This window comes from Garra rufa, chromosome 10, assembly GCF_049309525.1.
Source record: "Garra rufa chromosome 10, GarRuf1.0, whole genome shotgun sequence".
Taxonomy (NCBI): domain Eukaryota; kingdom Metazoa; phylum Chordata; class Actinopteri; order Cypriniformes; family Cyprinidae; genus Garra; species Garra rufa.
In genome coordinates this window covers 39,775,636-39,919,814 of record NC_133370.1, presented here as the reverse complement: position 1 = coordinate 39,919,814, position 144,179 = coordinate 39,775,636, and the positions used below count along the sequence as shown (strand labels likewise).

Genomic DNA, 144,179 nt, shown 5'->3' with positions numbered 1-144,179 from the left:
TCTCTCTCTCGCTCGTCAGAGATGGCCAGAAGTGGTTTCTAATTTTTATTATATATTTTATTTTGTGAATGGAGCATTAATGGATGCCGGATTCTTGGTTACCATGGCAACGGCTTGCAGTGAGTGATGTGTTGGTTGTATTGTGAGCGTGGCTCAGACAGCCTTGAGCCTTTTACTGCAGGACAGATCTACGGGCTCTTATTACTTCACAGCTGGTTTTAATTACAAATGATAGTAGATTGCAATATCATACAAGGAAAGCGATTTAAAAAGGACAAGAATCGACCACCTCTGAAATGACCTCCTTTCTTTTTGCAGGTACAACGAGTTGTTGTTTATCATAGACACGTGCCAGGGGGCCTCCATGTATGAGAGGTTTTACTCACCCAACCTCATGGCCCTGGCCAGCAGCCAAGTGGGAGAGGACTCGCTCTCAGTGAGTCAAACCTTCTGCTCTTCATCTTCTGCACAACAGACAATTAACATTAGGCCTAGTTGTAGATATTATTGTCAAATCATTGGCATAAAAAATAATAGACAACAAGGTTTTTGGAACTTCAAGTCAAAGCAGTTTAATATATGGTACATGGATCATTACAGTAAGATATTTCAGATTTTTTAAAAGAAATTAATATATATATAAATAAATATATATTTAGCAAGGATGGTTTAAATGAATAAAACGTGACAGTAATTTAGTATTATTATTAGGGCCGGGACTCGATTAAAAAAATTAATCTAATTAATTAGAGGCTTTGTAATTAATTAATCGAAATTAATCGCATTTTAATCGCATATAAATATTTGACCTGAGAACAGTGAGAAGTAAGTTTTTACATATGGATTTTTAGTATACCAATGAATAATGACTGAATACATAAGCTTAAGCAACAAAATATTGTTTATTTTTGTTCAACCAAGTCCAACAGACCAGTGCAATATTGCCATTAAGTGTAGCAATAGGATACAGTGTTTCCCCTAGGTTTCCATACTTTTTTTTTTCCGGTACTTTACCCTACTTTCTGTAATAACGAAAACATTTATTTCAGTGAAAAAATAAGTCCAAAACTCTCTATTTTAACATTTTGAACAATAGGGCTTTACAATCTTTTGCTATTTTTTTTTTAAGAAATTCTTGTGTGTTTTAATTTTTCTCATAATCAAATGAAAGCATAAACATTTATTTATTTTTAATCAAATGAAAAATAAACATCTTTAATTTTTGGCAAACAAACAGAGGTTTGCTGTTAAAATCAATAAATAATAATAATTTAACATTTAAATAATAATTGTAGTATTTTTTCTACAATTAAGTGGTTAATCTTGTTGTTATATTTATTTTTTATCATATATATTGTTTTTTTTGTCAATTATTTAAATAGGAATATTGTTCTGTTTCATGTTAAACCGTACTTTTATTTTGACAGGTTGCCGTGAAGTTTCTGTGTGTAAAGTATGATATGATGCTAGTTTTCTCAAATGAAACGGTAAAAGTGACACTGACAGCAGCTTTGGAGACAAAAAGTAGCGGGAGCATCACGTGTGCTTCAGTATGCGTGTAGTAAAAAAAAAAACGCGTCTCCACCATTCATACATACAGATACAAACGGAACATGCAGGATTCGTATTAAAACGGTCTTTTTGCATTTCAGTTTTGACAGACACTAGTCCATATCGCGATTTGAATTAAGTGACAGACCAACTTTTAATTTATCAATCCAAAAATCGACGAATTTACGTGGCATTCCGCGCTATAGTAAATTCGGTTTTTATGAATGGAGTCCGCGATCCAGTCCGTGTTTTCTTGGAGGAGACATTGTAAACGCGCCCCCCTAAGATAATGGTAGGGGAAACACTGGGATATTTAGAAATATACTAGCCTACATTTCAGAAATTCAGGTACCCTATAGGTAGGTAGACCTTCTGTAAAAGCATTGAGGTGATACTTGAGGCTCGATGTGCTGCGGTGGTGCTCCAGTATAATCGGTCCGCCGAAACTCATCCAGTGAGAAACGTTCCGCGGTGCAAAATTAAGTGCGATTAAAATGCGTAAAAAAAATTTAACGCGTTATTTTTGTGTAATTAATTAATCTAAATTAACGCGTTAAAGTACCGGCCCTAATTATTATCTAACAGAAGATTTCTATTTCAAATAAATTCTGTTCTTCATAACTTTTTGTTCATCAATAAATCCTGAAATATAAAATAAATTTTGTTTGTATATAAATATACAAAAATATTAAGCAGCTCAACCATTTTCAACATTGACATTAATAATAATTAGGATCAGAATGATGGATCAGAAGACTCTGAGGACTGGAAGATATTACATTTAAAGTAAATTAGAATAGTTATTTTAACGGGGTCCTATTATGCTTTTTCACTTTTTTTTAATATTAGCCAGTGTGTGGTGTGTATGTTTGGGCATAAAAAACACATCTACAAAGTTACAAATCTCAAACAGTTTTTAAAAAAATCCCTTTTCAAGAAATACAATGAACAGCTCCTAAACACAAGCATTGACTAGAGTGATGGTCATCGGTTGCTGCGTCAGAGCCGCTTCGTAGATGTGTGCAGTGTGTGGTAAGATATTTATTCATCATACAGTGTAGAAAGCTTCACTAGCCTTATGCTGGAGCTGGTTTCGGGCATGTAAATAATTAAATAAAATAGCACAATAATGATAATATCATGTATCGCGATCTCGCAGTCTGACGATAGGACCAACACTACTGTAGCGTATTATTTGCACACCCACCATGCATCCTAGGTGTATATGACTTCCTTCTTTCAGACGAATGCAATCTGAGTTATATTAAAAATTATCCTGGCACTCCTAAGCTTTAGAGCGGCATAGACTGAACGGCATAGACAAGTTTCTCTCCATCAGTCCAAAACAAGTCAATCCATAATAAAAAGTGCCTCACATGGCTCTAGAGGGATCCTCCTTTAGCGATCCGATGTGTTTTTGTAAGAAAAATATCCATATTTAAAACCTAAGAGTCACTTTAATCTACCTTGCGCAGTTGTACATAGAACTTGCTGCTTTGGGAAGGGGGTTAGCAGTACTGAAACGCTGTCTAAGCTGTTCGCCAATTGCAACGCAGTGGGACTGCTAACCAATCACAACACATTTAGTTTTTCGGAAGGCGGACCTTCATCAAACCTGGAACTAATCGAGCCATTTGTGCCAGCCTAGAGAGAAAGCTATTGTAAAAATGTAAATAATGCGAAAAATAATGTGTTTTTCAAACCACCAAGCATGAGAGCATGTTCTAGTGCACCCCCAAAACAAAATAAAGACTTTGTAAAAGAGCATAATGGGACCCCTTTACAATTTAAGTATATCTTACAATATTACATTTTTTACTGCAAATTACTTTGATCAAATAAATGCAGTCCTTCAAAAACATAATAAAAAAATAATAATAAATATACCTGTAAGCAGCGATTACCAGGGTTTAAGCGTTTAGGCACATATAAAAAAAGACATTATGTAGCAAGCCTTTTTTTTTTTTTTTTTTTTTTTTGCAAATACAGGTAATTTACGATAGACATATTATGTTTTTCAACATTTATGACTGTTATAGCACCAGCTGTGATCCGATCTCCTTAAACCTTTGCATGCTTGTTTGAAAAATACCTGTCGCATGTGCTCACAAGGTTCCATAAAGTTTTGAGTTTCCTTTAGGCTTTATAGGATTTTGGGTAAATTCGGACAGGCCGCTTTTTTAAATGACTCATTATAGCTTGCTAAAGGGTAAACTTGAAGAATTTTTTGGATAGTTATTGACCTACAGACTCCAGGGAATTGCACTGCAGTGTTTTTTTTTTTTTTTCATATTGAGTGAAAAACCTAGGACTAGTTCGCAAAAGTAGGATTTTTACATCTTCCCAATCATTTAACAAACAATCTGATTGACAGCAGTGGTTCTAGAGGCAAAGTTGTATGGAATGAGCAGTTCTGTCATATGATACTAATATCGTGTGTAAAAAAAAAAAAAAAACGTGACATGCAATCATTTACATCATTTATGCCCTTGAAAAATGTGTTATGGCCCCCCCAATTTCTTTCAAACTTCTCTCAGACCTTTGGTCCTGTGAGTCGAACTGGCCAAGCAAGTTCCGTTCCGATTGGCCTCCGTTAACCTTGTCTAACAGGTGCATGGCCAATGGTGGCCATGTTTTTTGAGATACGCAAATGTCCTTGTAGACACTTGTGGCACTTCGGACCAAGATCGTGCACACCAATTTTCATACCATGTTGATAGGAAAGGAAAGGATGTGATGTGTGGCCAAGTATGGTGACCTATACTTGAAATTTGAGCTCTGCATTTAACCCATCCAAGTGCACACATACAGTAGTAAACACACATGAACACACAACCTTCGAGTTACAAGTTCGACTATCTAACCATTAGGCCACGGCTACCCCTAGGACAAATGGTTGCGCAGTTATAGCCGCTTTTATGTTTTTTCCCTCTTAAAATGCCACCAAGTGGCTAAGCGTTTTTTTCCCCCCATGTGACCTCAGACTGAGCTCCTACGTAAGTGTTCTGAGTTTGGTGGAGATACCTCATTCCATTCAGGAGTTATAGGCATTTTACTAAAGTGGCCCTGCTCCTTTCAAAAATTTTGGCAACCCTTTGCGACTGTGAGTCGAAAGTTCAATTTTAAAAAAAATAATTATTGATATTCGCCCTCCAGAGAATCTTTCTGCACCTGTTCCGATCAAGTTGAAAAAATTAGGACTAGTTCGCAAAAATAGGTTTTTCGAAAAATGTGAAATACCCCAAATTTTTCGAGCTCACGACCGAATCCGAGGCCAACGTGAGCCAAGGATTCCAACAACATAAGACATTTTAGCCTGCGACTGACGGTTTAGAAGTTCTGAATGATTTTCATTCATTTTCAGTGTGAGTACTACCATACCTCAAAGTTTCAAGTCTCTACGACTTACGGTTTGGTCTGCACGATCAGTTTTATGTGGAGATTGCTGATCTGTGACTGTTACAAGCTGCGCACTTGAACCCCTAATAATAATCTTTCCAACCTCAAACTTTTGAACAGAAGTGTATCAGACCAGCTATGTGAAGGTTGTTAATCTTGGTAATGAAATTATTAATGAAAAATTATTCTGAAAGGTTTGTTACTATTTTGTCCACTATAATAAGGATGAGGCAGCAAATATGTACAGTATGGCAATAATTTAAATTAAAACTAGTGCTGGGCAATGATTTTTGTGTACATAATGTATATATGTGTACTGTGTATATTTATAATGTATATGTAAATATACACACATGCATGTATATATTAAAGAAAAATATGTTATGTTTATATATTAAAAATATTTTTATATAATATAAATGATATGAATATAAATATATACATGTAAATGCATGTAAATATTAAAAAAATATATATACTGTATGTGTATGTCTTTATCTATACAACAAAAACTTTCATTGTGAATGATTAATCATTGCCCAGCACTAATTAAAACATACTTTTTTATAGGGATGTATTTGTATGTTTAATACCTGCTTTAATAAATGTTTTTTAATGTTTCAAAATTTGGTTAAAAGTGGGTAAAAAAAACTCAAATTTGTTAGGCCAAAATTAATAAATATAACAACGTCATTAATAAAATATGAAAAATATGAAATACCTTTAAAGGATTTTTTGTTGTTGTTGAAAGACAGAAGCTGTAACTAAACCACTGTTAAGTTTTAATGCAAAAAATTGATTGCAAACATTTTTTTTTTCACAAAGAACTTGTAAACAGGTTTTACTACACTAAACTAGACTACACTCTAAATATATCACCGTGACACCCTAGAATGCCATAAATATTAATAATTGATACAGATTTTAATCTATTAGGTGAGTATAGAAAATTGAAATTGTTTCACCTGTATTGTTTTGTCCATACAGCATCAGCCAGATTTGGCAATAGGGGTCCATTTGATGGACAAGTACACCTTCTACTTACTGGAGTTCCTGGAGGAAGTCCACCCTGCTAGCCAAGCCAACATGAACGATCTGGTAAGTGTGTGTGTGTGTGTGTGTGTGTGTGTGTGTGTGTGTGTGTGTGTGTGTGTGTGTGTGTGTGTGTGTGTGTGTGTGTGTGTGTGTGTGTGTGTGTGTGTGTGTGTGTGTGTGTGTGTGTGTGTGTGTGTGTGTGTGTGTGTGTGTGTGTGTGTGTGTGTGTGTGCATTTCTGTTTGTTTAGTGCCTGTTTATAATTCCAGCCAAAATGATATGGATATTGCAAGGTCCTGTAGGAGTATTCTCTTCTCCACCAGTGTGAATTGAACTTAAAAAGCATCCGTCACAAAGACATCCTGTCGCCTCAGATGAAAAGAACGGCCTTGCGGACTACATGTCTCTTAGCACAGCACTTTAAACAGAGTGGCTAATATAGGTGTAGGTCAGACAGCTTTGAAACAGTCAGGAGGGAGACCTTTTCTCTGAAGGCCTGGGTGAGCTTGAGTTTCTCTTCCATTCATCTGAGTGGTTGGAGTCCCACCAACTCCCACAATCCATTTTGATCTCTCCTGCCCTCCACATCCTCTCTGCTTGGCACAGTGCTTCCTAGATCAAACAGGTCCAGCAACAGCCTCTTTTCTGGTGCTTTTTTGTTCCCCGTGCTCTTCTCTCACTCTCTCTCTCTCCATTCTACTGGATTAGCAGCAATATTATTGATTTCCTGTGGGAGAAAGAGAGAGGTTTTAATGTTGATAGAAAAAGGCCACTTGAACTCTCATGAATGATCTCTCGCATGAATGATCTCTCTTTCACTGTCATCAGAAAGATTGCGGAATGCCTTTCTGGCTTTCACTCTGCAGTGGGAGTTGTGCTAGAACATAATGCTCTTCTGTCGCCGAAGGTTCATTTAGATTAATTCTGAAATTGCATCAAGTACATTTTTTTAAACCTTGCCTCTAAACTGGATGTTCAGTAAATGTTGTTTAGAAGTCATGTCAAGGTTGGTTTGTTTGTCATATTATAAACACATTTAGTTGTTTTGAGAGAAATCAATACTTCTATTAGAACTGCCCCCTAATATTCGACTAGTCGACGAAAAGAGGCTTGGTCGACCAACATTTTATTAGTCACCAAATTGCAGAAAAAAAAAATTAATCCACAGGAAGTGGCAAAGTCACACAGTCTGTGACAACAGGTCGTTAAAAGGAAGCATAACACACACAGTTTCATCCAATCTCATGTTAATCTTGAGTACCTATAGAGTAGTACTGCATCCTTCATATCTCCAAAAAGTCTTTAGTTTTATCATATTTACCAAAAAAGATACAACTTTATGATTCTCTCCAAAAACAGCCAAGCTCCTGGAGGCGCGCCATAGGCGGAGCTAAAGATTGACGAGTACTCGCTCGTCGATCTCCAACAAAACACAGACATTTGATGCCGTTTCACTTACCAGCTGCACTTCTGAATCATGGACGGGATCTTTTATAGCTGGGACCATTACATCTTTCAGTGTCAAACAATGTGCAAATTCAGCGTCGAACTGGGCCTTGTTTATAAAACGTTCGGCAACAAACACACTTGCAAAACTCAGTTTCTGCCCCAGAAAAACAAACTTCATCTACTGTTCACATAACGCTGGGTTCTTCGAGAAGCTGAGCAAGGTTATTTTTGCCTTACAAACAAAACCACACTTCTTTAGAGACATTCTTCCCGAGTGCGTCCCATGCAGAAGTGCAGCCAAATGAAGTGTGTTGATGGGCGTGCTCTTGCGCTCGCTCTGGTCGATGTGTGCGCGGGCGGGCTCTTCTGGGAGAAATGCCCATACAAGGAGTTCCACATCATGAACAGCCATGATCGAAAAAAACTTTCAGGGACTTGTAAGAAACCCGGAAGTGTGTATTTGGCACAGAAATACTCCAAATCAGTTTTTGAAACTTTGGCCATGTTTAGCATGAGAATCCAACTCTTAAACAGTGTAAATAACTTAACATGCATGAAACAGCATTGGACACCCCCCCCCCCCCCTTTAACTGCTGATCTATGTGGTAATATAGTACATCGGGCAGGACAAAAGCTCATCTGTCATATATCAACCTCAAATTTGGCTTATCATTTGAAATATGTAAGTAGTAGCAACTTTACATGACTGCTCAATGTAATGTGAGCTAAGCTGAATAGTAGCGCACTCACTGCATGACAGATGGAGGCACTGGTGTGGTCACTTGCTCTTAAAATACTGTCATTTTTGGTTATGCAGATAAGAGGAATACATCTTTCGAATCTGTAAAGGTTCTACATTTGTTTGTGTGCAGTCACAATAACAACGAAACGTGCTTTTGTAAAATAATGAAAGAAAGAAACTCCATGTATACTTGCCTTACAGACATGGAAAAAAATATATACTGTATATATAGCGAAATGTCTACTTTCAAATAAACCAATTCAAATGGAAAACAAATATTCTCAGATTATGTAATCCATATGAAACATGCATACAGATGGATCCACTACTGCAGAGATCTTTATCTGTTAAGCCGAAAACAAAGAAAGCACTAGTTTATCAATAAATGACTAAAATGTTAATCCTGACATTCATAATCTTTACTTATGCCCCGTGAGACAGCTTTATGTGTGCGGTTGAGAGCTTATTACGCTATGTAGGCAATTAAAGGCCCATTATTATAATTTTAATGGTTTATTAATAATAAAAATGCTTAAAATGAACGACTACTAGTCGAGCAGAAAAATCTTTGAGGACAGCCCTAACTTGTATAGGATGAATGAATACAACTGACCAAAGTAAACAGTAAAGACTTTTACGTTGTTGCAAAAATGTTTATTTCAAATAGATATTCTTTTGAACTTCCTCTATCCTGAAAAAAGTCATGATTTTTTTAAATATTAAGCAGCACAACTGTTTCTTAATTCTGATAATATTTCACAGTATTACTACTACTGTTTTTACTATATTTTTGATAAAATAAATGCCTTAATGAGCATAAGCGCACTCACTAATGCATTCATTCATTCTACTTTATTTTATTTTATTTTGTTTTATTACTAATATTTTGTTGTTGATGTTAATTAGACTGTGTTAATCATGCAATTTCTGGACAGTGTTCTTTTCATTTATAGCTGCTTTTCTTTTCATTAACATCCAAATAGTCAAGAACTTACAAAACTACTTGGTCTTTAATCCTACATTTTGTCTTTTTTGTTGATTAGCAATTGCAGCTTATGAATTTAATAAGCTTATTGATTGCATTAGTTCTCAAATGCTTTCATTTTACAAACATTTTCAAAGGACCTCATTCTTGATGTTTTTTTGTGCATTATTCATATGAGCATGCTATTCCATAAGAGAAAAAAGTCTCAATTTCCCAGTCATGATCTCGGTTCCCAGCAGGTCAAAATTTCCATTCTTTCCACAATCAGCTGCAAACCCGCATTCCCGTCTGGCTCCATTCTGATATAAAAAGTCCACTTTTCACAATCCAATCATTTCCCAGTGGATAAAATCAGACATTGTTGAATCTCATTCAATATTCAGTTTCAGAATATTCAGCGAAATATGTCACATTATGGAATGTGAATGCAATTTAATGCCGACCCCCACACGCCTCATTCCAGCTGGACCGGATTGAGTCTTAAAATATTTCATCCTGAGGTCATAGTAAAAAGGATGATTTAGAGTTTAGGGTGGATTAAGAGTAAGTCCTAAATTTCGATGTATTTAATGTTTAGATAATGGCCTAAACCTCACAGAAACGCAAATGCTTAATCGTTTAGAATGGAGTGTATGCAAGGTAACATTTTAATTACATATGTTTCATATTTTTTAACATGAAAATGATGGTGAAAACGTTCCTGAATGAACAACAGCTGCTACTGGTTACATTTTCAGTGTCCATGTTTAATCTGCAAGCCGATTTTCATTAATTTTCAGAGTCTGTTTTTATAAGAATTCACAAGATCTCATATTAATGACACTTTCTTGCACACCATAGCTGGATGTGCAAGAACAGATGTTATTTAAATGGTAATTTTTGTTCTTTTTCTTTGTATTCAGTTCTGACAGCTTGCAGTTCTATTAAACTGCAAATCCATTTGGGAATGAATGCGCTCTTAGAACTTGGCAACCCATAATTAATTTCTTTGTTTGTGTGTCTAAGTCTCATTTGACTGATAGTTTTGTGTTTGTTTCAGTTTAAGGTGTGCCCACAGAGTCAGTGCGTGTCCACTCCGGGTCACCGAACTGACCTATTCCAGAGGGATCCGGGGAGCGTCCTCATCACTGACTTTTTCGGAAGTGTCCGCAAAGTAGAAATCACCAAGGACACTATCAATCTGACATCCCCTGTAGAGCAGCCAATACACAAGTAAGTAAAATACAGTCATTAGTCTCTAAATCACCTTGAGCATTGTAGTTTCCTAGAAAAACGCAGTGCATCTTCTGTAGTGAACTGAGTTAATTTGCCTATTCAGAATTGGCTTTTATAGGACATAATGTATGATTATATATAAAATAAATTATTTAATGCAGTTGGCTTATACTGCCTTTATAGTCATTGAAAGCTTTAATAAACATTAAGTTGTGGTATAATGTGTGCGGGAGCTGGATCATGCTACATCCTGTTCATTGGGGCCATGACCTACAAGATGTTTGTAGGACAAATCTGATGATTTTTGAAATTGAGATTTATACATCATCTGAAAGCTGAATAAATAAGCTTTGATAATAATAAGCCATTGGTGTATGGTTTGTTAGGATAGGACAATATTTGGCCCAGATACAATTTTTTTTAAAATCTGGATTCTGAGGGTCAAAAAATCAAAATACTGAGAAAATTGCCTTTAAAGTTGTCCAAATGAAGTTCTTAGCAATGCATATTACTAATCAAACATTAAGTTTTAATATATTTACAGTAGGAAATGTAGAAAATATCTTTATGGAACATCTTTACTTAATATCATAATGATTTTTGGCATAAAAGGAAAAATCGATCATTTTGACCCATACAATGTATTGTTGGCTATTGCTACAAATATGCTACTTATGACTAGTTTTGTGGTCCAGGGTCACAACTGATTTGTCTCTTAAAGGAACAGTCCATTAAAAACCTCATGATGTTTAAAACCTGACTTTTTTCTTCTAATAATAGAAGAATATTAATGTTCATAATAAAAGATATTTTGGTAGCCAACATTTTTATCCATACAATGAAAGTCAGTGGGAACCAAAAGTTTCATTTTTGGGTGGACTTTTCCTTTATTATGGAAATAAATGACTTTTACAGTTGAGGTCAAAAGTTTACATCCCTCTTTCAGAATCTGTGAAATGTTTATTATTTTACCAAGATAAGAGGGATCATACAAAATGCATGTTTTTATTTAGTACTGACCTGAAGAAGATATTTCACATAAAATATGTTTACATATAGTCCACAAGAGTTTTGTCTTCTGGGAAACATGTAAGTATCTTCTGTAGCCTCTGAAGGGCAGTACTAAATGGAAAAAAACATGATATTTAGGCACCATTTATCTCCATTCTGTTCAAATGTTTTCACCCCCTGGCTCTTAATGCCCGGTTTTTCATTCTGGAGCATCAGTGAATATTTGAACCTTCTGTAATAGTTACATATGAGTCCCTCAGTTGTCCTCCGTGTGAAAAATGGATCTCAAAATCATACAGTCATTGTTGGAAAGAGCTCAAGTACACAAAAATGCTGAAAAACCACAGAATTTGTGGGAGCGGAAGGATTTTTCTGAAGAACAGCAGGCAGTTTAACTGTTCAGGACAAACAAGGGACTCATGAAGAACTATCACTAAACAAAAAAAACAAAAAAAAAAAACAGATGTGGATCATTCAGGTATGAACACTTTTGAATGGGGTCAAGTATTGTTTTCTCTTGTGCGCTATAAGTAAACATATTTTATGTGAAATATATTATTAAGGTCTGTACTAAATAAACAATAGCATGCTGTATGATCCCTTTTTATTTTGGTAAAATAATTAACATTTTGCAGATTCTTAAAGGGGGGTGTAAACTTTTGACCTCAACTGTGTCTGGACTTTTTTATGGACTTTTATCTCACAGTTCTGACTTTTTCCATTGTAATTCTTAGTTACAATTGCCTTTTAGATTTATATACTTTATTGTCAAGTGTAAGATAAAAAACAAAAAACCCTAATAATAATAACAATAATAAAAACTCTGTCAGGTAATTATTATTTTTTTTCTTTGGTCCGGCATAATTAAAAATGTTTAAATGAGTGTTTAATGGTTAGAGCAGCAGCCTTAATTAACCCAGTTTGAATGTTCCAGAGCAAACAGTCTTATATAATGAAGCATTAGAAGCATTGTGGATGCACACTATTAAAAATCTTATTAGTGATATTGACTCCTCTAATGACAATGAAATCTGCCAAACCAGATCACACAGGTTTCCAGTAAAATAAATATGACTACTGTTGATGATAAATACCATTTTACTTCTAATGATAATAAGACTTCAGTAGTAGTTTTGTATAGGCCTACAGTGTGAACAATGCTAAAATCCATTTTACTGGCCAAATATGCTAAACCGTAAAGCCATTTTCTTATAGAAAGAGCTATTTCTTTTAAAAAGAGCCAAGTTTCAAATCTGTCAAACCTTCTCTTCTAGAATCGCAATGTCAGTTTAAATGTGTTTAGCAGACATTTCTCACTATGTGAACTTTAGCAAGAAAAAATATTGAAACGCCATTTTGAACCTCACTGTGAATAAAGTACAATAGCTGCAAAAGGGTCCATTGGCTTTTCATACAAACAAACTGCTCAAATGAAACAAGAGGGAAATGTACAAATGTAAAGGGTGGAGGGCAAAAAGAAGGAAGGTCTTGTCTCAGATGAGATTTGTGCTAGTGCTGTTGACCTTTTCTGGGGTGGGCTGAAAGGAATATGAAATCCGAATAGGAGCAGGAAAGTTGTGAGAGCATATAAGGACAACTGACGACAATTACAGTGTAGTAACAATTACCTGTGATGTTGAATATTTAGTTTATTGTTTTGTTTTTGAAATGTTTGTAGTTTTAATATAACATCAGGATTTTTTCTCTTCTGTTTTTCTTCTTCTTTTTTAAATACGTTTGATGGTTTTCATTCACATTTAAACCTAGAGTTTTTTTTTTTCCCAAAATAAGCACAGATATAACAAGAATAATAATGTAAACACACAATTAATACTGTTTTACTTTGCTTTAATGTTCTCTTTGGAAAATATACGTGTATGCATTCTCAGTTAGTATTTAAAAAATATATATTTTAAAATAAAGTGTTTAATTTTGTCTTAAAGGTTTCAGTTTTGATGATAATTTCAGGAAAAGTACACAGAAAAAAAATATTCATTGAATTTACAAAAAAAAATTAAGGCAAGTGGTTGGAATCAATTTATTTTAGCTGCATTTAAGTAAAAAAATGTTTAAAGTTAGTCAACAAAATGTGTTTATTTAAATGTTGCTAAAATAAATTGAATGCAACCACTTAACAATTAATCATTTTTTTTTCAGTGTATCTCAGCAGTAGAATAAATTTACATGTCAAAAGGTTTTTGTTTTTTTTAACAATCATTTGGACTCATTTCCCAATGCTTTTTCAAAACTTTTCACACTCTACACTTCTAGCTTGACACAGCAGTTAAATTCACATTCAAAATGCACTTATACTTCCAAAACACTTAATATATGTGACCCTGGACCACAAAACCAGTCATAAGGTTAAATTTTACAAAACTGAGATATATACAGCATATGAAAGCTCAATAAATAAGCTTTCTATTGATGTATAGTTTGTTAGGATATATCTATTTGAAAATCTGGAATATAAGGGTGCAAAAAAATCAAAATACTGAGAAAATCACCTTTAAAGTTCTCCAAATTTAGTTCTTAACAATGCATATTACTAATCAAAAATTACATTTTGATAGGTTTACTGTAGGAATTTTACAAAAAATCTTAATGGAACATGATCTTTACTTAATTTCCTAATGATTTTTGACATAAAAGAAAAATCAATAATTTTGACCCATACAATGTATTTTTGGCTATTGCTACAAATATACCCCAGCGACTTAAGACTGGTTTTGTGGTCCAGGGTCACATATATCTTAAATCAACTCAATTGTTCTATAACACTAGCAGAGGTTTTTATTTTATGACTGCTGTTACATGGTGTATGTACAAAATTATTCCTATGTACAAATTTTCCCCTTTTGTATAGATGGTAATGAAATGAAAATACTAATACTGTTTAGGAGTTCAGCTTAAGCGAAATCTATTTGTTTTGATAGTATTTAATTCTTTAGACTGGGAATATATTGCAGTATGCTGTAGAAAATTTACAAATTTCTGTCTTATTTTATATATTTTTTTACTCTTAAAAATAAAGGTGCTTTAAAAAGTGCTTCACAGCGATGCCATAGAAGAATCATTTTTGGTTCCACAAAGAACCATTCAGTCAAAGGTTCCTTAAAGAACCATCTCTTTCTTACCTTTTTATAATCTGAAATACCTTCTTTCTCCAAAAAGAAACGTTTATTCTTCAGATGTTAAAGGTTCTTTATGGAACCATTTAGACAAAAGTTTTCTTCTATGGCGTCATGAAGCATCTTCATTTTTAAGAGTTAAGTTTTGCACATAAGTTTAATAGTTTTGAAAAGGCAAATTGCCATGTAGGTACATTTTGTAGGAATTATAGTGGTTGAAGTAAGAAAATATTTCAATTTGATGTAGTCCTTGAATGCATTTTGTGCCAAAGCAATGATAAACGATCCACAATTTAGCTTGCGAAGGCTGCTGTTGTGCTCATTGTGTGAAGAGTTGTGAAAAAAGCGATTCAAGTAAATGGCTGTAAAAAGACTGATTGCATTTGCAGGCATTGTGTTATGAAACATGCAAGCCACAAGATGGCAGTAGTATTTCTTGGTTTACTAATCTGAAAAGAAAAAAATATATCACAGGTTTTCTCTGCTGTCAAACTAATCTGTAATGCAGTCAGTGTGTTGATAAGACTAGATAAACACATATTAGATTCCTCAGCTTCATAGTGAAGTGAATTAACTTTATCTACTGTAGCTGTATTGGAATACCAGCAGCAAATATGATTAAAATCAAATTACGTTCGGACCCAAATCTGAATCATAATTCATCTGAATTCATCTACAGTGCTTTTGACCAAAAAGCCTGCATTATTTTTTTCTTTATTTGCTGTTGTCAGGGTTTGAAGTCAGATTATGTAAATACTAATAGCATTATTCCTTTTTTCTAATATTCAAAGATAATGTATAACTAATTAGCGTATGAAGCTAATTTAGCTAAATCGTTCAGGTCTTCCATGTCTCATGTCTTTTTAATTAATATTGTTGATTACTACAGAAAAACAACATTAATTCTGTTTAAAAACTGAGGTCTGAACGATGGGCCAGGAAAAGCATTTTGAATGAGTCAGACTGAGAACGACAATGAGAAATAGCCAATACATTATAAACCACTATCGCTTCTAGCACCCCTCATTAAAATTCTACTCTTTATGAATACAACTGTTATACAGCAGCTGAGACGTCAGTGAATGAAATTAGCATATGGTGATTGAATAAATAATTAATAATTAGTACATAATGTATGAGACAAATCACTTTGTTCCACTTAAATGCATCAGAACACTGATGATTTTCACCAGGTCTTGTGTGAATTGTCCTTCCTTCATATAATTGTATTATATAGATGCAGTTTTGTATTACTTAGAAGCAGCTTGTTTATGATAATCACACTGTTTTAAAAGTCGGTGAAGATGGCTGCTGAGAATTCAGCTTTGCCATCACAAGAATAAATAGCATTTTAAAATGTATTACAATAGAAATCGGTTGTTTTAAATTGTAATAATATTTGTCAAGGTCTTCAGTATTCACATAAATTACTGAATTATCTTGCTTATTTATTTTACTGGTTGTTCACTGAGCAAAAATAAGGTCTGCTGCAGGCATACACAATTAGATAAGTGATTACAGGCATCCCTTATCATCTTGAAGCTGAATTGCTTGGATCCACTGCAGTCTTTTTTAGTGTTTTTTTTTCTCTTTCTCCCATAGTAATAAAATATGGAAACTGCAATTTGTTTTTCCTCGGGCGAAACCAGTCGCATTAGATTTTATCTATTGTTTACATCACATGACTTGAAAGAAAAGTCACCCAAAAATTAAAATATACTCACCCTCAGGCAATCCAAGATGTAAATTAGCTTGTTCTTTATCAGAACCGATTTGTAGAAATTTAGCAATACATAACTTGCTCACCAATGAAACCTCTGGAGTGAATGGGTGCCGTCACCCGATCTATAATCTACAAGTAATCCACAGTCCACCTGTTAACGTCTTGTGAAGTGAAAAGCTGCGTGTTTATAAGAAACAAATCCATCATTAAGGCATTTTAACTTAAAACCATTGCTTCTGGCCAAAATGCCAATCCCCTATCCACAATAAAGCTTCCTCCAGTGAAAAAGTTCATCCCTTGTTGTTCTCTCACATCAAAATTTAGCTACAGTGCACAGCATAAATGAGTACACCCTCTCTGAAATTTAACAAGTGTAGCAATTGCTCTTTACTTAGAAGACATAGGGTTCTTTTGAAATATATTATATGTGACCCTGGACCACAAAACCAGTCTTAAGGTTAAATTTTACAAAACTGAGATGTATACATCATATGAAAGCCCAATAAATAAGCTTTCTATTGATGTATAGTTTGTTAGGATAGGACAATATTTGGCCGAGATACATCTATTTGAAAATCTGGAATCTGAGGGTGCAAAAAAATCAAAATACTGAGAAAATCACCTTTAAAGTTGTCCAAATTAAGTTCTTAACAATGCATATTACTAATCAAAAATTACATTTTGATAGGTTTACAGTAGGAATTTTACAAAAAATCTTAATGTAACATGATCTTTACTTAATTTCCTAATGATTTTTGACATAAAAGAAAAATCAATAATTTTGACCCATACAATGTATTTTTGGCTATTGCTACAAATATACCCCAGCGACTTAAGACTGGTTTTGTGGTCCAGGGTCACATATTTCAGCATGTCTGCTTGATCATTTACCAAAGAAGAATGTTAAAATTATTCAGGAAAATACAATTTTCTTACCAAAGTGACGAAATGCTGTGTTGCAAATTTTCTTGATAATTAAAAGTGTTATATAGCCCACCGAATCATAGTCAGACTTAATGCTGACAACCATGAAACCACTTGAGAGAGACCTGACAGGAGATTTATTTCTTAGCATAAAAGAGGACAATGGAATAAAATTAAATATAAAATACCAAATTATTGTTGTAAGTGTGAAAATATAGCAAAAGTAACAGAAATTCAAAAACAATGGACTTGTGAAAAGACCCCTGAAATAATTAGGTCTTCACTTTAAGCTTTCATTTAGTGATGAGTGAGTTTTTGCTATAAAATAGCAGGAGAAACAACAAGAAAGTGTCTCAGAGCCTGCAAAAGCTATGAAAAGAGTAAGATGTGACATGGATGGTTGTTTATCCACACTAGAATCACCTACTGTAGCCAAAGCACAATAAACTCATTTAGCTTTTTTCAAGGCCCATATTTACAAAATTTAGATTTCTGGGAATCCATACTCTGGTCTCATGAGACCAAGTCAATCATTTCGGATCTATCCGCATCCAAAATGTTATGGTGTTGCTAGAGGAGGAGTACAGTGAGAAGTTCCTGGTTCCCACAGTGACGTTCTGTGCTAGTAAAGCTCTTACACTCTTAAAAATAAAGGTGCTTCACGATGCCGTAGAAGAACCTTTTTGGTTTAAATAGTTCCATAAAGAACCTTTAACATATGAAGAAACTTTCTGTTTCACAAAAGGTTCTTTGTGGCGAAAGAAGATGGTTCTTTAAAGCACCTTTGACTGAATGGTTCTTTGTGGAACCAAAAATGGTTCTTCTGTGGCATCGCTGTGAAGAACCTTTTAAAGCACCTTTATTTTTAAGAGTGCATATAGGGATAAGTGCTGAAGGTGTGAGGGAGTTGTGCTTTATCAATGCTGATAATGAATTCACACACCACTACTGAAACTGAAGATGCAACCCTCTCCTCATTCCCTGCATTGTTGGGAATTTATTCAACATGACAATGAAGATATTCATTGTCCCAAGGTGAAAATTCTTCATTGGACATGCATTTGACCCAATCCTAACACTTTTGAGCACCTGTGGGGGATTCTGTAGAGATGATCTGAGCAACACTTCCCATTAAAGACAAGGGCATTTAAGGAGGTCATCCTCCAGAAGTTTAACAGGACAGATGTGAAAATTGGTTATGAACTTGTACACTCAGTGCCAAGAAGGGTCAGGGCAGTGTATTTAGTTATTAGACATACTAGAATATTACACTTTATTGAATTAAATCTAGGGTGTACTCATTTTTGTTGAGTATAACTTATTCACAGAGATGCAATAGAAGAGCCATTTTTGGTTCCACAAAGAACCAACTCTTTCTTACCTTTTTATAATCTGAAGAACCTTCTTTCTCCAAAAAGAACCTTTTATTCTTCAGATGGTAAAGGTTCTTTAGAGAACCATTTAGAAAAAAATGTTCTTCTACTATGGCATCATGAAGCATCTTTTTTTTAAGAGTGTATGTTAAGTTTTGTACATAAGTTTAATAGTTTTGAAAAGGCAAATTGCCATAATAATTAAGAAAATACATCTTTTATATTTACTCATTTATACTGTGCTCTGTATATTTGTAGAACTGTTTTGGACTTTTTTTTGCTTTAACACAGTGCATATTTCTCTCGTGATTCAGACAAGAAAACTTTATCCATAATATTGCTTTCTCCGTTCAGAGAGGACTCAATAAAAGCAATGGTTTGAAGTTAAAAATGTCTTACACGCAGTTTGTGGATTACTTACATAACTTATCATTTATTGTGATGTTTTGTCTGCTGTTTTTATCAACTGTCTTTCTGACGGCACCCATTCACTGCAGAGGATCCATTGATGAGCGAATGATGAAAGAACAAAAACACATCTGCCTCTTGGATTAGCCGAGGGTCACTTAAAATGTATGTCACAATACAGAAGAAATTATTTGTTACTACTGTTTCATTGTGAATGTAAGTGTTGCAGCATGCAAAAATACTAATATAATACTAATGATGGTGATAGTTTTAGTTTTGTTCTTAATAATTGACATTTCATGCATGCTAAAGTAGGTTAGGTCACTGGTTCATCAGCCTATGCACTGAACAAGCTGTCAAACCGGTGCTAGTTTCTAACGGTGACTGTTGCTTTGGGAAATGGAAGTATCCTTTCTTTCCCCACCATCACAGGCTGTCATGACTCACTATACTGGCACATCTGTGGGTGAAATGACAGCATATGCACCTGAGGGGAGGTCTCTGTCCCCTGTTTCTTGCTGTCTTACAGCTGTCATGCATGGCTGGCGTCCCCGCTCAGACTGCCTTGACAAGGACATGTGTCCACTCTCTAATGCCTGGTCACCTTGCTCACTCTGTCTGGCCCTGTGACAGTATGGACTAGTTGTGTCACATCTGGAGCAGCGCATGTCTGTCATGTGGAAACAACATGCTCGCATGCCATTAAGGTTGGACAGCTTTCACTTAACCTTCTTTGATTACCAACTTTGACTTTCTTTCTTCTGTGCAGCACAAAGAGGGAACTGAAGTTTGCAAGTTTCTAAACAGTATCATACCTTGAAAGTATTATACTTTCATGCAGTCGTGCAGTATTTATATATTCACTACTATATGATAATATGATAAATTGCAATAATAATCGATAAGAATTGAACACCGAATCAGCATATTAAAATGATTTCTGAAGGAACATGTGGCATTGAGGAATGTAAAATTCAGCTTTGGCATAACACTGAGGACAGCGGAAAGACTCATATGCAACTATTACAGAAGGTTCAAATGCTCACAGATGCTCCAGAAGGAAAAAAAAACATGCATTGAGAGCTGAGGGGTGAAAACTTTTGAACAGAATAGAGATGTGTACATTTTTCTTATTTTGCCTTTTTTTTTTTTATTTAGTACTACCCTTCAGAGGCTACAGAAGATAGTTACATGTTTCCCAGAAGACAAAATAAGTTAATTTACCCTGACCTTCAAATTCAAGTTTTCACCCCCAGCTCTTAATGCATGTTTTTTCCTTCTGGAGCATCAGTGAGTGTTTAAACCTTTTGTAATAGTTGCATATAAGTCTCTCAGTTGTCCTCAGTGTGAAAAGATGGAAAGGGTTCAATACGCAAAAATTCTGGAAAACCCAACATTTTTTGGATCCTGAAGGATTTTTCTGAAGAACAGCAGGTAAACATTCTGAAATGTATACAATTTAAAAACTGTTATTTTACATTGTAATATTTCACAATATAACTGTTTTACTGCATTCTTTACAAAATAAATGAAGTCTTGTTGAGCATAAGATACTTCTTTCAAAAACATTTGAAACAACAAAAATCTTAACAGATTTGTGAACCAATCTCAAAAGGATGACTCATGCACACCTGTAGATTGCATATTGAAAAACATTTTAATAGATAAATTCAGTCTTTTCCTCACACAAGGCTATTGTATGGCTTCTACAAAGCTTAACTTGACAGACCCAGGTTCACTTTTTTATAGTCAAGTCACATTTATTTATATAGCACTTTATACAATACACATTGTTTCAAAAATTCACAGTATAATAAACAGGACATTATGAAACAAATTCAATTTCAGCTGTAAAGCAGCTCTACAAAAGGCGATAGTGTCATTCAGCTCAATTTAGTCCAATGTTGATTCAATTTAGTTCAATAACAGGGTCAGTGTTACCGAGTTCATCAGTTATGAAACAAGTTCAGTTCAACTACGGAAGATAATAGTGTCATTATTCAGCTCAAGTCTGTTCATAAGCATAAAAATATAAAAAAGTCACAAGTCTTCAAAAAATTCCTCTGGAAAAAAAAGGTTGTGCTGGATTAGAATGACATAAGGGTGAGTAAATGATGACAGAATATTCCTTTTTGGGGATAAGTATCCCTTTAGGTTTCAGGATAGCAGAACATCATGTTCTCCAGTGTGTTTAAAAGCATCACAACTCTTATTTTCCCCCCTCTATGAGACGTATCTCTGAGCATGACAGTAGAGGCGTTACGACGCTAAATCATTCTCTAGCCATCCTGTTTTCCGCCTCCTTTCCTCCGCAGTCTCTGCTGCTGTTTCAGAGGGCTTCCATTAGGTAAATTAAGTTTTACAGAGGAGGACGGTTTAATAGACTCCCCACTCGTCTTTATGATACGTGCCCACTCTTTACGAGATTGTATTGTAATTCAGGTTTGCCCAGGGTGATGATGTTGACTGCCTAGCGGAGGTCTCAAGTCTCAAAGTAATTAAATGTCAGGTGATGTTACGAAATGAAAAATAAATCAGGAGGTGCGGCGTTGGCATAAAGGAAATGAAAGTGTACTCTCAGTACACACTCGCCCTCTCCAGACACCTACTGATGTTTTTTCTTATAAATTTAGCAAAACTCTTTGATTAAAAGTTCATCCTATAAAGTAGTTGCAAAATTGCAGTGATGGGTGTTGTATCATTTTGAGTCTCCGTAAATGATTCATTAGCTTCATTGCCACGGATTTCCTGAAATGCTTATTAGTGGTGTTTGCTAAGGCAACTATCATTACTAATGCTCATGCATGCCTAAGGTTTTCAACAAAAATCTGAAGGTGCGTTCACACTAAAAGCAATTTACAGTGGTAAATCATCAGGAAGTCATTAGTTTTCAATGAGAGCTGGAAATTTCCTGTGGCATATGCAAGAACGACTGTTTGTGATGCAACAAAGCAGAACTCAACTTTAAAGTCCACATGAACCATGAGTTGTAGGTTTAGGATGTTCAGCCCAAGCTCATTTCAGAGGGGAAGTCAATTTTCAAAATTGGTTTAAAGATTATGAAGACAAATATTTGTGGATTAACTTGCACTGATAAATTGTCCACTGCATGAGTAGTAATGTGCGCTAAGTAAAACTGCATCAGTTTTGATTTCTGAGGACTTTTATGGCCATGACACACCAATCTGATGATTGTCCGTCGGCCTTTGTAGGGCTATTGGTGAGCTTCTGTTGGCCTAGTTTTTGGCACCATTTGGCACTAGTCTAACTCCTGTCTGCGTTTTGTTTTGTTTTTTTGTTTTTTTTTAATTGAGCTTGTTGAATTGGAGCTGTAGCCCGTCAGTGAAAGAACACTCTGATTGACTGTTCAGCGTAGTGAAAAGAAATGGACAGAAGTAATGAAAGCAATTAAACAAGAAGTTAAGAGGGGCTCTAATTATATGTCCGCATCCCTAGCGGTGTGTTTAAAATCACATACTGTCTGAGTAAGTACTACATTTGAATTTGAACTTACTTAGCGACCGTTCTACAGTTGAGGTCAAAAGTTTACATCCCCCCTTCAGAATCTGCAAAATGTTAATTATTTTACCAAAATAAGAGGGATCATACAAACTGCTTGTTATTGTTGATTTAGAATTGATCTGAATAATATATTTTACATAAAAATGTTTACATTTAGTCCAAAAGAGAAAATAATAGTTGAATTTATAAAAATTACCCCATTCAAAAGTTTACATCCCCTTAATTCGTAATACTGTGTTGTTACCTGATTGATCCACAGCTGTGTTTTTTGTTTTAGTGATAGTTCACAAATCCCTTGTTTGCCCTGAACAGTTAAGCTTCCTGCTGTTCTTCCGAAAAACTGTTAGGTCCCACAAATTCTTTGGTTTTCCAGAGTTTTTGTGTATCTGAACCCTTTCCAACAATGACTGTATGATTTTGAGATCCATCTTTTCACACTGAAGAAATCATATGCAACTATTACAGAAGGTTCAAATGCTCAAATGCTTTTTACCCTGAAAGTAAATTTACCCTGATTTTCAAATTCAAAAAGTTTTTAAGGTCTTAATGCATGTTTTTTTTTCCTTTTGGAGCATCAGTGAATGTTTGAACCTTCTTTAAAAGTTGCATATAAGTCTCTGAGTTGTCCTCAGTGTGAAAAGATGGATCTCAAAATCATACAATCATTGTTGGAAAGGGTTCAAATACAAAAAAATGCTAGAAAACCCAAAACTTTGTGGGATTTTTCTAAAGAACAGCAGGCAGTTTAACTGTTCAGGACAAAGAAGGGCCTCATGACCAACTATTACTAAACAAAACACAGCTGTGGATCATTCAGGTAAGGGGGTCATTTTGATAAATTTAACTGTTATTTTCTCTTGTGGACAATGTGTAAACATCTTTTATGTGAAATATCTTATTCAGGTCAGTACTAAATAAACAATAATGCATTTTGTATGATCCTTCTTATTTTGGTAAAATAATTACCATTTTGCAGATTCTGAAAAGAGGATGTAAACTTTTGACCTCAGCTGTATATAGTATTTGAACGTACTATGCTGCCATTCATAAATCCTCTCCCGTGACCTTGTGGGATAGTAAAGTGTCTATTGAATGTGCACTTAAGAATCTGGGCATTAGTGGTAGGTCATCCAGGTACTTTTCATCTACTGTTTTTCTAATTCTATGAATTCAAACATAATACTCTTAAATATATAATACTGTTTTTCACATATTATATAAGGGAAGTATTCAAATTTGGACACAGCGTAAGTCTTCTGTTTTTTTTGTTTTTTTTAAATGATGAATACAGACTGTGTATGGATAATGGAGTCAAGTAGCAACCCCACAGATACTGTGCAACCTCCAGTGACAGTAATTGTTGTCTGTGTAATTAGGCCTCAGTAATACATTTTGTTGTGTAACATGTCCTGTTTTGTTTGTATTACATATGTGAATTACACCTTTAATGGTGCAGCTTGAGGAGATTCTCAACAAGGATTTGAAGGATGCATCTAGATCTTGGGATCAGAATATCACAAAGAAGATTGGCTCTTTTGACTTTTGCACCCAAAATGCCCTATCTGCTGCATAGCAGCATGCTAAAGCCAATTCAGAACATATTAGTTGCTGGTAATGTGAAAACGTAATTTGAAAACGTACATTAAAAAATATAGTTTATATTACTTGTCAGTATGAAACAGTGAAAAACGATTTGCTACATTGCTACTGCAGTGTTGTTATTGGTGTTCCATTGCTCGAGTGCAGATGTTGTAGCCAACAGACTCACAGTAAATTATCTAGCTGTTCTTGTTGCTTTTCCGTTTTGCAGTAATTCAAGTCTAGCCATTTGAACTGAGACCAAAAGTGGTTCAATGTGCCTATGCTATACACATGGCTAGAATGACAGGCCATTTTGTCAACTAACAGAAAAAGCCTCATCCCAATGGGCTGTGAATTGGCCGCCCAGGCTGCTCATTGAAATACAAGAATGAATTGTCGTCTGAAATGCTGTGCTCAACTATAGATTACCAATTGCCTCCGCTCTCCAACATATAGCTGCGCTACAGTCGTTTTGTTAACCTCCGGTCCTCATTCTTCATGCAAACACTTTTCAGTTTGTTTGCTGTTTATTCAGTGAATAGCAAAGACACCTCTAAAATTACCTGTCAATCACTTCCGCCACATCACCCAACGAATATTTAAAATGCTTGATTTGTTTTATTTGTCCTGCTAGCAGTGTTGCTCCAGCTACTCAGGAATCAGAAATATACAGATACGTATTATACCAAGAGAAATTATAGGTGCCACAAGTAATGTAGTCCAGTGGGATTTCATGGAGGTTTTCTACAACTTTCTCGCTTCTTCCCTTCATTCATTATCAAGGACAATTGTTTTTGTTTTGATACCTTCCACTCCAAATCACGCTCGGTCTCAGTCAGTTGTTGTGTGGAATTGAAAGCTGCATACTAAATTTAATTTCAGCAGCCACTCATGTATGAAGTTGCAGACAGACGGGCTGAGGCAGATTCTTTCGTCTGGTCCTGAGCTTTGCTGGCCTACACGAGGGACAAAACATCATCCCACCACTCACACTAACAGACTGTGGGCAATTGCGGAGGGGATGGCTGTACGGTGATGAGGCTTTGGCTTCTTCAGCCCACTGCATAGTAATGTAGCTAGATTAGAGGGTGCTTCAATTTTATGGAACACAAAACAAGTAATTTGTTTCGTTTTCACCGCAGGCGAAGTTTGAAAACATTACATTTACAAAAAGGGCTTGTTTTGTCTGCTTTTAAGACCTTTTCATGTTTTTTTTCTCCAGGTCTGGAAGTGGCGATATACAAATCGAATCGTTGACGTATGTGGACCAACTTCCAGTGTCTGAAATTATTCATCAGGTAAGACTATAGTTAAATGTTGTTGGAATGTGTGAATGACAAAATGGTTGGAAAACAGAGGATGGAGGGCTTAACAGCAAACTGAAACCCATTATCAACTAAAATATGTTTTTGATTCGAAGGAGGTTCACCAGTTTGTTTTGAAAAATCAAAAACACAGCATTGTGTTGTATTGCAAAGATTCATATAACATTGTGGAGAAAAGATATTTAGAACATTTGGGACCTCATGCAGTCAGTGCAATGTGTTGATGTACAAAATGAGAAAAAAGAAAAATAGGAATAAGACATTTAAACAATGACAGTGATGCACCATATTTGGTAAAGTAGTTAGTCATGTTTTATTCAGCTATATATATATATATATATATATATATATATATATATATATATTAGGGGTGGGCATAGATTAATTTTTTTAATCTAGATTAATCTAGATTAAATCTTGGAATTAATCTAGATTAATCTAGATTAAAATGGCTAATTTGAATTCTGCTGAAGGCATTCAGAATAATGGTGCTACCCAAATAATGACTAAAAGTAAGTCTTCGAGAACGGGCCAGGTGGCGCATTAGAACAGGCGCTCATCTCCTTTTTCCACAATGCATCACAAACTGCTTGACAATTGCATTTACAACATAATTACCTATACAAACTTGTGTAACCAAGTACTTCTGCGCAAAAGGCTGCACGACGTGCGCGTAGCCGTTAAATGCACAGACGCGCACGGGCATGGATAGCCTATATGCGTGCATAGTCTTCGATTAAACTGCGTTGCTTTTAGAAGCGTCAATTCAGTTGTTGCATATAGTTTAATGTCTTTATTTCGGGATTATCAAAGTTAATGATAACTCACGTGCCCCATGAAAAAGGGTCTAGCAACGCACCTGCCCTGAAGCGGCTTCATAACTGCATCCATGTCTGCACGTCTCATTTGATGTGGTAATTTCACAGAAGTTGAAGACTCGTTCTCGCCCCCTACAGTGCAATTCGACTAGGTATATGTCATCCGCGCTAAAATATCAAGGTGAAAGTCATCATATCTTGCGTAGTTTAGACCCAGCTCCCAACCCAACTTTGAAAATAGATTAACGGCGATATTTTTTTTATCGCCCGATAAGAGTCTCACGTTAACGCAGCACGTTAACGCCGATAACGGCCCACCACTAATATATATATATATATATATATATATATATTATACCTTTTTGTAATCTGAAGAACCTTCTTTTGCCACAAAGAACCTTTTGTGAAACAGAATGTAACGCGGGACTCAACGACAGCGTGTAAGATCCAAACGCTAGCTTTATTTAACAGATCGTAGTCAAGACAGGCAGGGTCGATATCCAAACAAACAGTAACACGAAGGCAAAACAATAGCGTAATCCACAAAAACAGTCCAAAAACCAGAGAGGGCAGTCCAAAAGTAGCAAATAAACAATGAAACAAGGAAAAACTATGGCAATGGCAAAACTATGACAAGAACAATGAAACAAAACCGTGGCAAAAACAAGGCAATGGGAAAACGCTTAGTAGAGTCCGCACAGCAAAACAATACTTCACAAAGCCTGTTTGGTTTAGGCTCTGCTTAAATGGCCACCAAACAGGAAGTTACCAACGAGGCAGCAGAGGGAGCAGCAACAGTCAGTTCATGGGTAAGGGCTCCCTCTGCTGGCTTGGCATTACACAGAAAGGTTCTTCAGATGTTAAAGGTTCTTTATCAGGGATGTGATTTTTCCGGATTAATCCGGAATTCCGGATTTTTCGACCTGAAAATGTGACCTCTATGTCACGTATTTGCGACCGTTCGCAAATGGCGGATGGCGAAGTATGATTCCGGACCGCAAGATGCGTCCATGCGGACCGTGAAAGCTTTTGACATAATAAAAAAAAAATGCCAAACGCTATTTCTAATAAATACATTTATATCAAGCACACTAGGTTCAGCGTTTGGGTGCAATCTTCCGTGCTGTGAGGAGAGCAGAGATCGGCAGACAGATGTAGCTTTCAGTGAGTGAAAAACGTTGATGGGAAATGCATTATTTTGGGGTTACGTCGCAAAATATTGTAAATATATTTTTATACTGTATTTTTATACATATTTATATTTTAAACCACGACGGTGAGCCAATGGATATCACACAAGCAACGTGAAAATTGCATATGTTAAAGTGAAAGTAAAAACAGCGCTTTCAGCATCTAATGTGCACATTCTCTAAGAGACAATGATAGACGAATATACTTCATATGCTGATATTAATTTACTTCCCTAATATTTCTCTTGTGCAAAATAAAAAGAAACGTATTTTGTGTAGGCTAAGGGTTTTTGAAAGTCGATTCTTGAAATAAAGCTCTTCATTTTTATTGATGACTGTAGTGTTATTAAGGGTTAAGAAAGACTTAATTATTTCAGGTGGTCTTAAATGTGGGGACTAAAAGGCAATAATTGCGATGAAACTTTATAAGGTTATCCATTGAATAAATATGAGCGCTGCGCGTTTCAAAGTCAGCTGCGGAGCTTGTTTTGTGTATCATTCTGATAGCGCCTCCTGCTGGAAGAGAATGATCTGACATTTTTAATCAGCTCGTACGTCTACTGTTGTCAAAAAGACCAATGTAAACAAATCAGTCCATGGTTTTAAGCACCAAACACGTAGAGTTGTAAATGTTATCTGATGGATCGACAAGATCATGTGTTATACAAATTTAAACAATTAAGGCAATAAAATATATGTTAATTAATATAATACTTGATTGATAATAATTGTTTAAATTAATATAAGTGTTTTGGTGATGGGAAAGGACTGTATAATTTGACTGGTCTTTAAAAGGTTGTGACCACCAAGGGGCATCGATTAGAATGCAGACAAGATGTTCCGTTGAGGTGTTTTATTAAAATAAAAGGTTTAAATGTGTATGGTTCTGAAACAGAGATACAGGCATAAATCAGTAAATGTAGACACTTATTACAGGCCTAGCAGGTATATAATAAAACAAACACAATTAAGAAATTAAATTATAGTTTTGTTATGTATGACTGAAATGCAATGTTATAATAAATGCTTATTACTAAGCAAATACAAACTTAGAAATGCAGTAGTACATCCCTGTTCAAAGATTAATTTGCTGCACATTAACTGCAACAATATACGTACAACATACTAAATTCAGCTGAACATATAATAATGAGCTGCATAATTACTCCTTAAATAAACAACATTACACATATTGCAATAACAACAAACATTATTTCAACTGAGACACATAAGGCTTGCAGAGCAACATCTCCATTAATGAACAGCGTTCTCAATGAAACACACGAGCAGTGCGAAGCTCCGCCATTATACAACAACGAGCAGCAACATGTCACGACATTATTGTGAGGTAAAAACAACAGCAAATTTCAGTATACTTACTGGTAGTTGCACGCACACAATACTTGGAACTCGTTACTAAGTACAGCAACACTATCTTAGATTATCTATATAAAAATAAATATAAATATAAACCGCACAGTCTTTCGACGCCAGCGCTATCTTCCAAACGTTTCCGAAACTGAAACTATCTGCTCCCGCGAACCGCATAGCGCAGTGACGCTCCTGATTGGCTGATTCTCAAGCAGCCAGTTTTATCTGCCTGAAAAAGGTCGTCCTTCGTCACAATAAGAATTGATACTTTTTACTCTTGAAGGCTGGAATGTGAATTTTATCATTTAAGAAATCTTTTTTGTTTTGTGAAATCTGCATCTCAATTGTAAATCATGCTTTTTACAGTCATTTTAATAATTTATTTATTTATTAATAATTTTGTTCAGGTCTTTAAAAAAGTATTTAAATGTCTAGAATTTAAGATAAAATATGCTGCAGATACCCTGGTATGGCAAAAAACAAACAAAAAAAAACAAGGTTTTTATATATAATTGTCCGGACCTCGGCTGGTGCGCAGGGTTCATTACCGGACCTCGAGCCGTTTTAGTTGAAGACCCCGGGATTAGATGATCGATTTTGAGTGATTTTCCACTATGGCAGGATGTTTAAGCTGCATTAACATTAACTTACTTGTATTTGCTAGCTATTAGGGATGCTCATTTCGGTTAAATTTCCCAACCGACAACCGCAAATCATTATATGGGGGGGATGGGGGGGGGGTTGTCTTAGTATATTTTCCTGCTTTTTTGTCCTTAGCCAATCACATGCCTGCTTTATGGAACCATTTAGATAAAAAGTTTCTTCTGTGGCAATGTGAAGCACCTTTATTTTTAAAAATGTGTATATGCTTGAAAATGTGTGAACCCCCCTTAGAATATTCTATATTTCTGCATAAACATGACCCTAAACATAATCAGCTTTTTACACAAGTCCTGAAAGTAAACAAGGAGAACCCAATCAAATGAATATTTACTTTGTCATCTATTTATTCAGGAAAATGATCCAATATTACACATCTGTGAGTGGCAAATGTATGTGAATCTCTAGGATTAGAAATTAATTTGAAGGTGAAATTAGAGTCCATCTGTTCAGAGATGTTTTCAGTCACTGATGACTAAGATGATCAGGTGTCAGTGTCTGCCGTGTTTTATTTAAACAACAGCGATCAATTAAAGTTTGACCATGTTTGTGAAAGTCTATCATGGCACGAACAAAGGAGATCTCTGAGGACAGAAAAAGTGTTGTTGTTGTCCATCGGGATGGAAAAGGTTCCAAAGCCTTGTCTAAAGAGTTTGGACTCCACAAATCCATAGTCAGACAGATTGTGTACAAATGGAGGACATTTAATACCACTATTACCCTCCCCAGGAGTGGTCAACCAAGAAAGATCACTCTAAAAGCAATACTTGTAATAGTCCACAAGGTCGCAAAGGAACCCAGGGTAATTTCTAAGCAACTAAAGGCCTTCCTTACATTGGCTAATGTTCATGAGTCCATTATCAGGAGAACAGCACAGCAAGAAGAAAGGAGTTGCAAGGAGACTCTCCAAAAAAAGCATTGCTGTCCATCTGCAGTTTGCTAAAGATCATGTGAACAAGCCAGAGGGCTATTGGAGAAATGTTTTGTGGACAGATGAGACCAAAATCGAACTTTTTAAATGAGAAGCGCTATATTTGGAAAAAAGGAACACACTACATTCCAGCATAAGAACCTTTTGCCATCTGTGAAACATGGTGGTGGTAGTATCAAGGTTTGGGCTGTTTTGCTGCATCTGGGCCAGGATGGCTTGCCATCATTGATGGAACAATTAATCTTGAATTATACTAGCAAATTCTAAACAAAAATGTACAAAAAAAAAAAAATGTGTCTGTCAACTGAGTCTCAAGAGAAAGCGGGTCATTCAGCAAGACAACGACCCCAACCAAGCACACAAGTCGTTTTACCAAAGAATGGTTAAAGTCAAATGAAATGTTGTGGGCTAAAATTCCAATAAAGTGTTGTGAATTTTAAAATTTAAAAATCTCCCTTTGGAGTGGACTTTTGGAGATTTGTAACTTTTTAGATGTTTTTATGTTTTTAGGACCCCTTGAACAACTACCTTACTAACCATTAATAACCAGCAAATTTGGAGTTTTATGATGCAAAAGTCATACATAATGGTTTATAAATTGTGAGAATTGGGCTTAAAACAAAGTGTGACTATAAATATATATTGTCATTTAGAGCATTTATTTGCGGAAAATGACGTCAAAATAATAAAAAAGATGTTTTAGATCTCAAATAATGCAAAGACAACAAGTTCATATTCACTTATTTAAACAATAATTTATTTGCATGTTCATATTCACAAAATACTAATGTTGTAACGTAGGAAGGGTTCAGAAATTTGGTGGAAAAACCCTGATCAGTCACAGCTTTCATGTGTCTTGGCATGTCTTTCACATTGCTGTTGACACTTGACACTCCTGGCACAAAAATTCAAGCAGTTCTTGACCATCCACCTTCCTCTTGATTACATTCAAGAGGTTTTCAATGGGGTTCAGGTCTGGAGATGGGGCTGGACATAATAGGGTCTTGATTTGGTGGTCTTCCATCCACACCTTGATCGACCTGACTGTGTGGCATGGCGTATTATCCTGCTGTTTTTCTAGCTTTGTACAACTTCAGCCTTGTCCCAAGAAGCCTGTTTCAAACTAACCTCGCTGTGCACTTCACCTCAGCTGCCCTTCTTTTGTAGGTCACTTGATGTCATCCTACGGTTGTTGAGTGACATTCAAATGAGTCGAATGGCAGTCATTCCGATCAGTGTGGAGTCATTTTCACCCTCTGCTGGTCTGTAGCTTTGTTGTCTCCAATGTCTGCAGCTTGACCTTGTTCTTATCAGACCAATGTCTTTGAAATGTTAAGGATGGAACCAACCTGACGCTCACTGTATCCCTCTGCCAGTAAAGCCAGAATTGAACCCTTCTTTTCCTCATTCAAACCTTTTTCTTTTTAACTCTTTTGGCATGGCCAATAGAGGATAGTGATGACCACAGAAGTGTGTTTTATACGTTTCCTTTACAAATAAGATTTGGTTGAGGTGATTACCTAATCAGTATTGGAATTCAACATGCACTGAAATTGAATGGCTGCCATACATGTAGAAATGCTGATTGAAGAAAAATTTGGAGTGGTCTCAGTTTTTTCCAGAGCTGTATGTGTTCAGGATGGTTTGGATTACACATTTGTAAAAAAAAAAAAAACAAAAAAAAAAACAGTATTTGTATGCTGCAGAAATATAGACCACAGACAAATGCTGTTTGCTGCATCATTATTGCTTATTGCTTATTACTCATCTCACTTATACCAGCAACAACAACAAAAATTGATAGATATTCATATTCACAGATATTCATCAAAATGAATAAAAACACGAGGAAATTCAAACTGAATTTTATGCAAACCTGCAGTACTTAATTTGTAAAATAATTCAAATGTACTTTATGGATGTAATCTCGCTTAATTTATTAAGTGAGCTTATTAATTTTATTATATTATTGAAATAGGAGTATTAAGTTTGATTGTCTTTTAATATTCACAGGCATGAATTTCATAAAAGTTCATATTCTTGTCATTTTTGATATAAAAGAAATATTCATATGTGATTTGTTTCTCTTTTTCACATTTCCTTTGATGTGAAATGGCTTTTCTTTAACATTAATTAATTCAAAATGTACAACTGATTATTTTTCTAATTTCTTTCTTTCTTTCTTTCTTTCTTTCTTTCTTTCTTTCTTTCTTTCTTTCTTTCTTTCTTTCTTTCTGTCTGTCTGAATGTACATTTGTATCACTACAGTTTTGAGTTATTTTACTCTGGCATTAAATGCAAGAAAACGAGTTAACAAAGCTGCAATGTGGATTCTAATAGAGCTACAGAGGGAGTGACTGTAATTTTGACATCTGCTGCCATAATCCATCTCTCTATATAATTTTCCCCATTTGAAAAGAAATGGAAATGCAATAGTATTGTTTTACTTTGCAGTTGTAGCAAATATGAATGCAAAAATAATATTGGCTAAGTCCTCCTGTTTATATAACAGTTTATCCTACTATAGTTTACTTCAGAGTGTAATTTGCATACAATTTACATCTTATTATTTATTTAATCACCGTATTCTCATCCTGGCATTAGTCGACTTGCAAAAAAAAAAAAAATGTTTCTGGCCTTAGAGACGTCTAAATTCATTTCCAGCATTCACATATCAGCCAAACTCCTTGCAACCCACCTTGGAAAGAACCAAATGTTAAAGGGGTCATTGGATGCAAAACTCACTTTTATATGTTGTTTGAACATTAATGTGTGTTGGCAGTTTGTGTACACAACCACCCTACAATGATAAAAATCCACCCAGTGGTTTTTTATCTTTAAAAGTAATGTCCCCTTTTTAAAATCAGGTCATTCTTAGCTTCTTGTCGGTGTGGCGTCACACCGACAAAGGCCGCCGCCACAATAGTTGATTGACATGAGCGCCTTACCCTAAAACCGCTCTCACCGAGCTGAAAAAGTCTGACTCTGATCGCTATTGTGTCGACTCAGGTGCAGGGGAAGACAAGAATTTCTCTGATTGAGGTGGATGTAATAATGAACGTAGCAGTCGTCATTTACTCCCGAGATCTGAGCCGCTGAAGACGCAGAGGATTAACGTTACTTTCGTTTTCGTGCGAATCATTCGTGATGCAGCTTCACCCACAGCGAAATGAGTATAAGGGTTTTTTATGCATCTTTGCAAATGGCCTTTCTTAATAATGTGCTAGTTAGCAAGTTTCGTAGCTAAACGCGGCTAAAGTAAACTTCACGGCTTGTCATCCCACGGCAGAGAGGGGCGGGGTGAGCAGAGCTCATTAGCATTTAAAGGAACATGCAACAGAATTTCTCACTCTAAAAAGGGCTGATTTTGACAAGGTAAAAGAGTGTTTTTTACACTACCCTTGAGAAATTTTAACCAAAGTATGTTATACACTTTTCATTAAGACCCTAAAGAATCATTTTAACTTGGGCATCTGATGATCCCTTTTAAGGTGGATTCTGACTTTTGTAGTATTTCTCTTAAATTTGTTCTTAAATCTAGGACATATTTTTTGATACTTCTAAATATTTTACAAAATGTGATACAGGGATGGTCATATTCAATTGTGACTGAAGGAACACCTGTCAGTTTTTGATGCAGTGGTTTTGCCGTTCAAACCCCAGTGGGTTTCAGAAATCATCTGGAGGGCTACAGGATATTGCTAAGGATTCAGGGCTGTCATGATTGATGATATCGAACTGTCATAACGGAGCTTTGCAGATGACATTCATAAATATGTGAATGTTCTATTCAGTGGGGGTAATGCGGGCGATATGTAGCTGGATGGAATCTGATGATTGGACGTTCCCTCCCACTGCGTGCTGGACTCTATTACTGGCCTCATGCAGACTACATCAAACCCTTTGATCTCTCTATATCCATCTCTTTCTTTCTCTTCATCATTTTTTATTAGTCAGAATGTTGAGCAGAGAGTCTCTTTACTGATTTCTTTATTAAAATATTACTTCTGGACAAAATGTCCAAGCATTTGGAATGATTCCGTCTGAAGACCGAACGCTATGATCTCATATGAACTTACTGCTGAGATATTTTTTAAATCAGTTCTTTATTTGCTGTTCCCCATATGCTAAAACGCTTCCATTTTCTCCTCTTGCTTTTGTACCTAAATCCATAGTCCACAGTCTTTTTTTTATCAGGCAAACAAAAAGCTGTTCAGGTATGATTTTGGCCTAGTCTTCCTGGCAGAGTTGCTTCAGTTGGATGTTTATTGTGCACCACAATTTTCAAATAGTGCAACAGATTCTTGGATCGAAAAGGAAAATTAGTTTTTTTTGTAGGATGCTGTGTAGTATGAATTGCCAAATATAGTCAAATTCAAACCAGCTCTGGGCCAGTTCTGCTCTGTTACATGTTATTAGTGATACTGGCTAAGGTAAACCTCACTATTTCTAAAGCTCATGCCCCTAACAACCAGACATGATGCAATGTAAGCAACTTTTTGCCCTATCCAGCTGCAACCATGAGAAATGAAGTAACAGGACTTTTTGTTACTCGCTTAGTTTCTGTGGTGTTGTGCTGGGTAGATCTTTACAGAATTTTTTTTAACATGAAAATTACATATACAAAAGTATTTTGCATATGTGAAATGTACATGGTAAAATCACAAGTGTGGAAAACATGGAACAATTATGGGTCAAAATCAAATATGTTTTGTTTGGCTGTCATTTTGTCACATTGAAAAATGTAGTTTGGATGGATAAAGTACTTCTGGCCTAAACGTATGCATTGTTGCAGGTAGTTAGGACTTGGTGTCTGTTAAAAAAAAACTTTGGTGTGTAACTTTCAGCATTTTTTTCTAAGCAATTTCTAAAATCTATAATGATGAAAAGGACAAAAGGCTAAAAAAGCCATTACTAGGGATCAAAATCTCATAGTGGTAGCAAGATGATAGCAGAATTTAATGCAAATGTGCAGTGGTGTGATGCAGGAACTGCTTTGTGAAAATTGGAAAAACAGAATAAATGTAACACTCAAAAATAAGCGTGTGGTTTTCAGGTCAGATTCTCCTGTGGCCACTCTTCACAGATAATGAAGGTGCTTTTCTTGCTCTGTTTCAAAGAGAAAGTGTTTTAGTGTTATAGGAGTGCTGAATGGACATCTTTTTTATCAAGCCAAAGACTTGTCACACTGCATCACGTGGTAGAACTTTCAAGGGCCCTTTAAAGTTTATTCACCCCCTAATGGGTAGTGTTATTTTTAAACATTATTGCTGTTGTATTCTTAAAATAGTAATGTTAGTAATTCTTAGTAATTCTAGTAATTCTAAAACATTAAAAATGCTTATTTTTTCTCACTGTGATTAGATTAATACGAATGTTTTTTTCTTCAGCTGTGTTTTTAATTAAATATAAAACAATTACTTCTTTAAAAGTAACGAGTATTATAGTGTATATTTAGAAATGCTTAATTGCTGTAAGTGAATGTTAATGTAGAATTAAAATATTATTTCTAATCATGCCTTCTGATGGTCAGAGGGTTATTCTTTCAAACTTTCCATGATCAGATATTCATCAAACGTTGGGTAGACTGATTTACATGTTTGATTTGTTTGATGTTTGATGGTCACTGACTTTAAGGTAATTCTGTGCACGCCAACATCAGTTTAAAGTTTTCATGTATTTAGTAGTTGAAGATGTCTCTTCTTAGATTAAAAAAGTTTAATGATCAAAGTTCAGTTAAACAACTCTTAAAATGGACATTGAAAGAGCATTTCAGAAGAGCATAGAATTATTTAAGATAGCCAAAGCAATATACACCAAGGATGAATAATTATATTTGCGGTTTATTTGAGACTATTGGCCGAATTCACTGAATAGTTGCATCACCTTTCCACACAGTAACATCTGCAACATATTGACTAACCACCCGCAATCCAGTTTAACCACCACTATTTGTGCACTATTTGTTCAGTTAAGTCATTTTCATTGTTTTTAGCATGAGAATCCCACCTTTTTAAGTACATTGTCTTTCTAAGCAGGTGGTAAAGTGACTTTTTTTTAGAATGTTGTGTATTTTACAGAAATTAAGTAATTCATCAAATGATGATAAATTGAAGGGGAAGAGCATTATAACCCCATACATCTGGATGCATACGTAATGTAGTCAAGCTCACTTTCTGCATTTTAAAGAGCCCATTCCTGTCCCTGGAACACAGTGGTGGAGCAATACTGAACATTCTCAGTAAAGTATGCCAGATTACAATAATCCACTGCATCTCTACAACTAAGCACTCAGAAGTGGACTGCAAGATGGAGAGATACAGAAATGTGTCTTTCCAGGAGCAGGGTTGGAGACCCATGTTGAAGAAGATACAGAATTTTACTACAAAACTCAAAATAGCTGATGCCCAAAAAAGCCAATTACATACTGTTCGATTCGACATGCCATTTTGAATCTAACTAGACCAATCTTATGATTTTTTTTTTTTTTTGCCAAACTGGTCAGAAGTTATAAGCAGAAATGTCAAAATTTTATATAATTTGACCAGTATGTGGTGCTGTGTTGAAACCACTTATGTCCCTCAGGTCGTGTTTGTTATAACACATACTGTACCACATTTGCTCAGAATCCGTTAAAGTGTTGTGGAGATATAGCCTTTAGTCTTTTTTCGCACAAACTTTGTCAAATTCCTTATTAGTGTGGTTTACAAAAATGGTTTGGTAGATCAAAAAGCTTGTGGTAACTTTTTGCCAGAAAGCTTTTAAGATGATCTGAGCCAATTTTGGACAAACAATCTAGGACGAGTTCGAAAAAATATGTATTTCGGAAAATGCTAAATTGCAAAAAATCTTGACCATAGAAATGAAAAATTGATATGCATATATGAAAAAAGAATGTTGCTTTTAGACCCTATGGTTAAAAACTTATTAGCAGAAACATGAGTGCAAATTTGGCCTGTTGGTGGTGCTAGAGAGTTTGAGTTAGAGACTCCAAATTTGATGTGGTAAATGATAAAACTGTCCACTATCCATTTGTCCAATTTTTCTTAATTTTCTTGCAAGTGATTCTATAAGATTCATGAGATTCATAATAATTTGTTAAAAGCGCTTGAAAAATACAGCATTTAACTACAAAATTTGAAATGGTCAACTCTCAAAATGGCTAATGTAGTGTAAGGAATTAATTAGCTCAAATTTATAATGATTCAAATAAGGAATCGAATCGAAAGATTCGGACCTTGATTAAATTGATTCAGAGTTAATAGATTACACTTCTTAACCATTCGTCCAGCAAAGTGGTCAATTCAGCATACTGTATTAACTCAAAAAAAAAGGTTTACATTATGTTCCTGGCCAAGATCACAAATAAACCAAAATATTACGTTAGGAAATTTTAAAGCTGAGGTAGCTTGATCTAAACACAGATAGAACTTTGTGAACATAAAATTCAAGACACTTCTTTTAATGAAACAAAGATTTATTGACTACTCTAAGACACAAAACTAATCTCTACTAAACACAAATGAACACACACACACACACACACACACACACACACACACACACATTCACGCTCACACTCATACAGTTCCGGGGATGAGAAATTACTGAGTTGAGGAGAACCCCAAATGTTCTAGTATCTTAACTAGTTCTTAGATCGCAACCTTAGAAAATCACAAAAGCAGAGACTTAGCTTTTAACTACTTAGGGAGTATTTTGCACCAGTTTCAGCGAAGTAAAGAGAGATCTTGTTACTTGCGTTTGTGCCGGGAACGGGGGTTCCGGGGGCTCGTCTGAGCGAAAGTTCTGGTTGGTTGCTGGTCGATGACTGTACTTTGGGAAATCCCTCGACGTGGAGGAGTGGTTTTCTGGAGCCGATCTTTCGGTTGCCTGGTTACGCAGGTTGATGCGTTCGGAGCTCTTCTGTATCAGAGTTGCGAGGCTTTGAAGAGTTTGGCAGTCACGAAGTTTCAGTTTGTTCTGTAGAGTTTTGATGGCACCGTCGCGTGCTTGGTCGAGCGGTCGAGCGCAGATGGAAAAGCACTCAAACCACAAGAGGCGAAAGGCGTGAGGCGAGAGCTGGGAGCTCTGAGTTCGCTGAGTTCTTGCTGAGTTCGCTTAGTTCTGTTAGGAACATGAAGTTTTAAACGGGCCGCTAGGGCACGTCCCAAGATGCTGGGATCCAATGGCGTTGCTAGAGGGGCGGGTCTCGCCACCCCCTTTTCGTCCTGTAATTCCTTCTGGTACGTAACTTATTAGGATATCGATTTCTCTGCAACTTTTGTTATTAACTTCAATAAACTATTTCAATGCATAAAGTCAAAACAAAATATAATTTTCTCGTTCATTCAGACAAACTGCAATTGCCAAGATCATTCATCCCATATCAAACAATAGTATATCGCTTGCATGCTAATACATTTGACAACTTCCTTTCCCAAAGGCATATAATGCATAGATTAAACTCCAATCATCACATAAAACACAGCAGGCATATAAAAGAGAACATACTGTTGCTCTAATAGCAATACTAATAAGTTGATTGTCTCTTAAAGTTTGTCTTTGCAGTGTACGTATCTCTATTGAGAGACGGGGTGTTTTGGAATGTCAGAGGAGAGGGGGACAGGAAGTCCGAAAAACCATGTGAGTCACGCTGGACGCATCATGTGCCATGCCAGCTTTATTTCAGAAGACTGGAGGTTTGTTTCTTAGGTGCTCTGAGACAGAGAGCGTTTTCTTCTCTCTGGATGCGTAAGACGCCGATCTCGACAAAAGCGGTCCATACAATTAGCGTCTGGTGATTATCATGTGATGGTCATGTGTCAGCATTTTGACTGAGAAAGAGGGTCCTTTTGTTTCTTTGGAATATGGCCATTTCTGTTTTGTACGTTGTTCGCCCAAGATTCCTACACATCCCCCTTTTGGCTGGTGATGTTTCTGGTGTGAACATCGGCAGGCACTGGAACAAGAGGCAGAGAGAGAGAACAAGGCACACACAAGACACAAACAACATCTCCATCACTAGCTGAAGTCTGGTGCAGGGATTTAGTTATTTGGCCTGGTTCAGTTAGAGGCACTTGCAATAACGTAGAGCCGCATCGGTTAGAATTATTGTTAATTTGGCGGTCTTGATTGACCGGAGTATCGGGAGTTCAACGAGGCGGTGTAGACGTGTGCTCGATCAGGTGCTACGTCAGACAGTGCATGGGATCGTATTCAAGGCGGGCTATCCATTAAGGAGTCTCTTTCTCGTAGCGCATAGGCCATGGGAGTAACTAGGCATTGCGTTTGAGCGTAACCGTTTTGGTACGACCGCAAATAGTTTGTTCATGAACTTGATAATTTAGTTTGAAAGGGTGCGGGGATTATCAAGATCTGTGACGGTGCTAAATCGTGATTCCGCTTGGAGTTTGTTCACATGTCGTTTTAAGGTGGCTAGGTTTAGAATGTTAAACAGAGTGCCTACAGCCGCACCAGCCCCAGCAGGGCGCCCAATAATCGTTTGGGACGCCGGTTGTACCCGCTTAATTCAGCCTGGGTTACGATCATTTTCTGTAATTAGCGCAGCATGTGGTTCACATCTGCCTGCATGTGGGCAAGGGCTTCCCGTGTCTGACGGGTGTCGGCCTGAGACTTTTGGGGGCTGATAGGGTGTAGTTTGTTCTGGAAAACATCATAGGGTCGAATCGGCCATACACCTTTAGAGGTAGACTTTGCGGTTAGCTATTGGTAATCCTGATTACGCAGAGAAACAGGGCGGCGAATCATAACATCTACCTGGAGATAGAAAATGACAACGGGACAGTTAGCCACCAAGATCACGGTTTGGCGGGGTCTCCTAATATGTAAACGTTTCTGGCAATGATTTGCAAATAATATGGTGTACTGAGTCAATCCCATCTTCAGGGGCCTAGACTTAAAAGAAAAGTTAGGTAAGTTTCTGATGAGAGCTAGAAGGAAGGGACACATAGAGAAAGGGAGAAAAAGGAAAACACAAAGAGACACAATGACACTGACTGAGGTTAGACAGTAAGGATAAGTGTCACATGTGTGGAGCAGCTCCTCTCTGCTGGGCGGAGGTTGGTCCTAGCAGTGCGGCAGAGGAGAATGTTTAGGTGATTTGTGTTGTGTTTGGGAGGTTAGCTGTGTGTTTACCTAGAAGAATAGAAATCATGTTAGTGTGAGGCATAGTCATGAATTGTCAGTCTGTGTCAGTGGGTTTGGTCTTCCCCCTTTTGCTGTCGGTTGGAGTCCCAATGTTTCTTCATCGGCTTTTGGCGAACCTATTGAGGAACTGACTTGCTGCGCCCTTGCCCGATTTTGGTTTGGTGGGCAACAGGCGAGAGCTTGTGGGATTCCTTTCAGTGGGGTAAGGACTTTCTCTGACAGGCGATAGGGAGTGTTCTGCCAAGGATGGCGAAACCGTAATACCACACTTTGTTTCCGACACTAAGTTCCTTGTGCGAAGGAGATGGCTAGCATGGGGCTTTACATCCAAATGTCTCTATATTTCCTGCATCATTTCTTTCAATTTTGAGTTATGCTCGGTGGCTTGGGTTTCTTGGTTGAAGCTGGCAATACATCAGGCATCCTTCTATGTAATCTGCCACATCTTGTTGTATGCCAGGCCACTGTGCCACCTGTTTGAATGGGTTGTAGGTGGTTTTGGCACCACAGTGCACTGCGCATGGTGCATCGTATGCATGCCTAAGCCTCATCCCCCTTTGGCTCTGAGGGACTACAAGCTTTGGCGCAGTTAGGGGCTCAGAGACATATGTGAGGGCATCAGTTAGCAGATGCAGCATGTTCTTGATGGATTGGAGGGTGTGGAGGTCTGAAGACGTGGATTAGTCAAGTGTAGAACTCGTAGGAGAGTAAAGTTCGAAGATGTGAGCAGAAATGGGCAGGTCTGCTGATGTGGGAGGAGGAGGGGTGTTGCATACCAGTGGTATGTTGGTGGCGGGTAAGAGCTGTAGCCATCGGGATGGGTGGGAGGGCATGAAATGTATTGAATGGTTGTGATGGGCAAGGGTCGCTGTTGAGCCGGACCACGCCCGCTTTCAGATTGCCCTGGTGATTGTCTGGGCAGTCATGGACTTACGCTGTGGGTATCAGTTTCATTGGGCCACAGTCCGGGACGTCCTTTGCAAAAGAGTCCCTGTACTCATGTAGAATTTCTTTAAGTCCTTGGTGATCTGCTTTCTTGAGTCTGGTGTCCTTTGGTAGGCTTTGGTGTCTGTGCTTCGTTACTTTGAAGAGATTCAGGCTGCCGGCTGAGTTTTCCTGCCCAGGGGCTAGCACTGCAACAGATACTAAAGTGTCTTAGACATTTATGGCAGTTCTGAGTTGAGGGGGACCTGAGTCTGAGTCCCATGCTTGCAGTGAGCAGAGGAAAGGGCCTTGTTCTTTGCTGCTTGGCGTTGAACTTGAGCTTGGCCTTGACTTTGACACTGCATCGTCACTAAGCAAATTGAAGGCAACGTCTGTGGCTTGACACTGCGACTCATTGGGGACTACTGACTGGAAGGGCAGTGGCTCACGGACTTGCGTCCACAATTTCAGGTGCTTAAAGTCTATCAAGGGTTTGAAGCGATTTAGCAGATCTTTTCCTATGAGGAGCGGATAGTTGTTTAGAGGTGAGATGTAGACTGGGTGGATGAGATTCATCGGTCCCACTGTTAGGTGAATTGGGGCCACATGTTTCAGCTGTAGGCCCATGTTTGAGTATGCTTGCAGGTTCAGTTCGCACCTTTGGAGTTTGAAAGTTCCATCAGTTATCGTTCTTTGAATTTTCTCAAGGAGTTCAGTTGACATTAGAGTGATGTCGGCTCCTGTGTCTAGAAGAGCTTCCACTTTGACATGACCTTCGATGGTGATGGGGAGGTAAAACTTTCTCGTTGTACCTTTCTCGGTGAGATCGCCTAGGAGTTGAGGGACTGGAGTTTGAGATGAGATAGGTACGAGTTCAGAACTGATTCTGTGTTCTTCGGAGGAGTGGCAGACGACCAGGACAGCACTTTCGGGTGATTGAGTTGTTATATCAGAAGGTGTTTGTTGGAATCTTCTGTGATCTGACGTGTCATGTGTTGAGTCAGTTTCTGTCTCTTGCTCTGGATGTTTAAAGAAGCTGTCTTGTCCATCTGAAGTTATGACAGTTACAGTGTTTTTGGGGTAAGGAGAAGGGGTGCTGTTCTGTGTGGTTTGTTGGACCAAGTGGTCGTTGCCTTCTTGTCTGGCCGCTAGTCAGGCCGCAGTGGGTTTCTCTTTCTTTTCCCACTTCCGATCCTCCTTTTTGCGTTTGAAGAACTCTTGCATCATCATTTTCATCAGTTCTTGTGAATCAAAACACGGCAATGTCTCTTCTTCATGTGTAGATTCAGCTTGAGCTTGATCAGTGTGGGATCTTTGTAAGTTCTTTCGTCGATTTGTTGGACTGGTTGCATTAGATTCCCACGAGCCATTTCCTGAGCTTCCTGATGAGGTTGGCTGGCTCCATGATCTCTCCCATTGATTCTCACGAGGTCTTGGATGGTACCAGGATTTTTCCCAGTAGCGTTCGGGTGAGTGTTGTCGTCCGCGTGGTCCATCCCAGCGGTCGTTTCTTTGTGTAGGTCGGGCGCCAAAGTGAAAGTCACGTTCTCTGTTGAACGAGGATGGTCTCCATTCTCTAGGAGGTGGCTTGAAGCTTTCTTGGTGTTGGGCGCCCTCTAGGGTCATTTCTTGACATTGTGTGTTGAAATCAAGAACTGCAGTAGACTTGGTGCCCTTTTCTGATGCCATCTTTTGCTTGCCGTAGGCTTTGTGCGCCAGGTCTCGCAGCTGTTGAGACGTCATTGTTTGTGGGCATGCAAGGACGCCAAGGTGGTGGCTTACCGCAGGATGGAGATTTCTCAGAAAGAGAGTCTTAAAGTTAATGTCCTGCTCCATGTCAGGTTTGTTGCGAGCTCCGAAGTATGCTTCTCTAAGCCGGCTATAATATGCCTGGGAGGATTCATGACGACCCTGTTTTGTCTCCAGGGCGGCCACCAGTCCTTGCTCTGATTCCGGGACTGCAAATTCCTTGATGAGGGCTTGGCGGAGCGACTGGTAGTCATTCTTTGTGTGAGAAGGCTGTCGGTCCAGGAAGTTCCGCACTTCAGGGCTGGATGTCGTTCGCAGCAGATAAAGTCTGTCTTTGTCAGTAACGTTGGGTCTCATTTCTAAGTGAAAATCGACATCATTCAAGTAAGAGTGGACGTCTTGACCATCTGGCACATTCGGGGTGAATTTGCTGATGTTTCGGGTCAGCTTGTCAAGGTCTTTGAGGTCCATGCCATGTGATGGGTTATGGCTGGCCTTGGGGAGTTCTCGTAGCTTGGGTGTGAGGTAGGTTTCTTCAGAGGGAGCTGGTGAGGGTTTCAAAGTTGCTCCCTCCCCCTTTTCCTCACATGACGTTTCAGGAACATGGGACCCGGGCCTGCTTGGCAGGGGTGAGGGCGGGGCCCGTTGCGTCCTGGTTGGCTCAGGGCGCAGTTCATAAGCATGTCTAAGTTCATTTTTGACACTGTCAAATTCCTCTTTCATGTCGTCAAGTTGTTGAGTGAGGTAACTTATCTCAGTTCTTGCCTCGTTCAGATGTGTTTCGAGGGCTTTAATTCTGCTGTTCTTGTCTCTGAAGTCCAGCCTTGCCTTTTCCAGTAGCTGCTCGGCGTACTGTAGCTCGTCGCTGAGTTTGGCACGGGCTGACTTTGCTTGCTCCATTTCTTGTGTGTTGTTAGCTAGAGTTTCTTGCAGTCTAGCAGTCTCCTCAGTTGCTCTGGGATCCGTCTCGTTGGACCCTTCCCGTCGATCTTGAGCCTCCAGCTCTAGCTGCTCGATGCGAGGCGAGGGGGTACCCACGGGTGTTGTAGCTAGAACAGAGAGAGGAAAGAGGAACAAACACACAGCAAAGAACGGCGTAGTCGTCGGCTGCTTCCCCCTTTTTCTAAAGAGAAGAGAGAAAAGAGACAACAACAAAAAGGAACACTTTGGGAAGAAGGTAGGAAGAGAGAGATTAGGAGAGAGGGGACAAGTGAAATACACCTTTCTGGCCGCAGAACGAGTACAGTCAAGTTTTTTTTTTTTTCAACTTGATGTATGCTTCTAGATACGGTGCTCAGAAATGGGAATTTCAACACGCCACGACTATGATTGTTACTATAATTTCCTCCGGGATGAGGGAATATACAATAACAATGACAGTATTGGCTTTGCAGCTGGTAGGATTGACACTGTACACCAATCAGAGCGTTTCTGGAAACGGGTTCACGACTGGCGCCTATCAGTCCTCGCTGGATTCGTTGGGACCTTGGCTGTAGGGTTCCACGATGAGGGGGGAAAGTGAGAGTTAGGCACAAGTTTAATTGGCGTTTTCAAGTCGTATGAACATTGATTAAATGTCTTTTAAACAACAAAAATTCTCTGCTTTTATGATTCTCACAGGCACAATCGAGGAAATAGCAGCAGTAGTCGAATCAAGAGGAGGACAGCTAGGTGAAAGAGAGAGAGTGAGGAGAGAGACAGCCAATTGGAAATGAGGTTTCGCTCCCAAGTCAGGGAATATGACAAGACTTGATAGGACAATTAAAGCCTTGGTTTGCAAATTAAAATTGATGTTTCAATTCAGTAATGACTGTGGCAGAACTCAAACTGTAACGCTTTGTTAAAGTTTTAGTCAGCAGTTGTAATCAAATGAATCAGCACAAACCATTGAGGTATGGGAAAAGGAACAACTATTGATTGTAAAAAGGAGTCGTTTTCAAATCAATAATGATTGTTCCTGGTTATAATTTAGAAGTTTTCAATAAAAATTGGTCAAGGAAATTATCATTTCTCTATTCAACGTGTATCATTGCCGTCTGAAAAGGGGAAATGTGATTATGATTAAACTTAAAATTTAAATTAAAAATTTAAATCAAAAATTAAAATTAGAGATTAAAATTTTAAATTTAAAAAAAAAATTAACATAAAATTTCAACTTTGCAATGAAAGTTGGTGACCAAATTTTTTTTTTTTTTGATGCCTCATTAAAATTGATTACAAATAATCAATGTTAAATCAATCACGGAAATTGCGATGTGGCAAGGAGATGTGATTATTTATTAAGATTGATCAACGTAATCAAATTAATCAGCTTGAAAATAGTATTTGATTATAAAGCTTGTAACAGTTTAAACTGGCAATGCAAACAGACAAACAGGAGAGAGCCTTAAATAAAAAAAATAGAATGTTTTAATTTGAGATTTATGATAGGGCTTTAATGGTTTGTTACAATCGCATCAAAAAGAGACTTAACTTTAAAATTGTCAATATTCCTGTCACATGGGAGGAGGGAAGAAATACAAGGAATAGTGTACAGAGATATGAAGTAAAGAAGTTTGCAGAATGAGCGTTAAAGTTCAAAGCTTGTGATTGAGTCACCCAAACAACGTTACACACACTGAGTTCAAACACAATGGATCACCCTAACCGATTGCGTGCTTACTGCTATTTTTCAAGGCTAATGGTTTTACATAGGCTTCAATGCACACGCGTTAGCTTTAGCTAGGTTAGCTATATACGAAACTCTGCCCCGGAAAAGGTATGTTAGGATTTCCGGGTCACAGCGTTTCTATGGCAACCACCAGCGTGTGGTTCAGCAGTCTTAAATACAATGCATGAAATGACAGGACATTTCGGAATTGCAAAGCAAATAAGCACTATTTAGATTCTTGTCTCAACTCGTTAGAGTGAGGCACATTTATCCACAGCTTTACTGCGATTAATACAACATATTTCACAGGTCTCGGCGGACCTTAATTTTGTGCTTGTCTGTTTAAACAACACCACAGCACATATGGACTCAGCCACACAATTTTAAGATCTCAAAATTTCTCCCATAAAGCAACGTGTGGGTGCTCGCGCTGAGCGCCACGTCTTAACTTCACTAACGTTAGTTTTAAGTGAATATTTGGTAAAAGAGCATTAGGTCGCGAGCCTAAAGATCTTAAACCGGGAGTCAGCTTAAGTTTTCACTCTGGAACACGCAGGGTAAAACACTAGCTGCAAGGCCTTTTGACAGAGAGGAAAAACAAGGAACACGCTCGTTTTTCTTCTTTTCTTTGTCTCAATTTCTAAAACTTTACTGCAGTTTAAATTCTATACACAACAACTCGAAGTTACGCTTTCATTCATTCCAGACTGGCAGCTACAATAAAGCATACAGTACACAATAAACTGTTTCTCTGTCTTTGAACTATTTCTACCGGGTAAAATAGAACAAATACCATATAGAATGACTTGTTTTATGTCCACAAAGTTAATGTATTTGCCTTATAATTCTCCACCATATGTAAGGAATTAATTAGCTCAAATTTATAATGATTCAAATAAGGAATCGAATCGAAAGATTCGGACCTTGATTAAATTGATTCAGAGTTAATAGATTACACTTCTTAACCATTCGTCCAGCAAAGTGGTCAATTCAGCATACTGTATTAACTCAAAAAAAAGGTTTACATTATGTTCCTGGCCAAGATCACAAATAAACCAAAATATTACGTTAGGAAATTTTAAAGCTGAGGTAGCTTGATCTAAACACAGATAGAACTTTGTGAACATAAAATTCAAGACACTTCTTTTAATGAAACAAAGATTTATTGACTACTCTAAGACACAAAACTAATCTCTACTAAACACAAATGAACACACACACACACACACACACACACACACATTCACGCTCACACTCATACAGTTCCGGGGATGAGAAATTACTGAGTTGAGGAGAACCCCAAATGTTCTAGTATCTTAACTAGTTCTTAGATCGCAACCTTAGAAAATCACAAAAGCAGAGACTTAGCTTTTAACTACTTAGGGAGTATTTTGCACCAGTTTCAGCGAAGTAAAGAGAGATCTTGTTACTTGCGTTTGTGCCGGGAACGGGGGTTCCGGGGGCTCGTCTGAGCGAAAGTTCTGGTTGGTTGCTGGTCGATGACTGTACTTTGGGAAATCCCTCGACGTGGAGGAGTGGTTTTCTGGAGCCGATCTTTCGGTTGCCTGGTTACGCAGGTTGATGCGTTCGGAGCTCTTCTGTATCAGAGTTGCGAGGCTTTGAAGAGTTTGGCAGTCACGAAGTTTCAGTTTGTTCTGTAGAGTTTTGATGGCACCGTCGCGTGCTTGGTCGAGCGGTCGAGCGCAGATGGAAAAGCACTCAAACCACAAGAGGCGAAAGGCGTGAGGCGAGAGCTGGGAGCTCTGAGTTCGCTGAGTTCTTGCTGAGTTCGCTTAGTTCTGTTAGGAACATGAAGTTTTAAACGGGCCGCTAGGGCACGTCCCAAGATGCTGGGATCCAATGGCGTTGCTAGAGGGGCGGGTCTCGCCACCCCCTTTTCGTCCTGTAATTCCTTCTGGTACGTAACTTATTAGGATATCGATTTCTCTGCAACTTTTGTTATTAACTTCAATAAACTATTTCAATGCATAAAGTCAAAACAAAATATAATTTTCTCGTTCATTCAGACAAACTGCAATTGCCAAGATCATTCATCCCATATCAAACAATAGTATATCGCTTGCATGCTAATACATTTGACAACTTCCTTTCCCAAAGGCATATAATGCATAGATTAAACTCCAATCATCACATAAAACACAGCAGGCATATAAAAGAGAACATACTGTTGCTCTAATAGCAATACTAATAAGTTGATTGTCTCTTAAAGTTTGTCTTTGCAGTGTACGTATCTCTATTGAGAGACGGGGTGTTTTGGAATGTCAGAGGAGAGGGGGACAGGAAGTCCGAAAAACCATGTGAGTCACGCTGGACGCATCATGTGCCATGCCAGCTTTATTTCAGAAGACTGGAGGTTTGTTTCTTAGGTGCTCTGAGACAGAGAGCGTTTTCTTCTCTCTGGATGCGTAAGACACCGATCTCGACAAAAGCGGTCCATACAATTAGCGTCTGGTGATTATCATGTGATGGTCATGTGTCAGCATTTTGACTGAGAAAGAGGGTCCTTTTGTTTCTTTGGAATATGGCCATTTCTGTTTTGTACGTTGTTCGCCCAAGATTCCTACAGTAGGACAATTTGGTATAGTTTCAGTATTCTACTCTGCATATGACAAGATCACTCTTATGATTTTTGGTCAAGCTTTGCTGAAACTACTCATGTGCCCTTTTGATAAGCTTTTAGGTTAAGTTTGAAAAAAATAAAAACTTTTCTCAAAATTCTAAATTGCGAAAAATGTTGACCCGTAAAAATGTGTGTTTTGGTACGCATTTGACTCAGCATGAGCCAATGAGTCAGAGGGATTTTATTATTATTATTATTATTATTTTTGCTTCTAGACCTCACAGCTAAAAAGTTATTAGCAGAAATATGAGTGCAAATTTGGCCTGTTGGTGGCGCTAGAGAGTTTGAGTTGGAGACTCCAAATTTGCTGTCATTAATATTAAGACTGTCCGTTATTTGTGTGCCAAATTTCATAACTTTCTTGCAAGTGATTACTTAAGATTACATTCATAACAATATGTTAAAGCATTTGAAAAATGTTAAAATGGCTGATGTAGGAACATTTGATATAGTTTCAGTATGCTACTCTGAATATGATGGGATCACTCTTATGATTTTTGGTCAAGCTGTGCCGAAACTACCCATGTGCCCTTTTGATAAGCTTTCAGGTTGAGTTTGAAAAAAAAATTCTCAAAATTCTAAATTGAGGAAAATTTTGACCCGTAGATTTATGTTTTGGTGTGCATTTGTGACCCTGGACCACAAAACCAGTCTTAAGTCGCTGGGGTATATTTGTAGCAATAGCCAAAAATACATTGTATGGGTCAAAATTATAGATTTTTCTTTTATGCCAAAAATCATTAGGAAATTAAGTAAAGATCATGTTCAATGAAGATTTTTTTGTAAAATTCCTACTATAAATATATCAAAATGTAATTTTTGATTAGTAATATGCATTGTTAAGAATTTAATTTGGACAACTTTAAAGGTGATTTTTCTCAGTACTTTCATTTTTTGCACCCTCAGATTCCAGATTTTCAAATAGATGTATCTCGGCCAAATATTGTCCTATCCTAACAAACCATATATCAATAGAAAGCTTATTTATTGAGCTTTCATATGATGTATACATCTCAGTTTTATAAAATTTAACTTTATGACTGGTTTTGTGGTCCAGGGTCACATTTGACTTGGCATGAGCCAAGGAATCAGAGGGTTTTTTTTTTTTTGCTTCTAGACCTCACAGCTCAAACATTACTGGCAGAAATATGAGTGCAAATTTGGCCTATTGGTGGCGCTAGAGAGTTTAAGGTTAGAGACAAAATTTGCTGTCATTAATATCTGTGTGCTTTGCAAAGCCTTGCAAAGATATGGCCTTATCTCTATTTTTGCACTAATTTAATTAGATTCGATAATGCGCTTTACGAAAATGGTTTGGTATATCAAAAAACTTTTGATAATCTTTTAGGTTGAGTTCAAAAAAAAAAAATCAAAATTTGGCCTATTGGTGGTGCTAGAGAGTTTGAGTTAGAGACTCCAAATTTGTTGTGGTTAATAACGAGACTGTCTGCTATCTGTGTGCCAAATTTCATAACTTTCCCGCAAGTGGTTCTATGGGTTGCCATGGACTCCCAGAGCAGCAGAGACTTATTTTAAAGATTAAAAAATTATAATTAGTTTTCGACCAGTAGTGTACATAATTATTTTAATGAACTGGCTGCTAAAACAGTGCAGACTGCAAATGCAAATAAACAGTTCTATCAGTGTCCACAATTCATTCATTCTTAGTGAAAACCCACATTAAATTTATTTAACAAATCTAGTCAGTGTATGAGGTCAAAGCAGTGGGAACACTGGACCGTAACCTCATATTTTCTTCCAAGAGCACTTGTTAGTTGTGCTGTCTTCTGCGTCAACCCGTCTGTCTCCGGCTGAGGATGAGGTTATCCCCTTTGTGCCGTGATCGTTCTCGCTTCTAAATCAGGCTTTAAATGTCAGAGACTAATCACAGTGTACTCAGCTGAAGGTGCTTTTCTCCAAACTCAATTACGCTGCTTGTTGTGATGATTTTGCTCTGAGAATGCTTGTCTTCAGCTTTGAATAGTTATTTGTTGGCTTGACAGTTTGATGCCTCAGTGCTATGGCTTTGGGGAATCAAAGCTGAAGGAGGAGGATACATGGCTATACTCCTTTTGTCTTTTTTGGCTGGGTTGTGAACCAGTCAAACCGAAAATAATTTCCTCAATGAACAGCATGAGGTTTGATGGCATAGTTTCCATTTTAGCAGAATGCCATATAATTTCAATGTAAAAAGTATGATTTATCAGATAACTTAAAGGTATGGTTCACCTAAAAATTTAAATTGTGTCATTTACTTACTTTGAAGTCATTATAAACCTGTATGGCTTTCTTTCTTCTGGCGTATTGCTAAAGAAGAATTTTACTTTTTTGTGTGAGTTCTACTTAATATACGAAGGTGCAGAAAGTACTGAATATTAAACTCGCAATACTGATTTTTTTCATCCAATTTCGAGTTTATATCCTTTTTTTAAAATTGTAAATATACGGTAAACTTGCAATTTGCGATGTATAAAGTCTATTTCGACATTCCACAATTTTGACATTTATTGAGTTTATATTTTGCAGTTTATATAAAGATATTGATATAGAATTTTACTACAAAACTCAAAAACGCAAAGCTGATGCCCAAAAGGCTAATTACGTACTGTTTGATTTGACATGCCATTTTGAATCTAACTAGACCAATCTTATGATTTTTTGCCAATTGGTCAAAAGTTATAAGCAGAAATATTTTCAAGTAGTTATAACAGTCAATATTTTATATAATTTGATCAGTATGTGTCCCTCAAGTCATGCTTGTTATAGCACATGCCAAGTTTGCTCAGAATCCACTAGGGCTGGGCGATATGGCAAAAAAAATTATCACAATATTTTTTTTTTCATATCAGTCGATATCGATAATTATCACGATAAATGTCAAATCTTTATATCTATCAATTTTAAAGGCAGATTTTTACTCCTGAATGAAAGAAAAACCAGACAGTTAATTATTATTTATGGTTTATTGTCAGAACATGAAAAATACGTTCCAAATAATGATCAATTGATGTAGAATACAGATTAGAATATTACTAGTAAAATCAACATCAACAGAATACAGTATTATTAATATTAATAGAATATAAAAAACGTTTTTATAAAAAAATAAGAACTGTAATATGATACAACACTTGTAACATGGCTCTAAATGCAGAGTTAAAGTGATTTTTAAGTATATTTATCATTCAACAAAAATAAGAATAGACAAATCTTTTCAGCATGCCAATCCCTTTGTGCAGCTGATTTAACACATTTTGTAAAATGTTTTAGCTGTTTGACAATATAAATAAAAAAAAATAATGGCTCAGGGCTCTACGCTTACTTTTCTTGCTAGGAGCACTTGTGCTCCTAACTTAAAAAATTTAGGAGCACAGTCAAAATTTTAGGAACTCATTCTAAACAATAATCAAAACTCGAAAATTATCTCAAAAATTACGAGGTGATATTTGACTCGTCAAAGTGATTTACAGGGGAATTTTTTCACCTTAGTTTTTTTATCTTTTCATTTGTTTAATGAGGCTCAGAGGTGACATGAGTGCAATCAAATCATCGATTAATGTTTTAAATATAACATTTTGGGTAACACTACAATAAGTTTGTTGAATGAATTAGCATTAGTTAATGCATTAGTTAACATGAACTAAGCATGAACAACAACTCTGTTCAGCATTAGTTAATTAAGCAATAAGGTACGAGAGCTTCGCGTCGTGCCTAACAACGCCCTTCAGCCGTGATTTATTCACGATACAGCACGGTCTCAAGTACCTTATTGCTTTTATAAAACGGTTACCACACAATAAAAATATTAATATCAAAAATATATATTAATTTATATATATATTAGGTTGTACATTTTCATAAAGTAAAATCATTAACTGCCTTCCGCTGTAAAAAAGTAGTCCCTAACTGCTAAAGCTTTGTTTACGTTGCTAAGGGTGGTTGCTAAGGAGGTTCAATGATACACAAAACCGTTGAGTGAAGCGGCCATAGCCGTGCCGTATCATGAATACGACACAGCTGCTGACCAATCAGAATTGAGGAATGGAACTAACCGTTTTATAATCTTAGTTAACGTTAACTTACACGTATATTAATGCATTTATTCATGTTAACAACTGAATTAAATAATGTTAGTTAATGCTTTAGTTAACATGAACTAACCATGAACAACAACTCTGTTCAGCATTAGTTAATCCTAGTTTACCTTGACCTACGCGTATATTAATGCATTTATTCATGTTAACAGCTTAAATAGTTAACATTAGTTATTGCATTAGTTAACATGAACTAAGCATGAACAACAACTCTGTTCAGCATTAGTTAATCCTAGTTTACCTTGACCTACGCGTATATTAATGCATTTATTCATGTTAACAGCTTAAATAGTTAACATTAGTTATTGCATTAGTTAACATGAACTAAGCATGAACAACAACTCTGTTCAGCATTAGTTAATCCTAGTTTATGTTGACCCACACGCATCTATTCACGTTAACAGCTTAATTAACATTAGTTAACATGAGCTATTAATGAACAATAATGGTAAACAGCTTTATTTAATTTTTGGTAATGTAGACTTGCTGTGCATATTTACATTAGTGTAAATAGCAGCTGATACACAGTAAGGATAACAGTTCTAACTCACCATCTTAAAGGTACAAAAGCTTGTGTGTACCTTATTTACTTTATTTAATAATAAGGCTTTAATTTGGCCTACTGGTAAACAATTCTAAAAAGGAAACCATCTACTGATGTGTTATTCATGTTCATAGACCCTTTACTATCATTACTTATATTCTAATGAATTTGGTGAACCTTATTGTAAAGTGTACACTACTTCATCATTAACTGATGTGTTACTAACATTTGTAGACTCTTTAACAAGATGACTTACCGTTAACAAAGCATTTACTAATTAATTTGTGAACCTTATTGTAAAGTGTACACTACTTCATCATTAACTGATGTGTTACTAACATTTGTAGACTCCTTATTAAGATGACTTACCGTTAACAAAGCACTTATCTAATGAATTTGGTGAACCATATTGTAAAGTGTACACTACTTCACCATTAACTGATGTGTTACTAACATTTGTAGACTCTTTATTAAGATGACCATTAGGGTTGGCCGATGGCCGATAGACATCACGATGCTGAGCTGGCATCGCGATCCACCCCCGCTGCGGAAAACACACACTTAATCACACTATAGCCAAATGAAATGCATGCTTTCAATTTCCGTATCTTTACTTATTTTACTATTATTATTATGAGGAAATAATAACAAGGAAGCTGTTAGCGATCACAATACAAATTACAGTGAACTCTAAACGGATTACACGAACTAGTTTGTTTACATTAATAAATTAGGCATACGAAAACAGCAGAAAAAAATCTAAATAATTTAAATTAAATTAAATTAAATAAACTACACCAAATATGCCTTTTTCATGGTTTTACCATAACGAACAGAGCTTGGAACAAAAAACAAGAGAATATATTTTTTTTCCATCGAAATACGAACGTACAGTACAAAGCCTAGTATACATTATAAATAACAGTTTATCATTCAAATACATTGGAATATGGAAACACTTGGATATGTGCCGAATTACAGAGGTACGTGAGCCCAACACCTGGTATTTTTAGTTTCGCCTTTTTTTGGTTTCTTAACTTTATATATTTTGTTTCATTCCTATTCTGTTCTGAATACCGTTACATTTAAATTATTCATTTTGGAGTCAGGGTAACTAATTTATAGCTATGTTTATAGTGTTTATAATGTTAATACATAATGATATTTCGCTTAATTTTGTATTATTTCTGATATTACACTTTCTGTCTAAACATTCTGCTAAACATATGCTCATTAAATGCGTTTGGAGAGAGTGGGTTAAGCAGTAAGAAATCAATGAGAGCGATTTCGAACTTAAAAAAGCTAATTGGTCGAAAATATGTTAAGGACCAACACACATCCTCCAAATACATCTACATAAACCCGCGCTTGCTCTGTCTCATATGCACGCATGCACTGTCACGATCTAATGCACTTGTTAATGCCGGATCTTTAAAAACAAATACAACACAAAAATCCAAAATCTTATTAACTACTGCTGAACAGAGTTGTTGTTCATGCTTAGTTCATGTTAACTAATGCATTAACTAATGCTAATTCATACAACCTTATTGTAAAGTGTTACCAAATTTTGAATACAGAAATATTAAAGATTTAAATAACTGAACAGATCTGCCAGCAGGTGGCGTCAAGGCACTGATTTAATTACTGAATCATATCATTCATTTGATTCGTTCGAACGGATGGTTCATTCGGGAATAAAGCAAGTGTCTGTCTTTATGAATGGGAAATTGAATCATTTCACTAGATTCGTTTAAAAACGCACGTTCATTCATAAACGAAACAACGCTGTGTTTGAATGGAGATGCGCAGCGGCTCAGTTGTGACTTGTTTCAGACTAATTTTGACGACGAAATAGAGCAAAATCAGGCATAGTGTTATAGTCAGACAATGTAAGTCACTTAATAATAACTTCTTGTTTATTTAAGTGCTGTATTAGATCACTATCTCATTTACAATCTCCCTTAAAAAAAACGATTAAAAGCTGTCACTCATCTTAGTTCGCGATATCACAAAGCTCTATTATAAACAACGACGCTCTCTCCACTGCACAATCAGTCTCTTATTTACACTCTCTCTACACTTTATTTATGAAAGGATTCGTGAGATATGTCCGTGATACATTACTCAACGTTGCAAAAACACGTAGAAACCTTTGTAACTCCGCTGAGCGCAAACACAAATATGCTGATCGGGTCAGTCGCACATGGTGCTCCTAAATATTTTTTTACAGTCGCATGTACAAATTTTTAGTTGCAAATGCGAGTGAAATGGTCGCACTGTAGAGCCCTGTGGCTGTAAACTAAATACTGTGTGCGGCATCCGGAAGTGCAGGCTGCAAAATGCCTGCGCAGCGTTACGCATAGTGCGTAAACATTATCGAGCGCTTATCGAACTGTCATTATCGTTTTATTGAAAAAAAAAAAAAAAAAACTATATCGTGATAATTATCGAATTATCGCCCAGCCCTAGAATCCACTAAATTGTTGCTCATGTTCTTTTTTGCACAAACTGTCAAATTTGTCAAATTTATTAGTGGGCTTTACGAAAATGGTTTGGTATATCAAAAAGCTTGTGATTACTTGTTGCCAGTATGATCTGAGCCTTTTTTTTTTGATGAAAATTAAACAAACGATCTAAAGAGTTAAAATAAAAGTAAATAAAAATTGATATAAAATAAAAAAAAAATAAAAAAAACTTGACCATAGAAATTAAAGATTTGGTAACCATTGACTGCCATTATATGAATGACAGACTGCAACAGTTTGAGTTAAATCTTTGTTTGTGTTCTAATGAAGAATCAAAATCACCTACATCTTGGATGCCCTGGAGGTAACCAGATAAACATCAAATTTTCATTTTTGGGTGAACAATCCTTTTAAAAATGCAGTTTCAGTGCAGCTTCAAAGTGCTCTACACGATCCCAGACGAGGAATAAGGGTCTTATCTAGCGAAATGATTATTAACAGTTATTTTCTACAAAAAAAAAAAAAAAAAAATACAATTTATATACTTTTAAACCTCAAATGCTTGTCTTGTACTCTGTGCACTCCAGTTCAAGACAGAGTATGTCAAAAAACAATTTTTCTCCTCCAACTTTAAAACCATCCTACATCGCTGCAGAAGTACTGTCCCAGTGTTTACAAAGTGAACATGGAAAGAATGTCAAACGCCATTCACAAATAAAGGTAAAACAGCGATGTAGGGCGATTTTGATAATGTGAAAAATGAGATGGGAGTTTTTCGACATACCCTAACTGTCTTGAACCGGATTGCACAGAGTACGCATGCGCATTGCAGAGCTAGACAAGAAGAGCATTTGTGGTTAAAACCAAATGTTTTGCTTAGTAAGACCCTTATTCCTCAGCTAGGATCAGTCAATCCATTGAGGACCATTAAAGTCCTCTATGGAGAAAAATCCTGAAATATTTTCCTCACAAAACAATTTCTTTGTGAGTAAAGAAAGACAGACATAAATATCTTGGATGACATTAGGGGTGATTAAATTATCAGGAAATATTTATTCTGAAAGTGAAGTAATCCTTTAAGACTAATCATGAACTCTGTTCACACTTGACTGAAGTTCATCCATCTACAGCAGTGGTTATTTTGTGTTATCTCCTTTATAGTTTCACATTTTTCATATCACTCCCATTGTTTTCATGTAATCAAACCAGTAAATGGATATGAAATATTAATTTGATGTGAAATTACTTATTTATATGGTAAGTACGCATGTAATAAGCATGATCATATTAAAGCAGGGTTTTCTAAACAGGGGTTTGAAAGAAAACTGCAGGGGGTTTGTGAATTGAAAAGGTAATAATTAATTATATCCAATGTGAAATGCTGCACAGTAATCGCAATATAGCTTAGTGCAATTATCAAATCATAGACTGCAATTGAATTAAACAATTATACAGTCTGATGCTCTGCATGTTTTAAAGCAAAGTGCAATACTTTGTTCATGCACCCAGCTGGTGATCTGGACTTCTCAGTTCTCAATAAACGCAGCAAACTCAATCTCTGCATGTGCTGCGAGTTTGTCTTGTATTTCTGAATGCAACGTATGCTAGGTTCACTTTATTTACAGATTTGCACCATTTTCAACATTTTTGTGGGCAGAAGTTAACAGCATTTCCACAGTATTCTGCCAAAATAAAATAATTGAAATAGTTGAGGGTATAAAAAGTTTGGAAATAAAGAATTTAAGATATACAGTTGAGTTCAAATGGTTACATATACCTTACAGAATCTGCAAAATGTTAATTATTTTATCAAAGTAGGAGGGATCATACAAAATGCATGTTACTTTTTATTTAGTACTGACCTGAATAAGATATTTCACATAAAAATTACATATAGTCCACAAGAGAAAATAGTAGTTGAATTTATAAAAATGGCCCAGTTCAAAAGTTTACATACACTTGGTTTTTAAAACTGTGTTGTTACCCGAATGATCCACAGCGGTGTTTTTTTAAAAGCTTGAAAGTTAAACTGTCTGCGGTTCTTCAGAGAAGGCCTGAAGGGTTCCCACAAGGTTTTCTGCATTTTTGTGTATATATGAACCCTTTTCAACATGAAATGTATGATTGGAGATCCATCTTTTCTGACTGAGGACAACTGAGCGACTCATATGCAACTGTTACAGAAAGTGTCATGATCTGGGCTGTGGGGTTTCCCTCAGCCACCTGAGGTCGCTGTTTTCCCTTCCCTCCACTGCACTTAACCTAATTGTACACTCCTGTCTTGTCATTAGCACTGATTACACTCACACCTGCTCACAATTATCTGGTCTATAAGAACTTTCATTTCTCACTCTGCATTCATGTCTGCATTGTCTCGTGTCATGTTTGTTTTTGTGTTCCGAGATTCCTTGACCTTTGATTATGTTCTGGCTTTGGTTTAGTTTGTGTTCTAGTTCTTAGTTTGTGCCGTGTTGGCCTTTTGTTTGTTGATTTGTTTATTTATATTAAAATTTATTCTCACCTGCATTTGGACCCAGACCTCCCTTTATCTACCGTGACAGAATGCAGACATCCATGATGGGTCCAGCGGGGAGAATTTTTTTTGAGGGGGCAGCAACCACCTGCTCGGTTCCGGACACTGAGGGGATGTCCTTTGAGGCGGCGTCGGCAGCTCGGTTCGAGTTCATCTACGCCTGCCTGGCGGCGATGGACACCCGCAGTGCCGAGACGGCGCGGAAGCGCCCCTGCTTTGCAGAGGAGGTGGCGACGACCGCTCTCACTGTTCCTGACGCGGCGGTGACCGCTCTCGCTGTTCCTGACGCGGCGGTGACCGCGCTCTCTGTTCCGGACGCGGCGGGGACCGCGCTCTCTGTTCCGGACGCGGCGGTGACCGCGCTCTCTGTTCCGGACGCGGCGGTGACCGCTCTCTCTGTTCCGGACGCGGCGGTGACCGCGCTCTCTGTTCCGGACGCGGCGGTGACCGCGCTCTCTGTTCCGGACGCGGCGGTGACCGCGCTCTCTGTTCCGGACGCGGCGGTGACCGCGCTCTCTGTTCCGGACGCGGCGGTGACCGCGCTCTCTGTTCCGGACGCGGCGGTGACCGCTCTCTCTGTTCCGGACGCGGCGGTGACCGCGCTCTCTGTTCCGGACGCGGCGGTGACCGCGCTCTCTGTTCCGGACGCGGCGGTGACCGCGCTCTCTGTTGCGGACGCGGCGGTGACCGCTCTCGCTGTTCCTGACGCGGCGGTGACCGCTCTCGCTGTTCCTGACGCGGCGGTGACCGCTCTCGCTGTTCCTGACGCGGCGGTGACCGCTCTCGATGTTCCTGACGCGGCGGTGACCGCTCTCGCTGTTCCTGACGCGGCGGTGACCGCGCTCTCTGTTGCGGACGCGGCGGTGACCGCTCTCTCTGTTCCGGACGCGGCGGTGACCGCTCTCGCTGTTCCTGACGCGGCGGTGACCGCTCTCGCTGTTCCTGACGCGGCGGTGACCGCTCACTCTGTGCCTGACGCGGCGGTGACCGCTCTCGCTGTTCCTGACGCGGCGGTGACCGCTCTCGCTGTTCCTGACGCGGCGGTGACCGCTCTCGCTGTTCCTGACGCGGCGGTGACCGCTCACTCTGTGCCTGACGCGGCGGTGACCGTTCTCGCTGTTCCTGACGCGGCGGTGACCGCTCTCGCTGTTCCTGACGCGGCGGTGACCGCTCTCGCTGTTCCTGACGCGGCGGTGACCGCTCTCGCTGTTCCTGACGCGGCGGTGACCGCTCACTCTGTGCCTGACGCGGCGGTGACCGCTCTCGCTGTTCCTGACGCGGCGGTGACCGCTCACTCTGTTCCTGACGCGGCGGTGACCGCTCACTCTGTGCCTGACGCGGCGGTGACCGCTCTCGCTGTGCCTGACGCGGCGGTGACCGCTCTCGCTGTGCCTGACGCGGCGGTGACCGCTCTCGCTGTTCCTGACGCGGCGGTGACCGCTCTCGCTGTTCCTGACGCGGCGGTGACCGCTCTCGCTGTTCCTGACGCGGCGGTGACCGCTCACTCTGTGCCTGACGCGGCGGTGACCGCTCTCGCTGTTCCTGACGCGGCGGTGACCGCTCTCGCTGTTCCTGACGCGGCGGTGACCGCTCTCGCTGTTCCTGACGCGGCGGTGACCGCTCTCGCTGTTCCTGACGCGGCGGTGACCGCTCACTCTGTGCCTGACGCGGCGGTGACCGCTCACTCTGTGCCTGACGCGGCGGTGACCGCTCTCGCTGTTCCTGACGCGGCGGTGACCGCTCTCACTGTTCCTAACGCGGCGGTGACCGCTCTCGCTGTTCCTGACGCGGCGGTGACCGCTCTCTCTGTTCCGGACGCGGCCGTGACCGCTATCTCTGTTCTGGACGCGGAGGCAACCGCGCTCTCTGTTCCTGACGCGGCGGTGACTGCGCTACACGGGCCTGGCCCGCCGTCCCTCCCCCTGATTTGCCTTCCCCCGTTCCTCCACCCTCCAGACTTGTGGAACGTCTGGGAGCCGTTCCGTGGGGAGGGGGTAGTGTCATGATCTGGGCTGTGGGGTTTCCCTCAGCCACCTGAGGTCGCTGTTTTCCCTTCCCTCCACTGCACTTAACCTAATTGTACACTCCTGTCTTGTCATTAGCACTGATTACACTCACACCTGCTCACAATTATCTGGTCTATAAGAACTTTCATTTCTCACTCTGCATTCATGTCTGCATTGTCTCGTGTCATGTTTGTTTTTGTGTTCCGAGATTCCTTGACCTTTGATTATGTTCTGGCTTTGGTTTAGTTTGTGTTCTAGTTCTTAGTTTGTGCCGTGTTGGCCTTTTGTTTGTTGATTTGTTTATTTATATTAAAATTTATTCTCACCTGCATTTGGACCCAGACCTCCCTTTATCTACCGTGACAGAAAGTTCAAATGAACAGCAGGCAGTTTAACTGTTCAGGACAAACAATGGAGTCATGAACAACTATCACTAAACAAAAAAAAAGCATTCAGGTAATAACTCTGTATTAAGAATCAAGCATATGTAAACTTTTGAACGGGGTCATTTTTTAAAATTCAACTATATGTAATTGGACTTTACATATGTCTATTATGCAAAATATCTTTTTCAGGGTCACTACTAAATAAAAAATAACATGCATTTTGTTTGATCCCTCATATTTTGGTCAAATAATTAACATTTTGTAAATTATGCAAGGTGTATGTAACCTTCTGACTTCAACTATATAATAAATATTAGTATTGTAACTTTAACTTTTAACTATTAAAATAAATGTATATTTATATTTTATATAAAAAATATTTTTTATTGTACAGCACAATTGTAATTTACAACAGTAATATATATATATATTTTCTAAAACAACTACAATAATAAAAATAATAATAATTATTATTAAATTTGATTATATTTCTAAAACACCAGTGTGGATGTAATGTAAACTGAGAGACTATTTTGAGCAAAAAGTGTTTTAAAGTCCAGCTAATTTAAAACATAGCACAAAATAAAATTTTTACTATATGTCATGTACTAGATTTGTGAACATGCAAATATGTTTATTGAAATTAAACTTAAATTATTGTTATATATATATTACTAAATATGGCCAGTGTTCTGGGTGGTTTCTAAGGTGGTTACTTCTTGGTTCAAATCAAAAGATTCCACCTCCAAAACTCTTTGATATTCTGGTCTCTTGCGTTCCTCCTGCAGTGTCTAAAACTTTTCACCCGTTTCATCATTCGCCAGGTGAAAATGTGTGATCCCATAAATGACTATCAAGGAACTTGCGAGTACCTTCCAAAGTCCCAACATCATGATCTAAACAATTTTGACCTGACTTTTCAAGTGCTAATAATCTCAGAATAATCCTAGAATAATCTCTTCATCATTAGCGTGGCTCTAGTTAACTCCAGATCTGTTCCTCGACTGCTCCCAGAGGTAGACTGAGCAGTCTGTCAGAGTCAATCCATCAGTCAGTGTTCAGCCATGTGAGAAGCCCCCTTATGTACAGTCTTCACCCTCCCATGCCCCTCTTAGCTGTGGAGGTTAACTACCTCAGCACATCTCCTCCGCTGTCCTCCACCCCCAGCTGCAATGTATTATGCAGATGAAGACTACTTATTATTGCTATCTGTCTGGTGGAGCAAAAGACATTGTCATCGTCCATGTAAATGTGCTGAGGAAATATTTTTAAAAAAATTGATGAGAGAAAAAGAGAAGGTACAACTGTCCTGAGGTCATATGAAGAAAAAAGCCACATTTAACGGATGAATTTGTTAAAAATGGAAGAAAGCTGTATTCAGTAGTTAATTATCCAATATTATTTTTCTTAGAGAAAAACAAACTGTTAAAATACACAGTTCATCTGAAACCCTCCACCTTCCCCAGCTCCACCTGTAGAAAGCTATTGGCTCAGACACACATAGTTATTTACACCACCCAGGTTCACATTGCTAAGCCACTAGTTTAGGGTTTATCTTTCCATCTCTCTTTTGCCTTATAAGGATATTTTTAAGCATTTTTATTGTATAGCAGTAGTATGCTTCGTTTTTACAGCAGCAAACATATTTTAGTTATTTTGTTTATCTCTCATCCAGCTTTGTTGGAGGTTATTTTATGCTATTTGTGCAGCAGCAGTATGTCCTAAATACTCACAGCACCTTATCGCCATATGCTTTGGCAGTAGCAAGTTCTGTACTTGCATGCAGCAGCAATAATGTACAACTACAGCAAAAACCAACAACAGCAGCAGCAGCAGCAGTGTAACAGATCTATTCCGCCAAGACCAAATACATTAACATTGTCATATCCATTGCCATGCTATACTTTTCAGAGTTGTCATGACAGAAATACCTAGTTCTGCTATTAAACTCTTGATGACGCAGGCTGATGAGTTGTTATCGTAACTGATGATATCACAGAGTTATACAACTTGGCACAAGCTGATTGGTTCATGTTGCATATGAAACCAATGAGCTTGCAGCTATTTAAATGGCTGGTAGCATTTACTTGGGTATTTTGCAGTGCGCTTTCAGAGCTCCTCTGAAACCCTCCACCTTCCCCAGCTCCACCTGTATACATCTGCTGTGGGTTATTTTATGCTATTTGTGCAGCAGCAGTATGTCTTAAATACTCACAGCACCACATTGTCATATGCTTTGGCAGTAGCAAGTTCTGCACTTGCTTGCAGAAGCAGCAATAATCTACAACTACAGCAATAACCAACAGCAGCATACAATAATACAATAACTAGTATTCAGAAATAACCAATAAACATGACTGTGTGTCAAGCAAGTTGATTATCAACTAAAAGAACTGTAAACATTTTTGTTCATTGACTTTTGGCTGAAATATTATTTGATTAAAAAAAAATAGAAATGGTGTCTTAAAAATTAACTGAAATAAGTTAATCAAAGTGAACTCAAACTGAAATAAAAAAAAATAAGAAACTTAAAGGGGCTATATGTAATTTTTTCCCAAAAATAAACATAACAATAGCCTTTTTATTTGACCATTTATGACTCAAACATCTCCTGATGAGCATACTGACACCTTGTCAGCTCACAGTGGGTGCACCTATAAGCCTGTATCCTATTTTTCCTATTTTCTGTCGGGTCGGATTTTTCGCGCGCTGTCTGCGGATGTGACGTCAAGCGCGTTCATGTTAAACGTTTCAGATGACTCTGCCACCACCGCAAGTCAGCAATTAGCCTACAATATATGTATTTGACTGTTCTTACCTCTGTAAACATAATGTTGACATCTTTGCAGCGGATGACTTGTGAAGTGTGCACGTACGAGCGCTGCGAGAGCGAGCAGAAAGGAAGAGCAGTTCCGTTTTTTGGCCACAGGTGTCAGTGGCGAGTTTAAATTTCAGAAAGTTGCATATAGCCCCTTTAAATGGCTCTAATTTATAAATAAATAAAAAAAAAGTGTTGTTTTTTTTTTTTTTTTAGTTTTACATGCTAAATACTAATTACTTTTAATGTATCATTAACATTAATAATGTGCTTACAATTTATAATAGCTAATCTGTTAAATGTTCCCAGTCTTGCAAAAGCAAAAATATCTTTGAAATTTATCTGGACTAAACTAATGTTTCATAGTGAATGATAAAAGTTGCAAAATTTAACTGATCTACATTTTTACCAAAATTTAATATGTGAAAATAAATGGTATAATAATAATTACCAGTAGCACTACTATGGAAGCCCATTTCTACGACTGAATAAAAAGTATAAAAAGGTTATTGTGACTTTTTATTCTGACTTTTTTTTCTCAGAATTGCATGATACAATCTCCTAATTCCGACTAGATACACTTTGTATACACTTTAGTTTGTATTTCGCAATTCTGGCCTATTTCTCACGATTGCAGGTTTATATCTCCCAATTCCGATTTTTTTTTTTCTCGGAATTGCATGATACAAACAATTCTGACTTTTTTTTTTTTTTTCAAAAATGCACATTTGTATCTCGCAATTTTGACCCTTTTCTCACAATTCAGACTTTTTTTCAGAATTGTGAGGTATAAACTCGCAATTGTGAGCTATAATTTTGAGGGGGAAAAAAGACTGATATGTTTTTAGAAAAAAGTCTGAATTGTGAGTTACTTTCTTACAATTCTGTCAAAAAAGGTCAGAATTATAAAACTCGCAGCTCCGATTAAAAGGTCAAAATTGTGAGTTTATATTAAGCAATTCTGACTTTATTAATTAAATTATTGCACCTTCAAAAGCCACCATGTTAGAATAAATGCAGACAGCAGAGTGCAATATTTTTAGTAATATTTTCAGTCTGTTCATCTGTTCTGTATGGCTTCAGAAGACTTAGAATATAGTACACATATTTGACATGTGAGCTTTTCCCCATTCACATTTATTGTATGGAAAATAGTTCAAATGTCTCTTTTTCTATTCCATTCTATTTTTTTGGAACAACGTAAGGGTGAGAAAAATGATTTTTCAGGATTTTCCTTTTAGGGTGAATTTGTTCTTTTAAATGCTTATATTGTGTATTTACCATGAAGCCATGATGTGAAGGACATTGAACACGAATTTGCTCTAAGGCATAAACAATAATGTTCTGCATCATCTCTCCCTAGAGCAGTATTTTTCACCCAAATCTCTTTTCCAGTGTTGCAGTGTTTGAGGCATCTGCGAGTCAGGTTATGTGCACTCTGGTGGTCAGCGTATACGAACATCCGCCTGATTTCTAGGTCACTGTTGAGTCTGGCCTCAGGCTGTAGCTGTATTTAGGTTGATAAAGAAGGTCTGCAGTTAAAGACACTCATGTTACCTACAGTGCAGCAAAGGCCCTCACAAGCCCCTCTATTAGAATTGGTAAAGTTATGAGTACTTTCTTTTTAGAGGTTAAATCTTTCTTCTCAGTAAAATATTCATTCTGCATTAGCATATAAATGTACGTCTGCTGATGCATGTTTAATAGTGGGTGATTTAAATGTATAATATTCATACACAAAGTGATGATGTAGCTATAAATGTGCAAACACTGAGTGAGGCGGATGAGTCCTGATGCGGAAGTACATGTGTTTGTGCATACATGAGTTTGCATTTCTTTCTTTCGTTCTTTCTTTCTTTCTTTCTTTCTTTCTTTCTTTCTTTCTTTCTTTCTTTCTTTCTTTTCTTTCTTTTTGTTTCTTTATTTCTCCTCCTGATTCATTTGTTCATTTGTACATTTTTTTCAATGTTTCAATAGTTTGTCTTTCCATAGTTTTTCTTTCTTTCTTTCTTTCTTTCTTTCTTTCTTTCTTTCTTTCTTTCTTTCTTTCTTTCTTTTTTTATCTTTAAAGGAAAAATGATATGATATATATACATATATACACTCTCACTGATCTTATAAGTATGACACTATACTGCTCAGTTCACTTAATCAGAATGAGAAACAAATACATCAACTAAGTTAATATGTATTTATTTTTAATATGTTTGTTTATAATTATTTCACAGATGCTTATAGATCATTAAAATAATATTTTAAGAAGGGGGGATGGGTGGTAAGAGAAAGAGTCAGAGAGGAGGAGAGACAGTTAGGGTTAGTCCAGAGGGTTACTGTGAATGCATGTGCCCGCTGGGCACCGTTTTCCTGATGCTACCGGGATGGTGATTGCGTTTGTGGCGAGGGCCCGCCATCGCTGCTTGTAGCTATATTTTCTTTTTGTTTTCATTCTTTTTTCCTACTTCTCCTAATTCATTTGTTCATTTGCACGTATCCCATGTTTGAACAATATGTCTTTCCATTATTTATTTATTTTTCTTTCTTTTTACTTCTGATTAATTTGTTTATTTGCACTTTTTTCCATGTATGAACAGTCTGTCTTTCCATAATTTCTTAGGTTTTTTTTTTTCAGTTTTTTTTTATTATTATTATTATTATCATTTATTATTTTCGTTTTCCTTTTAGTTGCTTATTTCTGTTCAATTACATTATTTTTTGTTTGTTTGTTTATTTTCGCTCACATTCATTTTAACATTTGTTCAATCTTTCTTTTCCTCTTTTGTTTATTCTCACATTTTCATTTGCTCTTTCTTTCATTCTTTCATTTGATCATTAATTATTTCTTTTCATTCTTTAGTTTTTTGTCTGCTTGCTCCTTCTAATTCATTCCTGAAATCAGTTATTTTAGCTCTTTTGTTTTCTTTCTCTCATTAGTTTTTATAGTTCATTCACTTTCTTTCACGTTTATTTATTTGTTCGCTTGTTCTTTTGTTCATTCTTTCTGTATCTTTCTGTTACTCCTTCTTTATTTAATTTCTTCTTGCTTTCTTTTGCTCTGTGAAATGCTTTCCTGTTAACGTTTTCTGTGTTGAAAAGGTTTACCATTGGTAGTAATATTTACTGTTGGCAGTTTTGTACTCTCCTATCCTTCAATAACAGTCTCTCTGTAAAACCTGCATTACACTGTGATGTGTTCAGAAAACTTTTTGAACTGTAAAGGACATTGCTTGACACTACATCGTACATCAAGAGCAAATGAAATTCAGTCCTTCGTAATATGAAACAGACTCATCTAAGTTTGCGCTGACATGTCTTTACAGAAACCCAAGCAGAAGGACTGGCACCCTCCTGATGGCTTCATTCTGGGGCTCTGGACTCTTATCTTGCTGGTGTTCTTCAAGACCTATGGCATCAAACATCTCAAACACATCTTTTGATTCATCCCTCCCAGCACCGCAGAGGTCAAAGAACCCACCGCTCGTGTCTTCTCTTTCATAAAAGAGTCCACCCTAACTTTGTTCATGATTGATTTGGTCAGGAATAGGTTTTTATTCATTTTTTGCTGCAAGTTTGTTTTCTTTGGGTTTTGCTGTGTATCATTTTTTTTTTTGAAAGTGACATGCACTGACTTCTTACGTTCCAACATTCTTTGTTGTTTGGTGCTCAGTAGTGAAAGCATTTGAATTTCACACAGGGACTTTCTTTTGAACTTAACCCACACAGACAGCTTGCGGGGAGAAGCATACGTCTTGTTTGTTGGTTTGTTGGTTTGTTTGTTTAATTTCCAGTTAGAGTTTCTTTTCTTAAGTCTAGAGCAAAGTTAAATTATTTTATATGATTTATAATGCCACCTGTGGAATTGTAACTTGTAATGAGGGCATGCACTCCTCCCAGATTTCTTTATTAGTTCTTAATGGGATGTGTGTCTTTTTCTTTTTTTTAGGATAATCTGCATATGCAATTGCTGATTTATTGTTTGAGTTGCACTTTGTAATTTGCTTCCTCATCAATATTTAATGGTTAATTGAAGTTTAAAAGGACACTATTTTTCTGGGTAGAAAACAAATAATAATAAAACATAAATGTTTTGTTTGTTTGTTTTGTATTCTAAGCAATTTAAATCCTAAATTATCATTAACATAATGAAAGGAAGCATCTCATTGTCATTAATGCAATGCAGTGATGATTTTTTTTTTAATCAGCATAAATCAAATCATCTATGACAAATGATAACATGATGTGTAATCACTCTCATCCTTAATTTAAATAATATAACATTTGTTTTTCAGTTACAGCAATGAGAACGTCTAGGTTACGAAGGTAACCCACGTTCCCTGAAGGAGGGAACGGAGACGTTACATGGGATCTCGCTTGAGAGACCGATCATCTCTGAGCCTTATATCAAAAGGCCAATTGCAAATTGGCGAGTGGACGTGCGCGGCGGCCACGCCCCGTACATACGGGTATATAAGATGGCCGCGCGCATCACTCAGTTAGGCTTTTGCTGAAGAGCCGATCGAGCCGGCGTCAGCGCGACGCCAGGGCGTGGCAGGGGAATGTAACGTCTCCGTTCCCTCCTTCAGGGAACGTGGGTTACCTTCGTAACCTAGACGTTCCCCTTCAGTCGAATCACTTCGACGTTACATGGGAACTAGCCCTATGGAAAAGGCCACGACCCTGACGCCGCGTTACGCAACGACTTCACGTGCTGACAAGTATACGTGCCGGCAGGGGAAGTGTAACGTAACCTTCCCAACGCCCTGAGGCCCAATAAGGGGGCCCTTCCAGGGATGCCAGTTGTACTGAAGCATGGGTTGGGGGGGCGGAGCACATGAAATCTTTACATGTGGGAATGAGAATAATTCAATATATCCATAAAGGTTTTTAGGGATACACGAGGGAAACAGCGGTCTCCTCCGCTGGAATAATAAAAACTAAGCCACAACCTGCGGGGCGAAGGAGACCCAGGCAGGATCACAGTCAGGAACTACTCCGCATCTAGGCCGGACTGCGGGGCGCGGAGGACCCAGGGTTCGCCGGAGGGAACATTCTGGGAAATAGCGCACGGATCCCCGTGGGAGTGGCGCAGCAAGCCGACACCAGCCATCCTCCCGCTCGCCTAAGTCTTACGTCAAGACACGGGAGGATACGGCCTCTACGCGGAGGTTGTAAAACCTAGCGAAGGTGTTGGATGTCGCCCAGCCCGCAGCTCTACAGATGTCCGCTAGTGAGGCGCCATGAGCCAACGCGTAGGATGAGGCAACACTCCTAGTGGAGTGGGCATGAACACCTAAGGGGCATGGCTCTCCCTGATATAAGTAAGATAGGGAGATGGCTTCTACCACCCAATGGGCCAACCTCTGTTTGGAGACAGCATTCCCTTTCTGCTGACCTCCGAAGCAGACAAAGAGCTGCTCGGTGCGCCTGAAGTGCCGAGTACGGTCTACGTAAGTACGCAGAGCACGAACGGGGCAGAGCAGCGCAGAAGCTGGGTCTGCCTCCTCCGGGGGCAGAGCTTGCAGGTTCACCACCTGATCGCGGAAGGGCGTGGTGGGAACCTTGGGCACATAACCGGGCCGGGGTCTCAAGGTGACGTGAGAATCTCCGGGCCCGAACTCAAGGCACGTTTCGTTGACAGAGAAAGCTTGTAGGTCCCCTACCCTCTTGATGGAGGCCAGTGCAGTCAGGAGCGCTGTCTTAAGAGACAGAAATTTTAGCTCAACTGAGGCAAGTGGCTCGAATGGGGCGTCCCGTAGGCCACGGAGGGCGACGGAGAGATCCCAAGAGGGTATGAGGTGCGGTCTGGGAGGATTAAGTCTCCGGGCACCTCTAAGGAACCTCACGACCAGTGGGTGCTTACCTAGGGATGTTCCATCTACTGCGTCATGATACGCCGCAATAGCAGCGACGTAGACTTTGAGAGTCGAAGGGGACAGCCTGCGCTCCAACTTCTCTTGCAGGAAGGAAAGCACTACTGCAATCGTGCATCTCTGGGGGTCCTCATCTCGAGAGGAGCACCAGTCAACGAACAGACCCCACCTCAGAGCATAAGCCTGCCTAGTAGAGGGGGCTCGGGACTGAATGATGGTGTTTCTCACGGCCTGGGGAAGGCCGGCGAGGTCTGACGCGTCCCGTCCAGGAGCCAGACATGAAGGTTCCACAGGTCGGGACGCGGGTGCCAAATCGTGCCCATCCCCTGAGAAAGAAGGTCTTTCCTCAAGGGGATTTTCCAGGGAGGGGCTGCCGCGAGGGAAATGAGTTCTGGAAACCAGGTCCGGGTGGGCCAATAAGGCGCGACCAGCAAGACCTTCTCCTCGTCCTCCCGGATCTTGCACAGGGTCTGTGCAAGGAGGCTCACTGGGGGAAAGGCGTACTTGAGCCCCGGCGGCCAGCTGTGTGCCAGGGCGTCTCTGCCGAGGGGAGCCTGGGTCAGAGAGAAAAAGAGCTGGCAGTGGGAGGTTTCGGGGGAGGCGAACAGATCTATCTGAGCCTGGCCGAATCGACTCCAAATCAGCTGGACTGTCTCGGGGTGGAGCCGCCATTCTCCGGGGTGGGTGGACTGCCGTGAGAGCTGATCTGCTGCACGGTTGAGTTCCCCTGGAATGTGAATGGCACGCAGCGACTTCAGCCACGTTTGACTCCAAAGGAGCAGACGGCGGGCGAGTTGTGACATGCGAGGTGAGCGAAGGCCGCCCTGGCGATTGATATACGCCACAGTCGCAGTGCTGTCGGTGTAAACAAGCACGTGCTTCTGACGCAGCGTCGATCGGAAGCGACGAAGGGCCAGAAGCACGGTCAACAACTCGAGGCAATTGATATGCCACTGCAGCTGAGGTCCTATCCAGGAGCCCGAGGCTGCTTGCCCGTTGCATATAGCACCCCAACCCGTGGTGGAGGCATCTGTGTGCACCACGACATGCCTGGAAACCTGTCCCAAGGGAACTCCGGCCCGAAGGAAGACAGGGTCTGACCACGGGCTGAAAAGGCGGCGACACTGCGGGGAAACGCCAATCCGAAGTGTGCCACGGTGCCATGCCCGTCTTGGGACTCGATCGTGTAACCAGCGCTGAAGCGGTCTCATATGAAGCAAGCCCAGCGGCGTGACCGCGGCTGCAGCTGCCATATGCCCCAGGAGCCTCTGAAAAGTTTTGAGAGGGACCGCTGGTTTGTGTCTGAATAAGTCCAGACATCTCAGCACCGACTGCGCGCGCTCGTTTGTGAGGCGGGCTGTCATATTGATCGAGTCCAGCTCCACACCGAGAAAAGAGATCCTCTGCACTGGGGAGAGTTTGCTCTTTCCTCGGTTGACCTGAAGGCCCAGATGGCTGAGGTGCCGGAGCACCAGGTCCCTCTGCTCGCACAGCAGATCTCGTGAGTGAGCTACCAAGAGCCAGTCGTCGAGATAGTTGAGAATGCGAAGCCCCGACTGCCAAAGAGGGGTCAGAGCGGCTTCCGCAACCTTGGTGAAGACGCGGGGAGAGAGGGACAGGCCAAATGGGAGGACCTTGTACTGATACGCTCGGCCTTCGAAGGCAAACCGAAGAAAGGGTCTGTGACGAGGAAGGATCGAGACGTGAAAGTACGCGTCCTTCAGGTCGATGGCTGCAAACCAATCCTGGGGACGAATGCAGGTTAGCATGCGTCTCGTCGTGAGCATCTTGAACGGCAGCCTGAGAAGGGACCGATTCAGAGCTCTGAGGTCCAGGATGGGTCTTAACCCACCGCTCTTTTTGGGCACGATGAAGTAGGGACTGTAAAACCCTGACTTCATCTCGGCTGGAGGGACTGGCTCGATTGCGTCCTTCGCCAGTAGGACTGCAACCTCCGCACGCAGGACAGTGGCGTGCGTGTCCGAATGGACAGTAGTAAAATGGACACCTCTGTACCTGGGCGGACGCCTGGCGAATTGAATCGCATAGCCGAGACGTACCGTCCGTATCAACCACCGCGAGGGGTTGGGGAGCTGAAGCCACGCGCTCAACCGGCTCGCTAGCGGTATCAAGGGAACGTTGACCGACGTGACCGCGGTGGGGCAGCCTAAGGGGGCGGGGGGAAGGGGACTGACCCCAGAGAACGCTGAGTTCTGGGGGAGAGTCTGGCCGCGAAAAGCAGCGCTTACCTTCTTCCCTGGATCCCGCGCTGGCGATGCCGGGCTCCGAGTCCGACGTCGAGGAGTGTAAGTTCTGCTCGAGAGGGGAACTCGGGGCCGAGGCCCCAGAGGTGAGGAAATTTGCTCTTTTTGTGAAAAAGTGGGTACCGCCGACCCGTAGGCCGGCGGCGATGTTAAGCTCTGTGTGCACAGAAGCTCCCGGCCCTCCACCAGGAGTGGGGAAGTTGATGTCACTGTCCCCCGAAGAGCAACCTCCACCACCTCTGGGTTGCCCGCATCAGGGACGCCTCGCAGGTTTCTTGCGGGGGGTTTTCTTAGCCGGTCCCTGAGAGGCGGGCGGCGCCGCTCTCCTGCGGCCGGCTCTGCGCCGGGTAGCCATCCCGGCTTCGTGACCCTCGGCGGGAGCTGGAGTTGACCTACTGGCCGCAGGGGGGCGCCCTCGGCGACGGGCAGGCGGAGGCGGGGCCACCGGCGGCGGGATGTTGACTTCGCGGCGGGGCAGGATATGCTTGATGGCCTCCGTCTGCTTTTGGACTGCCGAGAATTGCTGGGCGAAATCCTCGACAGTGTCGCCGAACAGGCCGCTCTGGGAGACGGGGGCGTCGAGAAAGCGAGCTTTGTCGGCGTCCGCCATCTGAGCCAGATTGAGCCAAAGGTGTCGCTCCTGGACCACGGCTGTGGACATCACCTGACCAAGAGACCGCGCCGTGACCTTCGTCGCTCGAAGAGCGAAGTCGGTGGCGGCGCGGAGTTCCTGCATCACTTCTTGATCAGGACCACCCTCGTCCAGCTGTTTCAGCGCCTGCGCCTGGTAGACCTGTAAGGTGGCCATGGCGTGGAGGGCAGAGGCAGCCTGTCCAGCAGCGCGGTAGACGCGGCCCGCAAGGGCGGACGAGCGCTCACACGCTTTGGAGGGTAGATGCGGTCGGTCCCGCCAGGTGGTGGCGCCACGCGGGCACAGATGCACCGCGACAGCGCGCTCCACCTGGGGAACCGACTCGTATCCCCGGGCTGCCCCGCCATCGAGGGTGGCGAGGGGGGAGGAGCTGGGGCGGAGACGCGATGAAAACGGCGCCCGCCAGGTTTTGACCAGCTCCTCATGCACCTCCGGAAAGAATGGAACGGAGGGAGGGCGCGGCGGAACCGCAGGCGCCCCCCTCAGGAACCAGTCGCCAAGCCTAGAGGGATCGGGAGGAGGTAGATCTGACACCTCGAGGCCGATCCCCCTGGCGGCACGGAGGAGCATAGCCGACAGCTCAGCGTCCATGTCAGCCGGAGCAGCAACCACGGGAGGGCGCTGGCCCGGCGAGATATCCGCCTCGCCGTCAGACTCACCCTCTGACGCAGCGACAGACATCTCTTCCTCTGAAAGAGCGCCAAAGGAGATGCTCGGCCCGGATACCGGGGAAGCATACTGCTCTGGCCACTCAACGGGGCCACGCTGGGGTGCAGACGGTCGCGGGGCTTTGGAAGCCGGCGGCGCGGTCTGCACCGTAACCTTTAAATCCCCCCTTTGCCTCGCCACGGCGGCCGAAAAGCACTGACGGCTTAACGACGGGCCGCGGGGCGCAGAGGGGAGCCGTCTCGCAAAAGAGCGGCGGTTTTTCAGCGTGACCATGGTCATGCACTCACAATGCTCGCATGAACCATCCGTGAACGCTGCCTCAGCATGCTCTAAGCCCAGGCATGTGAGGCAGTGTTCATGTCCGTCCTCAGAAGTGAGGAAACTGCCACATCCAGTAGCGCACGGCCGGAATACCATCCTGAAAAGGACGCTTCACGGCCGTGAGAAATTGCTCTTATAGATCCTGGTCTGCCCAGGGAGGAACCGCGGCACTCTGTGCACTGCTGGGGCTGCTCGCTGGAGCGCAGGAGGCTTTTAATGGCCGTTAAAACGGCCGCCCGCAGGATACCGCTGACGGCTGCCAAAGACACTCTTTTAGTCAATCTCTTTTAGATGGCAGCACGTCAGCGGAGAAGAGCTCAGGAACGTTGTCTTTCTTTTCTTTTTAGTTGAAGTCTGTAGGCTCGAGCAGAAAGGCTCTGAAAGCAAAAGTCTAACTGAGTGATGCGCGCGGCCATCTTATATACCCGTATGTACGGGGCGTGGCCGCCGCGCACGTCCACTCGCCAATTTGCAATTGGCCTTTTGATATAAGGCTCAGAGATGATCGGTCTCTCAAGCGAGATCCCATGTAACGTCGAAGTGATTCGACTGAAGGGGAATGAGAATGTTTTTTCATATATGATTAAGCTACTGACAATTAACTAACAAAAAGTGGGTATAGCATGTAATGAAATTAGCAAAATATCTTATTGGACTTAAAATAGGCTTAATTTCTTTGTTTTTTTGTGACCTAGACATTTTCATGAATTCACCCACCAATAAATGTGAGGATTTAATGGACAACAAACAACATTTCCATGTACAGCAACCAAACGGCTCCATTTGCCTGTGGCTGTGTCCTGTATCTGTCCATTAGAATCTCTGCTGCACTTGAACCGTGTTACGAATGTGCTCTAAAAGGGGTCGACCGAATTCACCCCCAGCCACACAGCAAGTATGAATGAGAGATTGACAAATTGGACTGTCTAATTCAGATTTTTTTTTTTTCTGTCTAATGCATCATTAACTGTTAGTAGGTCAGACATTGAGGATTGTTTAGGAAAGCAGCCCACATTAGAATATTCACCGGCACTCACGTTATGTGAGTAAATGCATTACGAGAATTTCTGCAGTGCCATTTTGTCTTTTTCCCCATTTATGTTCTCTAGCGTTTTGCGGTATGTTTTTTATTATAAAACTGGCTAAAGGTGACATTTTGAATAAAGCCTACAGTGAAAAGACTCTGAAAGCTTTTCATGTTTTGTTCCTTTTAAACTTGAAGGAAAGTAATAAAGCAGAAAAGCAGTGGAAAACTGGTGGAAAACGGGAGCTGGAGCCTTTTTTCTGCATGAAATGAAACAGAACAAAGAACTCACATTTTAAAAGAATCATTATGAAATGAATGGTTAAACACCTGCTGCAGTTACTGGTTATGTTAAATTAAAATACCTACCTAATACATATTAAGAATATTTATTAGGCTGTGAAATACAGTCTTATTAAAAGGTAAATTATAGGGTGCTGGATCTCTCAACTCGTAAGTTATTTTTAATTATGCTAATTTCATGTTTCAATCATGCAGACCAGTTGAAGCGTTTTCATTAGTGCTTATTTAAAAGGCTTGCTGTTTTTCGAATTCAATATGTTGGAACCCGTTTAACAGTTGATCTTAAAGGATTAGTTCACTTTCAGAACAAAAATCACCCCCTTGTCATTCAAGATGTTCATGTCTTTCTTTCGTCATATTTTAATACTTTAAGGTTGCTTTGACGCAACTTGTATTGTAAAAAGTGCTGTATAAATAATCTTGACTTCTGATAAAGAAATTATGTTTTTTGAGGAAAACATTTTAGGATTTCTCTCCATATAATGGATATAGATGGTGCCCCCAAGTTTGAACTTCCAAAATACAGTTTAAATACAGCTTCAAACGACTCTAAATGATCCTAGCCGAGGAAGAAGGGTCTTATCTAGCGAAATGATTGGTTATTTTCTAAACAAATTGACAATTTATATATTTTTTAACCTCAAATGCTCGTCTTGTCTAGTCTCTGCGATGCGCATACGTAGTATGTGTGATCTGGGTCAATACAGTTAGAGTTTGTCGAAAAACTCCCATCTTGTTTTCTTCCCCAACTTCAAAATCTTTCTGCATCGCAGCAGAAGTACCGAACCAGTGTTACAAAGTGAACGTACAAAGAAGTTCAAACAGCCTTTACAAAAAACAGGTAGGACGATTTTGAAGTTGAAGAGTTTTTCGACATACCCTAACTGTATAGACGAGACAAGACTAGCATTTGAAGTTAAAAAGTATATAAATTGTCAATTTGTTTCGAAAATAACCGATCGTTTTGCTAGATAAGACCCTTCTTCCTTGGCTGGGGTTTAGAGCCCTTTGAAGCTGCATTTAAACTGCATTTTGGAAGTTCAAACTTGGGGGCACCATAGAAGTCCATTAGATGGAGAGAAATCCTGAAATGTTTTCCTCAAAAAAACATAATTTATTTACGACTGAAGAAAGAAGTCATGAACATTCTGGATGACAAGAGGGTGAGTACATTATCAGTACATTTTTGTTCTGAAAGTAACTAATCCTTTAGTTACAATCAATAAATTGAGGTCAACATGGATTCACCCTACTTTAAATGAATGATATATTTAGTCATTTAAGACTTAAAAACCAATACTTAAAGCCAAACATGATCTATCATTATTTATTTATTACAGTTTTGTGTAATTATAAGCTGGCACAAAGAGAAAAAACTGAGTTGTTGTTGGTTTTTTAATCTTGCAGTGCATTTCATGATTTTGTAATGTGAAATCATTTAGCATGTAATTCCAGGGTTGGTTTAACTGCTCATATATTTGGGGTTTAATTATAGCTCTGCACCCTGTGGTTTCATCTCTCTGATTTCTCAGAGCAGGAGACGTTTGTCTCTCAGTCAGCGACTCACTGTTTGGAAAATAGCTGGGCCACCATGGATCAATACACCACCAAGAGAAAGACTCCTAGCGTAGTAATCTGGGTCTAGCTGCAGTGGCCCATATTGCTTTATTTCTCACCAATTCTCTCTTCCAATATCATACCATAGTGCCACACTTGAGCTGTTCTGTTCATTGTGTTTTCTCTCCAGACAGAGTAACCTGCTGTCAAAGATTGCCTACCGTGTTGCACAAACTGGAGATGAGAAAGTGGTCTTGTATTACACCAACAAGAACATGTGGATGTCAGTATTCTGGATTTAATATAAATTAAGCCTAATCAGCGTTATGACGATTTTTATATTTTTTCTTTAAAAAAAATGTGGAAGTCAATCTGTAAACATGAAGAGTATAGATATAAACAATATGCATGTTAAAGGAGACCTACAGTGCCTTGCGAAAGTATTCATACCACTTTGATGTTTTATGTTGCTGCCTTAGGTTAAACTGTTTTAAATTACTTTTTTACACATTGGTCTACACTCCATGCACCATAATGACAAAGCAAAAACAACTGTCACAACTTTATGAATTTATTAAAAATAAAGAAAAATGAAATAAGTGCATTGCATAAGTATTCATACCCTTAACTCTGTACTTAGTTGAAGCACCTTTACAGCCTCAAGTCTTTTTGGGTATGATGTGACAAGATTTGCACTTCAACGTTTGGCAATTATCTGCCATTCTTCGCCTCACCTCTTCACCTGTCAAGCTCTGTCAGCTTGGATAGGCTCTGCCAGACATTTTCAGGTTTCTCCAGAAATGTTTGATTGGGTTCAAGTCCAGGCTTTGGCTGGGCCACTCAAGGACATTCACAGAGTTGTCTATAAGCCACTCTTGCTGTGTGCTGAGGTTCATTTCCCTGTTGGACGGTGAGCTTTCTGCTCAGTCTGAGGTTTTGAATGCTCTAGACTGGGTTTTCATTAAGGCTGTCTCAATATTTTGGTGCATTGAGCTTTTCTTGTACTCTGATGAGTTGCTTAGTCCCTGCCACTGAAAAACAGCTCCACAGCATGAGGCTGCTACCAGCACACTTTACTTTTGAGATGATAGCCTACTCTGCAGGTGATGAGCAGTGCCTGGTTTCCACCAAACATGATGCTTGGAATTGAGGTTCATCAGGCCACAGAATCTTGTTTATCACAGTCTGAGTGTCCTTTAGATGCTTTTTTTGCAAATTCCAAGTGTGTTGTCATGTGTCTTCACTGAAGAGAGGATTGAGTCGTGCCACACTGCCACAAAGCCCGTGGAGTGTTGCAGTGATGTTTATCCTTCTGTAAGTTTCTCCCATCTGCATATATGATCATGGAACTCAACTAGAGTGACCATTAGGTTCTTGGTCACCACTCAGTTTGGCCAGGAGGCCAGCTCAAGGAAGAGTCATGATTGTTTCAAACTTCTTTTATTAAGTGCGCTCCTCATTTGGGAGTCACACGAATGCTCCTCACGGTCAAAAGTGACCGGACACCTGAAACTTAACTTTTTTTTTCTTCAGTAAAACCAATCTAATCTATTTTTGTTCCATATTATTTTTTTCCTTTGTATTTTTAAAGAATTTTATGGTACTAATGATTATTTGTGCAATAATTATGGTCGATTTTTTCCACTGAAAATAGTAAAAAAAAAAAAATCCTAATTTTTAAAAATTATTTTTTCAATGAATGCAGCATTTCAGATTAAAATAGAGACTAGGCCTTTCAAATTCATTTTTTGAAGACAGATTTGCACCACCTGGTGGGAGCATAGAAAGAAAAATAAGCAATTTCACAGTGTAACCACTAGAGGCCTGTATAGACATCCATAGAGATGCTAGTGAATTCCCTATTTGTTTTAGACATAATTGCTTACTTGTATAATAAGTAATGGACTTTAAAATATATTCAGACATTCTCAAAGAGTACTTTTTGTGAAGTTTTAGATATTTTCTTCTTATAAATAATGATTTCAAATTAATTTTTGCATTATGATTATAGTCAATCCTAAACTGCACTGCACTGACAAACCCAAGAGGCAGTGCTTGCTTCTCATCGCTGTTCACTGCAGATTTCCCATTTATTTCCAGTGTGTGTCAGCTTTGCCCACTGCTGTGAGCTTTTTTCTGCATTATTACTGAATTATTGAATTAATTTCACATACTCCTAAAACTTTGCTTTGTTACAGACAGCAGTTTATAGACGTGTGTGTGTGTGTGTGTGTTTATTTTACACTCTTGATGTTTTAGAGTGTCACCACTTCACTGCTGTGAGCTTTTTCTGCATTATGACTGAATTATTGAATGGATTTCACATATTCTCAAACGTTTGCTCTATTACAGACACAGTAGTTTTATTGATGTGTGTGTGTATAAGTGTGTGTGTGTGTGCGCGCCTGTGTGTGACTGGATGTGTCTAAATCACACTCCTGATGTTTTATAGTATCATCCCTTCACTGCTGTGTACTTTTTTTTTCAGTTTTGTGTCTGATTTGTCGATTGTGCACACAGTTAATCTCTGAATTGCTGTGTTTTTGTCTTTTTCCCATTCATTTCCTATGGTCGGTCATTTCTGACCGAAGAGCATTAGTGTTACTATTTTTTTTACGCCCACTTAGCCTTTTCGAATCATGTCATAATTTTTTTTCTGTGTTCACATTCAATGTGCCATGAAAGTCACCAAGTTTCATATCATTCCGATCAAGCTGTGATTAAAAAAAAAAAATCAAAATGTAAAATTTTCCGGTCAGAAGTGACCGAAGAGCGCACGGGGTAACGGAGCCGTGATTTTGCCAAGAAATCTTTTGTTGATCCTGGATCAACATGACTGTCCCAAAATATAGACTTAACCCAATCCCTACCTCTAAACCTAACCCTACCCACAATTTTGTTCCTAAAATCAGAAGGAAATGATAGCTGATTAACAAGAGTGTAGAAGCACCTAACCCTGATCGAAAGCCTAAAACTGAGATTTGAAAAGTTATCCCTTAATTCTGATTGGTTGATTGGAATGTTGTTCCAGGATTAACAAGGATGTAGATCCAAGAACATGTTGTACTTGGTGAAATCACATTCTGTAAACCTTCAATGCAGCAAACTTTCATCTGAACTCTTCCCCAGATGTGTGGCTTGATGCAATCTTGTCTCTGAGCCGTACAGGAAGTTTTTTTTATTTTTTTTATTTTTTTACCTCAGGGCTTGGTCTTTGCTCTGATATGAATTTTCAGACCTTTTATTAAGACGTGTACATTTCCAAATCATACCCATTCAAAGGGTGATTTAAAGCAGTTTAGCTAAAGGCAGCAACATAAAATGTAAACAAAAAGGAAAAGGCACTGTATGTGCCCATTTTTACAATATAGTCTCAGGTGTCCCCAGAATGTGTTTGTGATGTTTCAGCTCCAAATACTCTACAGATAATTTATTATATCATTTTGAAAATGCCTATTTTCAGTGGAAGCAGAGACACGCTCTTTTCATTCATGTCTCTTTAAATGCAAATAAGCTGCTGCTCCCCGCCCCCTTTTCCAGAATAGAGCTGTGTCTTTATGACGTTTACACTAGTGTGTTTTCGTTTTAAAACGTATAACTTTTTCTACGGTTATGTCTGTCGTTTACAGTACTCTGCCGTTCTTCAGACACAGCTTTAGTTTGGAAACTCCGGGGTAGCATCTTAGTGTAAACTGACCAAAACTGAGAATTCTGAAAACGATAGCATGTCTGCCAACATTCACTCTGTGCATCCTTGACTATGCAGCCAACAGTTAGCATGCTTTGCTCAAACATTTGCCATGGCATTAGAACTGGTACATCGCTATCGCTTGCGAAAACAAAATGGCGGTGCTATGGGTGGAAACGTGTAGATTTAAGGGCGGTAATATTATAATAAGATCCCTATAGGGATGGGACGATAAATCGATTCGTGGATCAATTCTGAGATCTTCCGAATGTATTGCAATTCTCTTTGAAATCGATACTGAGCTTAGATTCTAAAAGCATGTGGCGCTCTAATCTAGTCTTTATCCGCAAAATTTCACTTCGGCTCAGAATTCTTATATGACGCGAGATTAATCTAAACACATCCCACTGTGAACACCCTTGTAATTCGCTTCAACTTTTTAGAAATGTATGAATGATTATTTTAGGTGCAAGTGCGTGTAAGGATTTGGAAACAAGCAGAGCACGGCTGTTTCTAAAGCACGCAGTGCCATCTGCTGTTCAAAACTAAGCTCAGAATTGATTTGTGAAAGAATAGCGATGTGTTCGGAAAATCTCAGAACCATCCCTAAGGATCCCATTCCTACGTCAGAGGGGGAGCGAAATCTGTGCGATTTGTTTTTTCACATGCTTGCAAAGAAAGGCTTACCAGAACAAAGATACTTGGTTTTCTGGGTTGGTAGATGCACTGGGGAGCTGATTATGGCACTTCAACAAGTCTTTTTTATGATGATAACAATAAGAGTTTCTAAGCTTTCGAAGCTTTGAGTGTAAAGTTATATCCAAAAATACTTTTTTATTTTTATGTTTCCTATTCTAGTTTTAGTAAATTTGTTTTAGTACATTTTAAATGTCTGTTTTTTTTTAATTATTATTTTTATTTTAGTTTAATTATTTTAGTACATCAAGTTTAACTGAAACTGAAATAAAAGTTTTTACTTTTTCTTTTTACTATTAATTTTACATTACATAAACATTTTTTACATTTGAATAATTTGTTAATTATACTAATCCTAAACAACATCTAAAATGTAAAAAAAAAAAAAAAAAAAAATACTGTAAAATGGTGAAAAAAACTGTACGACTCTACAATATACAGTCAAACCAAAAATTATTCAGACACCAGATATTACTTTTTATATTTTTTACTAGTGGGTGCAGGACACTAGTTCATTTATGAAAGTGAGGGCAGCAAAATAAAGTGTGACATATTATACCCAGAAATTCTTCATACAGTGGACTACCAGTAAAACTGATAAAAAATTTTGATTTGCCACTTTGACCTGACCATGTTTTTTTACATACCTTTCTATCAAAGCTATCTGACATTATCAAGATGAATTTGTTCTGACACAGCTTAACTCTTGAGTTCTTGTCATATTTTGTTACCATTTACTAAACTATAGCGAATGAACTATGATAATATGAGAAATGTTGAAGGTCTGAATAAATTTAGCTTTGACAGTAGTTAAATAATTGTACCACTCTATTGTGTATATATAAGTTTTAAAAAGAAAGTGATTTTATAAAAGTATAAACTTTTAAATCCTTCATAAATTTGCCCAATTCACTTCTATTGCAAGTGCCTTGTTGCAGCCTTGACTTTTTGCTTTTTTAAAGAATGAATTGAAATTATTCTGCATTGCAATCAACAGCATGCCACAAATGCTGTTGGATTAACAACTTTTGAACACAAAGTATTCCTTTAATTAACCTTTTAGCTATTTACCAATGTCATTTAAAGCTGCATCATTTGTCTGTTTTTAAAATTAAACAAACTCCATTATTGTGGCCAGATCAATTAAGATAACAACCCTGTTATTACAGGAATGACTTTATCTTGAAAACAGATTTCCCACTTGCTGTTTTTCAAAGTGACACTATGATTTCACTACAGGCGTTAGCATACAGAAATAAATCCGGCCCAATTGTTATGCTTCCCCCTTAAGATGGACAGGCATTTCAGCATTTATATACCGAACAGTAGCTTTTGCAATAATTCAAGCTATAATAGGCCGCCTCATCACTCACAGCTGTGCAGCATATCTGCAAACATTTGTGCATTCAACAGCAATGCCAACTTGTCAGTCATCTGGGGCGCATTAATGCGACGGCTGCTTTAACAGTCCCGACGCGTGTGTACATTTGCATGACTGACAGGTGCAGCGCGGTCATGGTCAACCATGCGTGGCCTCCTCCTGTGCTGCCATAATTACACCTGTACGCGTCCTGTACACCTCTGACACACTCCTTTCCAGACTGACCACAAAAATAATAGATGTTGGGTTTCTATTTCATTTTTATATGCTCTCTCTTGCCTTCACGCTGCTGCATTTCTTCTGGATCCTTATGCATTCCAGCTGGATTCATCTAAAAATATTTCAGTTTTGATAAATGTGAGAAAGCTCGATCTAAACTGAAGAATCACAATGCATATTAATTGTCATTCTTCTGTTTTAACAAAAAATGTTTATTGTTCATGTTAAAACATTTAAAATCAGTCTTATAATGAAGTACAATCGTTTGCACCTTTTATCCTCTGCGTAACCTTTTCAGCAGTGTGTCAGCATTTGGGAAATTAAAATTATCTTTAGAAAGAAAAATAAGAGCAAAGCAAAACAAAGTCTGCAATAAATAAATAAATAATTCTAAACATACAACAATCGTGTTTCAGTGGGAATAATAAAATATTTAAATAAAACAAAAAACAAAAAGATTTTAAAATAATGTACTTTGAAATTAAACTTGTTAAACATTTCAGTATAATGTCCTTAACAATTTCTATAAATTATACACTCCTAAAAATAAAGGTTTAAAAGGGAGTTTATAAAAAAGGAAAATACACTGTAAACCATTTCCACCTGTTTTAACTTCAAAACTTCAGTTAAGTTTATTTCTTAAATGTTTTACTTTTTAAAGAAGTTCACCAGAACAAAAAAAAAACATAATTTACTCACCCCCTTGTCATTCAAGATGTTCATGTCTTTCTAAGAAATTATGTTTTTTGAGGAAAACATTTCAGTATTTCTCTCTATATAGTGGTGCCCGCGAGTTTGAACTTCCAAAATGCAGTTTTTTAACGCAGCTTCAAAGGGCTCTAAACGATCCCAGCCAAGGAAGAAGGGTCTTATCTTTAGCAAAACAATCTATAATTTTCTGAAAAAAAATTACAACTTTACTTACAACTGTACTTTTTAATCTCAAATGCTCATCTTGTCTAGCACTGTTTGAACTCTGTGTATTGCGGGTCAAGACAGTTAGGGTATGTCGAAAAACTCCCATTTCATTTTCTTCTCCAACTTTAAAATCTCCTTACATCACTGTACATCACCTTTTTTGTAAAGAGTGTTTGATGATCTTGCACGTTCACTTTGTAAACACTGGGTCTGTATTTCTGCTGCGATGTAGGACAATTTTGAAGTTGGAGAAAATGAGATGGGAGTTTTTCGACATACCCTAACTGTATTGAACCGGAATCTGTGAATTTTTGTTCTGGAAGTGAACTTCTTCTTTAAGCAAATCATCTTGGTTGTACAAGTCATTTCAGAATTTCATATAACTTATAAAAAAACATAAGTTACCATAACTTAGTGATCATATCATTGTTTTAACAGTGAACCTTCCTGCACAGTTCTTGAAAATAACCATTATTTTCTTTATATTTTAATAATCTAAAGATTTTTTCCACTATAAAAGAGCCTTTGTTGCCGTTAAAACCCAGGAGGCACTGGTTGACGTTGGACCCCAGCGACGGACAGACATTGCATTTTACTTAAAGGAACACTCCACTTTTTTTGGAAATAGGCTCATTCTCCAACTCCCCCCAAGTTAATAAGTTGATTTTTACCGTTTTGAAATCCATTCAGCCGTTCTCCTGTTCTGGTGATATCACTTTTAGCATAGCTTAGCATAGATCATTGAATCCTATTAGACCAATAGCATCGCGTTAAAAAATGACCAAAGAGTTTCCATATTTGTTGTATTTAAAACTTGACTCTTCTGTAGTTATATCATGTACTAAGACCGGTGGAAATGCAAAGCTGCGAGTTTCTAGGCTGATAAGATTAGGAACTACACTTCCATTCCGGCGTAATAGTCAAGGAAGTTTGCTGCCGTAATATGGCCGAAGCAGGCGGAGTATTATCAGAAATGAGTTCCCAGCTAGTTTAGCATTTGCACATGTGCTGCGTGGTATTACTGCTCCTGCTTCGGCCATATTACGGCAGCAAACTTCCTTGACTATTACGCCGGAATGGGAGAGTAGTTCCTAATCTTATCAGCCTAGAAAATTGAAGCTTTGCATTTCCATCGGTCTTAGTACACGATATAACTACAGAAGAGTCAAGTTTTAAATAGGACAAATATCGAAACTCATTGGTTATTTTTGAACACGATGCTATTGGTCTCATAGGATTCAATGATCTATGCTAAGCTATGCTAAAAGTGATATCGCCAGAACAGGAGAACGGCTGAATGGATTTCAAAACGGTAAAAATCAACTTATTAACTTGGGGGGAGTTGGAGAATGAGCCTATTTCCAAAAAAAAGTGGAGTGTTCCTTTAAAGAATGAAATCAGTATTTGACGTTGACTTAACGTTGGATTTTGGTTACACAACCTAAAACCAACAAAATATCAAAGTCAGCTGACGTCAGTACTGGACATCAATTAAACATTGACCTTAGACATTGAATTTACATTGAATTTTGGTCACCCGACATCACAACCGAAATTTAACCAAATATCAACGTCTTATGACGTTGCATGCCTGCTGAGAAGGTTCCAAGGATGTTGAACTTTCTTCATAGAACCATCAAATGCTAATAAAGATCCTTTATTTTTAAGAGTGTAAAGGTCATTAAAGGGGTCATCGAATGCAAAACTGACTTCGATCGCCATCGTGGCGACTCAGGTGCAGGGGAAGACAAGAATGTCTCAGATTGAGTGATTGAGGTGTTGTTGGATGTAATAATGAACATAGCAGTCGTCATTTACTCCCGACATCTGAGCCACTGAAGACGCAGGGGATTAACGTTACTTTCGTTTTTGAAAGGAAAGCGCCGATCCCGATCTTCATATGCGTCTATGTTCGAACAAATCGTTCCTGATGCAGCTTCACCCACAGCAGAAGTGAGTATAAGGGTTTTTTATGCATCTTTGCAAATGGCCTTACTTAATAATGTGCTAGTTACGTGGCTAAAGTAAACATTACAGCTCGTCATCCCATGGCAGAGAGGGGCGTGGCGAGCAGAGCTCATTAGCATTTAAAGGAACATGCAACAGAATAGCTCACTCTAAAAAAGGCTGATTTTGACTAAATAAAACCCTTGATAAATTTTAACCAAATTATGTTATAGACTTCTCATCAAGACCCTAAAGAATGATATCAACTTGTGGAAAATAGACATCCGATGACCCCTTTAATACACTGGACATCTTTGGGTAAGTAAACATGAATCAAAAAATTGGCATTGTTTTTACTTTCTTAGTGCACTTTACTGTGAACAGTTGATCTCTTTGTTATTTTAAACAGCCTGTCTTGATAATCTTTCATCAAAATGAACCCAAAAAAGAGATTACCTTGCAGTTCCTGACATAGAGACCATTTTTACAATCTAATCAATTCCAATTGGGTAAACCCAAGTGGCACCTGTCTGTTCTCTCACCGACTATCCTGTTTCACTCAGAAATGTCATATTTCTTAAATAAAATAACTTGCGAATACTGCTTTACATTGTCTTTAGCACAATTTTTGTCACACATACTCTAGAGCTCTTTGATCCGCCACCATTTCTCATTTTTCCTATACGCCGCATAATACTAAGAACTCCCAGTGATACTCAGTTGATAAAGGTTTCTGAAATATGGATGCGTACAGATGATTGAAATGCCTTTTGTACCTAAAGAAACAATGAATGTGCAAAAGAAATGGATAAAGCATCAGTTCTTCTTGGACTGGAGTCTCTCTCAGTAAGTTCAACACGTAAAGCTCCATTCACACGGCAACAGGAATTAGCCAGCGATCCGTCTGAGGCAGTTTGAAATCTTTTGAAGGCTCTGGTGAGAGTCACGTCTTCTGCGATCGGGGAAAGGCTGTGGTTGCCGTGCTGTTTCTCGGTAACGGCGGAGGACTCCAGTCCGGCTGGTAGAAATGGATGTTGAATGTCCGTGCCCAGTTGGCAAAGACTCGCTTCTCTGTGATGAAGCGATGGTGGCTGCCTCGCCGGCCTCGCTCGTGGGAGATGTACATGGCGCATTCGTCCGGACCCGTCGGTTCGTAGTAGTGATACGGGACAGAGGGGTGCTGAGACTCCCTGTTCACAATGAAAGCAGAGATTAAAATGGGGACCGTGGTAAGGTAGCATTACATTCCCGATTCCCAAATTAATCCTGAGCTAGATATTCGTTTTCAAGGCAATTAACCTGATTTGGTTCAGAGAATAACTGGCTTTAAGGGGAATAAATTGATTTTATGTAATACATTATGGTTGCAAAATGGCTGGGGGGAGAGGTCATGTCTCAGCAGGGAACCACAATGAATCATTTAATTTTCGGCTCTCTGTTATTTTTCTCATAGCACTGGTACACAGCAGGGGCTGCCGTGACAATTTAACCCACTGTGCAGGGAGAAAAGCCTGAACAAACATGCAGATGGATCAGATCTTTGACCACATTTGACCATCTTTGATTCACAATACAATTTAAACATGGAAATGAACAGAACGTTTTATGAGTGTGAAACACTGCAAGCAACATAATGTTATGAAATATTAAATGTTATGAAAAGAAAACATATTGATTAAAAAATGTTTGTTTGATTAACTGTAAACTTGAAGTCTTTTATCAGTTATCAGTTTAGATTACATTTTTTATCTAATGCTTTTTAAAGTTACTCATTAAAAAACACTAATCATTCATTACCATTCATTAAATACACTACCAGTCAAAAGTTTTTGAACAGTAAGATTTTTTTTGTGTTTATTTGCCTGTTTATTTGATCAAAAGTACATTTTTACTGTTTAAAATAGCTGTTTTCTATTTGAATATATTTTAAAATGTAATGTATTCCTGTAATTTCAATGCTGAATTTTTAACATTATTACTCCAGTCGCATGACCCAGAAATAATTCTAATATTCTGATTTGCTGCTCAAAAACACATATTATTATTATTATTATTATTATTATTATTATTAAGGATGAAAGGAAGTTCAAAAGAACAGCATTTGTAACAATATAAATGTCTTTATCATAACCTTTAATCAATTTAAAATATCTTTGCTAAATAAAAGTATTAATTTCTATAATTTCTTTCTCAAAAAAAAAAGCTTTTGAATGTTATAGTGTATAATGTTACAAAAGCTTTTTATTTCAAATAAATGCTGATCTTTGGATCTTTCTATTCATTAAAGAAATCAAAAGACTCAACTGTTTTAAATAGTATTAGTAATAATAAGATGAAATGTTTCTTGAACAGCAAATCAGCATATTAAAATGATTTCTGAAGGATCATGTGACTGAAGACTGGAGTAATGATGCTGAAAATGTAGCTTCGATCACAGGAATAATTTACATTTTAAAATATATACAAATAGAAAATAGTTATTTTAAATAGTAAAATGGTTTTTAAAAAATGTGCTGTTTTTTTCTGTACTTCAAATGCATGCAGGCTTTAAAAAAACATTAAAAATCTTACTGTTCAAAAACTTTTGACTGGGAGTGAACAATCTTTAAATTAATATCCATTTTATATACTGTAAATATTGCAATGCTTAACTTCACTTTGTATCAGTTTGCAACAATTTTATTTTTAATTTAGACACATTTTATTTTTATTTAGACAAAAATAGTAATATAGTAAAAATAGTAAAAATAGAATTTTATAATCTGCCTTTCATTGTTTTATGGCTATAACATGAAATTAAGTTGTTGTTGTTTTTTTTCAGGAAGGACACATTAAATTTATCAAAGGTTTCAAAGAATCATGAAAAAAAAATGTATTACAGTTTCCATAAAAACATTAACCAGCAGAACCAGTTTCAGCTGTTATAACAGAAAAATGTGTCTTGAGCACCATTTTAATTTAAATCACATTTTAAAAATGTATTCCAATAGACAACAGTTCTTTTAAGCGTACGTTTTATATTATTTCTGATTAAATAAATGCAGCCTTGGTGAATATATGAAACTTTCGAAAACTTAAAACTAGCCCAAAAACATCGGAAAGAGCAGCTTTTCACTAGAGGTCTCAAACCTCACTGTGTGCTAAAACCCAAAAGCAAAGCAGTGAATTCTGACTTACCTACAGAAATCCGGAGGCACCATGCCGTAAACATTGATTCTGTCACAGAGCTCTAAGGCAATAGTCATTGTGAACCAGCCTGTGCTTAACCACGAGTTAGAGATTCTCCTGAAAAGAGAAACAGAGAAAGAGTGTGACTGTCTGCTGAAAACAACACAATGAATACCAAACTGCGAGGCGTGCTGTAGTTAACATTCCAGAAGATATTTCCGTTAGTAATTCCACACACGCAAGCACAAGATTCTGTTGCGTTTAGAGTGCTGTCCAGCTGTCAGGATCATTTCTACAACTGAACGTTATCATCAACAGCTCATCAGTTCTGCCAACCTGCCGTCTGACATGAAAGCCCTAGTGAATCTTTGACAAATAACACATTAATAAAGGAAAACAAACAGCATTAGTGAACAACAACCCGGACTTGATTGATTAGAAGCCTCTGATTACTGTTAAATTATCTCAGACAACAGAGCATCCACTGTCTGGCAGATGCAACGTAAATAATCTCTCGTGCATCTGATAGAATATACAATGGAATTAATCAACATCTAAACTGTAACCTCTGCACAGTAAGGGGCCGTTTACACAGAACGTGTTTTTGCATACTGCTACAGTGCTTTTCCATTGTTTATTTTTTTATTTATTGTTCAAGAGCCGCATCACATCAAGTTATTTATAGTTAATAGTTAAAATAGTTATAAAAAATAAAAGAAAGTCACAGCAACAGCAACAACTTTGCATCTCTGACCAACACACATTACATAAATAAGTTGAGTGAATTATTCAGTGAGTCACTTGTTTTATTCCTAAATAAATTAGTGTTTTAGAACATATAGCTGGAGTGAATGATTCACTCATAAAGACTCTATTAGTAGTAGCAATGTTTCCGAATCTGAATAGCAAAGCAAATGGCTTGTGGAACCCCTAAAGGGAATAAAAACGAGATGGGAAGAAAAACATATATTACAATGCTTTCTTTCACAGTTATATCGTTTAGCAATTATACTGTATATAAATTGCGGGCATCAGGGAGCCACTATAAATATGCGGGGCATTGAAATCACTCTTGAATGCACGCTCGCTGTTTACTTTCACTTTCAAGATTCACGATCAAACATACTTTGTGTATACTTTGGAGTGGCAGTACTTACCACACATTTTACTAGATCAAATGTTTGTCAGTAGTGTTCAAGATCTCAAATTGTATGTACTGTAATGTAACGGGCTACCGCTAGCAAGTGGCTAACCATGTTTAGTGGCTCTTTATTACACGGCTCTTTGGAATGCTCGATTCTGATTGGTCAGTTGAGACATTTGCAGGTTCGTTCTTTTCAAATAATCACCGCTCCAAAGTAATAACGCATAGCCGGTACTACTTATATGTTTAAAATCCCTCCGTGCCAACAAAGATTACCGTTTGGCGCCATCTTGTGACAAACACTGGACAACCACAATTAACAATGGAAAATTTCGACATTAATCTATTTAAATTGTCTTACTAACGTACATAGTTTGAATGTTAGTCATGTGGTACTATATCGTTTCGCGGAAGGATAAAAATGTTAATTTAAAACAAATATGCCAATAAAAGGTTTCAAATTCATATTCATGTCCAGTTTTTTCCTTATGTGGCAAGTAGCCGTGTAATAAGCGGGATAATGTACAGGCAGCCGGTAGTTATCGCGAAATAAGCCCCTTCAGTGTGATACAAGACCCTCCGCTTCGCGTCGGGTCCTGATCACACTGTCGGGGCTTATTTCTGCGATAACTACCGGCTGCCTGTACATTATCCCTTACGTAGAACACATTATTCATTTTCCGTTCTTTTACGAATATGGATTTACTTTTCGGGCACATCCCTAATGAGTAGGTACTTGTTTTGAATAAGTCGTAGCCAACCACTAATTATTTCCTGAATTAATCAGTGTTTTAAACAAATTGGTTAGGTGATTAATTCAATGACTCAGCCAATTATCGTTACCCATTGGTGACCCAAATCCCCAGCCGTGTATAAACACAGACAAATGATAATCACAGTTGCTGGGGTATATGAGCACTCTTAGAATGCCACTCAACCAATTAAATTTCAAAGACAAGAACTAACTGGTTTAGGCCAATAATTCACATCAGTAGCACTAGGGATAGGTGATATAGGCTTAAAAATATATCACAATATTTCTGGTATTTATTGCGATAGAAAAATCAATGACGATAAATCAGGGAATCCTATATGTCCACTAAGAGACAAAAGAAACTGTTTCTTTAGAGAAAAGTGTTATATTTTCTATTTTTACCCAAAATATGGTGTCGTGAGCATTACTGAGTACACACATACTGTAATGTTTAATTCATACTGTAAGACGGAGGGCTTGCGCAGAAACGCTACATATGTATAGCAGAAGTAATGGCACTGAAGACGTTCCAGGAAATCCCTAATAAGGACAAAGGTACTGTATTCAGTTATTGCTGTAACTTTAGCTGAATAAAACTTGATGACATTAAACATACAATTGCGACAATATATGGTTTGTCTGTGTTCTTCAAGCAATAAAATAATATTATTTCTGCATCATTCTGTAATATGAAACCACGTCTGATTACAAAAAGTTATTTCAAACACTTGAATATTAAGTTAATTTGGAGAAAAAGCTCTGCATGGTCGCACACAGAAATATGTCAACAACTAGACTTTATCGTTATTATAATGAAAAGACTACAGAAATTCTTATTGTGGGGAGAATTTTTACCGGTATATTGCAAACGATAAAATATTGTCAATCTCTAAGTAGCACTTTACTTAAAGCCTTTTATAATGCATTATATCTTTTCAGAAAGTTAAATTTGGGCAGGAGGCCAGGGTTACACCCCTACTCTTTTTCGAAGGACATCCTGGGATTTTTAATAAGTTCTGACTGAATGTTGTTGTGCCACTTTCTATCGGTCGCTATGAGGACGCAGTTTGAGTTCCCTCGAAAGGGAACATCTCAGTTTATGCATGTAACCATGGTTCCCTGAGAAGGGAACAAAACACTGCATCCCCATAGCGACCACTAGAGGAGGCAGTTCGAGTTCCCTCAAAGGTAAATACTAGTTTATGCCGGTTACACCCATAGACGTAGCTCATACATGAGGCTGTAAGCTTCCCAACCCCCTATAGATGTAAGGCTACCTCTATACATCTACACTAGTTTTTATTTTAAAATGGTATTTTACAATAAAAACAATCCTTGTTCATACCGCTGTTTTCACTGCACTACAGAAAACGCATATTATGTGACCATTCTCCTTAAGACAATTTATAAGATCACTACACCTGCTTAGCATTTCTAATGTAAACATCCTGTATTGTTAAGAAAATAAGCAGAAGTTCATGAAAATCACATACAAATTATAAACTGTCGTAATCATGTGTTTTTTTTAGCTTTATGTTTCATCTGTAGAAATGTTTTCCTGGGTTTCAGAACTAAAATGGAAGTGTGATTGATGTTCGTCATCGGAAAAGACAGGGTGGGTTATGAACACATATTATGATTGACATATAAGCAGCGAATGAGCATCCTCTGAGTCAGAACAGCGATTGCGGAAGAGAAAACAGTCAGACTGTGCTGGAAGCAGCTAATGCTCATCAGATCACATAAATCAATGGAAAATAAATAGAAATGATGAAAAGCTATGCATTTTGAAATGAAAACACTAGTGTAAATGTAGTCTAACACTGTCTACACAGCTTGAGGCTGTCTACAAATGATTGCAAATCATCTGAACTTTGTGTCAATACATCATAAATAGATTGATGCATCAGTTTACTGTCGGGGCTTTGTTGTGTCACACCATGCTACAACCAATGTAGACATCATTGCTAATCATAATGGGTTAAATAGTATTTTGTCACACCGCGAAGATGTGGAAAAGTGTCGCTGCATTTGACCAATGCTTGTCTGTCTCCTGAAAAAAGCAGACATGCTATTTAAAAAAAAAAAAACTTCTGAGTGATTTAAAGATCTTAAGTATCCAGCAGTGAGCCCCACATACTGACTTGAAACGTTTCATTTTGGAATGAAAATATCAGCATCAATATCAAAAATGTTTTAACGATACCCAGCCCTTCTCCTTTTTGTGTTTAATAGTTTAGTAATGGTTTTATGTCTTAGCATATTGCCCATTTTACTAGAGGACATATCAGCTGAAAAGTGTGTGTTCAAAAAGTTCAAAAGCAAAAAGATACAAGGCTTGCTCATGTATAATTGACATGCAAGAACTAATAATAAGGAAAAATCTTTATCCGTAATGAATGTGTAGACCTTGTGAAATTTCAGCTGTACTTGAAGTCCAAATAGAGGAGGTTTGACTCATTGTTATAAACTATATATGACTGCCAGGTGAAAGTTGGTTCATTTAGCTTATCATTTCAGAAACCATCCAAGGATAAAGATGCCTTCGAAGACAAACTTGCTGTGTCATTTGAGGGTTTAATGAAATCTTACTGTGATCTTTTTTTGTGCTAGATTCTTTTAGTGCATCTTCAGAAGTAATAAACAATTTCTGTAATGCACACGGCAATACAAAGACTTTTTTTTAGAGGACAATGATAGTGCATGAAGAGTTCTTACAGAAGTGTGTGTGGTACAGTATAACACAAGACTGCTCATGAATTCAAGGATGACCACAACCTCTGCATTTCAATTATCCAAAGAATTCAAGTGTGAGGTTCTATTTGAGCCCTACATTTCATAACATTGAACATACAGTACCTTGCAAAATTATTCTTACCCCTTCATTTTTTTCCACATTTTGTTATGTTGCTGCCTTATGTTAAACTACTTTAAATTACTTTTTATCCCACATAAATCTACACTCCCTACTCCATAATGGCAAAGCAAAACATAGTTTTTTGACATTTGTGCAAATTTATTAAAAATAAAAAACTGAAAAGATCCTGTTGCATAAGTATTCATACCCTTTTCTGGGACACTCGAAATTTAGCTCTGGAGCATTCATATTGCTTCTAGATGTTACTACACTTCGAGTGGAGTTAAACTGTGGCAAATTCATTTGAATGAGTATGATTTCGAAAGGCACACACCTCTCAGAAAAGGTCTAACAGCTGAAAATGCATATCAGAGCTCAGTGACAGACTTGCGTTAAGGCAATGATCTAGGGAAGAGTTCAGAAAAAAATCTGCTGCATTGAAGGTTCACAGAAGCATTATCCATAATGGAAGACGATTGGAACAACTAGGACTCTAGAAAATGTCTGCTAGCCCCCATCCAAGCTGACAGAGCTTGAGAGGTGAAAAGGTGAGGCAAAGAATGGCAGATAATTGCCAAATGCAGATGTGCAAAGCTTGTCACATCATACCCAAAAAGACTTCAGACTGTAAAGGTGCTTCAACTATGTACTGAGTTAAGGGTATGAATACTTATGCAATGAAATTTGTGAAAATTTGTGAAATTTGCAAATCTGGTTTTTGCTTTGTCATTATTATGGTGTATGGAGTGTAAATTGATGTGGGGAAAATACTAATTTAAAGCAGTTTAACATAATGCTGCAAGAAAACAAAATGTGACAAAAATGAAGGGGTACGAATACTTTTGCAAGGCACTGTATGTGCTTGACCAAACATAATATTTAATGTTCAATATCCAGCAAATACTAGCCAGATATCACAGAAACATATTGCTTAGATCAACGCTCTGAATCCCTATGAACACATTCTGACAGACCGTATTCCAAAGCAGGATTGTTTGGAAGCCAGTGTGACCAGATGCAGTGGAAAACAACAGAAGAGGAGAAGACTGAACTGCTAAGTCGTGGAAAAACAAAATGCCAGAACATTGGGCTGTGTTTGTGCCGCAGGGCTGTCTGTCACTGCCAGGCCGAAGAGCAAAGACTCTGCGTCCCCATTGCCAAGTGCTCCTGCATGACTATTTACATGACCTACAACGCACAAATTATGGCACCATTGGCCTGAATTACTTTAAAAGTAGTCTTGGGAGTTAACTGTAAGTACAGTTTCAGAAGCACCGTGAGGGCAAAGGTTCTCAGGGCCCTATGATTCTTTAATAAAGCAATAAGCCATGAGACACCATGCATTACTGTGATTTTACCACAAGTAAGGGGTCTCCACAACATGACTAAAGTTACTGCTTTGGTAAAAAGGCATCAATGTGAAAAGACACCACTGTTCAATAAACAGTTTCATATGTTCAACATTCATTTTATAATTAATAATTTAAGGACAAAAGAATGGACAATATCGTTATTATAGTGCATGAGGTGTAACTGAGAATGAATGGGGAGAAGGCAATGCCTCCATTGTGATATGATTGGATATGACTTGTTATGTTCGGCTGTGATTGGTTCATCAATATAGTATATCCCACCTCTTGTGTTTGTGCGGGTTTCACGTTCATGAATCCGTCTGAACGAACAATATAATGACGTTAATGGGAAGGGAAGACTAATTTTAAAAAAGTAAGTGAACAACTCACACACTTACACACTTAAAAATAAAGGTGCTTTAAAAGGTTATTCACAATGATGCCATAGAAGAACCATTTTTGATTCCACAAAGTGCATTCAGTCAAAGGTTCTTTAAAGAACCATCTCTTTCTTAACTTTTCAGAATCTGAAAAACCTTCTTTCACCACAAAGAACCTTTCGTGAAACAGAAAGGTTGTTTAGATGTTAAAGGTTCTTTATGGAACCATTCAGACAAAAAGGTTCTTCTATGGCATCGTGAAGCACCTTTATTTTTAGAAGTGTAGATATAACCACTTGGTTATGTCTAAATAAGACTAAAAGGGCCTGAAAACACGATCTGTGGGTGTTTTAGTGAGTAATCAGTAATCACTAATCATACCATTATAAATAGTTAAAAGTTAACCTTTTAAAAGATCAGATGAACATAAGTTCACAAATAAAATGCATTGTTTGAATTGTTACTGCTTTGAGTTATTTTGAAATAAATGCAAAATGCTTAAAATTACTAACTTGATGAGACATGGCTTTAATAAATAGAATGTTGATTACACTGTAAATGTAAATACATATAAAGATATAATATAAAACATAATATAATATAATAATGATATAAAATGTATTTCTCTTTCTGAAGTAATGGGGACATGAGTTTACATTTTATTAAAAAAAAAAAAAAACTGAGGACTTTGCCTCTTCATTTCAATTGCACAAAATCAAAATGTAAACTATTCTTTAAATAAGCACAGTAGGCTTTGCATGACCTAAATTTAAGACACAATTTAAGATATTATGGATGAAAACCGGGAGGCTAGTCACTGTCCCACTGAATCCCAGGTAAATACCACTGTCAAGACTGTTCAATAGAGTCATTATTTTTATTTTCTTTGCATACAAAATGTATTCACATCGCTTTATTAAATTCAGACTGAACCACTGATGGCCTATTTTGATGATGCCTTTCATACTTTTTTGGGTCTTGACAATGGTATTTACCTGGGAGTCAATATGACAGTGACAAGCCTCCTGGTTTTCATTCAAAATATCTTAAATTGTGTTCCAAAGACGAACAAAGCTTTTACAGGTTTGGAAAGACATGAGGGTAAGTGATTAATGACGAAGTTTTCAACCCTTTAAGAGTTAAAACTGCCTACTAAAAAGTAATTTTTGGTATATAATTGTTTGTGAATAATGCATTTATAGGCAGTATAGCATTTCTTAGATTCTATAGTTTCTTAAAGTAACTTTTGATAAACCAGCTCTTTGAAGTTCTGTATGCAAACAAACATGGGAAACCACTGATCAAACCAATAAAGCAACAGCAGCCATCCTTCTCCAGTCCAATTCTGACATCTGACAGAGGCAGATTTTTGTTACGCGTGGTTGGTATGATTCTCACAGCAATCTTTTGTCTTCTCCGCTTCTCATTTGACACTTTTGGGAATAACACCAACGAAACAGATACAAGATGAAAGAAAAAGACACACTTTGACGGCTGCAATAAGACTGCTGTGGTAATAAGGGACAGCAGCTACAAAACACTCCTGTATCATTCGAAGCCAGTTCATCAGTGGTAATATTTGCATTTCTTGCTAATGAGCCTCCAAAGAGTTTTAGGAAGCATGCTGTAAAAATAGCGTGTTTGTGATAAAACCTACATGAAAAGACATTTACTAACGAGATTGTTAGGATGACACATCACCATAACTAGATTAGTGTTCCTTTGAAGTATCAGAATATAACCAAGACCTGTACATTTACAGTAGTCTTAAAAATAAAGCTTTCAACAGGGGGTTTCACAGCTATGCCACAGAATTTTTTGGGTTTCGAAGTTTTTAAAAGAACCATTTTTTTCATAGTATAAAGAACCTTTTGTGCAATGGAAAGGTTCCAATTATGTTAAAGGTTCCATTGATTCCAATAAAAAAAAAACTTGATTTTTGAGAGTGCATGACAAATTCATGTTCTGTGGACAAAAATGAATAAATTCAACCACCATTCGCTGCACACACACTCAGCTCTTTTTCTCTTTTTTTTTGCTTTGATTAAGTGGAGATCTTGGCTTAATGTTCAAATCTAGAATCCCACACAAACTGATTTCCCATGTGATCCTGGAGTTGAAAGGGAAAAAGAGGTTGGTCTTTTCAGAGAGTAGTAAATGTGGAATAAGAATGGCCTCGGCAGACTCTATTTTAGGGCACGCATCATCTTTCCCTTATAACACCTTTTTTTTAAATAAAAATAGGTCACAAAAAATTAGGGCATGTCACATGGATAATATTGGCACATTGATGAAAACGTCTGGTATCTCAATCATGTAAATGCACGCCTTCAGTTAATCGAGTTCTGCAGACCCATTTTAGTTCAGAATTGGGTTTGAAAATGTTTTGCCGTTATACAATGAAACATCAAAGTAGTATATCATCACATATTTAGGCTTATTTTCTGAACCGTATCATTACAGATACTAAAATTGGTCTCTTATCAAATAATACAATTTTAAATTGGCTCTGTAAAACAGAATAAAGTGGCCATTACCTGTCTTTGCCGGTCTCTCTCTTGAATAGTTCATCAAACTGGAGCATTTTCTGCCAGGAGATGATATAGACCTTGAGTTTGGGCAGCACTTGGTTCATAAGCCGCAGGTTGTTATAAACCAGGCCTTTGCCGTCACGTCGCATATAACTGCTGGGTCCCCAGAAGATGAAGACCGTGTCCTGACTGGAGTTGAGGAGTTCGTGGCGGCTGCGCAGTACTCTCTGCATGCTGGAATGAGCGATGACCCTCAGGCTCGTGCGGTGACCCACGTCCACCCCGTAGCCACGGGCCGTGGGCGCGTCATTCATTCGGATGACGCACTCCGCCTGATCGATCTCTTTTCCGCGACCCCCACCGGTTAGATGACCCGAGCTGGTGACCAGCGCGCAGCTCCTGCAGTGCATCTTCAGAGGCTGAGGGGAAAAGAGTGGAATGATTAGCTCTATGCAAGCGTAAAACCATAGTCAATATTTCATACAGAGTCTATAATAGATGCAGCGGTCATTTAAATAATGTATACGTGGCTAAGCAAATGTAAACACCAGTTCAAGGAAAACAAGATAAACCTCAAAGCCTTACTGGCATTTCTTTAACTATACTTTTAAGGCATGGGGGTGGAGATTTCAATTTTTTTTCTTTTTGTTATATAAAAGTCAAATTAGAAACCTTTTTAGTAAGGCTTCACCAATTATTGTACTTATTTTTCAAAGGACTTTTATTCATTGGTATTTTATCCAGACTGTCCAAATCTGTCAGACAAATCAAAATTATTCAACCTCCCAGAGACTGCAGTACTTCACAAATTGCACATATAACAGATTACTGGCATATTAAAAGTAATAAAGTCAATAATGTAATATTTTTGAGTTCTATGATTTTTTTTAATAACACAGCTATCATAATTATTCAAGCCCTATTCAACATTGCTGTTTTTTAGTCACTTATTTGTATGGTGGGGAAAAAAAATTGTCTTAAAACACAATTAAATTTTTAGAAACTCCATTAGAAAACAGAATTAGCTTGAGCTGGTATACATATATACCCCATGCCCATACCCCATATATGCATTTGCTGAAGTTCAGTGGCAAATAGTCTACAGAGCTCTCACAAAAGCTATAGAGAAGCTATAGAAAAGAAACTGCAATGTATAGCCAACTTTCAAGATGACCCAATGAAAGGAATCATTTCAATGCAGAGTATGAGATGAACACAAGACAAGCATGGCTTTCTTGACCAAGAAGAACAAAAGGGCAGACTTGAACATGCTATAATTCATTTGGATAGACCTGTGGAGTTCTGGAAGAATGTTTTATGGAGTGATGTCACCAAATTGAAACTTTTTGGACCCATGGATCAGCAGTATGTCTGGTGCAAAACTTATGAGCAGAAGAACACCATCTCTATAGTCAAACATTGTGGTGGATCAATGCTGTTATGGGGTTGTTTTACTGTTGCAGGAAGTGGTAATCATGACTGCATGAAGGACATCATGGATTCTTTAAAGTACCAGGCCATTTTGGTAAGAATTGTTATGCCTTTGGTGCAAAGACTGAAGCTGATGATCAATGTACTTTCCTGCAGGACAATCGTCCCAAAATATACATCCAAATCTACTTATGCTTGGTTCAGGGATCAATCACATAATGTTCTTGAGTGGCCTGTTCAGTCTCCAGATTTAATTCTCATTGAACATATTTGGTTGCATTTGAAGAAAGCAGTGGCAAAGTGAAAACCAAAGATCATCAGTGATCTGAAAGCTTTTTCATGCGAGGAATGGGCCAAGATTGCAGTGGAGAGGTGACAGAAGCTTCTAAGCACTTCCAAGCAGCATTTATTGGTGGTTTTAAACACACCGCGTTCGTCTCTTTACCACAGTAAACACTGTAAACACATCGCGTTCGTCTCCACAGTAAACACAGTAAACACATTGCGTTCGTCTCCACAGTAAACACACCGCGTTCGTCTCTTTACCACAGTAAACACATCCCCAACTGTTGTCTAGGCAACACCCCGTGTGCTATATAATGACACGCCCCACAGAACTGAGGGGCGGCGTGAGCAGAGGTTCATATGATTTAAAGGGCCAGGTACTGATATCGCTTGCTGAGAACAGAGGCATTTTTTACCAGGTAAAATTTGTGGTTTTTTACACTACCATAGAGAATTTTTAATCAAAGTATATTGCAAACTTTTCATTTGGACCCTAAAGCATCATATTAACTTGTGGAAAATGGGCATCGGATGACCCCTTTAAGAGAACTTATTTTAAACAGTAGTTCATTAGTTTATTTTCCACAAGGACCAAGTGTCCACTAGTGAAGAAACATCCGTATATCGCTGAACAACTGTTTAGTTTTGTCTCTTTAGATTCTCTTTTGGTACTCTGGGTCATGGATCAGTTAGAATGCACCCGAGATTCAAAAGAGGCTCAATTAAAGATCTATTAAGAAGGAAATGTCCTAGTTTCAAAGATACTATTGACATATGCACTGCAATTTGCCTGAGGATTTATTTATTCACAACATCTTGTTGGTCAGATATAGTTGAAGCGGTTAGTAATTCAGGCCTTCTGACCTTGAATAGTTTTCAAATCCGTCCAGCTTCCTCTCCACATTCATACCACATACTATTCCACTGCGTGTCTTTCCATTCTCTACAGCTTTCCATGAATTATTTCAAGCCGACATAAAAGCACCATTGGTATTCTTACAGTGATAAGGGCACAGTCCCTTCAGCCCCATCCTTGGGGGATAAAGTGTTTCAGGAATAAAGGCCCATCTTCGCTTCTCAAGGAAGTGTTGCATTTACGGTGAAATTCCTCTTCCCCATCCTCTGTCACGCTCTTTAAATCAATAATATGCAAAGAGCGCTGCCAGCGTTGCGTAATTTGTCCTGGATGAAGGCATCTGCTGTGAGGGAAATAATAATAACAAATGGCGCCATGTATTCTGCAGGCAGTGCTGCGGCATTTGCATGCGTCTCCTCTTGCCGTCCGTTGCTCTCTAGGTAATGAAACTCAGCCGCAGGTCAAAGAAGACACAGGTGCTGCTCTAGTGACATAATGTTTAATGAGGCCAGGAGCAGTTGAAATCCTTGTGGGCCATATGAGCTTCCTGTGTCACCCAAAATCCTTCATTTAACTGCTGAGAAATGTCCCGATGTAGTTGATAGCTGCACGGGAGACTCTTGAGATCGGTTTTACCCGAATGTGGCATTAGCGAGAGTTAAACAAACACAATAGCAACCCCCCATAGTCATTGTCCAACAATTCCTAACATGTGGGCATTTAAATCTACCCTGTGACAGCAAAAAGTTGATTTTTTTGGCATATTCAACTCAAATCCATGCGATTTTGATGTCTGAACAGCACGAAAACATATGAAATTGGTTTAACTTGATCCAAACCACATTCACATGTGGTTTGTGTCCACAGGTACTCAATAGGGATGCAACAAAATGAAACTTCTTGGCCAAAGCCGAAGCCGAACAAAATTAAACACTGGGCTGAAGGCTGATTACCGAACACGTAAATTAAATAGTCAAAATGTGCTTTTTACAGTTTTGTCTTGCTTTAAAAAAAAATCAATTGCAAAACAACAATTTAAAAATATTTACTTAACACTGAACATTCTAGTAGACATTATAGCCTACCAACAAAGCACAATTTTCACAATTCAAGAAGGTTCATAGAAGAACCATTTTTGGTTAAGAACCTCTTCTTGCTTACCTTTTTATAATCTGAAGAACCTTATTTGCCACAAAGAACCTTTAATTGAACAGAAAGGTTCTTCAGATGTTAAAAGTTCTTTATGGAACCATTTAGACAAAAAGGTAATTCTATGGCTTAGTGAAACACCTTTATTTTTAAGAGTGTAGCTCATCAAAATATTTACAGATATAGCTGATTTATCGCTATGTTCAAAATAAATTTTGCTCATCTTTAGCACGTAAGTTATATCAAATTGAGCAAAAACTAGTTTGGAAACAGCTGGATGAAAACAACCTTTTTTATGCACTGATAACAGAAAAGCACAAAAGTGGATGGAAGCTTGTGTCATGTTCACTATGTAGTATACAGTAAACGAGTGAACGAGTCAGCAGTTTTGGACAGAGTATGAATGCGTGATACGTATCTGTCATCCGTTGTCTCATGCAGCTCATGATTTTCCATCCTCTCTTTCCACAATGACAGCTACTTAGAGTTTTATGAGAAAGGCTCTTGGCATAGTGCTGACGCCTTTATCATTACTGAAGTAACCGTTGTAAATACACCAGATAGTGATTACAATGGCTGAACAAACGGATCAGTTTTCATCACTTGCAAAATGACAAAGTGCAGACAGTCAATCCTAAAGATCAATTTGAAAACCAAATCAGATTTGTGTTCAGTGTGAACAAAACGCCTCAGTGTCCTGAGTGTTTTCTGCAGTGCGTGAGCTTTTACTTCACACTGTGAATTACATATTGCAGAGAGAGCCAGACTCTGTCCATCAAGCTTGAGGAAATGTCACTGGGAAATGGCGCCATCAGATTGACAGCCATCTGAGAAGCAGATGACAAGAGTAATCTCACAAAATGACACATGAACGCTACCTTGGCATGATGGCTTGAGAATTGAAGCATTTTGTGTAATTCTATGAAAGGTCAGCTAAGATTATTTTACTGAGAGCTATGCTGTGAAGATAAAATATTTAAAAATAAAATATTAGATGAATTAAAAATGTAGCAATTTTAGCATTAGTTATTTGCCTGACAACATTAATATACCCAAAAATGTCAAATACAGCTGCAAACTACACTCTCAAAAAGGATGTGTTAATTTTTTACACGTTGTTTGTGTTATGTCTATTTTAGCACATTTTGTGTTACTTTGTGTTAAAAACGAAAAAGAAAAAAGAAAATATCCAACACAGTGTGTCCAACACAATATGTGTTAAATATCAGCCAATAACATTGCTGCTTGCCTCACTTCATGAGCCGTTATTCTACTGAGACAAGCTAATTTCCTCGTGCTGCAAGTTTTCATCGTCAGGACATAACTTCGATGTGTGAAGGTAAGGAATGTTTGTATTTGCCATTATACGTTTTTAAAATGTCTTTTGTGATCGTTTGGAGACGGTCGAGGGGCATTTGGCGCATATATACGTGGTAAAATTGCCTCACGAATGCCGATGCGAGCTGCGCCTGCGTCTGCGGCACATCACGACGGTGGGAGCTTATTTTAACAAGCTTTATAGTTTCTTTTGTTGGATTAATTGTGAACAGAATCGCTTTTAATTCATCACTGACACGTTGTAGTGCTAATGAGAAAAAGCATTCGTTCGTCGCGTCTTTCTCTTTGAAAATGAACAGCTTCGTTGTGACATGTATTGTGCAAATTGCCCTAAGACGCTAACATAATCTCTAATGCTAAAGCTTTTCTTGCCTTTTTAGCTATCGCTATTTTACAATATTCGCTATGTGTAGCCTATAAATAACAAAAGTATCTTTATTTTACTCTTGCAGCTTTGACTGGAAGACACTCCTGAAGTGCTTGTGGCAGTTACTGACATGACAGAGACAAACGAGAGACTTCATCTCACGACCCTCACCATCACTTGTATGCTGATAAAAATATGTAAATAAAACGATTAATGCTTAAGAGGTTGTCAAATACCACATTTTTTTTTAAAAGTACAAACTTTATAAACCATTAACAACTTTTCACTCAAGGAACAATTATATGTTGAAATGACTGAAATGATTGTTTACCTCTCTTTTTTTAACCTTCTTGAGTTATGTAATTGTTAGTAGCAGGTTTAATAAATTGTGTTTAAACTATATATTAGTTTGCAGTGTCTTTATTGCATACAAAAATTTGGTAAAAATAACACATAATTGACACAAATTGTGTATTTATAACACAATAGTGTGTAGAAAAAATCAACACATTTTCTGTGTTAGCTGGAATAACACACTAGTTGAGTTAAAACTAACACAAAATGTGTTGTCCTTAACTAGACACAAAGGTGTGTTAAGAAACAACACAGGCTGTGTTGTTTTTAACACATCCTTTTTAAGAGTGTACAAAAAAAACAACAACAACAACAAAAAGTTTTTTTTTTTTTCAAAGCCACTGCATCTCTAGAAGTGCTATGGGCAAAATATGCTTTAACTAAAACATTTATGTTATCTAGTATCATGAGACAAAAAATGTTTATTATATTGCACTTTTGTTATAGCATTTTAACATGACAGACATGTGTTTTGTGAATTATGAATTATGTAATTATTCAATTATGCAAGAGTTTTTCTAAAAACCATATGGTTTATGGTACCAAATGTCCATGTTAGAACATTCTGAAGCAGCAGGCAGAATGAATTAAATTTGATTTAATTTGGAATGCTTCTAAATAAATTCTGGGAAGTTGACAATTATTTTTTGTGTTTATTTATTTATTTTTTTTCTCAGTTTTATCTCAAATCTTATCTCAATCAGTTTTAAGTTTTGCTAAAGGGTCCATTTCAGTATTAATTTATTCAACGCAGGCTCATTGGAAAAACAATAAGTGGCGACATTTCTGCAAAAGTATATTTTCTTGCTTTTTGCACATTTCACAGTATTTTCAAAGTAAAATGTCCAGTGGTGCTGAAAGCATTTTCAGTTTTCTCCAAAACAAATGAAAGTGAATCTCTTACTGTGTTATGTTGGTGGTTGTACAGAAATCTTTTACCACTTAATATGTTGAGTGGTGGTCAAAGATGAATGCACCCTATCCTAAACCTAGTGTTAAAGGTAGAATATGTAAGATCTTTTGATTAAAAATACAAAAAACACTAGAACAGTATACATTTTGCGGACGTGTTACTTACATTATCTCAAATGTTTCAAAGAATGTCTAAATCCAGAGAAATAAGCAATTTTAGCTAGTGTAATGAACCGTGTCATTGCGTCACCTGCCAATGACGTCATACACCCTTGATTTTCTATTTTTTTTGTAAAATACATGAAAACCCCAAAAACACTTTAATATGTAATGCATTTTATTAGACAGGTTGCGAACAGACAGACTAGCATTATAACAGAACTTTCAACACACTCAAATATATCTAGTATGACAAAACAGCACTGCTTTTTCCTATATACGCATGACTGGAAGAAGCGGTGGACTGTGGCATAATAAAAGCTCAGCTGCTTTCGTGTAGTGTATCACACTCTTCCTTCATCAGCAATCACTCCAGCGTCCTTGTTTCGCTTCCACGACTTTCAGCCCCATCCTGCTTCATACAAGACAACAAGTCCCATGATTCCACACTCTATCACAGCGTCATCAAACTACGCCTTTGGTTCTTTGTTCGTTTTGAACATGCGCCCTCTAGCGGCAAAAACTAACATATTGTGCCTTTAAGAAGAGCACCCGTGAGATAAAAACTGTTTTGCTGAAGCTACTATGCCATTTCAGCTTGCTTAAACAAACACTTGATCTTTTCTATTGTGAGTCATGTTTCAAGCTTTGCATCACAAGTTTACTACCAGGTGAGCTACTAAGCAAGTTTACTAGATTAAACAAGCTATACATATGGAGCTGATTAGCTGATGTAAATGCCAAAATATATTACCAATATTAATTTATGATAAAAGTGATTTGAGGTGATAGTGTTTTGCATGAAACTGTGCAAAGATAAGTATTTATTACTCAGTAATATGCCCTGCAATCACAATTTGTGTGGAACTGAATAAAAGTTGGTGTTTTACTGCCATTAGTGTTGATTTCTGTTGGAAAGTAAAATGAATTGTATGGTTGGCTGGTCTTAGCTGGTTTAAGCTGGAAATAGTTGGTTTTAGCTGGTCTCCCAGCCTGGCCAGGTTGGTCAGGCTGGTGGTCTCCCAGGCTGACCAGGCTGGGAAAGTGGCAAAACCCCTCTAAAACCAACCTGCTGCCTAGGCTGGTTTTAGCTGTTTTTTTTCAGCAAGGATGTAACACTGCAAATTTCATAGGAGATTTAGTCAGATTTTTGTGCTTTTTTAATTGCATAAATGCTTTTACATTCCACCTGTGTTATTCACTGGTTGTTGACATTTGTAAATGCTGTGAATAAAGACTTCGCTGTTGGCCGCTTCAGAGTTCCTGTTGCTGGTGCGAATGCAACCAGGAAAACTGCCTGAGGGGGAAATTTGTTCTCCAGGAACTATGTGGTACAAAAGCACCTATAGAAGATAGAGTCATGTTTTTTTTTTTTAAGAGCCTATGTTGAATGTTGAGTCGTTGAGTTTTTAAATGACTGTAATAGTAAGCCAATGGATATCGAACTGAAATATTGTGAATGTAATCACTTCACAATTGCATTTTCAATATTTTTCGCCTTTAATTGATAGGTCAGTTACGGTGGCCCAGTAGTGCACAACACAACGCAATTAACAAAAGCAAACATAAGCTCACAACACAACGACATTTAAAAAGCTAACATAAGCTCACAACACAACGGAAATGCGCCCGACCACTAGGGGGCAGTGTTGGCAGTGAAACACCGATACTTCCTCCATCAGGAGCTTTGTCTTTGAGAATTTTTTTTTTCGCTTTTTCCACATGTGCTGCAAAAAGAAGGGCAGCTTTTGAGAGTACCACCAGAAAATGGACAATATATTGCGAAATGATATAATGTCAGGGAACAAGCAGTGTTAAAACTATAAAAAGTATTTTTAGACCACCCGGCGACGCCCACGATTAGTCGTGAAATGCGCACGCCCGAGTTCCCCCTAGTGGTTGGGAGTATTTCCGTTGTGTTGTGAGCTTACAATATGTTTGCTTTTTTAATGTTGTTGTGTTGTGAGCTTATGTTTGCTTTTGTTAATTGCGTTGTGTTGTGCACTACTGGGCCACCATAGTCAGTGCATTGGTAGGCAAGAAACACTGGGAAAGGAAATAGTGGAACAGAGTCATGAAAAGGACCCCGAGCCAGAACTCGAACTTGGGTCGCCTGAAGCAGGGCTGCACCGTATGTCAAAGCATTGCCTTCAAGACAACAATGGAGGCCTGATTATCTATCGGGAATAGATATCAGAATGCAATCAAGTTTGATGAATTGTGCATCAAAAGACCAGAAACTTACTAATTAAGCAGGGTCAATTCTGATTTCATGTTTATTTTAACACCACAACAATAGAAGATCTAATATGGTCTGCCCCAGGATTCTTTTCACCAAGCTTCCTTTGTTCAGACGCCGTTCTGAATTGAGAATCTATGATGTTTAGTCAGCCCTCCACGGAACTCACGGAACCGAATTAAGAATGAGGGCAAAAAGACACAGTGAGGGAGGGAATAATTAGTCTCAGTGTACATGCTGCAGGCAAATCTCGAATTAAAAAATAGATATCTCTTTCAAATCAGTGAAGAGAAAGGAAATAAAAGTGCATTTGCATTGTGGGAGGAAGTGGCTCTGGGGCATCGTCGATTAAAGGCCCTGCCGAGATCGCTGACTCTCTGCAAATCGCTCTGCTGATCTGAACGGCCCGCGGTGCGCATGATATACGAAGCTAACAAAGGAGACGCGATGGGGCGCACCAGCCATAACGAAGCAGGCGGCAATTAGCCAAATCCCATCGGCGTCCCATCATCACCCTGCTGATGGTCCAAGCTGCATGTTCCTGCATGCTCTTAATTAGACAAAAGCTTTTATTTTTGCCACATATTCTACTAGAAAAAGATGTTTATCCCAATTATTAGGAGATTCCAATAACAGCACAGAGGCAAGAGGCAAGATCAAGGGAAAAAGAGCAGGACAGAGGTGTATTATTATGTTTCAAACAGAACCAAACAGCTGTAGATGAAGGTACACTGTACTAAAAATGTAATGTGCCGAAGCATCTAAGTGATGTTCTTGTCTGTGATGGTTTGAAGGAACTTCAAAGGAAACGAGTCAAGTCATCATTGCCCAGACTCATAATGGAACAGCACAGAACATTAATCTCTAAATGACTGTTCTGGCTGTGAGACTTTCTGATAAAGTTGTTTTTGTTTCTGAAAAACTGGATATTAATGTTGTCTACTGAATGCTGCTATTGTCAGAGGGCATTATGAGTCAATCTGCACTGTGTTTTTGCCAACCCAGGCTCATTGGAAAAACATGCCTGTGGCGACATTTCTGCAAAATGATAATACATTGCTTGTTGTGGGTTCTGCGACACTCCCAAAGTGAAATGTCCAAAGAGTGGTTTCTAAAAGTGTGTTCAGTTTTATCTGAAACAGATGAATGTTAATCTGGCAATGTATTAGTATGTTGGTTGATGCATTAATCGCAGCAGTTCTGAAATTACATTTCCAGTGAGTGGAGCTCTATCGCGTTTAGCACCTACACTAAACCCTAATCCTAACCGACTGTGTTAAAAGCAAGTATATGATAAAAGCACATTTGGTAAAGCTCTTTTATTGTGACTCATGTTTCACAGGATTTGTACCTGAGCTCTCTGTATTGCACAGCTGTACCGGGTGAGCTACCAAGCAAGTTTACCACATCAGAAAATCAGTACATATGGAGATGATTATGTGATGCAAATGTCTAAATGCAAAATGGTAAACATGTTTTGAAGTCATAACATAGTATATAGTATATAATAATATGCCCTGGTAATCATCATTATTTAAAAAGGATTAGAATTTTTTATTCTTTTTTTTATTTTTATTTTTTTACTGCTACTAATGTTCATTTCAGCTGGAAACTGCAGTGAGTTTGTGTATAGGTATGTTTTTGGAGTTTTTCAGGATGGCAGGTAGAGGCATGTTTTTCCAATGAGCCTTGGTTGGTTTTTGCAGGTTGTGAGAAGAGCCAAACAGCATCTGCACTCAGGCACAACATTCTGCAGATATTGCTGGAAACTGGAAAACGAAACTTCCTAAAATATTATCCCCTACTCCTGACATTTCATTTATTAAATATTTAAGATAATCATATTGTAGCTGCCAATACGAGACTAGTACTCTCAGCTCTCAGCTTTACATTTTTTAAACCACATTTAAATTCCTGAAAACTCTGCAAATGTTCACCAAAATGCAGAATCTCTCAGGGCCTAGAAATTATTGATGGGCTTATATAATCATGATTAACGGCACTCTGTAGGTTTTAAAATTTACCACTGTGTTAATGGATAATGCAAATTTTTAGCAATAATTCTTAAAAATAAATGATTTTTATTTCAAAAAGTTGTGTGTTAATCATTTACTAATGTTATTTTAAAATCTGAATTACATTTTATATTTAGTTTATATAATGAGTCAACCTACAGGGCCACAGCACTATAAATCATAATTTAATTAGGCTGTTATTAAGTTTAAAGTCTGTACTGCAAAATAGGGACAAAAAAACTGTGCAGTCTGACTCAAAGTGCAGTCTGACTCATGAATATATGACTCTTATAAGAGAGTTTATTTTTTAAATAATGAATTGAAGAGTCTCATTTGCTGGTTTGGATCAGTCTAAATGTACTGCAAGTTGTCAATGCTTTTAATCATGACTGTCTTGAAATAAATGTATTATTATGATTACTAAATAAAAAAAAAAAGAAACAAGGATGCTGTTGCTAACCAACAACTTACAGGTATAGATTAGAGTAGACAATCTGTAATACTGTGGTATATTTGACAAGTGAGTCAAAATGCATTTAAAGTATCACTCCACAACCTGCGACAGTTTAGTCCCTGACAACACATTATTCAATTATCAGTACAGGCATAGTGTAAAAGCACACAACATCATTGCAAGAGAAACACGTTTGTTAAGGCTGTTTGGATGTAACCCTTCCAGCATCGTCTGTGTGTTTGTGAAAGGTAGAGCCTACAGATTCATCTTCATCCTCCAACTTAATCTGTGAGCCGCAGAGGCTCCTCTGACTTCATACTGAGGGCTCATCGCCTCCTCAGCAGGAGAAAGACACACAGAGAATATGTCTCTAATACTTCTGTTCCTCTTAGGTGATATGACCGAATAGAAAAAGGAAAGACAGAGGGTGCAAGAGAGAGAGAAAGAGCAGTAAAACGAGTCAAAAAGGAAAAAAAGAGAACCAGGACACTGTCAGAATTGAGATGAGACGAAGACGCTCCCCGTTGGGATGATTGCTTTGCCCTGAATACAAAAGGTGCTTCCCTGCAAACATTTTGTGTTGTTTGCAAGCACAGATTAGGTCCGGCCGCAGACATCCGCTATTCTTTAAAACAAGCCCCCAGGGAGGAATTAGCATCCATCCCTTGGCTTATAAACCAGAGATGGGCCGCAATGATAAAAAGCTCCTCTCAAGGAGAGATGGCAGGGGCATAGAAAGGAGAGACGTACTATAGAAGGGGCAATCATAGTAAAAGTGTGAGGAGGGGTTAGGATCGCAAGAACAAGTGTACTGAAAGGGGGGATGGTGTTCTGGAAAGAAAAAAGGAAAAGATCCAAGCATGAATCATGGGACTACTTGAAAGAGCACTTTTCTGAAGTACACGATGACATTTTATAATAACATGCAGGTCTGACTGACCCAGAAACACCCAGAATAGTACTTTAATGTCAAAAACATGTTATAAATATGGTATAATAATATAACACCTATAAAAGTAGGAGTCAGTACTTAAGTGCACATATTTTTCAATGTTAATTGGAAATTTGTAAAGGATGGCATTTTTTTAAGGGCAAAGAAACAAGTTAGCACTTTAGCACTTCCAGTTTGATTGTCCCAAAGTCCATGTTCTTTTTGTTTGTTTGTTTTTGTTTTTTTTTTATTAAAATTTTTTATTATTTAAACCATCTACAATGTCACCAAGGCTTGTACAAAAAAAAAAAAAAAAACATACAAAATCGCCGAAGTGTCATATATCACTGGAGTCCTTGGCTTGTGATGGACAAAACACATGCTGAATTCGATCATCACCCTGGCTAAATTTTCGAGTATTTTAGATTTTTTGAAAAAACTACTTTTGCGAATTAGTCCTAGATTTTTCACCCGATCGTAATCAAGCCAGTGCAGAAAGATTCTCTGAAGAGTAAATGTCAATACTATCAAAAGGAAAGGAATCACAAAACATTTGTAACATTCATGCGTTCACTAAAGCACCTAACTATTAAACAGAAAGAGATGTATGCAAGAGTTTGGCCACTTGGTGGTGATATAACATGGACAAAAAACACAAAAACGGCTATAACAACATACCTGTTAGTCCAATCACCTGCAAAATTGGTACGCCGTGTCTTTGTCCAAAGTGTCACAAGTGTCTGTGAGGACATTCATGTATCTCAAAAAACATGGCCGGCATCAGCCAATGAATTCTGAGCACCTATAAGACTAAATTAATGGAGGCTGATCACAAAGAAACTTGTGGGCATGTTTAACTCTTGGGCCTAGAGGTCTATAAGAATTTTAAAAGAAATCGAATTTTTTACGCCTCTGTAATCACGTAGTGTTTCACACAATCAAACTATATTCATATAATTTGATCTCCTCATACTAAGCAACTTTGCCTCAAGAACCACTGCTGTCAATCAAATCATTTCCCCTCAACCTCAACAAAACCACTGAAGTACAATTCTCTTGACTCTAAATTAATAATGATCAGAAAAACTATAAAGCTAGAACAGAGTCATTTTAAAAATGGGAGTGGCCAAAAGCCTATAAATCCTAAACAAAAACTCAAAACTTCATTAAACTATGTGAGCACATGCTGCAGAAGATTCTAAGCTAAGCATGCAAAGTTTTTTTAAAGATCGGATCATAGGTGGTGCTATATCAGCCATAAATGTCAATAAACATCATATTTTTGCAATACGTTTTCTGGAATTGCCAAAAATGCTCTTTTTAATAATTGATTTAGCTGGTTACAGGCTTGTTAAATAATACACAATGTCTTTTTCCTTATATTACATTATTATTATTATTTCGTCGCCTTAGAATTATAAGGTTCTATCTGCGTTCCGAGTGGTTTTGAGATATTGAGCTTCAAAGTTTTTGCATTCTATATAGCAAAAATGATATGGGGAACAAGTCTATTTCCTACATGAGAATGACAGAGACCCTAAATGTATTCTAAATGTACAATATCAAAATCCTCTCAGATTTTTTAAATGGCGATTTTGGGAACAGGTCAAATGTAGATAGAACCTTCTAATTCTAAAAAGTCGTTTTCTGCTTGGAATTATAAGGTTCTATCTCGCAAAACATTAATCAAAGCAACAATTTTCAAGAAATAAAAGTAGTTTACTTGCAATTTGTTTTAAAACATAAATTATTGTTGTAACGTGTCAACATGTATAAGAAAGGTCTTATCACATAATATTTTAGGACAAATATTTTTTTCATGTTTAAGTTAGGCATAAAAGGCAGTGCTGAATATTTTGTCCAGAGCAGTTGTTAATTTTATAATTATAATAATTAGTAATTAAATTAAAGACATTATTGCAGAAACAGATAAAAAAAAAGCAGCTACTCTAATCCATCTGACCAGGACTTTTCCACAAAAAGCCATATTCAACCATATTCGCAAAAACGATCGTTTTCATCATCTTAAATAACAACAGTCTGATCGCTATTGACCACATTCACAATCAAACGAGAGTGACACTTCATTATGTACTTTACATTATGCAGTTGCTCTGCAGCCAAGTGCTGATTGGCTCACAGATAGAACCTTATAGAACCAAGTTATTGTTCGACTTTGTAGATAGAACCTTTTTCTTTTCTAAATAAAAAGTCCTAAAATGAACACAACTTTAAAAAAAAAACATTACATAATGTAAATAAGTTGTCACAGAATAAGAATATGTGAATAACTCAATTTTGACAAAAATGTCAGATAGAACCTTATAATTCCAAGGCGACGATTTGTTTGGACAAAAATGGTTAAAAAAAATCCTACAAAATATCTTATTTTGTGTTCTGCAGAATAAACTATGTCAGATCGCTACATATACCCAACAGACAAATACCACAAAAAGTTTACTTCTGGTAAATATCCTCTTTCAGGTGGCTTTCTCCATAATTTACTGATAAACGAGTCTGGCTATGGGATTGCAGTTGTTTTTCAACACAGAACAGAGTGTAGGTATGGAACGTAGGCTCTAATGTAGGTAAATGCATTAACTGTGTATTTAATGCATTAACAAACTAACAGCATTAAGCCCTTTTCATACGAGACTTGTTTTCCTTGAGGAGGTTCAGTAAATTTGTATTTTTAATCCATTTATTTTTTCCCTCACACAACTCAGTAAAAATTATGGAGCAAATTACCCACCTAGCTGTTCAACTAACTTCAAGGTCCTCTGAGAAATCTAATGCCGTCTAGAATGTCTGAAATTGCAGTTTATATATTTTTTTTTCATAATGCCTCTTTGTATTTATTTCGACCTTAATAACTAAGGCCAAATTTATCGCTGCAGTGCCTGGTGCACCTTCATTATGGAATTAGACCTTTCTGCCAACTTTCTGAGCAAAACAACAGTTGGTCCTGCTTCTGCTGGCATCCCATCTGATGTAAAAATGGAATTAAATCAATAAGATGCGTTAGATCATGTACTGAAGAGAACGACCAGCATCAGTTTTAATGATCCTAAATACTTTGCATAACGCTACAGTTATACCACAGTATAAGTCTTGTGTATTTCAGTAGCTTCAATAAATGAAATCACAGACATCTACTGTTAATAATTCTAACTCAAATGGTGTTTAGAAAATAAATCCTTTCAAAAAAGGTATATTTAATTAATCACATCAATTAACACTTTAATTCTGGCAGCACACAGTTTTTTTTCAAAGTTATTTGTGTTTTTTCTTTACCACAAAAGTGTGATCAAGCTGATCAAAAACTTTGCAGAGTTGAAAGAAAGATTGGAAAGTTCACAAGCACACAACATGAAAGTAAACAATTCCAAATGAGATGCTTCATAGGATAAGAACCAAATACTGCTGGGGCTGTTTTAGTGTGTTTCTGTTTGGCATTCAATATACATGCTGTGTGTGTTTGTGTTTTTGCTGGATAAAATCTGTAAAAATGTGTAACAATAATAACAGACACAGTTCTGAAGGTACATGGCGATACCCATAATGACAGACAGTATTCATTAGAGATATCCTATCATTTCCACATAAAACATACAAACACACAAACACACACTCCGCCAGTCATTAACTTCTATGCTCTTTATCAGATAATGATAATGATCCTGGGCTTCTGCTGAGCTACTGAGACTCTAACCTTGTGTTGATAATGCTCTGAATTATGCCTCATTTCTCCATGGGCTGTGGAGCGAATAGCATTTGTTTCACTGTTTGCACGAGCCAAGCCCCAAATGCTTTTATCACACTCCCAATGCAAACATAACCACAGACAATACAGTCATTTATCAATTATCACAATTTGTCTGCGCTATCACAACCTAGACACCATTGCGAAACTGTATAATAAATTATTCATTGTAAAAATGTTTATAATTTTAACAGAAAAACTGTAAAAAATGCTACAGTAAAGCCTAACCGGCTAATTGCATGTATCATTGCCATAATTTACTGAAACTCTGTTTATTTATATGTATATATTTTATTTATTTATTTATTTATTTTGACCGGAAATGACACAGGTTTCTCCCAAAAGATAATAAGACGATGTACAAGAGGCATCATTGTGGAAAAAAAAAATCTCGGCTTTCATTTACATTTGAACAAAAAGTGGCATGTCCAAAATGATTCATACCCTTCTCAATAATCAATAGAAAAACCTTTATTGGCTATAGCAGCAATCAAACGCTTCCTATAATTGCTGACAAGCTTTTTGCATGTCTCCACTGGTATTTTTGCCCATTCATCTTTAGCGATGAGCTCCAACTCTTTCAGGTTGGAGGGTCTCCTAGGATTGAAAGCTTCTCCTTTTTTACGCCAAATGAAGGCTACATCATTGTGGCCAAACAATTTAATGTTTGTTTCATCTGACCATAAAACAGAAGACCAGAAGTCTTCTTCTTTGTCCAGACGAGCATTTGCAAAGGCCAAGCGGGCTTTTGTGTGCCTTATCTGGAGAAGTGGTGTTCTCCTTGGTCTGCGTCCATGGAACCCAGTGGTGTGCAGTGTCCGTTGGACTGTCTGCCTTGAGATGTTGCCACCAGCAGAGCCCAGATTCATCAGGATGGCCTTGGTGGTGATCCTTGGATTCTTTTTTACCTCTCTCACTATCCTCCTGGCCAGCACAGGTGTCACTTTTGGCTTCCGACCATGTCCTCTGAGATTTTTCACAGTGAGGAGCGTCTTGTATTTTTTAATAATACTTTGCACTGTAGCCACTGGAACTTCAAAACATTTAGATATGGTCTTATAGCCCTTTCCTGACTTGTGAGCAGCCACAATGTGCATCCGCAGGTCCTCAGTGAGCTCCTTTGTCTTAGCTATGACTGTCCACAAAACAACAGCAGAGAGCTTTTTCACCTGTTGAGTTGATTAAAACAGCTGTTCCCAATGAATCAGGGTAATTAGGATGCTTTAGAACAACCTGGACTATTTGGAATAGTATAGAACTTTGGATTTTCCCATAGACTGTGAGAGTTTGCAAAGGGTATGAATAATTTTGGATTTATGCCACTTTTTGTTCATATGTATATAAAAGCTGAGAAATATTTTTTTCCACAATGATGTACATCGTCTTATTATCTTTTGGGAGAAGCCTGTGTCATTTCTGGTCTAAAAAATTTTGCTGGTTGAATAAAAGTAACTTTAAGTCAGAATTTGCCAGGGGAATTAATAATTTTGGGCTTGACTGTATATATAAATAAAAACGCTATAGTAAAAACTAGCTACAAAACTAGCTGTAAACTATGGTTAGGTAACTTACAATTAACAATAGCATTTCTTATGTGTAAAAAGTTTTAGATTTGACACAAATTTTACAGTATTTTATGTATAAATTATAAATTATGACAATGTATAATGAAAATATATATTCACCAAGACAGCACACATTAATTGAAATTATCCACAGTTTTTTTAATGTAAAAAATAAACAAGTCATCTCAACCTAATTTACAGTCAAATACTGTATTGCGTTCCTAATATTGCATATATAAGGCAGGATTGTTAGTTAACCACAACTAAAACCATTAAACTGTTAACATTTATTTACTTGAAATAAATGTTAACTGAAATAAAATATAAATGTTAATGTACTTAAATAACTAAAACTAAAATAAATACATTTATTAACTATATAGACATACAGTATTTGTTAAAAACAACAAAATGACTAAAACTTTAATTAAAATTAACATGAAAGCTGATAAAATCTCAGAATTAAATCTGATTCAAAATATTACCAAAAGCTATAATTGTATCTCTATGATACTACAATAACTTGTTGCATTTAATTGAATTTTTTTTAAATAGTACAATTTCTTATTAGCAGTTATGTGGGTGTTCATTACATTTGATGTTTTTAGAAGTTTTTTCTTGCATTTTTTATTAGCCATTCTTCATAAAAAGACGATTTTTAAGAAATTTAAGATGCCATGTAAACATTCCACCTGTATTAGCTGTTGTCAGTGTTATCAGCCACAGCTGCCAGTTTCATATTCACCAGGAGTATAAGACATATTTAGTGCAATTAACCCTGAAGACTCTGTTCAATTTAAAAGTGATTAATGCAATATGATTAGACTTGATAACAAAGCCCACTGTCCCTCTATAGGGTTCATTACTGTATGCGATTCACCACTCAGACCTCTCTTTAAACCCCTGACCTCCATAATAGCTCTAAAGAAAGTGCATTCATATCTATAATAGCTGGCAGATATCAGAAGGAGTCATTAAAGTGCCCAGATCAAGGAGATGCTGTCACAAACGTTCTCCATTCATCTGCCACATTCTTGCTTATCCCTCAGCAACAAGACTGATCCTGAATTACTATGGACTCCCAGTGGGGATCTGCATATGCATAAAAATGAATGATAATACTCTATCTGTTCTACAGAGCTTAGGAAGTCTCACACAATGGGCTGTCAAGTGTGTTTGGGACCAAACTATTGTGCAATTTTTCAATCTGTCATGTCAGGAGCTGATGAGAGCTGTCAACGGCATCCACCATACTCGTGAAGCCGTGCCATTAGTCAGTGTTGAAATGTGGGTAAAACTGCCAAATTCTTCTGGGAAAACCACTTTAGTATAAGCTAGCGGAGAGAGCCGGAAACTAAAGTGGGGAAAATGAAGTCCAGTGGGGAAACTAAAGAATAAATTGGTGTAAGAAATCATTTTCCTTTGCTGCTATTGTGATTTGATTAAACCTGCACTGCTTTAAGTCCTCAGGATTATATTAAAGGTACTGGAAACTACACTCTTAAAAATAAAGGTTCTTCATTGGCATTTTAATTGCACAAAAGGTTCTTTATAGCGGAAACCAATTCTTTAGATTACTAAAATGCCCTTTATTTAGTTTCTTTGGGAATCCAAAATGGTACTTCAATGGCATTGCTGTGAAATCGTTATTTTCGAGAGTTTTTAAAGTCAAGTGAGGCAGTTTTTTCCTAATTTGCTTTTTTCTTTCAACTAAGAAAAGCTCATTTGGAGTGACTTCATAGGAATTATTTGACTTGGTGGAGCAATAATGATTTGCTCCATGTGGTTCACGCAATATGTTGTGACTCTCCCGGGAAATGTTATCGGCATGCAAACTTATCAAAGCCAGATTACATCGAAAACACAAATAACAGCTTGATCGCTCTTTTCTGAGGCTGAACGACAAACTCATCAATCACCGCTAAATAGCTGCATAATGCCCTGGGCTTCTAGAGCACTATGGGGCAAAAAAATCATTAATATCCAATTCATCTGCTGCTTTCCCCTCTGTATTTCTCACCAGGAGAATAGCCAGAGGAGGATCAATCCATCTGTTATGTATGTACACCTTATTGCATAGTGTAGTGGTTTATGGTTTGCAAAATGCCTTTTGAGACTCAACCGGAAAACATCATCCCCTCGAGCTGACGGATCAGAGAAAATAAGAGGTTAAACATGAAAACCGTAAAATTATCATTCTGTACCGACAAGCGCTTCCAACATCCCCTTGTTTCCTGTTTTGTACTGAAACATCCAGAAGTGGTTTTCTGACCTAGAATACCCAAACGGCCCGTCCACAATATTACATTCATAAAGGAATTCTAGTCTAAACATATACTGTTTGTAGTGCCAGCACCAGGTGCTACCAAGAGCGCTTTTGTTGTACATAAAAGGACCTGCGGTGTCCCTATGGTGAAGATGAGCGTTCAGCGGAGACCAATCGAGCATAATAATGAAGGAGTACTTGGTATGGCCTCAGATGAAATGACTAATTAATTCAAAAGATACTCTCCGGAAAACCCAAGTGGTGCTTGCCTGTCCAAAACTTAACGTTGGAATCAAAATATTAAAAAAAAAACTGTTTGTGAATAAAGCTGCATTTCAATCCCATGGGTTCAAGAGAACAAAATCTTCACTTCAGCGAAACGCTGATTCATGATAAACATAGAGTGTGCAGACAAAACAGTCTGATGAACTTCATGTTAGCGAATGCTATGCAATAATACTACTCAATTGTGGAAGCATAGTCAAGGTATGGAAGCCCATTTCCGCCATTCCGTCATTTGCGACTATTTATCTCACAATTCTGACTTTTTTTCTCAGAACTGTGAGATATAAATGCACAAATGCGAATTATAAAGTCAGAATTGCTAGATATAAAGTCAGAATTGTGGGACATAAACTCACAATTCCTAGAAATAAAGTCAGAATTGCAAGATATAAACTCGTAATTCTAACTTTTCTCTCGCAATTGCGAGTTCGTATCTCACTTTTATTTTTTTTGTCAGAATTGTAAGATATAAACTCACAATTGCAAGTTACAAAGTCCAGCTCTGAGAAGAAAAAAAAGACTGATATGTTCACACAATTGCAAGTTTATATCACACAATTCTGACTTCATTTCTCAGAATTGCGAGTTTATATCTCGGAATTCTGATTTAAAAACGTGCAATTGGAAGTTTATATCATGTAATTCTGACTTTATAACTCGCAATTGAGAGTTTATATCATGCAGTTGCGACTTTATTTCTCAGAATTGCAAGTTTATGTTAAAAATTGCATCTTTATTTCTCAGAATTGGGAGTTAATATCTTGCAATTCTGACTTTATTTCTTTTGTTTGTTTCAAACAATTCTGAGAAAAAAAGTCAGAGCCACTGAGGATGCAGTGGACTAGTTTTGTTTTTAATGGTAACCAGGGTATGTGAGCGGAGCGGAGTGCGAGCGGAGCGCGGAGTGGAGCGGTGTGATTTTGAATGGAGGGAGGAGCGGATTTTTGAAAAGTCGGAGCGTCGTGGTTTTCACTCGCTCCAAGTGCGCTCCACCATCGCTCCATCATAAGTACAATTCATGCCAACGGTCCGTAATATAACTGCATAATAAGCAGGCATTCACATGTTAAAGATTTAGCTTGATAGAGATGGATCACTCAAATCAGAAATAATGTGAATGGACATGAGCGGTAAATTATAGTTCACAAGGATTTAGTTTGTTCCTTCTAGATACTGAAAATATTCAGGTGAAAGCCTCATTTAAACATGTTCAGCACTTATTCACACGCAATCGCTGTGACAATAATGCATTAAAACAAATGTAATGGTATCCGATTTCGAATTATCAGAAATCTGTAAGAAATGCAGCGATCCATATGTAAAATAACTGACGAAAATGTAGTTATTTTCATTACAAACCTTGCACTGCATAAAGCAGTATTTATACTCTTTTAATGCTGACAATGTTATTAGCTTGGTATGTGGTAGGTACAAATTTTGCACACTATTCCAAACTCTCCTGTTGTTTTCATATGTGTTATGAACAGGACCGTTATATTTAAAACATAAGGCTATTTCTGAATGTTTTGACGCGGAGCGAAGGCGGAGCGGTGTTTCTGATATCAGTGAGCGAGGAGTGGAGCGGGAGCGGAAAATTGTGAACCCGGAGTGGAGCTGGAGAGGAGCGATTATTAAATGCACTGAGCGCGGAGGGGAAATTGTTACCGCTCCACTCCGCTCACATACTCTGATGGTAACACGCCACCAAATATCTAAAAATGGGAAGAGAGGGGTGAGGTGAGCAGCAGCTCATTACCATTTAAAGAGACATGCACTGTAATCAATCACTGTTTTGACAAGGTAAAAAGGGTATTGTTTTACAGGAATTATAACCAAAGTATTGTGTAGACATTTCATGAAGACCCTAAAAAATCAAAGCAACTTAAGAAATGAAAAATGGGCATCCGATGTCCCCTTTAAAGTATAGTTTAGAAGCATAGTGCTACAGTGCATACAGCAGTAACCAAGGACATGCTGTAATGCTGCTGTTCCATAAGCGCCACCTGCTGTCAGAGACTGAATTTGCGTTCTCATTAAATCCGACAGCTGTTGTTTCGTGCAGAGAAGTTTTATGTAGTATAGTTTCACAAAAAACACAGCCTCACAGCCTTTAATTTTATTGGGAAAATGCACATGTAAAGCCTTGGTTTGTTTCTATATTTCTTTATTTGTAATATTTTTTTTATTTGATCAGGGGTTTGTGCAGCATTTTTTCCAAGCAATAATGAAAGGACACCTTTTCATTTATATTTTGTGTTAAATCTAATTTTTTTTAAAAATAAAAAAAATAAAAATCATGTCGTAAAAACTGTTACATCCCTAGTAAAAATAGTGGAAACATCTGCAAATATCTGATACAGTATTTCAAATATTAACCAATACCGATTAAAAAATCACAAACAAAAAACAGAAAATATTGTGAATATCAGCCACTCTCTGAAAAAAAAAAAAAAACACTATGCCCGATATGTATCACTAAAATGTATCATTTTCAAAGGGAATGCATGCACATTTTAAAATATTATTCACATTTTGATGGTTCCATGTACCATTTTTATGAAATATCCATCTCATTTTTTTTTTCTTCATTTTAAAGAAGGAGTGTTTCTTCAAGGCATAGCTGTGAAAAATTACCTGTTTAATTGTTCGGGTTAGAGAGAGGATGGAAACTTTACAAACATTGTAAGTGTAGCTCAGAGAGAAATATAAAAAATAATAATAATATAGCTGCAAGCAGCGATGGCGGGCCCTCGCCACAAACGCAATCACCATCCCGGTAGCATCAGGAAAGCGGTGCCCAGCGGGCACATGCATTCACAGTAACCCTCTGGACTAACCCTAACTGTCTCTCCTCCTCTCTGACTCTTTCTCTTACCACCCATCCCCCCTCCTTACACTCAGCCACTTACCACACACACACACAAACACAAACACACACACACACACATCCTTACACTCAGCCACTTACCACACACACACAAACACACACACACACACACACACACACACACACATAGAGAGAGAGAGAGAGTGCAGAGCAAAGTAAATAAACACAGGAAATAAATATTTGAATGTATTTTTTTATTTGCCAGTATTTGATGCATCAGGGACACCTTTACAGACTCTCATCGGCCGTGTTTTTACATTATTCTTATGAAGTTTTAAGAAAATCAAGTACAAATATATTGTTCGTTGTTCGTTCATGTTTGTTAGTTCATTAACTCATGTTAACAAAAGAGATCCTATTTTAAATAGTTACCATGTTTTATGATCTATAACCATTTTTAAATATTATTTTAATGATCTATAAGCATCTGTAAAATAATTATAAACAAATATATTAAAAATAAATACATATTAACTTAGTTGATGTATTTGTTTCTCATTCTAATTAAGTGAACTGAGCAGTATAGTATCATACTTATAAGACTTTTTATTCTATCAGTGAGAGTGTATATATGTATATAAATTAGGGGTGGGCATAGATAAATTTTTTTTAATGTAGATTAATCTAGATTAAATCTTGGAATTAATCTAGATTAATCTAGATTAAAATGGCTAATTTGAATTCTGCTGAAGGCATTTTCAGAATATGTGTGCTACCCAAATAATGACTAAAAGTAAGTCTTCGAGAACGGGCCAGGTGGTGCATTAGATCAGGCGCTCATCTCCTGTTTCCAAAATGCATCACAAACTGCTTGACAATTGCATTTACAACATAATTACCTATACAAACTTGTGTAACCAAGTACTTCTGCACAAAAGGCTGCACGATGTGCGCGTTGCCGTTAAATACACAGACGCGCACGGGCATGGATTTCTGCGTGCATAGTTTTCGATTAAACTGCGTTGCTTTTAGAAGCGTCAATTCAGTTGTTGCATATAGTTTAATATCTTTATTTCGGGATTATCAAAGTAAATTATAACTCAAACTTGAGATTTTACTGGGGCAGAGCAGATTTTCACTGGGGCACGTGCCCCAGTAAAAAGGGTCAAGCAACGCATGCACCTGCCCTGAAGCGGCTTCATAACTGCATCCATGTTTGCACGTCTCATTTGACATTTGATGTGGTAATTTTACAGAAGTTGAAGACTCGTTCTCGCCTCCTACAGTGCAATTTGACTAGGTATACGTCATCCGCACTAAAATATCAAGGTGAAAGTCATCATAGCTTACGTGGTTTAGACCCAGCTCCCAACCCAACTTTGAGAATAGATTAACGGCGATATTTTTTTTATCGCCCGATAAGAGTCTCACGTTAACGCAGCACGTTAACGCCGATAAGGGCCCACCACTAATATAAATCATATAATTTTTCCTTTAAAGATTAAAAAAAGATTTTAATGCTCTTTAAGCATCTATACAAAATAATTATGTAAAAGTACACTGACAGTACAGTACATATCAACTGATTCTATCTATGCATTATTGTCATTCTTATACACTGAGAATGAGCTAAATAGCATTAGAGGTCAAATGATTCCTTATCTTATGAGGACCTCTAGTGTTCATCCCTGGTATTAGAGCTTTAATCTGACAAACATATACGACACTTTTAATGTTTTTGGGGCCTCTGAGCATAATAACATTTTGAAACTACACGTATTTCCTAAGAATTTCTTGTTCTTTATATGTAAAAAGTTTTGATGAGTTAGAATAATGCAATTTAAAGATATATGGAAATAACTCTTCATCTTTTTTACTGTTACTTTCATAAATCACCACATCAACACAGTTCAAGATATCCCAAAGCTTCAGTATCTTGGCATCATGTTGACAAAGTTTGGTGTGAACTGTCTGATTCTGCTATGAGTGATATGAATTTACTCACAGCTATATTTTTCCAAATATCCACATTCAAATCAAAATAGCCGACTTCCTGTTGGTCGTAGCTAATGGGTGTAAATTAGAAAGTTGCCCGGCTTGATGAGACCAATTTACCGACCGAGTTTGATGTCTGTAGCTACAACTAACCCTCCAACTTCTGTCAAAAGGTGGCGCTATAGAGTGTCTCCTCCACGCCCATTTATGAGCTTTTGCCAGTGTTTTACTATCATTAATACTGATGTGTGTGTCTAAGCATGTTATCTGCCTCAAAAACACAGGAAACAAATGTTAAAGTTTGACACGTTGCCACGGCAACAGTGTTTGATCTATCAAGGACCCCTTTACAGTTTTACAGTTTGGTGGCCATCGGTGGAAACGCCTAGGAGGAGTATTTCAAATTCCATTGCATGCACTTTTTAGACATCCCTGAATATCTCACTTCCTGTTGGGTGGAGCCTATGACATAGAGTACAAAAGTTGTTTGGCTCAGTGAGACCTATAAGCAGCACCAATAACTTAAAGTGTTGATATGCAAATAACATTAATTCATGAATTAAGCAGCCACTAGGCCAGAATATAAGTAAACCTGCTCCGAAAAACAAGCTTTTGGGAAAAAATGAATTTTAGCACCTAATGGAAATGAGGAATCAGGCATAGAGTAGCATTTGAACTGGTAGATAGTAACTGTAGGGGATTGACTTTCAACCTTGCCTTCCCAATTCCCTCTAAAATTGTGTTCCTGAGGTGTACATATCAGTGCACATTCGAAGCTCCCCTACTGGTTATGTCCACAGGTTGTGTGTTTTCAGAGTGAGCAGAGAGGATGTTTTCAGCCCAGAGCTGAGAGCGTGCAAATTCACCATCACTGGAGACATCAGCCCGGCTTGCTGAGCTGAGGGAAGACCATTGGGATCTCTCTCTCTCTCACTCACTCAGCTTCTCTCCCCTCTCCACAGTCGAGAGAAGAACTGACACTCATCTCGTCCCACACTGGGAGGATTCAAAGGAGCAGTCATCCAGCAAATGAAATGCAGAGAGAGCTCAGCGGAGAGCAGGGGGGCCAATCCTATCACCATCCACCTTTCGGAAACTGTTAATTAATTGCAGAGGCTGGGATAAAAACCTTTCCAAACTGTGACCGACAAAATTAAATGATCCTTGTACATCTAATATTTGACTGTACTATGTCAACATTACTCGACTGCAGCTAGAGCAAACATTGGTGCTGAGTAAAACAAGAATTAATCGTGACCATTAGAGCTGTTGTAGCACACAAAAAGAAATTAGTGTAATGGCACGAACTAGGCCTGTCACAATAACAGATTTTCACTTCACAATTATTGTGACCAAAAGAATTCACAATGACAATATAATTGCAATACCTATTTGACATTTAAAAAACAGAAAAGTCAAAATAATCACACTCAAAAGATGAGGGAGATGGAGAGAGAGTTTGTCTCCTACACTAGTGAGCTTTTTTGGATTCAATTTTGTTTTTGACTTCCAATGATTGTGACAAACAATGATCAAGATAAAAACAATTATTGTGGTGCATTCTGTTCTTTTCCTTTACAGTGGTTCGCTTTCGCCTCTCCTAATAAAAAATTCAAAAATGAACATGCAAATCAGTCAAAGCATGTAACTTGACTGTCATAATATGCAGATGGGACAAAATTGGATGTGTATCAGTATACTGCATCCATGCATTCAGTCTTAAAGTGACAGCAGCCTAATGTACCTGCTATAATTTATGTTAATTATCAAACAAAAGAAGAAGAGAAAAGACAAAGCAGATTACTTCTGGTATGAAACAATACAAATTTTGTATTTTTTGAAGAAATTAAGACAATAAATACTGTTTTGTGTCTCTTTAATGGATCATGACTGATCACTGTAGTGCCTCAGTTTAAGCAGCATGTAAACTGAATATCTTTTCATATTTACTGAAAGCATGAAATAAACATGAGTGAACATCAAACTATATTTTATTTTAACGGTGGAAAGACATCAATGCACACCATTTTTCAAGTTTAAATCCACCAAAGTTCCATCTACTCACCGGCAGGGGCGCCGCTAAGGGGGGGAAAGTTAGGACAATTCTAAGGGCCCACACCCTTTAGGGGCCCCCAGAGATATGCTTTGGTGTGGTAGGGGGGGCCAACCTTTGGTGTTGTCATAGGGCCCAAAATTGCGAGCGGCGCCCCTGCTCACCGGTCTGGTTTGTTTGTTGGACAAAATGGCGGATTCTACATTATGATTGGTCAGATCGCCTGTCAGTCAAACTCCCTGCAAAGGGTCAATTTCTGTAGGAGGCTATTAGCTAAATATTTTACTGCTAAATAGACATAAAAACTATGTGCCCCGGGGTAAAAGATGCCTTTGATATTATTTTCCTCTAACCCACTAGATGGCAGAAAAACGTGGCATAGCACTTTCCAAAACATCCAGTTTTCAAGGTACACGTGACAATTTGGCTGATGCTTGACGGGATCAGGGACAGCAATGCAAAGTCAATTCTGTGCTTACTTGAATTTGATGTTTTTAAAAACGTAGATTTAAGTACTAAAGAGAATTATTGAATATGTCTTGAGACAAAGGTATTTTTAATAATTTTCAGATTTGTTTAAGATAAATAAAGCAACAGTTTTTAAATAATGAAATAATATGTAAAAGTATGGTATTTGGGGTAAAAAGCGCTCCTGCTGTTGGGGCTAAAAGGCACAATAATTAGCAAGATAATTAATGACTTTTCTGACTTTTCTATTTGTTGACATGACATTCTTAGATTCAAATGATAAATATAATATATTATGTTGGGTGTCCATCTTAGACATAATCACCATGTTTAGAATCAAATCATCATATTTAAAACATGATATTAACCATATCATATAATTTGTTGTTACTACTGTAAATCCTATTAAATTATTATGGGATCTCATTCAATACTTTCAGAATCCTTACATTTTGTTTCTGTATTTTAAAATATGTTTTATATTAACATATTTTAATGACAGTATATTTATTGAACAAAAATTATTTTATTTATCAAAATAAGCAGAAAATAGTACAAACTTTGCTAAAGTATTTGTATCAGTACTGTGTGCTTTTTACCCCATGCTGGTGAGCCTTTTACCCTGTGTGTGGGGTAAAAGGCCCCCCTTGCCACCTTATACATTTCTAAGATTTTTAAATCAAATTAATGACTTGTATGATTTATTTTCACACAAAATCTTTTGCTCCATAAATGTTCAATACAAACGTATATATTTTTCTGCAATCATACAATCATTCAGTGAAAAGCAAATTTTTTCTTAGGGTGTGCCTTCAGCCCCATTGTACCCTACTGATTTTTTTACGTCTTCAATCTTTATTCTTTAGTATTACTTTCTGTTGTGGTATAAATTTGGGCAGCATTTTATTTATTATTTTACAGTCATGTTCCTCATGTGCATAATATGTACTTATTATAGTAATTACAATAACTAGGTAATAACTAGGTACCAACCTTGAACCTACCCTTAAATCTAACACTACCCTATATTACATTACCCCCCCCCCCCCCATTTTAAATAAAATTCAATATTTAATTTTTTATATATATATATATATATATATTTTTTTTAATATATCATGTTATCTTTAATATAGTATATTGCAAGACATATTCCTTTAAATGCATGAGGTACTGCAAAGTGCTATACCAGTACAAACAGCATGTGGTTAAACTGAACTGTAGATTAATGAATGAACTGATGAATGAACATGTACTTTTTAGGGTCTGCATACAGTGTGCAAAAGTGTACAATTGAATAGTGAATGTTCCTTATACATCACATACACAGCCATATACAATCACATAGTGAGGATAAAAAGCAGAAATCCTTGGATGTTCACATGAATGTTACAGTACTGATGTATCTCTATTTCAAATCATAAGATCCAGTCAGTCCTCTCAATTACTGAATCCTCAAAGTGCATATGGATCCAAACCTGCGTGCAGCTAATGTGCTGTGTAATGAGGAATTATAAGTGCTATGGACTATAAAATCGTTTTCTATCATTCTTAAAGGAACAGTTCACTGAAAAATGAACATTCTGTCATTATTAACTCACTCTCCTGTCATTCCAACCCCTTTTTTTCTGTAAAATACAAAATTAAACCATTTCATTGTATGACAGTTCTTACTAACCATGGGCTGTCAAGCTTCAAAAAACATTTTGTTAAAATTGTATATTATATTTCAAGACTTTTGATGTAATACATGGTTTAACATGTTTTAGTTCATGTTTTGAAGTTCAAATCCACACAAACATGAATGAGGCAAAGATGAGATAATCTCAGAAGACATTTTTGCCACTTGAGTCTCCACATATAGTGCACTACATGAATAGATTACTTTTTGTCCTTCTCTGGGTTTTACAGCCCCTGGTCATCATTTACTTTTCATTGTATGGAACAGAGCAGCGTGAACATCTTCTTTGGTGTTCCACTGAAGAAAGTCATACGAGATTGAAAAAAAAAGGAGGGTGAGAAGATGACAGCAGAGTTTTTTTGTTCTCATCTCTTTAAGTTCTGTGAAACAGTAGAATGCACTGGCACACATCTCTTAGCATTTCAAAGAATCCAGCTGGGTTTAAAAGCATTTTAAACAGTATTTCATAATTCTATTTGCGTCCGTGTGCGGTTTTTCCAAACTGAGGCCTTCCAGTATCTTCAAACCACATTAGCAGGCTGTACGTTCTCTAACATGCTCTTGAGAATTGTTTCCTTTGAACTGGCAAGTCTGAATTTGGGGCAGTATAATATGCATTCTTTCTATACTGTCAGCCAGACATCACGGATGTAATGATGGACTTTTTAATCCACCCACATAATCCGATGGCAAACAAAACAATAGGCAGCACTTGGCATCTACTTTAAAGATTAAACCCCTGCCCATTTTAAAGTCTTAAAGCAGCATAAAAGCATGTGCACTCCGCCGTCAGTTATACCACCAACTGTTTTAAGCAGGTTCATGTGCTTTGCTCTCATCTTTGACCTCACTGTCCTGAAAAATTCGCAAATGTTGAAATTATACATTGCTTTCACACTGACATCCACTGAACTGGTGCTGAAACCCAAATTCAGAGCTGAAAGATACAGACCTCCCAGACATCTATTGAGGTTCAGACACTTCAATAGTACTTGAAAAGACATGCGCTGAATTCAGATCCTCTGCACTTGAGTCATACAGTCAGTCAGATATGATACTGGAATGTTAGATGAATGTAGGTACTTTTTTAGATAGAGAGAAAGAGGGAGAGAGCAAAATATATAGACAGTTTGAAATTCCAGTATTATCATATTTTTTATTAAACAGCACTACTTTATATAAAGTGTGTGGTTTGAAATAAGTTTTACAAAATATGATACTGGATTTAATTTCAAAACAAAACATCTCTCTTGCTCTCTCTCTCTCTCTCTCTCTCTCTCTCTCTCTCTCTCTCTCTCTATATATATATATATATATACAAACACACTTACAGTTGAAGTCAAAAGTATACATACACCTTGCAGAATCTGTAAAATGTTAATTATTTTACCAAAATAAGAGGGATCATACAAAATGCATGTTTTTTTATTTAGTATTGACCCGAATAAGATATTTCACATAAAAGACATTTACATGTAGCATACATAGTTGAATTTATAAAAATGACCCTGTTCAAAAGTTTACATACACTTGATTCTTAATACTGTGTTGTTACCTGAATGATCCACAGCTGTGTTTTTTTAGTTTTTTAGTTGTTTATGAGTCCTTTGTTTGTCCTGAGCAGTTAAATTCTTTAGTTTTTCAGCATTTTGAGATCCACATACAACTATTACAGAAGGTTTATGCTCACTGATGCTCCAGAAGGAAAGAGCCAGGGGTGTAAACTTTTGAACAGACTGAAAATGTGTATATTTTTCTTACTTTGCCTAAATACTTTTTTTTTCATTTAGTACTGCCCTTCAGAAGCTACAGAACATACAAGTTTCTCAGAAGACAACATAAGTAAAATTTACCCTGATCTTTAAATTCAAAAAGTTTTCACCCCCCGGCTTTTAATGCAGTGTTTCCTGAAGCATCAGTGAGCATTTAAACCTTCTGTAATAGTTGCATAAAGCTTCTGTAATAGAGTCCCTCAGTTGTCTTCAGTGTGAAATGATGGATCTCAAAATCATACAGTCATTGTTGGAAAGGGTTCAAATACACCAAAATGCTGAAAAACCAAAGAAATTGTGGGACCTGAAGAATTTTTCTGAAGAACAGTAGGCAGTTTAACTGTTCAGGACAAATAAGGAACTCATGAACAACTATCACTACGGGGGAAAAAAAAAAAAACAGCTGTGGATCATTCAGGTAACAACACAGTATTGAGAATCAAGTTTATGTAAACTTTTGAACGGGGTCATTTTTATAAATTCAACTATTATTTTCTCTTGTGGTCTATATGTATGAAATATCTTATTCAGGTTAGTACTAAATAAAAATAACATGCATTTTATATGATCCCACTTATTTTGGTAAAATAATTAATATTTTGCAGATTCTGCAAGGTGTATGTTAACTTTTAACTTCAACTGTATATAAAATGTGGTTCAATAGAATGAGGATTAATAAACATATCACATATAACAAACTTTAACTCAGATTTAAGACTCTTAAAATCATTGAATATTATGAGACTTTTTCAATAGCAAGAATTACACCGTTTACATATCAGTTTAAATTAATGAGTTTTAACCAATATATTAAAACAAATGTCATTATGAAATGAAATTGTTCAAAAAAATTAAACTCCAGCCATCAGAGACCTCCCAAAAAACCTAAGCCCCATAGAGAGTCGTCAAAGTAACCCGGCAATCGATCACAGAGTCATTTGGCTTTGTCAACAGCTCTTCTGTGACTTAAAGTGCACAGAGACTACCATAACAGTACATTTTCTATCAGCCCTCGTGTGAACAACAATGGCAGTCACTAGCGGTGGCATCAGACAAGTGGTGTCAAATCTCATTGCAGAAAAATTGCTTTGGATTTATCAATAACAGATAGAAGAGGGCAATGAAGGATTTCGCTCCAGTTGAAGCTGATATTGCTAAAGGCAGGTGAGTATCGAACGGCCCGTCTGCCTGAGCCAGGGGTAAATAGTGATTAATGGGCGATGGAGGAAGGTTTTGCAAAGAACTGTGAGAGTGCCTGCAATCTGACTCTTCTCTTCAGCCCTGCACTGCTCAAGCTCATGCAACTCCGTCGATTTCCACAAGAGAAGGGAATTCAGTGAAAGTGATGAAATGTAAATCTTTCTCTTTTTTGGACTAAAACGGCTCCAACTAACCAAAGATGAGATTAGAGAACATGGCCAATGATTTTATCATTTTCCAAACTAATCTGGTTTATTGATTAGCCGTGTCAGCAACTGAATACATTTTAAATCTGTCAGATTGGCTCAGGCAGTATTGACTGAACTCGATCCAAGTTTGGAAAAAAGCTAGACACTGGTTACACATTTTAAATGCCACAGTTCAATTTTTAACCACAAGACCTCCATTGTTCAAAAATAGATTGAAGTACTTTCTATTGCGCTGTTGGCCTAGACAAAACTAGTTTCCACAAGAACTAAAATTAGTCTACAATACACAATTCAAGCTTTAATAATGATGTTAAATTATGAGAATGAGAATTTATGAGAAATAATCACACCAATAAGACTCTGTAGAGGCGGACAAGGAAAAAAAAGTTGATTGCTATTGAACATTTTCACCTTTATAACGGAGGGAAACATTTTGTGACAACATGTCCCAATATTAAGAGCATATTCCCAACTATTATTTTTTTTATAATTGTGACTATGGACCACAAAACCAGTCTTGCCAGACAAAAATACACTGTATAGGTCAAAATTATCGATTTTTCTCTCATGCCAAAAATCATTAGGATATTAAGTAAAGATCATGTTCCATGAAGATAATTTGTACGTTTCTTACCATAAATATATCAAAACTTAATTTTTGATTAGTCATATGCATGGCTAAGAACTTCATTTGGACAACTTTAAAGGCGATATTCTCAATATTTAGATTTTTTTTGCACCCTCAGATTCTAGATTTTGAAATAGCTGTATCTATCCTAACAAACCATACATGGAAAAAAATAACATTTAAAAATTTTATGACTGGTTTTGTGGTTCAGGGTCACAATTTAGCATTTTACAATTTCATGGCAACTGAATTCACAATGAACATGAGCTGGAAATGACGGTGATTAGCTGTGTCTTCATCTGAGTAATCACTTGAATAAAAACAGATTATTATTACATAACTTTTTAATCTGAAATTATGTCACCATTCTTAACATTTTTATGCTGAGTGTCAATAGGTTTTCAAACCCTCTCCCCCATTATATTAGGACTGTTAGGTACAAAATTGCTTCAGTACATAAAGTGCAGATTGCAAGTTATGATCAAGCTTAAAGGTCAAACTCAATCATAATGGTTAAACTGTTTCTCCATATAACAGTGGAATCGATTGCAACACCATTATGAGCTAGAAGAAAATTAAAGCTATTAATAAATATGATTAATATTACTAATAAACATTGTTGTTTTAAAAAATATTTATATAAAAGATACAGCTGGTATCTCTCTCCTAAAAAGTGGTTTTAACTCATGCAGCTTAAAACCAGTTAATAACCACCTTGGGGTAGTGAGAAATTTGCTATTTTCTTCTAAAACACAGCTGGATTTTCCAGAAGGACATAGAAATGTGTATCACTCCATTGGTTACAGATAATTAACTTCACTTGAATACATAAAGTAGAAGCGTTTACCTTGTGCTCAATGATGCTGCTGTATCCCTGCAGTGCCGGAGGCGCGCGGGGCGCTCTGGTGGGCTCCACTTTCTCACCTGACGCGCCCTTAGACGCGCTGGATGCTGTAGTATTATTATTGTAGCTGACGCTGTACACGAACAACAGACTGGTGCACATGGTGATCGCTAGAAACACGGCTACTCCATGACGCTGGAAAACACGAGGGCAAAAGTTCAAATCCAGCACAGAGCGCAAGGTCATAAATCATCACCAACTCATGCCCTCAGCGCAGTCAATTACAGGATACAAATCACATCTCCATGCTCAAATATTAATTAGATTGGGATTGAGATAATAAGAACTTGAGGATTCTTACTAAATGTTGACTGCTAAAACTAAAGCATAAGATCACGCAATAATGGTTTTGAAAATGCAACTAAGTACAATATTACTGTTTGGGTATCATAACAAGAATGAAAAAGCTCCTTTATTTAAACGAATGTTAATTATATAATAGTGCCATACTAAAATAAGAAAACAGTTTGCATTATTTTCCAATGCATAAAATGCATCGTATTCTTTCTAAATTGTTTTCAAAATAATATTTTAAAAAGAAATTCACAAAAGCCATGTTCTTTTCTCAAAGCAAAATTTCCTGTCCCCCAAAATTAATTTCCGACAAGTCATTATTCAGGAAATAGGGATTAAGGGTTTTTTTTTTTATTGTCTTTAATCTTCTTTCATTCAGCATGTGAAAGCAACAGAGAGAGCCGCAGTACTTCAACAACAATGCTGCACAGGAGAGATGCGAGACATTCAAACAGTTTTCACTACAATTACCATCGGTGTCTTCATCCTGAAGCCAGCTGGAATATTCCCGGGATTGTGCGCATGAAGATCCACTTTTTTCCCCGATTGTTGCTACTTCATCAGATTATGTCGTCATTAAATTGCCGCGCTCCGCTCGCGCTGGGAGATGGCAGTGTGTGTGCAGTGAGCGCGGACTGAACCCATTCTTGAGAGCGGCGAGCAGAGAGCGATGTGACATCGCGCGGTCCTAAAGAGCTTTGGGTTGACTGTAAACTCTAATTCAGTGTTTAGGACAAATTTACAATCATGAAAAAACAATAAATACATGTTGTAATACGAAAATATATTTGTACGTAGTTTTATAGGCCTATTCCAGGTTCAATACAAGCTCAACCCAGAGCATTTGGTAACAGCTGGAACTGCCAGTATAGGTAAATTCTATAATATAATTATGTTGCTTTCATATACATCAAAATAGGCTCTTTTACTTACATACCTGCAATTTTGAGTGCAATAGGCCTGTTTGTCTTTCATTTTCAAGCTATATGCAATTAATATTATACTTACAATTTACCTGGCAAAGAAAGGTGTTTTCTTAAAGGGGTACTTCACCCAAAAATCTACATTTTGTCATTAATTACTCACTCCCATGTCGTTCCAAACCAGAAAGACCTTCAGTCATCTTTGGAACACAAATATAGATATTTTTGATGAAATCTGAAAGCTTTCTGACCCTCCACAGGCAGCAACGCAACTGACACGTTTAAGGCTCAGAAAGGTAGTAAGGACACTGTTAAAATAGCCCATGTGACATCAGTGGTTCAACTGTAATTTTATGAAGCTATGAGAATACTTTTTGTGTCCAAAGAAAACTAAAATAATGACTTTAATTCAACTATCCTGACTTCAGTTCGTTTAAAATTACGTTTGAACCACTGCTGTTACATGCCTTGACCATTGTAGAACCCTTGCTGTCTATGTTGGGTCAGAAAGCTCTCGGATTTCATCAAAAATATGATCATATGGGTCATATGATGCAGTTTCTTGTTTTCGTTGGTCTTTGGAGTGTTACAAGCTGTTTGTGCATAGATAAGATCTGTAAAGTTGCAAAGCTTAAAGTGTCAAACCCAAAGAGATCTTTATTATAAAAAAGTTAAAGGGGTCATTGGATGCAAAACTAACGTTTACATGTTGTTTGCACATTAATGTGTGTTGGTAGTTTGTGTACACAACCACCCTACAATGATAAAAATCCACCCAGTAGTATTTTTTTAATCTTTAAAAGTAATATCCCCTTTTTAAAATCAGGTTATTCTCAGCACACCGGGCACACCGACAGAAGCCGCTCCCAGATAGTAGATTGACATGAATGTCTCCGATTGAGCGATTGAGGTGTTCTGTTGTTGGATGTAATAATGAACACAGCAGTAGTCATTTACTGAAGATGCAGAGGAAAACGTTACTTTCATTTTTAAAAGGAAAGCGCCGATCCCGATCGACATATGCTCTATGTTCGTGCAAATCGTTCCTGAAACAGCGTCACCCACAGCAGAAGTGAGTATAAAGGTTTTTTTATGCATCTTTGTGAATGGCCTTTCTTAATAATGTGCTTGTTAGCAAGTTTCACCGCTAAATGAGGCTAAACGTGGCTAAACATTACGTCTCATAATCCCAGAGAGGGGCGGGGCGAGCAGAGCTCGTGGCATTTCAAGGGGCCATGTCTTAAAATGAGTTGAGTTTTTGCAGAGCTGATTTTGACATGGCAAAAGGCTGTTTTTTTTTACACTACTATTGAGAATTTTTTAACCAAAGTATATTATAGACTTTTCATTAAGACCCTAAAGAATCATATGAACTTGTGGAAAATGGGCATCTGATGACCACTTTAAGATTCCACTAACACCTTTTTAAAACGGCTCGTTCAAACATGCCCCCACATGTCCACGTCACGGCGTGGGTAGATTTGCATAACATCGCCCATATGTATATGAACAGAAAGAAGGCGTAACTTTTGCCAGCTGTAGTATTGTTGCAGTACTTTGTTTAGCCTTCCAAATGAGGACACAACTAGAAATCAGTATTTAAGTTATATTTACAACACTGTTCCGAAACAGTACAACGCAAATATTCGAGTGGGTGCTGCGCATTTCACAGAGGACTGTTTACTGAACCTGGGAGAGCAGCTTACAATGCCAGCTGTACACAAAGGGTTAAGGCTATAAATTGGGGCAATTCCAACGTTGCAAGGAAAGTCGAGGAAAGTTCTACGATCAAAAATGCAGACATGGTGTTATGTTTATGCGATGTAACGCATAAAAAGACTGTATGAGTAATTACAATCAGTAGTTATGTCCCCACTGGATGCAACAAATGTCTTGTTTATAATAGGTTTTATTGTTTCTGTCTCATCGCGCTGAGATACAGCATCACAACATGGCTAGGGGCGTAACATTTCCTTCACACGCTTGAGGCATTCAGCCAATCACAACGCACCGGATAGCTGGCCAATCAGAGAACACCTCGCTTTTCATCAACGATGAGTTTTGTAAAAATCTAAGCGTTTCAGAAAGATGGGGCAGAGAGGAGCAACAATAATGTACAGTATGTGGAAAATTATGTTTTTTGAACCTCAAACCGCATAAACACATCACATTACAACAAATACACACCTCCTCCTCCTCCTCCTCCTCCTCCTCCTCCTCCTCCTCCCTTTAATTTGTGTTCTGAAGAGTTTGGAATGACATAAGGGTGAGTAATTAACAGTAATGGGAATAATGGCATTATACATAAACGGCATTACTCTTTTAAGTAACATCTAATCATCTGAATTACGGTTTTCCTCTTACAACGCCATTACTGTTACTGACAATAAAATGTAGCGTTACTATAATTGAGCTCATTCAAGTGGTTTTCATCTGAGTAGGCTCTCTCTCTCAGCCAAAGGACCTGCAAAGTTATTTTCTCTGGTGTGTGTGTGTGTGTGTGTGTGTGTGTGTGTGTGTGTGTGTGTGTGTGTGTGTTGGGGGTGGGTGGGAGACAACCACATAACTGATGATTATTGGCTTAGGTTTCTAGCATTTGCCAACCCGAGGCAGAGTAGTGAAGGTGTTCCAGTGTTGCCAAGTCCGCGTTTTTTTAATTTTTTTTTATTACACAATAACAACAGATGCAAGTAATCTTAGGCTGCTCATCAGAATGATGTCCTCCATTGGATCAAGCTGTGCATCACCTCGCGTTGCGTTCTTCTTCTGAGGTAATTTCTTATTCATCTCAGTACGTCTTCTTTCAGAAACAAAAAGTAACCGAGATGAACTTGATGAATGTTGGTTTACGGAGGTGATGAGGCCATTTACCTGCATGTCTCTGTGTCTTACATGGATGTTTAAATTTTGAAAAGCGGAGATGCTCATGGGCGTGATTACATTAGAGATGAGTTTAGACGCGTTGGTGTAATATGGATTACTTTATCACATTTCAAGTTTTCTATACATATATTTCTCATGTCTGTGAGGCAGTTATTCACTGGGATTCAGTTTTTATTTTTAGTGTCTGTGAAAAGAGAGGTGATGGAGAGAGAGTGCACCCTGTTTATTTTCTTTATTTTACAAAATCACATTGTTTTGTTTTTTTGTTTTATTATAACTAAACACAAATAAAAGTAAACCATTTGGAGAAACATTGAAACAGTGTAAATTAATGTACAATATTTTATTAATTTACCATATTTAATTTTGGGGGCATCCAAGACATATTTGAACATTTAAAAAAAGTATAAAAAAAGTAACATAATTGTTACTTTCCCTGGTAATTAGTTACTTTTATAATGATGCAACTCAGTTACTATCTCAGTTGCTATTTGTGAGAGGTAACAATAACTAATTACTTTTTTTTCAGAAACATGCCCAACCCTGGTAATTAATGATAGAATTTAAATATACCACATATATATTTCATTATAATTTTGTAATTTTTGTTTTATAACTTAACAGGAATATTAAATATCGAACCTATCAATATATTTAATAAAAATTTTGAACCACTGATGTCCCCACTTAATGGGTTTGACCATCAAAACAGAACAGAATGTCAAAATTTCAGTGTATGTGAAGCCTAATAACTCTGTTAATGTTATTAGTTTATTCCCTCTTCCTATCCCCTAAACAGTAAAAAAAAAAAATAATAATAAAAAATAATAATAATAATAATAATAATAATAATGAATGACTTTTTTAATTTATTGTAGGGCTGTCAAGCAATTCAAAATTTTGATCTACTTAATTACATGACGTGCCAACAAGTTAATCGCACATCAATTTTGGATGAGAACTTACCCCCCAAAAGATAATTTTAAAATCATTATTGTGTTAGACGAGAAAAGCATTGAATAGACATTACAAAAAGAAACATTTTGACTCAACATTGCATGAATAATTATTTTTAAATGAATATTATAATATGAAATTATTTTTTTTTTATTAAATGAATAAAAATCAATTCAAATCTCAATATGAAACTAAAACTGCCAGTAGGTGGTGGCAAGTCACTGTCATATAAGTGAGTCATTAAGTAATTCATTCTACTGATTCGTCCAAACGGCTGCTTCATGCAGAAACAAACCACCCTGTCCTAAATGGCATACTTCGGCCCTGTCCCAGATCGCACACTAAACCCTGTCTTCCTCTGAGTCTACACTTTTGTTACATGTCCGGTAGAAGACTGCAGCAGAGCTGGCCTCAGTGCGGGCTCAGTGTGGAGTGAAAATGCATAGTGGCCACAAAGGGTGCACCTGCGAACACCCTTCTGAGGCTAAAATTAAAAACGGGACATCACAGGATCTTGTGGGCTTAATGAATATGTATGCAGTGGCCACTGCAAGTCCTCAAGATTGCAAGTGCACATGAAGTATACCATTTGGGACAGGGCTTTCATGTGCACCTGTGGTCGATCTTTGCAGACTTACAATGGCCACCTTATGCATGTGTTATTTGGAGATGCACAACAGTTCTGCTGTGGCTTAGTTTGGGCTATTTTTGTATTACTGTTTAGCTCATTTGCAATGGTGCAGATATTGCAAAAAAAAAAAAAAAAAAAAAACACTTGCTTGTGTGGAATTGCTAGATGATATCACAAATATAAGACAAAAACCCATACAGGGACATTTGTCCATCTGTCCATTAGTACTGTTCTGTTCTTCTGCTCCAGCTTTGGTCTATTCAGGCTAAATTGGGTATTGCACCACTGCTAATATTGTTTGAAGTTTTTCATTTCTATTTTCATAATTTCAACCACACAAAATGTTCAAAGGTCCATTGTAAAATATTGCTAAGATTTATCTACATTTACAGTAAATTGTTTAAATACATACTGCATTATTGTTCTCTTCAACAGGCAAATTGAACCATATTTACATTAAATTTATTTTCTTCCATTTAGTGTAATAATGTTACAGTGCAAAAATTTATTTCACTGTATGAACTTTATGCACTAAGAAAACAAGATAAACTTTCAGACAACAGAAATATATAACAATTAAGCGGGAAGGGGAAATTTGCAATGCTATTAGCAGAAAGGTTGTTACCACTGGTAAATATTTATTATATCAGATGCTAAACAGCCACACACTCAAAATAATGTTCCTTTTTTGTTCCTTGTATAATACTTATTATTTATAACTTTTGTATAATACTTAATACTTACTTATTATTTTTATATTATTCTATAGCATTATTTATTTATTTCAGTCTATATTATGTTATTGTTGTAGGTGGTATTTTATAGATCTTAATTTATTGTTATTTTACATTATTATATATTTGATTATTGTATTCTTTTATTATAATAAATAATGATCTCTTATATTTTTTATCATTAGCATCATTTTCATGTTGTTGCTCTACATTATATTACTTTATAATTCTTTTTTCTGTTTCCAACTCACCACAGCATAGGAAGAGGTCGGCCTCCTTCCAACTCCATCGTTTCACCTGGGTAGCCCCAGATGCCAACCCTCTGTAAGGCTGACCCCCAAGAGGGCCAGCACCAGACACCACCCAGACTAACTGGTTCACACAGGCTCTCAGCATGACACCTAACGAATGCGACTCAGCAGTCCTACGAGACTCTGAACTGAACCTCATCCTTCACTATTGATCTTCACTGTGAGTGAGAGAAATAACGCAGCATCTTGCTATGGTAAGAGTGTTTCACTTAGGCAAAGATTGAGTGTGGGTGTCACATGTGGGTCATTCCCATATAGTATATGGTGTGAAGGAACACCACACAACATCACCTAATACCATCCAAGACAGCGATCCCATGAGAAGCTGTACATGGAGACCCATCCGTCACCTGCTGAGGTGCTTCATCGAGCTCTGTGATGAGTCAAGCTGCGTTGACACGATTAAAACATTGAAGACCGAATCTCTGAGTTGTTGGCCTCCTATAGGCATTCCTGCTCAGCCACAGTATGCAACTGTCTCAGCCGACGGATCACTTTCTGTATTTTTATTTTTATATTAACCTCATTTAATATGCAGAAGTAGGATATTGTCTGTGAATTAGAAAGTCTTCCAGGTCATTAGCTGTTGTGAGTAAATAACTAGAAGAATAACAATGTGCTAAAACTACTTGCATTACAAACCAATGTGTTTATAATTATGATAATACATTAAAACACAAATTGGTTGTTTGTTGTTTTTCTCCCCATGTGCTCCTTGTGACCCGGTTTCTCCCTCTCATTGATTAGTCATTTGGTTCAGGTGTGGCCTGTTAATTACCCTTATTTAGTGTGTCTGCCCCGTGTTTCCTTTGTCCGGTGTTACGTCTTTAGGAAGTGCTACGTGTGTGTCCTAAATTGTATTACCCCTTTCTGTGGATTATTAAAGACTGTTAATTTTTGTTAATTATGATTCTCCTTAATCTGCACATTCCTTGCTCCCTATAGAGTAGTTCCTGACAGAACACCGGACCTACAACAAACATATATAAAAATAGTTTATTGTGTGTTCCCCTCAGCTTTGTTCCCGCGTTTTGTTCAGTGTTTTGTTTTCTGTTTTTTCCTATGGACCCTCTTGCCTCGCTGTTTACCTCCCTAGCCCATTAGAACCTTCCCCTCTTGGAATATGTGGTTGGGTTTATCCAGCTCGCAGTTATAATGGTGTTCAACGACGCTGCGCTGAACTCACTGTTCTGGATCGAGGCAAATTACCACTGCCCTAGTCTCGTGTAGCCAGACCTTCAGACTGACGGCTGAAGGTCTGGAATTCATGGCAGCTTTCATTGGCCAAGGCCCGCCCATAAGGCCGTTTGACCGACATGTCAAACAACCAATCACAGTTCGCTTCGTTCAGCGTCACGTTTCGGTGCGTGGAAATGCCCCCACAACAACAGACTGGCATGCAACAAGTCAGTCATTGAAATAACCAGCATTGAAAGTTAAATAAGAAAAGGGAGAACAAGCAGTAAGTCAGTAATTTGTTCGAGAACGTCGCAAATGTGTATAACAACAATGACGTCTGCATAAGCACGTTTTAGCAACGACACTCGCGTCTCCCGGAAATCCGATCAAATTCAACTAATCAGATGACGACTTCGACATTCCTGAAGTGTTTCCAGTTAAGTGTACCATATGCATCAGATGTTTAGCCAACAATCCGTGGGCGTGACGTCTGAGGCCGAGACTACCACTGCCCCGACCTCCCAGACACCACCAGAGAGCGTCTATCCCCGATCCAGAGCACAGCCAGACCTAGAGCCCAGCCCACCATCTCCTCGCTGTGTGAAGCCCGAGCCTGCCGCGACCAACGAGCCATCGCTAATCCTCCTCGTCACCCTGGTTCATCAGCTCTCCGTCTCAGCCCCCCCCTCCCAGAGTCATCAGCCCTTCCTCCTCTATGGCTCCTCCCTCCATCAGCTCCACTATGGGTTGCCTTTATGGCTGTGGCCTGGGTCCCACCTGGAACTACCTGCTCCAAGCCCCTCCTGCCTCCATCTGGTTCGCCCTGGCTCCTCCCCCATCATCTCCACCATTGACTCTGTCTACTGGCCCCCTTCCATGACCCAGTTTACCCCCCACATTGATTAGTCATTCGGTTCAGGTGTGTCTTGTTAATTACCTCTTCATGGAAATGCTACGTGTGTCCTGCCTGCCTTGTAATACCCTTTTCTGTGGATTATTCAAGACTCCAAGTCTCCACATTCCTTCAGTGGACCAGGAACACAGTAGTTCCTGACATTTGTCCATTTATGCTCAATTATTTTTATTCTGACATTTGATTATTCTAGTTAACCCTTTACTTTATATTTACTCATTTCATTAGGCGTCACTCAGAGTATCTGATGTTGGCCATTTTAAGCGGACCTCACGATCACAGACTTGCCAGTCTGATCATTAGTCAAAGGTTATGATTAATAAATATTTAATAGATTGCCCCATGCTTACAATTCTTTAAACAGTTGTTCTGTTTAGCCCCCTACAGTCACCTATGTACAACTTAGTCCGAGATTATGCCAGTACTATTTATGTAGCCCCCTATGTACAACTTGAGTAAAACTGAGACAATAATCTGAGGTAATGATTAGTATTACGACCCATAGCTAATGCAACTGCATATTGCATACTTAACTAAATTGAAGCAGTCAGAAATCTAGCCTCCCACCTGATGTGCCCATGCTTCATCTAACCTAGTAATCTAGGTTATAATCTAGTATGTACTTAATCCTGGACGCAGATTTGTGGAAACATACAACTTCACTTAATCTACTTGAAAAAAAAAATACAGAATAATATCAAATGTGACAATTTATTATTAGGCAGGTAAAACTTACATAGTCAATTCAGAGATTAATACAAGACATTAAATTCTCAAAGATAAGTCTCAAATTAAAGGATGCATACCTGCATACCATTCACATTCTGCAACATTTCACTTTCACATTTACAAGCACCCTGATCTTCTTGCAGCATTTCCTTAAGTACTGAGACCAAGACAAACATCCTCCAAATGGAGACAGGATCTAACAATTCAAATTTGGATTGATCAAGGCCTAAATGTGAGAGTTTACAACATAATTCTAAAATCTTAGGATCTGTATTACCTTTAGGAGATCTTTAGAAGTCACAAGATTGAGGAAACTGAAAGTCAGTGAGACAATTCAAATGATGCCAAACATGTGAGTATCACTATATACATGTAGAACATTATATTATGCTGTTGACCGATTCTGGGTGAGCTGAGTAAAGGGAAGCAAATGGATGAAAAGGAACAACATATAGGTGAGAAGGATTCTTCCTGCATCTTAATGAGATGTGGAAACAGATGCCTATATGTTAATACACTGCGTTTGTATTCTCAGAAGCTCAAAGTATATGAGGTTCTTCACGAGTTCCCTCTTACGGATAATAAACTGAGCGAAAGGTTGTGCGTGTTTGGCGTGCTGTCCGGGAGAGGGCCTCGAGCTCGGTGGTAATTCCCGAGCCCGGGGCTCTCCCCCGCCCAGGGGGAGGGGTCCGAGCTCAGCACTGGCCCGAACCCTATAAGCGCTCCCCCTATGGGCTGAAGGTGAGGAGACGGGGTGGAGGATGGGTTTTTACGAGACAAGAGATGATGAAGGTAGGATTGTTGTGTTATTTATAGGGATTTTCCCTGCGTTGATTAGATAGGGAGACTGATTACTAATGATGTATTGGCCGTGTTAATTATCTGCACGAGCTCCTCCCAAAACTTGTTAATAAAACATCACTTCACGAGTTCATAGCCATAGAGGAGCTCCAGCGGGTACTGCTGGGGTAAAATAGGACAACTCCTAAGGAAAAGGCGACTGCTGCGGCAGTGGGGCACTTTAAAAAAAAAATGGATGAGGCTCCTGCGGGAGAGGGAGTTTATTAGTAGAGGCTCCAGCGGGAGCGAACGCTGCTGCTGCAGTGTGGAAGAAGGCTGAGGGCTCCTGCGGGAGCTGGCACTGCAGTGCAGGGATGAGGGCTAGAGGCTTCTGTGGAAGCGGGCTCTGCTGTGGCAGAGGGAGGTTGTAAATAGAGGCTCCAGCGGGAGCGAATGCTGCTGCTGTGTGTGGGAAAGGCCAAGGGCTCTATGAGGGAGTTGACACTGCGTTGCGGAAAAGAGGGCTAGAGACTTCTGCGGAAGCGGCCTCTGCTGCGGCAGAGGGAGGTTAAGAATAAAGGCTCCAGCGGGAGCGACCTCTGCTTCTGCGGTGCGGAAAGAAAGCTACATGCTTCTGCGGAAGTGGCCTCTGCTGCGGCAGAGGGAGGTTTATGAATAGAGGCGAACGCTGCTGCTCTAATATTGGAAGAAGGCTAGGGGCTCCTGCGGGAGCTGACACTGCGGTGCGGGGGAGAGGGCTAAAGGCTTTTGCGGAAGCGGGCTCTGCTGCGGCAGAGGGAGGTTATAAATAGAGGCGGGAGCGAACGCTCCGCTTGTGCAGAGTAGGAAGAAGGCTAAGGGCTCCTGAAGGGGCTGACACTGCGGTGTGGGGAAAACGCTAAAGGCTTCTGCGGAAGCGGGCTCTGCTGCTGCAGAGGGAGGTTATAAATAGAGGCGGGAGCGAACGCTGCTAGTCCAGAGTGGGGAGAAGGCTAAGGGCTCCTGAAGGAGCTGACACTGCGGTGCAGGGAAAAGGGGTAGAGGCTTCTGTGGAAGCAGGCTCTGCTGCGGCAGAGGGAGTTTAAGAAAGAGGCTCTAGCGGGAGTGAACGCTGCGGCTGCAGTGTGGGAATAAGGCTAGGGGCTTCAGTGGGAACTGGCGGTGCTGAATCAGCGGGGAATTATTGGTAGCGGACTCTGCGGTGGCTGAGGGGAAATTGGTAAAGGCTCCTGCGGGAGCAGACATTGCTTTTTGATTGTGATTTCCTGAGCTGGAGGAAGGCTAGGAGGGTTTGGAAAGGTTGGATGGGTGACTGGAGATTGAAAATGTACACAAAATGGCCTCTCTTTGACTGGTCTGTTTTGCTTTGTTTTATAAAGTAGGAGATGGCTTCGTTACCTGATGCTGCTAGATCGGAGATAGTTGGGTGGATGGCTGTGTTAAAGTTGGATGTTATGGCGAGCTCGGAGCATCTGAGGAAGCCGAAGAAAGCCAGGATGAACATGGCTTCTAGCGTATGGGCGGTGTGGATGGATTGGTAGCCTTTGCGGAGGATGGAGATGCATTTGGTTAGTATTTTTAGTGTTATAGGTTGGCGGGTATCTGGGTGGGTGGGATGGGTTTTTTGTATACCCTTGATGAGTAGGGCAGTCTGGGAATTAGTAATTTGAGCTGAAGGTGAGCCGTATGCGAGTTTGTGGAAAAAATTAGATCCCGCTAAGGTATCCTTTAATGGAGCTGACTAGCAATGAGAAGTCGGGAAACGGCAGCTTGTAGGCTATGTGGAATGTTTTAAAACACTTCCACGCTGTTAGATACGACTGGAGGGTTCTGGGGGAAACGGCCTGGAGAATGGAATTGAGGGAAGCTTCCAGGAGAGGTCTCAGGGGGTGGTTCATGGGAATATCAGCTCTGAATAGGGAGGTACTGGGGTCGGGAGCGGGTCCACCTCTGGTGCCAAGGATCTGAATTTCTGAAAGGAGAAACGAGAAAGAGAGTCAGCGATTTGATTTTTAGACCCAGGGATGTGTTTTGCAGTGATAATGAATTGGTCACAAGCCGAAATCCAAATTAGGCGTCTTAACAAAGGCATAAGGGTGGGAGAGTGGGAGCCGCCCTTGTTGACGCAATGCACAGTAGCTTCGTTGTTGCAATGGACGAGGATGCTAGTGGTGGACCATTCTTTACCCCATAGAAAAGCTGCCACAACTAAGGGATAAAGCTCGAATAGCGCTGAGGATGCTAGCTGGGGGGGCCATGTGGAAGCGAACCAGCGGCCTTGGAAAAAACCCACCGAAACCTATGGAGGGGGCAGCGTCTGTAAACAGTTGGATATCAATTGGGGAAGAAATCAGGTTATTATAGAAGAAGGATAATCCGTTCCATTGTTTGAGGAAAGAAATCCATAGACTAAGTTCGTTGCGGCATGGGTCAGTTAGGGATAATTGATCCTCTAGGGCGTGGGCGGAGGATGCGAGCGAGAGAAGATGGGAGATGAAGGGGCGGCCTTGCGGGATGATGCGCATTGCAAAATTTAGATGGCCTAAAACGGATAGAAGCTCGTGCTTGGAACAGCTTGGATTGGTTAGGAGAGAGGAAGTCACCAGTATCGTTCTATCGATTTTCTCTTTGGGTAGAGAGGCCTGGAATTTTTGGGAATCCAAGTTGATGCCCAAAAATTCGATGGAAGTGCTGGGGCCTAGGGTTTTGTCTTGGGCAAGGGGA

At 38.1% G+C, this 144,179-nt stretch overlaps 2 protein-coding genes across 2 annotated transcripts in view; one reads left to right on the top strand and one right to left on the bottom strand.

Annotated features, from left to right (window-relative positions):
- The window catches only part of pigk (phosphatidylinositol glycan anchor biosynthesis, class K), a 78,120-nt gene extending 10,502 nt beyond the window's left edge, over nucleotides 1-67,618 (top strand). Inside the window, exons 7-11 of the mRNA XM_073849639.1 lie at nucleotides 319-436; nucleotides 5,938-6,048; nucleotides 10,200-10,372; nucleotides 25,271-25,346; nucleotides 66,641-67,618. Coding sequence (XP_073705740.1) covers nucleotides 319-436; nucleotides 5,938-6,048; nucleotides 10,200-10,372; nucleotides 25,271-25,346; nucleotides 66,641-66,757 — 595 coding nt within the window. The 3' untranslated portion in view covers nucleotides 66,758-67,618. The remainder of the gene's footprint in view (nucleotides 1-318; nucleotides 437-5,937; nucleotides 6,049-10,199; nucleotides 10,373-25,270; nucleotides 25,347-66,640) is intronic.
- A 14,543-nt stretch (nucleotides 67,619-82,161) lies between these two features.
- On the bottom strand, nucleotides 82,162-132,032 carry st6galnac5a (ST6 (alpha-N-acetyl-neuraminyl-2,3-beta-galactosyl-1,3)-N-acetylgalactosaminide alpha-2,6-sialyltransferase 5a). Its single transcript, XM_073848805.1, has 5 exons — nucleotides 131,887-132,032; nucleotides 131,065-131,256; nucleotides 97,022-97,434; nucleotides 88,007-88,114; nucleotides 82,162-86,019 (listed from the first exon to the last, which is right to left on the bottom strand). The coding sequence occupies exons 1-5, from the start codon at nucleotides 131,899-131,901 to the stop codon at nucleotides 85,773-85,775; spliced, it is 975 nt and encodes a 324-aa protein (XP_073704906.1). The 5' UTR covers nucleotides 131,902-132,032; the 3' UTR covers nucleotides 82,162-85,772.
- Nucleotides 132,033-144,179: the final 12,147 nt, after the last annotated feature.

Coding starts and splice junctions, on each gene's coding strand:
- st6galnac5a (XM_073848805.1), bottom strand. Junction 97,435..131,064: donor GCAGCATCATTGAGCACAAG/GTAAACGCTTCT, acceptor TTTTCCCCTCAG/CCTCTGAAGATGCACTGCAG. Junction 88,115..97,021: donor AGAGAGACCGGCAAAGACAG/GTAATGGCCACT, acceptor TTCTCTTTTCAG/GAGAATCTCTAACTCGTGGT.